General features: G+C 38.0%; 7 protein-coding genes across 11 annotated transcripts; 4 read left to right on the forward strand and 3 right to left on the reverse strand.

Annotated features, from left to right (window-relative positions):
- Positions 1-8,926: 8,926 nt before the first annotated feature.
- Positions 8,927-34,326, forward strand: LOC127952816 (sphingosine 1-phosphate receptor 2). Its single transcript, XM_052551648.1, has 2 exons — positions 8,927-9,388; positions 31,434-34,326. Exon 2 carries the CDS (start codon positions 31,533-31,535, stop codon positions 32,595-32,597), a length of 1,065 nt encoding a protein of 354 aa, XP_052407608.1. The 5' UTR covers positions 8,927-9,388; positions 31,434-31,532; the 3' UTR covers positions 32,598-34,326.
- Positions 34,327-35,930: 1,604 nt separating this feature from the next.
- LOC127952535 (DNA (cytosine-5)-methyltransferase 1) lies at positions 35,931-49,118 on the forward strand. Its single transcript, XM_052551097.1, has 34 exons — positions 35,931-36,403; positions 37,062-37,104; positions 37,549-37,656; positions 37,733-37,970; positions 38,168-38,240; positions 38,368-38,452; positions 38,540-38,577; positions 38,661-38,715; positions 38,794-38,877; positions 39,055-39,164; positions 39,273-39,391; positions 39,473-39,565; positions 39,654-39,805; positions 39,885-40,072; positions 41,335-41,518; positions 41,606-41,703; positions 42,250-42,400; positions 42,475-42,590; positions 42,686-42,884; positions 42,964-43,097; positions 43,186-43,365; positions 43,445-43,669; positions 43,809-44,001; positions 45,055-45,145; positions 45,309-45,440; positions 46,113-46,395; positions 46,486-46,631; positions 47,306-47,468; positions 47,552-47,729; positions 47,866-48,061; positions 48,149-48,312; positions 48,417-48,533; positions 48,604-48,694; positions 48,792-49,118. Exons 1-34 carry the CDS (start codon positions 36,357-36,359, stop codon positions 48,827-48,829), a joined length of 4,512 nt encoding a protein of 1,503 aa, XP_052407057.1. The 5' UTR covers positions 35,931-36,356; the 3' UTR covers positions 48,830-49,118.
- An 883-nt stretch (positions 49,119-50,001) lies between these two features.
- LOC127952836 (eukaryotic translation initiation factor 3 subunit G) lies at positions 50,002-53,310 on the reverse strand. The gene is made up of 10 exons (XM_052551682.1): positions 53,172-53,310; positions 53,047-53,093; positions 52,336-52,424; positions 52,184-52,243; positions 52,001-52,105; positions 50,924-51,113; positions 50,739-50,846; positions 50,520-50,656; positions 50,178-50,284; positions 50,002-50,094 (listed from the first exon to the last, which is right to left on the reverse strand). Exons 1-10 carry the CDS (start codon positions 53,192-53,194, stop codon positions 50,079-50,081), a joined length of 882 nt encoding a protein of 293 aa, XP_052407642.1. The 5' UTR covers positions 53,195-53,310; the 3' UTR covers positions 50,002-50,078.
- A 1,384-nt stretch (positions 53,311-54,694) lies between these two features.
- LOC127952825 (P2Y purinoceptor 11-like) lies at positions 54,695-57,848 on the reverse strand. Of its 2 annotated transcripts, none has more exons than XM_052551660.1 (2): positions 57,741-57,848; positions 54,695-55,818 (listed from the first exon to the last, which is right to left on the reverse strand). In XM_052551660.1, the coding sequence occupies exon 2, from the start codon at positions 55,794-55,796 to the stop codon at positions 54,900-54,902; it is 897 nt and encodes a 298-aa protein (XP_052407620.1). In that variant the 5' UTR covers positions 55,797-55,818; positions 57,741-57,848; the 3' UTR covers positions 54,695-54,899. The 2 variants fall into 2 exon arrangements, with proteins under 2 accessions (XP_052407620.1, XP_052407629.1); XM_052551669.1 differs by lacking the exon at positions 57,741-57,848 and adding an exon at positions 56,227-56,829.
- Positions 57,849-57,898: 50 nt separating this feature from the next.
- On the reverse strand, positions 57,899-60,243 carry LOC127957207 (suppressor of SWI4 1 homolog). The gene is given in 9 exon segments (XM_052555638.1): positions 57,899-58,507; positions 58,669-58,776; positions 58,953-59,003; positions 59,005-59,030; positions 59,194-59,364; positions 59,563-59,614; positions 59,717-59,803; positions 59,907-59,974; positions 60,229-60,243. Coding segments are annotated over 9 exon segments (723 nt in total). The 3' UTR covers positions 57,899-58,362.
- A 6,371-nt stretch (positions 60,244-66,614) lies between these two features.
- icam5 (intercellular adhesion molecule 5) lies at positions 66,615-74,368 on the forward strand. 3 transcript variants are annotated; one of them, XM_052551400.1, is made up of 10 exons: positions 66,616-66,845; positions 70,444-70,689; positions 70,766-71,092; positions 71,348-71,578; positions 71,745-72,020; positions 72,129-72,458; positions 72,568-72,807; positions 72,904-73,134; positions 73,223-73,477; positions 73,637-74,368. In XM_052551400.1, exons 1-10 carry the CDS (start codon positions 66,791-66,793, stop codon positions 73,807-73,809), a joined length of 2,364 nt encoding a protein of 787 aa, XP_052407360.1. In that variant the 5' UTR covers positions 66,616-66,790; the 3' UTR covers positions 73,810-74,368. The 3 variants fall into 3 exon arrangements, with proteins under 3 accessions (XP_052407377.1, XP_052407360.1, XP_052407370.1); XM_052551410.1 differs by having other exon boundaries at positions 71,769-72,020; XM_052551417.1 differs by lacking the exon at positions 73,223-73,477 and having other exon boundaries at positions 66,615-66,845.
- A 363-nt stretch (positions 74,369-74,731) lies between these two features.
- On the forward strand, positions 74,732-96,379 carry trip10a (thyroid hormone receptor interactor 10a). Of its 2 annotated transcripts, XM_052551511.1 has the most exons (15): positions 74,732-75,034; positions 80,273-80,388; positions 82,028-82,084; positions 84,111-84,258; positions 85,387-85,449; positions 86,467-86,571; positions 86,732-86,860; positions 86,983-87,129; positions 87,297-87,485; positions 90,937-91,101; positions 93,787-93,896; positions 94,096-94,228; positions 94,313-94,401; positions 94,872-94,996; positions 95,081-96,379. In XM_052551511.1, the coding sequence occupies exons 1-15, from the start codon at positions 75,011-75,013 to the stop codon at positions 95,230-95,232; spliced, it is 1,752 nt and encodes a 583-aa protein (XP_052407471.1). In that variant the 5' UTR covers positions 74,732-75,010; the 3' UTR covers positions 95,233-96,379. The 2 variants fall into 2 exon arrangements, with proteins under 2 accessions (XP_052407471.1, XP_052407482.1); XM_052551522.1 differs by lacking the exon at positions 90,937-91,101 and having other exon boundaries at positions 74,739-75,034.
- The last annotated feature ends 47,800 nt before the right edge of the window (positions 96,380-144,179 follow it).

Here is a 144,179-nt window from a genome sequence, read left to right on the forward strand (position 1 = left end):
TCAGATGACCCCTGACATTGACCTCTCACTTTGAGCTTTGCTCTCAGGTCAGCTCGAGTGAAAACCAGTGCCATTCAGCAAAAGGCAAAATGTGAATGTCTGTGTTTCTGCACAGAGTGTTTTATATTTCAAGAGTTAAATGACTGAAAATACATCTCTGTTATGTTTTCTTGTCTGGAAATTCTGGATACTGCTGCTTTATGCATGACCTGCTCTACGAAAGCCTGTTTCACCCTCTACTGGTCCACCAAACTACATTTCATCCTCAGCCGGCACACGCACAACCTTATGTCCAGCTGTTCCTTTCCCAACTATCTTTGATTCTTTTCTCCATCACTTCTTTTTCTGCCTCTGACCTTCTGGAGTTGTGGGTCAATTTGCATGAGTACTTTACAGTTATGACTAAATTTGCATGCTGCTGTGTTTCATGGAGACAGCAAAACACTGGTTGCATGGTGCATCTGGGTTCAGTTTGTCCAAATTAGCTTCTCAAAAAACCTTTCAGTACCTTAGAGCTGTCATTTTACCCTTTGTAAAAAAGAGCGAAAACATGTCCCACTGGGAGTATTTTGAATCGGCACACGAGCCTATGTTGAAGTGATTCCTAATGATAATCCATGTAGAGAGGCCACATGAGGATTTCCGTTATAGATCATTTGTTTGGAAGATCAAAGGGGTCAAGAGTGCCCCATATGTTAGGTACATGCTGTGAACATGATCTTGTAATGTGTACAATCACCCGTGGGCTCCTTTGCTTATTGAGAGCAAGTGTAGTACAAATCCATATGGAGAGGCTTGAAATATGCATGAGATATTTTGATTTCTATGATACCTACATTTAATCATCCTGCTGAATAAAAACAACTTAGACCAGCTTCAGTGTTTTTACTGGTTCCGGATGGATTATCCTTTTTTTATTGGTTGGTTGGTGATAGTTTTGCAATATCTAGTGCCCTAAATCTAATATTAACATGGCATGTCACTGCTGCTTGAGGTTGTATACACAAAGCAGGAAGCTGCATTTCATGTTACTATGTTGAATAACCACAGACCAGTGTTGAGTGCCACATGGCATGGAATTGAGAATGCTTTTTAAATTCCTAGAATTGAACCGAGATTAAGGAATTTACCTCAGGATGAGGAAGTTGAATTACTGTAACATAAGATTCAAAGACATTCATAGAAAAGGTGTATTTTTTTGTAACAGAAATGCTGTCGAGATAAACTTGTCTAGTGAAAACGTTCTAAAAATGTCTTTTAAATACATTTATTTTGTGCTATAAGAATATTACAAATATTTTTACATATTTATGTGCTGAATAAAAATACCCTGCAATTGTAGGCATAATATTAAGAAATATGCATTGAAATCCTCCAAATAAGGTTTAATTGTATTTTTTATACAGAAAGCCTTAAGTGATATATCAGTAAATGTGTTAATGGATTTGAAGTATACTGTACTTAGTATGAAATACATTTATTTTAAATATATTATGGTATAATTGTAATTCTTTAAATTTCACTTCCTGTTATTTCAAGTCAAATTCAAATTCTTGTGAAGTGTGGCAAATTCAAAATGAAACTAATTAATTAAAAGGAGTCAGATCTTTCAATCAGTCTGCTTTAAGCTTGAAAACATAGTATTCAAGCTTACAGAAATGAAAACAAAAACTCTTTCTTTCTTTCTGAGCACCAAATCATTACATTACAATTGATTTCTGAATGATCATGTGATACTGAAAATTCAGCTTTGCCATGAGTTAAATTTTAATATATTCAATAGAAAACAATTATTATTATTTTTATTTTTTTTATTTTATTTTTTTTTTTACAAATTAAATTTAGCCTTGGTAAGCCTAATAGACTTTCAGAAACATAAAAAAAAATTTCTGACCCCAGACTTTTGAACAGTAGATAAATATTTTTGTTATTTGCATTGACCAAAAGATTATTTTAACCAGAGATGCCTTTGATGTAACAATATGATGAATAAAAGGTAAAAACCTTTTAACTTAACTTTAAAGCTGCAGTCTGTAACTTTTTTTGTGTTCACAATTTACAAGATGTATATAATAAGCCAGTACACCATTAATCCATTTCCCAAACAGTGTTTTTGGCTTGTCCTGAATCACTGCGATACACCTATAATAAGTGTTTTTACTCAGACTATTTTAGACTGGTTCGGGTAGGTACCGCTGCGGAGTAGCACAGTGCCTGCGTGATTCGACAGAGACACAAACAGAGAAGAAGTAGCTCCGGCTACAACGTTCTTCCGCAGGACGCACGCAGTTCTGACTGTTTATTAATAACCGCTACAGCGCCAAAGGTTACGGAGTCGGACTGCAGCTCTAGCTTAAATAAGACAGATGGCTCAAGTAGTTTTGCAATACATCGAAAATAAAAAGGCCAATATTCAGCTGCTATTTGCAATGTGGTGTGCTTCATCTGTTGCTTGCAGTGCAGACAGTTTTGCTGTTTGTAATAGGAGTGATTAAGTGCTCACGTACACTATAAGCATGGAGTAGCCATTAACTACTCCCAAACTAGGAATGTTGTTCTAGGACCATCAAGGCTATTTTTCCAAAAATCACAGTCACTGAAAATCTTTCTGGTGAAGTGGGTTGTCAAAGGAAGTCTTGCAGGGTAAGTTAGTTAAGAAGCTTGGTGTGTGGACCAGCATCCAAAACACAGCATATGCTGGTTACAAGTTATGCAGGTCTTTTCAGCAAGGCAGAACACAGGAACTAGACTCAAGTACCTTCTTCTGATCCAGCACAAGTCAGATAATGAATGTGATACTAAACGTCTGTCAGTGTTAGGTTTCCAATCCAAAGGAAGCCACAGCCCTGATGGCTGCCATATGGTTACAGGTCAAAACAACTTTTCGTCTTTAGAATTTGTGAAGATAAAGTATCAGCAAAAAAGAAGGTGTCTCTTTTCCTACCCATATATCTATTATTGTATTACCTATTCCTCAAACTAGTACAAACCAGCCTTGATGTACTTTTCACACGTTTTAAATCCCTGATACAATCAACTGCAAGTCCTGACTGGCTGGGACTTCAAAATCCCTGCCAAATCACATTATACTCATATTACCATACAAATGACTGGCCCTCCTAGGAAAAACAGGGTCTTCTCAGTCATACAGTTAATAAAGAAGAGCGTAAAAATGGACTTAGTTTTGTGTTGCGTTAAGGACACTTGAGTGCCCCTCTGTAAATAAAGGCCTAATCTCCAGGAAGCCTCACAACCCTCCCCCTATCTTCTTGACACCCCACTAGTGGAGCACTTTTTTTGGCCTTATGTATACTTACCACTCTCTATATCTGCCCTGAGTTACAAACAAGTATGTTCACATCATTAAACCCAATGTAAACATTATACATAAACAGCGCACATCTTGGAGCATAGGAACTGCCTTCTGTGCTATTCTATAATAATAAAGTGAAGTCGACTAAATCGCAGTGAGGGGAACTAGTGACTGTCATATACAATGGTTTACATGCAGTTGCTGAAATCTGAATCAAAACAGCACGGCAAACTGTTGATAAGGAAGTTCGTCACCTGCTAGATGAGTCTGTTCATTCACCCATGGACAAACAATCTGTGGAAAAGTCATGGATGCAGCTGGGATTTTAAAGGAAAATGAGCAGGTGATAAAAGGTAAAATGGAGTGAGGTGGGCGTGAGGGATTTCAATCTGTGAGCTCTTGTTAGACATGTGGCACGGCTGACACCTAAACCACTAATGGATGATTAGGAGAGAAAAGAGATCAGCCGTCTTGACTCCAGGTGCCATTATTTACTCTTTCAGCAATGGCTGAAAGGCAGTGGTGGAAGAACAGACACCTCATCATAGAGTGTTTCTGTGTGATAAATAGCCACTTTCACACCACATAGTTCTAGGAACTAAGTTATAGGAACTAGCCAGTTGGGTTATTGATAATTGGGTTCTCCCGGGCTGTTTTCCTGGTTGCATTCGCACCGCCAACGGGAACTCAGAAGTGACGTAAACAGCAACGTCATTTAAGCACAGCATTCAACAACATAAACAACAAAAGCATAGAGATAATGGAGATAGAATGTAGATGAAGAAGTTAGGCGATATAAAGAGCAAATCAGAGGACTAAGAGACGAAATCTACTATGGCAACTTGCAATGCTACATATGATCGAGTCACTGTCGCTGTAGCCTACTGTAAACTGCTCCATAAAGAAGAAACTGTTGTGTGTTCACCTGGCTTTTAAAAAAATGGTGGGTGCCGGTGTTTTCCCATGTGTTCAGCCAATCAGCATACACTTCCATCACTGCTAGTTTCTATACCGTGGGTTTAGACTCCTACTCTAAGGTAGTAGCTAATTTAGTTCCTGTAAAAGGAGTTCAACTAAAATCTTTCCTAGTTCCTGCAGTTCAAACATGCGAGCATCCGGGTATTTCCACCAACAGTTCCAGGGAACTATGAAAAGGTTCCTCCAGTGTGAAAGGGACTAAAGATAACTAAAGTGTTAATAGTCATTCTAGTTGAGATTGGCATTGAGAGCCAATCAGAATCCAGTTTTAAGAGCTTAAATGAGCTTTAAAGGGGAAGAGGATGAAACGGCTTTGCATGCATATAAAAAAACATTGTTATCTACAATATTATCTTCATTGTTGTGCTACCAAAAATATACTAGCATTGTTTTCAGGGTAGGGGAAGGTATGGACATTTAAAAAAGCCTCAAACCACATAAATAAGAGATGCTTATAGCACAAACTAATAGACCTTTAGCATTTTTAGCTGAAAAACAGGTACAAATAAACAAAACTGTTTCAAATCTTTTTGCAACTGAAATAAGATAAAGATATTGCTGGCCTAAACTGCAACATCTTTATTAAATTCCAAATAAGTCAACTTAAGTGAAAAAGACAAGTCAAGAAACACTTCAAATAGCTGCACTTGCACCCTTACTAACACGCTGGCATGTCAGAGCGATAATTTTCACACTACTGGTGCTAAACATTATTGCAAATGGTCTAAACTGAATTATACATGCAGACATTTACAGTTAAACAACGAATTAGTCATTCAGAGAGAAAAAAATTAACATGCAAAAATGTTCCTTATAGCTGGCTATACGGGCCTGTCAGCAAAGACCTTTGCAATGAATGCTTTGATTTTGTTTATTCTGTGTTTTAAATAACAAATATTAAGTCAAATTTGCCATTTATTTATCTCTTTTCACAATACAGATCATTTCAAGGCAGCTTTACAGAAAATCTTTTTTTTTTATGCTTATTTATTTATATCTTTATACTTTATATTTAGCAGATTACAGATTTAACAGATTCAAATTCAATGTCTATAAAATAATTTAGCTTTTGCCAAACTCAACCTGCCTTTAAATTGAAGATATGGTTGATCTCACGTAATTTATGTGACATCAAATATGCCTCTCAAGGATCTCTCCTTCACTCGCTCTGTCTTTAGGTTGCCAGGTATCAATGTGTGGATAAACCACAAACCCAGCAACATTGGGGGTCGATATAAATATGTTCTACTGATGTGCTACTTTCATATGCGGTGTAAAACAAGCTTCAGAAAGTGAAACGAAGGCTGATTTCAATAAAATGTTTAAACATTGTGGTTTCGCTGCACATTTGACATTGCCACAGCAAACTTGACGGAGCAAAAAATTCACAAACTAACAATGCATTGCAATATGAACAAATCGATGAGTGCCAATACGGCAGCAGACTCATCACAAGACACCAGACTCACTGGATCACAGGACTGCAGAGCACATGACAGACAGAGAATCCACAGATGTTCTAAAAATAAAAAATAGTCTGTTTTGAAGATGGAAAAAGAGGAAGGGTATGCCAGCCCGCCAATGCTGGAGGCTTTCCCGCTCTACTACAGAGAGGAATTGAATGTAAGCACAGTTCTGTATTTCATGCCCAGATTATGTTTCTTTTGAATATGTATGTACTAAATATTTTGTTTAACTTCTGTTTACAGTGACAACTGATACCACAGTACAGAAATAAGAAATACATACAGGTTTGGGTCACACAATCTATCAAATTTCTAATCGCGATTACAATTACGGATGCAACAATGACATAATCGTTCAAACACTTATGTTATTCTGCATGCTTAAGATGCTTTTTTTTCTTTCTACATGTTAACTTTTTTTTTCTACGTTTGGGTTTTTCCATTGTTTTGATTTTAGTTAAGTTAACATTATAATGCCATGCATATTTTTACCTTTTTATTTAAAGAAGAAACCAATCCAATGTATAGTTGACATGAGGCTTGATACTATATAAAAGCAATCAAATATTTTACAGCTGATATTTTTCTCAGTATAAACATTGTAACATAAACATTCTTTTGAATATCTAGAAAAGAGGAAGTTGTTTTAATGAATTTTTTTCAACATGACACACAATCTAAAATTAGCAGCATCCTCTCTGATTACCTAGTGAGAGCACATGCATCAGGCCCTGGTGAGAAAGATGCTGACACGAAAGTGCTATTTCTCAAAAGCCAAAAATAAGAAGCGTGTGTAACAACTCTAAATAGCTCGAAGCACCGATAAGAAAAATGCAATGAAAATGATTCTAAATAATTGACTTGTTCTCCTTTAGTAAGAGGAACTCAAAAGTGACCACCAACAACGTCTGTCCTCTAAAGGGTGAGGCACTTGCAAAAGACGTTGGCATTAACCACATCAAAACCGGAACTCTGTGTTAACCTGAGTGTGGCAGACCAAATGTGATGTGTCATAGCTTAACTGAGCATGTGTGAGGTACACAACGGCATGGAAATTTCAAGCTCGCGGAGTTATTTTAGGAGAGTTCTTGAGGTGAGTACCAGAAACATATGTAAATCTTCCAGGTGGTGGAAAAGGATGGAGGAGGTCAAAACAGCTGCCAGATGTGAAGGAGTCTCAGGAGCCCTGTCACACAATCACACGCAATGCACAGCTTTTGAAATTGCCACAGGAAGTGAGGTCAGGGATCCTGACCCCTCCCCCGAGCTGACAGAAATGTAGAGTTCAAACCGAAGCCGTCTGGGCTTTGCTGAGATACATCAATCTGTTTGTCGAAACATATGATGTTGAAACTTCTGAATCCATACTGGCTGACGGTGAATTTTGTTTATGCACATGCATCATTTAAATATTTGCAACGGTGAAATCACCTCATGCATTGCTGCTTAAACTGAAACAGGAATCAAGTAGACGTGTCGTTATTCTTGATGACTTACTGATTTCCATACAAGCTTGTGGGGCTTATCTGGACAACAGGATGAAATGTAACACATGGTTCTTATTAAGATTAAGTTTTGGATTAACAGGCTCTTGCCACCAGACAGTTTGCATTTAAAAGTAACATTCAATGAGGTAAATCTATTATGATTCATACCTGTCCTCCCTGTGTGAACACGATACAGCATTGCCCCAATGACAAACAAGCCTAGACCAAACGGCACACACCTGAGGCGAAACGTGTTCATCAAGACAAAAAGGAAAAGAAAGGTTATGATACTGGCAATGCATACAACAATAATGTTAAAAAAAAGAAAGATAATAAACCGTTAATTAGATTCTAGTGACTCAGCGTAGGTGGTTATAAAGAGTCAGATGATGCAATTTAAATTTTTCCTTTCTCTTTGGAGTGTAACAAGGTCTTGGTGCATAAAGACGATTTGTAAAGTTCCAAAGACTAAAGTGTCAAATCCAAAGAGATATTCTTTATAAAAGTTAAGAGTCCGCCAAACCCTCCTAAAACATCTCATTTAAACACGCCCCCACATGTCTACGTCATGAAGTGGGAGGTTTTGCATCACTCAACCCCAATCTTCACGCAAAGAAAGATGGTTTAGCTTGGATTTCACCGTGGACGAAGCGAAGTCCAGCCCAGGGTCATCACATGTGGTTGCCCACCAGCCGCTCCTTGGTCGAATCCATTGGCCGCGCTGTTCTAAAGACATTAGCTGCTCACTCAGTCCGCTGTGTGTGGCGCTGTGTTTGTTGTGAAATGAAACTAAATAAAACCCGTAATGGGTTTTATTGTAACTGTCTTGTGGTGCCGGTGTTCTGACCAGATACGCATCACAGTATGGCAAGGGGCGTAACATTTCCGTCACATGAAATTATGTTTTTTTTTTTAACCTTACACCGCACGAACACATTTCATTACTTAAAATACACAAAATAATGTTTTAAATAATTGCTAATATTTTTTAAGCAATATCAGATTACCTCTTTAACACATGTATGAACCCATGTCAAACAAGATCATTAATTTGCATCTGACCACATGCAATCTCAACATTAGTGTATTAGGTCACCAAAACAAGATGATTTCATGTTTGAGTGTACCAAAGGTTTAGGAGCAGTGGGAAATTTCCCAGTGGGTCGGCCAGATGACTACTAAGCTGATTTTTCCAAACCAAATACAAAAATTGAAAGGAAGCTAACGGTCTGACAGCTTGAAGTTGGCCCACTTGAGCCAAAAGACAACATAGATAGTGCCATAAGAAACCAAGTGTAAATGCATGCCCAAACACATTCTCAAATGCAACTCATTATGTGCAAGACACAACTCGGCCAAATGCAAATGCATCTGGTTGCTCAGGCCACAAACACAAACTTCAATTCAGTGTGGGGAAAACTAGATTTGTGTTTTGCATAGACACATTTATAATAAAATACACTGAAAATGTAGGAAAAACTACGACTAAAAACCTCAACAACTGAGAGGAAGTGAGGAGGTGGAACCAAAAAGATAAAAAAAAACATCTGGACCTCATTTTAAAGAGAGACACTAAAATACTATCATAAATGTGACTTTTTAATCCAAACATTTTAATGTGGTGAAACAATTTTTTTTTTGCTACCATTTGAAATATGTATTTTTGTAATTCATGTAGGCTATTATCGCGGATAGACAAATTAGGGGTGTAAAAATCACCATCCTGGGCTCTTCCACGTTGCGTGTGTGTGTGTGCGCGGATGTGTGTATTTCGTCTTCGCGCGCACAGATCTGTGAGACTGTTGTTCGTTGTACAGCGCATGGAATTACAGCTTTTTGAATTAAACGGAAAGCACAGCCGCACCTGACGCGTCCGAAACACGTTAACGCGAACGTAGACTATTTTTTCTCCTCTTTTGATGTTTATCTCAACCATGGCTGTGTAAATGATTAGATTACATGCAGCAATGACTCCGCGAAAGTTTTGACCTTTATAACAGCAGCTACTGTTGGCTCTCCCAACGGATCCTTCAAGACTCGAGCCAGGGATCAAGACTCGATTACGAAATCTCATGTAAACTTTATAGAGGAAGATTAAAAACATCGACACGCGCTTCTTCTCTCTGCCAAGCATCGCACATGGGGTAAGTTTCCCAGCAGCGCTAAAATAACGATATCTCTAATCTAATTGAAGTCATATGTCCCTTGGTGTTACGATAGTTTAACGTCTTCATTCATTTCCATAACAGCGCGATAGACCTGTGTATTTTAATGACACCTTAGTGCAAATGTTTAAGACAGATATGTGAGCCCTTCTCAAAACGCACACTTTAACAGCAGCTTGTGATGTGTTTATTTGTCAACAGAGACACGTTTGTATCACCGTCAGCTCAGTCATTGATCTTTCTCGCATGAAATCATCTGATAAGATAGTCTTATCAAAGCTTTCGACACTTGCATATTCCACAAGTGTCAGTTGAATATAAAGCGTGACGCATACGTTTTGCATGTCTTTCGAGAAAGTAGCCCGTTTATGTTTGCCTTCCGAAGTAATGTGTAACATGCGTGCAGTTAACCATTGACCTGCCTGATCCAGACTCGCTGGACTTCATGTGTATTGTAGTAGTTCTTCATTGGTCAATGGGAAAGGCTTCTTGCTGTGCTGTTAGCGCGCGGGGAGCTTTGCGACGTTTGTGGCATTTGCAAAACCCACCGTGGGGATCGTGAAGATTTGTCCATCCGTCACTGAATAGATGGCTTTGTTCTTAAAGGATGTATTAATAAGACAAAAGACTCTATTATGGCATTACGCTGCTGGATGGAGTGCTCTCAGACTGGTGTCTCTTAAAGGGATAGTCACCCAAAGTGACAATTCTGTCATCGTTTCCTTGGGCCAACATTTTCTTGTCTTTTTTTGGAACAGAATGTTTAGGTTTTTTTTCTTACTCAAAACCTACCTGATTTATCACTTTGTGCTGAGTCTTGAAGGGACAGTCTGCCCACAAAGGCACATTCTGTCATCATTTACTCATACTGATTTTATTGTAAACCCATATGACTTCCTTTCGTCTACAAAACAAAAAAGGTTGTGCTACTTTCATTGCGTCTTTTCCCCCTGCAATTAAAGAGAGGCCTGGTTGTTCTGCCTTGCATCACCTTTTGTGTTCCATGCAAGAAGGAAAGCCATATGGGTTTGAAACCTGACTCTTGATAATAGGTTTTTTTTGAAAATCTTGTTTGATGTCAAACATTATTTATGCTTGCACAAATACAGAGCTTCGAGAGCCAATTGCATTTTTATTGGACCTTGATCGTAAAAATAACTTCATAATGTCCATTTTTTTGGTGCTCTATGGAAGAATTAAAAAGCATGATGATTTTGCCTGGATAAGTGAATGATGACAGAATTAGCATTTTTGGGTAGACTAGCCCTTTAAAGGTTTTGCGTTGATTGTTTTATATTATGAAACCAGACAATTGTACAGATGTAGGTTAGCTCTATTGTATATACTGATTTCTGTCTCCTTTAGAATCCAAAGCTACATAGAAAAGCCATTGCGCTGGCTTCTAAATTTAAGTCAAACTATGAAATGCATCCGTCCCATTAGTCCAAAGCAATCATCCACTAACATCACCTCTCTGAAGTACTGACTACCACAGTTGTACATTCTCTCAAGGATAAAAAAGATTGTTGTGGTACACATTGCCTCCCTTATATATTAGAGGAAATGCTGATTGTCACTTTGAGAGGTGTTCATCCATCATTCTCAAGTATGGATGTGAAATATGTGTGTGGCTACGTAGTTCTTCTAAAAGCTCTAAATGGAATGAATACATTATCTTGTCTGTTCTGTGTCTGAGTGCTCTGGGAATTTCTGGGATTTTCTGAATGCATTTTAAAGGAGAGCTAACTAGTTATTAGATGTAAACAGCATTACTAAAATGGGAAAATGAAGCCGAGCAGGAATATCAGGTGTCGGATCTATTGATGGATGTAGAGAGAGCAGAGTTTCTTGTCTGGGATGTGGGGTCTATTCAGGTTTTGATAGTAAAGAGTATATTTTCATCACGCTGGGATCCGATCTGTAGACAGAGCTGATATGGGCCGCATGTAGTCCGCGTTGGCATCATGTGATTCCATGCTTCATTAAACCAGAACAAAACCAGCCACGCGGTCTCCGCTGACCACCACTGGCGTTCTTGATTCTTCAACGTTCACACTCTCAGCCCATGTCTACGTCAGAGAAGATTCAGCTGTGGTTTTATTGAATCTTACCCACTGTGCTTTGAATGAAGGTTCTTCATTAGCATTGATGATTCCTTAAGGAGCCTTTAACATCCATGGAAACTTTCCATTGCACAAAAGGTTCTCTGTAGTGGAAAAAGTTTCTTTAGATTTTTTTAAAATGTTGTTCACACCAACCAAAAATTTGTCTTTTGAGAATTGCTCACTGAAAAGTTCTTTGGAGAACTAAAAATGGGTCTTCAATGCAACTACTGTTAAAAATCTTTGTGGAACCTTTATTTTTAAGAGCGGCCAACATGGAATACCCAGGATTTTGTGCTTTTCTTTTAGGATTTTGCAGGAAATCTATTGACCTCTGCAGAATGCCTTTAAGCATGGTAAAGCTAGTTAGCTGGTAGCAGAAAGCATTATCACATTAGCTGAAATATGTGAAGAGCTTTGTGAATGAGTGTTCTAATTCCATGGAAGTCTGCTAAGCTTTCCTCGGAGCTCTGTGGGCACAGATTCAATGTCGGCATAAATATGACTCATCGTATCAGTCTGAGCCACTCATAGGTTTTTTTCAGAAATATTTTTGTTTTATTATTTTAAGTTTTCATGGAGCAGAAAAGGCTTTGCCTTCAGATATGAGCGGTTCTGATCATTATGCCAAAGTTTTTTCGCTGTGACTAGTGAGGTTGCACGCCCGACTATCTGATTGCTACCTGATGAGTCTTTTTCTTTACCTTAAGCTAAACTCTGTCCAAGAAACAAGCTTCAGAATGAAGTTAGTTCCCCACGACTTGGCTCTGCATGCCCACACTGGTCACATCCTGTATGTGCATTCAGACGAAGTTAAATAAAAAAGGGAATTAATAAACACTTATTTAAAGATAAATAAATGTTGCAGGCGGTGTTGGGAACTGGAAGAGTGGGATTTTTGGGCTTGGTCACATGAGGGGTTAAGGGTGGGGCCAGGTCACAGTGTGGGCGGAGCAATCCCTCAAGGATTTTGGCAGCAGGCACAGATCTCTTGCAGCACATCCTGAGAGAGACTTCACTGAGGAAGACTGAATCCTTCATGTCAGGCAGAGCATTTATAACAATAGTCCACCCAACCATGAATTCACTTATTCATGCTCATGCCGTTCCAAACCTGTATTACTTATTGTTCTGTGGAACATGTAAAGTGAATTTTTGAAGAATGTCCTGGTTGCTAGTTTTCCATAAAATGGAAGTGAATGAGGACTGGGGTTTTCAAGCTCCAAATTGAAAATAATAATAAATACATTTAATCATCACCATAAAAGTAGTACTGTACTACAGATAATTGTACTATCCCTTTAAGAACAAAAGATATTTGTACTGGAAGTTATTATGAAACATGGTCATTGTTGGTGAACCGATATGTTTTGTTGTTTAGGGAAGAAGAACCAGGCCAGCCAAGGCAGTGTTTTTTTCCTATCAATAACAAACCATCTTTGGTGATGTTAATAGAGGCTGGGGTTTCCAGTGCTCTAGGGCTTGCGCTGTAATAATGCAGCATGACTTTTTTTTTTTTTCTCAGCCGAAAAACACTTTTGCTGGGTGTGACAGCTGGGTCAAAATAAACGCCTTCTGTTTTGGAGGCTGCTGCTGAGCAAGTTACAACTCACAGTTGGCAATACAGAGCTTGCAGTATTTGTGCCAAGAGCTGGGAGTGTCGCAGCTATGCCTTGCCTTTGCTTGTGCTGCTAACCTTTAGTCTTTAAGACTGCATGTTTAACGCAGCTGTACAGTAGTGTACGTATTCAATGTTGAGAAAATCACAAACACAATCATGAAAAATGTATGCTGTATATACACCAGACTCATCTAGCCCCATCTGTCTGTCTCACACAGACACGTGGAGACAAGGCTCAGGGGAAACTTTCTAAATATTTACTGAGCAGCATTTCAGTTGGGGAAAAGACTTTGTCCATTTTAGGACAGATAGAGTTTTCGAGTCATGGAAGAACTTTTAAAGATCTCTCTTTCTATTCATGTCTTGCATCTGTGCAAATTCACTATTTATGGGTATAATTGATCAAAACCGCCTAACTGATATGAATCTGACATATACAACAGAACGGCAAATCCGGCTTAACATTGATGCAGGTGTACACAGATCTTCAGAACGGCGACAGAAAGGTGTATTTTTGGCACTATATTGTATTTAATATGTTTCAGTGGTAATCAACAGGTGGGTCATGACCTAAATATGGGCCACATATTAGTTCCCGAAAGTGTTGCAGACTCAGTGGAAAAAATGCAGACTCAAATAAATAAAATGCAACTAATCATATAATTTTGCATAGTTAGAATAGCAAAATAATCAATGTCAGAATCTGTGCATCTATTTAGACCTTACAGCATTTTTAAAAATAAATAATGATCTAAACTAGAATGAATTCTGGTTAACTTGCAAGGAGCACAATCATGGTTTGTGTTTGTGTCAACCACAGTGTGTTTTTGTGCTGTGAATTACTAGCTGAAGAGAGCATGAAATCATCAAAAAAAACAAAAAACATTTTTTTTTTTTATATTTGATTTCCACCCATAAATACAAATCCTGTCATTATTTATTCAATCTCATGTCATTTCAAACTTGTATAACAAAAACAAAACTACAAAATATCTTATGTTGGGTTTCATAATATTTTGGAATGACATGAGGATGAGTAAATTATTTTTGGGTGAACTCTTCCTTTTGCGTTTTTGACCGTATAAATTGTATTTTTTGTCACTAATTGTAAAATTGAAGTCTGTGCACAAAACCAAGAGAGAACCCAAATGTTGAAATGACCTTACAGCTTTCAAGATTAAAGAAACCTTGCAGTCTCCCTCTTCCGATAATATTAACCATTTTACTGGCCACGAAGAGGTTTGGAGATCATTTTTGTGTTAGTGAGCCATAAAACATTTCTGAACGATTTGTGGCTAGAAGTACACCATTAAGTGCTAGATATGCAGTTATGTGGTTACTGTGTGGTTTTCAGCCGTCTACCGGGCAGCAGTATGTCAAACTGCATTAAGTTTCCAGCAGGTACTGAAAGAGATAACGGCATGCTAGACTTGCCCCTTGTAATAGACCGTGCATTGTTACCCTGACTGCCTTTGTTTGTGCACCTGAAAGAAGCCCACCGAGGAAGCCCTGTTGGTATGAGGAGCCGGATTGCTTGCTAGAGCTTGGCAGATTAAATTGTGGTGGGGGGCTTTGTCCATCAAACCTGTTCATTCAGTTGTGGATTCTGTGATGGGATCAGGCCCATCCTCATGCTAACGCAAAGTCATGAATGTGCATGAGAGACAGAAAGGAATCCTGCCCACACGGGCTTTTAGGATGAGAATGGACTGGATCTGTGATCTCTGGTGGGATGTTGCTGCAGTCGTTTCTTTTTTCTTTTTTGCCAATCATTTGCTGAAACAGACGTTGCACAACTTTATCATCTTGTCATTTTACTGAGACTAAATGAAACCGTTGACGTTCTTGCATAACTTGCGGTAAACATTTATACTAAAACAACGTTTTTTTAGGGGGGGAAATGGTTTCTCACTTCTCTGAAATATTTAAATAAATTGCTGATATTGTGTAATTGGTACGTCTGGTCTAGTTTCATCTCCCTCGATGGGAAGACGAGGTGTTTTTACGAATGTCTAATGAAATGGCCCTTGGCGAACGCACAGGTCGCTAGCAAGACTTATGTGTGGTGAAGCACAAACACAAATGCATGGACATGTCAAACCCTGGACCCCTGAAACTCAGTATTGCTGAAAAACATATTCAGACAATGTCACATATTAGATTCACAGCTTGCTGTGTCAGTAACACACTTAAAGGCCATCATGATATGACTTCTGACTTATTCCTATAACATATCAAGAACTCATTAGCTTGTTGACTTTAATCTGCTTTGGATCGATAACTAAACCACACCCTGTGGGCAATAAATGGCAAAGGGTAGAAGCGTAACATGCCCCAGATGTTTTTGAGAGCGACGGTGGCAGTCCTGCTATAAAGTCATGATAACTTAAGGTATGTCCGAAACACTTTTTAATTACTTAGTAGCGCTTAATTTAAATGCTAAATAGGTTTGTAAGCCTGATATTATAAAGACAACGTGTTGTTTGCAAAAATAAATAATTGGATTTTATATTGTCTTTGAGATAAAAGAAAAAAGGTTTTGGGAAAAAAAGGTTATTTTGCATTGTAGTTAGAACTGCATATCTGTCCACTGTTCTAGTAGTTTTTCCATTTTAAGCATTTAAAGGCATATTTTTTTCTTTCTTTCTTTCTTTCTTTCTTTTAACCATGTCTGTCGTGATAACTGCCAGTCTTTAGAATGCAGAATGAAACCGTTAACTTAAAAAATTAAATGGGAGACTTATGCAGGAGAGCATCTTTTTACTTATGATAATCAATGTACTTCATTTTAGAAAATATAAGATGTATGAAATGTATTATTATTTTATACATGATTATATTTTATATTTAATATAATATCACAATTTTTAAAAGCTGCATTTAGAATTGTCACGGTTCAAAAACCAAAGAAGGACATGCCCTGTTTTTTGAGTGATGCTTCTGACAAAGAGCAAAGTATTCCATTGAGCCTTTGACTAGTCAAAAGGTTAATGGAGAGGGAAGTAAAACTTTCATTTTTACTATGACAGACAGTCTGTGAGGCGACGGAGTGCTCTAATATGTCAGGAGCGGTCTGGGAAAGATCACTGTGCATTTCTGAGACAAAGCCAATACTTGTGTTTATTGCTATTTAATACAAAGAATATTGAAATCTAAACATACCCAGAAGCACTGATATGGAGTCTCTCTGAGTGGATCTGTTATAGCTTTGGCACTTTTTAATGTGTCTCCCCCGTCCTGTTTCTTTTCCCTTTCCGTTGTTGTTTGATGAAAGGCACCAGACATTAATACAACATCGTATCACAAAAGGCAGTCAAGACTTCTTTGTTTGTCTGTGTGGGTGCCTGTTTCCTTTGTGGAGTCTCCCCCCCTTTTCACACCTTCAGCCCTCAAACACATCCACCCACAATCACATACAGTGCATAATCACCCCCTCGACTGTCCTGTGCACTAATAACACATATGAGGAACACATGTGGGTCACATTTGTACAATGATACAATGTTGAAGATCTGACAGTGTTTCGTCTGTCTTGAACATGAGTGCGCACACAAGGAACACACACACACACACACACACACACACACACACATCCCATAATAAAGCAGAAGAATATGAGCATGGGTGTGGTTTGCGTTATGGGGGAACAGGAGAAGGCCTGTAGAACAAAGCAAGCATGATTTCTGTTCTAGGACCTTTTATTAAAGGATACTTCCTATGTCGGGACAACAGTAGAAGAGTGTGAGAAGAAAAAAACTAACTTGTGAAACTTGATCTTCTGTGGTTAGCTTTAACTGATTCTTTCCTTGGTAGCCTGCTGCAATGTTAAACCACTTATCTTAGTTTTTCTGTTTGGTTATTTATTTATTTTAAGACTGACATAGATAGTTCAGCAGGCTTTAGTTCTTATTTAGTATTACTTGACCTATATACTGTCTTCCTGTGCCTTGCTGACGTGTGGAGATCTCATCCTTGAACGTCTAGACATGCCTAAACCAGCAGTAAGTTCCCTGGAAGATTAAATTATGAAGCAATGTTTCTTTAGCTCATTATTTAATAAACACAAGAGACTGTGAGACCATGGTTGTCGTTGTAAATGAAACCTTCCTGATGCTTTTGCGGGCCTTTCCTTTGATCTCAGTAATAGATATTAAACTGAAGAGGGTTGGGGGATGGCAGAGAATCGGTCACAAACCTAAATCTAGATTACAGAAGTGCAAAAAAAAAAAAACACTTCTCAGCCATCAGCCAAGTAGATTTATAATGTTAAAGCAAGATGTTAAAATGTGTAGTATAAAACAAGAAAGTTTTATTTTAAGTGATATTATATTTGTACTTAATGAAGAATATTTTATAAATAACAGCACAAATCAGATACATTTATTTTAAAAGAATGCATTAAATTGATCAACTTCCAGTACATGCATATATAATAATCGTTTTTTTACACTTTTTATTTATCAAAGTATCCTGATTTTTTAAAAAAAAATCCACAAATTATACATTTTATTAAAATGATGCATGTATCAGCATATCAGAAAGATTTCTTAAGGATCATGTGACACAGAAGACTGGAGTAATGAATGATGCTGGAAATCCAGCTTTGCATCGCAGGAATACACTGCATTTTGAAATATAATCAAATTGAAAACAGTTCTTTTTAATTTTAATAATATTTCACAATTGTTACACTGTACACAGTTGTTTTTATCAAATAAATGTCGCCTTGGTGAGCATGTTTCTTTTTTGTACAGCTCCTCGTTTCCTGTCACTTTTTGCCCACATGCAAAGAAACACATCAGCAAATAAATAGAGATAAGAAATATAAGCGAATTTGAGTTTTAATGAGCATCTGTTTATGAATGCCTCGCAGGGGAAGAAAAGAGACTGAGTGACCTGTTTCCTCCCCTCCTCCGTGTGGCTGATTACAATCGTATACCCAACTTTCCAAATCACACTGGATTTGCATCTCGGTATTTATTATTATTTTTTATAATGCCTGCCCAATGTTGTCAGACAAAACAATACATATTAAAGGCTATGAAAACAAATAAAAGTAAGGTTTCCATGTAAGTCTTTATATTAGGTGCAAAAAAGGGTTAAAATCACATTTCATTCTAAAATTGTAGCATTAAAATCTAAAAACAAAAAGTGAGTGGCATGACATACAGCCAAGTATGGAGACCCATACTCAGAATTTGTGCTCTGCATTTACCCCATCCAAAGTGCACACACACAGCAGTGAACACACACCCGGAGCGCCCAGGGAGCAGTTCGGGGTTCAGTGCCTTGCTAAATCATAGTATTGCCGGCCCGAGACTCGAACCCACAAACCTAGGATTATGAGTCAAACTCTCTAACCACTAGGCCATGCTAAAATAATGCTTTTAAAGAAGAAGTTGAATTCACAGTTGTGTTAGGCTATTTAGATTATTCCATTACAGTCTCTTTACAGTCAGTGCTATTATAAAAACAGACTTACTCATGTGATTATAATTATAGCGCTCCTATTTAATTAAGCTCTGTCTGTCTTGTGCATGAGGCAGTGCTCGTTCACTGAAGTTTAGCAGAGAATCCCAGAAAAATGTAAATATTTTCATGGCTTTCTAACATTTACAGATGGAGGATATACCAGGGATATGTAAGTTATGCATTCAGGAATAAAGCAAATCTCAAACACATTAAGCAGCGCGAGTAACCTGTGTCTCAGTCAGAAGCACACGCAGCCTTTCTGGCTGAGATTATGACTGCAGCAGCTCAGTCTGTGTCCAGTATAAACAGTATTGCTTCATATCGAATCGCTTATAAATTATACGATATTGATATATCGTACAAACTCAATATACCGCCCAGCCCTATGTTGGATTACTATAGCAGAACACAGTTTTCCACTGCCTCCTGGTCATGAAAGGGTACATGGGCTTTACATGAAGTCAACACAAAGGCATAATTAGTGGATTTAATTGAGAGAAGTAAACACATGTAGATATTCAGTGGTAAAGCTGATCTACTGAAATGAGAGACTAGTAAAGCGTACTAGTAAGTCAAGTATCACTATTTGTGTTGCTTATAATTAAGAAGGTTAGATAATTGAATAAACTTCTAACCCTTTTTTAAACACCATTACGTAACTATGAACATGAATGTTACCACAAATTGTGCAGCTTGTTGAAGAGAGGTGAGGCGTTATGTAGCTAAGCAATCAGACGACTCCTTGCCTAGTGTATGATAAAATGGGCAAAATAATAATATATATTAACCCAAACTGTACAGTGTGTGAAATACGCTGGTGTCTGTGGAAACGGCAATAATGATCCTTACAAATATAATCTGACAACATGTTTTTATCGATATTGTATACAGGATGATTGTATTTACAGATTAGAGCTGCAACTAACGACTATTTTTTCAGTCAACTAATCTAACGATTATTTGTTCAATTAGTCGACTACTCTAACGATTATTTTTATTACAATAAATAATTAATCTAATGTTCTTTTTTTGAATAGCTAATGAATCCTTTGGATAACTTTACAAAAAAATATAAGTACAACTTCTAATATAATATTTCAACCTTTATTCATTTTCAACCAATGTGGTGGAAGTTTTTACAGTATACAGAAATAGAAATGAGGGAAAGAAAATTATTTTACTATGGTAAATATGAGTTTATGATAGCGCTTATAATTAAACCACAGTAGCCACAAATTTACAGTTGTCTGAGACGTCATGAAATGTTCTTTAGCATCACAAACCATAAAATGTAGTCAGGGTTCTGCTATGTTTTAGCATGGTTTCCAGAGATCTGGAGCTGATTCAGGGGATCTCGGTGGTTTGTGACTGTTGTCTCACAGCGCTGTTTTTAGAGGTCGTTCACATATCGAGTATTTTGCGTGCTCCAGTTCGTTATCTCCAATGTAGGTGCGCGGTATGGGCGCTCATAATAGAAGCGACGCGGTCGCGACGCGCACGAAAAAACAGACACCGCATCGAGTAAAAAACATCTCAACTTTTCAGAATGCCGCAAACGCACCGCGTGTCATGTGACAAAAACTAACCAATCAGCTTCATCCAGCTTACATCTGAGGCGTTTAAATACTCAATTTGTCCATTAATTATTTCTAAAGAAACACGAAAATGTATAAAAGGCTCCATTACCTTGTATCTTACGTTGTGGCCCCATAGAAGCAGTTTTTGTAAAAATAGGCTAACGATTGCATCATAACCAGCGACTCTCTGTCGCACAGTAGAGAAATTACCGTATGGACAGGAGTGATCATACCAATAACTTGTAATCTTTACAAGAATATCAGAATCATGCAATGAGCAAGTCTGCGTTTATTAAATACTTATCACATTTCAGGCACGTCGACGTATTTCTGTAGTAGACGTAATCGATGACGTTGACGCATCGTTGCAGCACTAGTACAGATCAGCTAACACAGTCGATATAAAAGTGTTTAAACTACCAAATATATTTACTTGCACATATTTCAGAAGCAGATATTTCATAATATAGTGAGCATGTTTTGGAACATTTTGAATAAAGCAGGAAAAATGAAATAAAAGCGATCCATGTGTCATACAGAGGCTGTGTTTTGTCACATGACAAGCATGACGCGTCGCCATTGAAACAATAAGGCTATACATTCTAAAATAACAGTCGCCTAAAAAAAACTCAGGCCGGGGTCTCAGGTAAAATATTTTAAACTCGCGTGCGAAAGGGTTAAATTATTATTTTCTAAATTATTATTATCTAGTGGGTGGCCACATGGTCTGACACGTTGACCAGTGATTTCAATGCATTCCCCCAAGTTCATGTCTGGCTTGTATTATTACACAAGTCTTGCCTCGTCTTTCATTATGTAAAAATGGCAGCAGAAGAGAAAATATTATTCTAATGCTATTTCATGCTTCAGAGGTATTGTTGATTTATACAATTGCATCAGAGCTTGTATAACAGTATGCTTGCATTTATTTATACTTAAATGAAGTATGTTTTTTTTTGCCATGCTTTGTCATAAAATGTCTATGGAGTTTCATTACATTTATGCTAGATATGGCAGACCATCTCAAATCACCCATATCTGCTCCACTGCATAGCAAACATTTCAAGTCCTGTCAAATCACTTTTATTGTCACATCACCACAGCACATTGGGAGCTTGCTCCAGAAATTGCAGAAACAATCAACATATAACCAAACAGACTTCAACAGGTGAAAGTGTGCAATATGCACATACATATAGTCAGTACACACAGTATACTATTAGACAAACTTACAGTTAAAAGACAAACTTACAGTTTACAGTTAATTTTGGGAGCTGTTCAAAGATAGACTATTTGTCACTTTCTTGCAAACTTGAAGACATTTGCAGCTGAAACCAGCATCGTATCTGTGGTTAAATCTCAGAAGTGTTTTTTCCCAGAACTCCACTATAGCTACTGCATCTCAACATAACATGTCAAAATTGCGTTGTGATGCACAGTAGTGATATCTTGAGAGGTAATAGTTTTGTGTACATCTGAGTGTTGTGACTCTGTCTATATGTTTGCATGTACAGATGAGAAACTGATTTTGTCATTAGCTGTGTTACTCTGTCTGAGACATCTGCCCTCTGGCTTTTGTATTATCTACACCTGGTGCGCTTTTGTGTCCTAAAGATAAAAGTGGAAATCATTGAAATCATCAAGGGAGGCTGGTTGCTGCTGAGGACAGATTTCAGATGAGTCAGAAAACAATAAAACATGAAATGGAGGTTCTAAATTAAATAAATAAAACTGAGCAAAACTAAGAAAAGAAAATAAGCAATGCTTTTTATGATTCTATAGAGTTTGTGGAAAATATATGGGAAAAGTAAAAAAAGAAAAGAAAATGAAACTTACATAGTAACTACTAATTCAGTCTTTTTTTGTTTGTTTTTTAACTGGTCAAAAACTGTCAGATACATTTTAAATAGATTAACTACTATGATTATTTCATTCTCTTGACAAGTTTTTAAGAACAAGAAAAAAACAAACTTCATGGAACAATTATTTATTTTATTAATAATTATTAATTATTAATTATTCCTTTCTAACAGCATACATGCTTGGTTACATGGTTAAATAGAAGAGACATTTATGGCATTTAACTTGCTAACTGATGTTGTTGGACCGTTAAACTGCTTTGGAAATGTATTATGCAAATGCTATTCAAATTTAAAATATATATAGTTATTTTAAAATGTTTTTCTTTAATCGTACATATACAAATGTTATGTTACAAATAACATAAAGTAAATATTTTCTAAATAATATTTTGATAATTTTCTTTGGTTTTAGTAGTCACAATACAAAATATAAGTATAATAATCAAAAACATCCTTTTTAAAGGGGGGGTGAAATGCTTGTTTTCACTCAATATCCTGTTAATCTTGAGTACCTATAGAGTAGTACTGCATCCTTCATAACTCCTAAAAGCCTTTAGTTTTATTATATTCATAAGAGAAAGATAGTCTGTACCGATTTTTCCCGGAAAAACACGACCGGCTGGAGGCGTGACGTGTGGGCGGAGCTAAAGAATCAGGAGCGCCAGTAGGCTTTTGTGTTGAGAGCGTCTAGAAGCTGTGACACAGATCCAGATGCTGAAATTTAACAAGAGCAGCATCAGCAAACGTCGTCTCTATGTGGTATGTACTGAAACTGTATATATTTGCTTAGCGGTTTTGGAAAATGACTAAATTACTTTTTTTTAAGCTGTACATGTGGAAAGTGCAGTTTGATGACAACATTGCATGTTGTTTACTTGATGTGCTCACGCGCCGATAGATAAATTAACAACACAGAGATATTTGAAGCAGTTTTACTCACCGCCTGCGGTTCCAACACACGATCGTGACCCTTTTCCATTGCGACTGCATTATACTTAAGAAATAAACGATGTGTTCAAACTGGGCCTTGTTTGTAAAACAAGCATCTTCGAAATGCAGGGAACAAACACAAACACTTGCACAACTCCGTTGATGCTCTGTAAAAATAAACTCCATCCACTGGTCCCTTAATGCTGTTTTTTTTTTTTTTTGGTAATCTGTGCAGGGTTGTCTTGCCCTGGCAACCAAAAACACACTTCTGTGACATTTCTGTGAAGTCTGTTGTGCTCTCTGTGCTCTGCTATACGGGAGCGCGCACTCTTCCCGCAGACGTGCCCTAGGACCCATATAAGGAAATTCCGCTCCATCTAACGTTACACAGAGCCATACTCGAAAAAAACTTTCCGAAACTTGTGACAAACCGGAAGAGGTTTTTTTGGAACAGAAATACTCCTTCAAACGTACAACTTAATTTTTGAAACTTTGTCCATGTTTAGCATGGGAATCCAACTCCTTAACAGTGTAAAAAACTCAGTATGCATGAAATAGCATTTCACCCCCCCTTTAAAAAAAAAAACTCATGAACATTTGACTTTATAGCTTATTGCTTTTATATTTAGGTTCCATTGCAGAGGTATTTGTCCTTGTTCTAGTATCGGTATATACCCCTGCTCTGCCTGAGTCATTACTAACATCAGTATTAATGCTTTGGTTTTAGGCCTGTTACATCTGTTACATAACAGTCTGTCTCTCAGTGTTGTAGGAGTACGGTCTCTGTTTGAGAACTCTGACGTTAATAACTTTAGAGGAGGCCGAGGCTGGTTGCAGAGGCTGGTCGAAGCCTGCCCCACATTTGTCTTGATTCGTGAGAATGGGGCTACATGCAGCATCAGATGCAGCGCAGTTGCGGTGGTATTGTATTATGGGTCAGTGTGCATTCTGAAAAAATTACACTGAGCGGTTTCTCTAGGTGTTTGTGGATAATAGCTTCGCCCACAATCTTTTTTTTTTCTGCTAGCGATGCAGTATAAACCCATTCGTGTTTTATTTCCTGTGGTTTATAAAGGAATGTTCTGGTCAAATGCAAGTTCTATAGACTGTTTCACTGTTGTATATAACCTCATTGCACACTGTATTGTACTGTATACAAATAAATTCAGCTTAGTTTGCATTAGTTTTGTTGTGTATTTAAGCAATAAGGTACTATTAATTTGTGGTATTTAGCACAACAAAAAGTGGCTAATTCGTTAGCTATTTGGTAATCTAAATGCTAAAATTTGGTAAATGGTCTTGCACAATTAAATATCCGATACCAGCCGAATCATCTTCAACACTGACCAATTTCTATTATTAAAAAACTCCAACATCTGTGGAAAACCAATATGGTATTAATATGTATCGTGCATCTATCTTTAGTTCAGTACAGAAATGTTTGATTTGCAACATAAAAAGCAATCCTGTGGAAGCTGTGCAGTGATGTGGTGGATGTGCTCGTTTTTTTCCGTTTTACATCTCATATAGTGGAACCAGCTTCAGCCAGCCAATCAATACAATGATGTATAATGCAATTGTACAGCTCTCTAGAGCAAAGTGTAATAATTTTAATGATCATGTGCTATGAACTGATTGGATTTTGAGATTACTTATCTTACAGTCCGCGTTCAAATCTGGCAGTTTCTAGCGTACAGTTTTCACCTCACTATTGTTCTGGTAAAGATCACCTCCGGCTGCTCTTTAGCACATTTATTTGATTTGCTGTTCACTCTGCTTTGCAGTAACTTTTTGTGTGATTTATAATTCCCCAATTATAAACTCTGGGTTATGGTGCATTTGTGGTAGAGGTGAAAAAATGTGGTCTCATTTTTGGTGAGACTAATCACGACGAAGACAGGATGTAGAATTAGTTGCGTGTCAGTGTCTGAAGCACTTCACAGATCTCAAAAGCGCCATTATGCAGAAAGTGAACTTTACCCTATCCATTTATGACTGCCATTTAAGTGTGGGTAAAATAAGTGGTATGAAGCAAGTCTGAAACAAATATGCTAATAAAATACATATAAATAAACCTCCATAATGGTGATAAGGCTGATTTAGCATGTTCGTGCTGGTAAATATGATAATCCGCCCAAAATAAGATGAAGTGAAACATCTGTGTATGGTTGCTGATGGTTTGTTCAAGCTGGAGAGAAGTCTCAAAGACTCTCTAGACAACGAGACAAGTGGTGCTCAACCAATGCTAGGTAACAGGTGCGTTGTGGGAAACACGTTTGCTCAGACGTCAGTGACTAATTGGGGCTTATCAGGTATTGCTGGGAAGCGCAAACAACACCTGGGGCCTTTGTCGAGCTGTCATGGGGATGTGGGTGGGGTCCTGCCCAAGTCTGGGGTCCTCAGTTCAGGTTTCACTGATGATGGAACGAGAGCTGGAAATCATATGGTCTGTAAGAACTGTGTTACATGAACTGTAAGAGCGATCTTTATGATGAGTCAGTTCTGAACTATAACAGTTTTAAGAAATCTTTGTAGATTAAACTATGTATATCCGTTGCACTTTTACCACAAAGCTAGCGGCTTGCTGCTGTGCTTCAGCACGTTTCCTGCCACACGAATTATACCTGTAAGAATCCGAATAAACTTCCTTTGCTGTGCTTTTGTGTCTCTCGCTTCCACCAAACCTTTCCCACATTAACTGTCTTGCTCTCTCCACCAGTCAGCTATCAAGTGTGAACAGGATGTTAGTTTTCTGACACCACAAACACTTCCTTTGGCCTATAGCAGTGAAGTTAAATACAGGAAGACTGCTCTTGTTGGCCAGATGGACGGTGGAGTAGGGCTGAAATGATTAGTCGACAGTGATAACAAAAAAAAAGGTCTACAAATATTTTTTGTTGTAGAGTAGTCTTTTTATGTCATATGACCAAGCGGCAAGCTACACTCTTTATCATGAAGTCAACAAGGAAGTGACTAAAACTGCAATTTTATCAACTTGGCCTCTAGTGATCCCAGACACTCCTCACGTTAAAATGCCAAACTTTACAGCAGAAAAAAAAACATGTTTACAGCCTGGTACAAAAAATAGATTTGGCCCTTCATGACAACTGTGAGGGTTATAACTCATCCGTTTTAATTATATAAAGCCTTAAAGGTTTGCATAATTAAGGGCGTGGCCACTTGAGTGACAGGTGGATTGTCCCTGCTGACACTCCCATCGCGCTAGGTGGGCGTGGCTTCAGTAACCAGGCCCTGCCTTTTTGTCCATTTACAATAATTCGGGAGTGACACGGGATGACACCCTGCCAAGATGGCGACGGCCGGCTCCGCCTACTTTGAGCTTCAAAAACGGTCTTAAGGAATCTACGGGTAATGTCCATTCATGTGTTTTATACAGTCTATGCATATTACCTAATGTAAGAGCCTGTAATAATGCGGTTTGACCAGTGTGGCGCTGTAGCACAAGACGTTAAATTAGCTCTCATGGTGCAAATCAAGACAAGAAGATGCAGTGCTTCAGAGAAACGGCAGCCAAACCTGAGGCTAAATAAACACATCAAAAACTGACAGTGGTGGGAAGGCAGCAGTTTAAAATGCATCTGCTTAAAGAGATGTGGATGTTTGCACAAGCTCTGTAGTTCAATACTCCAGTGAAATCCAGTCACATTTATATTTGTAGTACTTCATGCAATAGATATTCTTTATTTTCAGAGAGACTAGGTTGTGAATATTAAAACTTAACACTTAACCTTTTTTTTCCCTATCCATATGACTTGCACCAATATATTTTAGGTAATTAAATAAGTGATTACCTTAATTTTATTTGTTAGAATATGTATAACTCAATATTTTAACTAATTGCAAAAGCTGAATAATCAAAAATGTCTTCTGATTAAATCCGTGAAACAATCGCTGATTAGTCGATTAATCGTTCTAATAATCATTAGATTAATCTATTATCAAAATAATCATTTGTTGCAGCCCAACCGTGGAGACCTGCTTATCCATTCATTGTTATGACCTACATATTTGCATCTTATTTATTGTTTTGATTAATACAGATGAATGATTTATCATTCGTTTTTCTTAAGAAGATGAGACAAGGATTAATTATTTAGACAGGACGATCTGGCCGTCCCTTCCACTCTGTAGTTGAAGGACAGGGCGGGGGGTAATGGTGAAGTGGGGCAGGCCGGAGACGGCACTGCTGACAAACCAGACCATCAGGTTTCACACTCTGTCAAACCCCTAAATGAAAGGCGGCAAAGGTCTCCACGGGAACACTGAGGTCCATACTGCATCGAGGACCTTGAAGACGGCCCAGTGAAATCACAAACACGAGTTGTCTGCAGCGAAACTACCCACTCAAACCTGTTCTGAGAGTGAAATTCAGTGGGTGGGACACTGAAACAGATCCGGCAGTTTCTGAGAAGGCGACTCGCACATTTTGATGGGTAATTTAAGCTTTGGGTCTGACACTCTATTGGTTATTTACAGTGTTTACTGAAAAATGCTTGCATGGAACAACTTGCATGTTGTGGTTGGAGCGCGGTGTTATTTTGGACCAGTGTACCAGTGGAGAGTATCAAGTGAAACGCAGCCTGGACAAAGGAGGCCATTGTTCTTCGCTGCCTCTCAAGGAAACAACCTTGGACATTATTGGCATTTGGCAGCAGGATTGTGCCACTGTCTATGCAGCTGTAACTTATTGTGTTCTCATAGGTGACTGAGACACGCTTCCTGTTGTGTTTACATAAGTTGGCGTCTGTGATTATGTATGTTAGGGGTTTTGAACTTTGTGCAGCAAACAGTGATGTTGAAGTGAGGTGGGTGCGTCACACAGATGTCTCAGATTCCTGCCTTTGTCTCCAGATGCCATTCCACCTGGTTGCATAGTCTCTACAGTGACTCTGGTCTGATGGGGTATTTGCATGTCTCAGTGTTGAGGCTTTGGCAGCTTTGCTCTGGCTGTGTTGTTGGTGTGTCTTGGGCAGTGGTCCTCATTCAATCAAAAACAGCTACGCATTAAATTACAATGATAGTGTCTTTCATTCTCGCTGGAATGTAATGATTACGTATCTTGTCTGCAAACAGGGTGCGTATGGCAAATACAGATTTTGACAGGCAGGCAGGACAACCTATTGTAATGTTCGGACCGAACATTTTAATTGGACAAACATTTTATGGTCCTACACCTTCCACAGACAATATAAATAGATTTAGACCACTTCACTTAGTGATTGCTATCGGGATGTTGAAAACACCATCGTAGCAAGAAAATGTCTCTGAACCAAATCTCCTACACCGCCTTTAAAGTCACAATGTCATGAAATGTCATATTTTCTTCTGTAATGTGGCACATCAGATGAATTATCAAAAAATATAGGTTGGGGACTTTATTCTATTCTATCCATTGGTTGTTGTTTATTGGATGGAGGCAGATCTGATTGAGAGCTTGCAGTATTTGTATCGCAAACGTCATTAAAGAGAAATCTTGTTTCAACAGAACTTCATTAAATTAAAATGAGAATTAAAACATGAAATAATTGTTCACTGTGAGATCATTAAGATGCATATAGAAAACAGGGTGAATTACTGGTTCAAGACAAATTTATATTTATTTATTTATTTTTTACCAATGAATTATTGAAGTTTTCTGTAAAATGAGCAAACACATTGGTATTATGTTGGATATTAAATTTTCCAAAACTGTGTAGCTAGAAAATACTAGTGGTACCAGTTTTCACTGCATTACAGTTGCATGTCACATCTTGACATTATTTCAAATGAATAGAACTTCAAAGATGTGCAACAAGATTCAGGAGTCCTTGAAATCTTTGAAAGTTTGGGAATCTGAAATGTTTTTTTTCAAGGCCCTGGAAAGTTTTTGAAAATAAACCTACAATGATACAGGTTAAACAAACAACATGCACGTGGACACTGCAGACTAGGACAATGACGCAGAAGTATAAATGAAATCTGGCATAAAGGCTATGGCATAGGTCCAACACAGAAGTATAAATTAGCCTTTAGCTGTCTGTGTTTATGATCAATATGCATAACAGTGACTGTAAAATATGTGATTTAGGTATTGAAATGACATTTTCAGTTTTGATATTTGAGATATGGTCATTGCACTACTTTGGGCACTACTTTACCACCAACCAACCATACCCCAGTCCCCTGCCCCACCCACACCCACACCCACTGTCCTCTTTTTGGAAAACTAAAATATGGTCAATATGGTTCATGTGCCCACAAAACTACTAGGATGGTACCTTAATGTTTCACAGACACACCTTGAAATTAATGTTGCATTGCTTTGCTTGTTAAGATAATGTAAACCCATGAGGTAAGAAAAACTTAAAAGCATATTCTTAAAATATATCTTAAAACTTCTGTTTACATGAGCCCATGGCCATGAATCCATGCAAAAGATAATATCACATCATTTTATAATACAGTATAGAATGTACTGAATATTCTCCAGTTTTATGCAAAACAGAAATACAACAAATAGAATATCAGATCTCTGTCATATGGCCAATTTATTTTTTTGCATAGTTGTGTTTGAGACATGAAAACTGTAACAATGATTTTTACAAGATAACATGATGGAACCTCTCTCACTTGAAATGTGTCAATACATTAAGTCCTTGAATTTGAGGGTATTGTACCTGAAAAGTCCTTGAAAGGTCCTTGAATTTGAAGTTAACCAAGGTGTGGGAACCCTGTGCATAGTGTACCATATCAAAACAACCAAAACAAGAAGGCATTTTGCAATCAAATTGTAAAAAATTTTAACTTAGAACTTACGCAACTTATTCAACTAGCAGAAAGCTGAATGGGGCAACTCCCCAGGCTTAAATCTAAAATACTGTAATTAATATCTAATATTGTGACTACATGTATGGAGTCACAATTTTCTATAAAGCTGCTTTGCAATGATTTGTATTGTGAAAAGCCCTATTAAATTAAACTTGAATTGAGCTGAAAAACTTTAGCCAGGGCAGACACAGGTAACCACGCTTGCTTGCTTGCTCACACACACGGTCTGTCTCATACACACACAGAACTTTCTTACTCAAATGTGTCCATTAATTTTCATGCATTCAGCAGTCCATCATTAAATATTCCTTACCAAACACTCCAGAACATAACAAGGCGATCGTTCTAATATAACGTAGTTTTACACATCCCGTGGGCTTGCATTACTTTGTGAGTCACTGAATAGTACTAGTAAACATCCGGTTCTGCACACAGTTAAGTGATGGTGTAGAAGACTATATGTCACATGAACTCTCACTTTATTTTTATTGATGAGGCAAGAACAGATTGTAGCTGAAGGACAGTTGTGGCATGTACTCAGAAGGGAAATTCCAGATACTTGAGCTATTTTTGGTTTCCAAAATGTGTCTGATCAATGCAGGACTACTGCTTGTGCTTTAGATAAAGCCTAGTGCACACTACAAGAAGGAAGCTTGTTAGCCTTTCATGTTTTCGAAGTCTGCAGCACAACCCTTCAGATTCTGGATTCCAGATCCAGATTCACAGATGCTCATCTCATCTAGTGTGCACACGCAAGTAGTCACGGATGCTGCAATGCATTTCAAGCTTACATCCGTTCAAGCTGTCTCTAAACAATCTGCATCAGTGAGCAATCGTAGTTAGTCTTTCAGAGTGAGCTTTTGTCTGTGATGACATGACAACAAACAAGAAACTGAGTCCTTAAGGCCGTGTTTCCACCTGATATTAAGATGTGTTTTTGTGCTCAAAGTGTTCAGCACTAAATACAGGTTGAAACAGGGTGTTAAAGGTTTTGTCATTTGATCACTGAAACCACATAAGGAGGTAGTCAAGAACTTATGTGTGGTTTAAACATTTAAATGCATCCCAGACCATAGTAAAACACTGCATACTTGCCACCCACTCACCGAACACTTGATTGTTCTGGGACATGTTGTGAGAAAATGCACCAAAACAAGTGATTTAAGGTAGAGATCACAGATTTTATCATTTTCATCTTGTTTTTTTCCTGCTAAATTTGCTCATTCAGTCCTCTAAGTGTGTGGCACTCCTTTGAAAATGACGTAGAGTGTGACAAAATAAGAGGGGAGGGTCTTGATGAAATCTGAGCACTGTAAGCGGTCAGTGGAGACACATTTGAAAATCACGTGAATACCAGGTGGAAACAGGACCTAATGTTCACAGTCTGACCAGCTTTGATTGCAAAAATAATGACAGGTTTTAAACGAACACTCCCTCGTCCTCCATTGTTTGGACACACAGATAGTCCTGCCCAAACCTGATAATGTTGTTATGCCTGGCCCACTCAAAACATTGTTTGGTGCTGTTAGAGTCACAGAACTTACAGCCTTTTAAAGCTTACATTTGATTTGTTGATGGTTGCTTTTTACCTTTGGCCTGCCAGTAATCATTCTGTTTTGTGTTTGTTTCCAGGTGACACTGAGGAGCTTCCTGGGCCACTGAGACGTGTCTTCGGCCGCCCTCTCATTGACTTCTGGCCGTCTGGTTGCAGGGCTTTACCAAGGTGCCACCATGAGCAAATACTCCCAGTACTTCAACAAGTGCCTCGTAGAGGTCCACTATAGCATCGTCAGGAACATGAGCCAGAAGGAAATAGCGGGCCGCAGGGAGACTGAACAAAGACTGAGCACCCTGAACATTTTATTTGTTATAATCTGCAGTATCATCATCTTCGAAAACCTCTTGGTGCTCATTGCTGTGTTTCGCAATAAGAAGTTCCACTCTGCCATGTTCTTCTTCATCGGGAACCTGGCCTTCTCGGACCTATTGGCTGGCTCTGCTTATATTGCCAACATCTTCCTTTCAGGCCCTAAGACATTTAGGTTGGTGCCTGTCCAGTGGTTCATACGAGAAGGGACTACTTTCATAGCACTGGCTGCATCCGTTTTCAGCCTGCTGGCTATCGCCATAGAGCGCTACATTGCCATCACCAAGGTCAAGGTTTATGGCTCCAACAAAACTTGCCGCATGTTCCTTTTGATCGGAGCATGCTGGGTGATGTCCATCCTTCTGGGAGGTCTTCCCATTTTTGGTTGGAACTGTATTAATAACGTTGTGGATTGCTCCTCTGTCCTGCCTCTCAACTCCCGATACTATATCCTTTTTGTTGTTACCGTCTTCACCGTCATCTTGATGTCCATTGTGATCCTTTACGTTCGCATCTATCTTATTGTGCGTACAAGCCAGCGAGAGGCCACCAATTCTCCAGCTTATGCTCTCCTGAAGACCGTCACGATTGTGCTTGGCGTATTCATCATTTGTTGGTTACCCGCATTCACCATCCTTCTCTTGGACACTTCCTGTACGATAAAAGAATGTCCTATCCTCAACAATGCTACCATCTTCTTCAGCATCACCACAATGAATTCGGCGCTGAACCCGCTGATCTACACATTGCGGAGTAAGGACATGAGGAGGGAGTTCCTCAGGGTGCTTTGCTGCTGGGGGCTGTTCAATTGTGGCAGGCCTTCTCACCGCTGCATGGTGCCACTCAGGAGCTCAATTTCAATGGAGCACTGCACCCACAAACACGAACATCAGTCAATTCCCATCATGCAGGACTGCACTTCTGTCTGATTTTGTCTCCTCAGTGCCCAGGTGTTTGAAGACCAGGGGAGACCCCTTCTTTGAGGCAAGGCGCAGAAGACAGAATTGTTCAGTGACCTCACAGATGACAGGTGAATCACAATCAGTGTCTTTGGACTCATGGACATTTAGAGCAGATATCACAACTGTGCTACCGGACTCCTGCGTGTCGTTTGTTGCTTCTGTCCTTGCAAAAGTTCCTGAACGTCACAGAATGAGACTTCACCACGTATTTGACTTCATAAGGCACATTAAAGAAAGCCAATTTCAAATGGGAATATCCATTGAAGCTCTTCGACAAAACATGAAAAATGAAAGTCTCACTTTGCAGACTTCTAGGCAGCTTGGGATTGTAATTTTCTCATATGCTGACCAACCTAACAGAAGTCGCATACAAGATGTATCCTATCCACAAGTAGATTACCACTGTCTTGGTTCAGAGATTTGAGAGTACTGGTTGAAATGTACAGATCGACAATGCACTCCGTGTGAGCCAATCAAAACATGCATTGCATGCATTGCATGCTTGCAGAACCTCTCCTAATGTATACATCAAGTAACTTGATATACATAACATCCTTTGATTGCCGTCAATAAAAGGATTCCACTTCATTGTATTGCATGAAAGTCTAACCTGTGTAAAAAAAAACAATATGTATGACCAATCTATGTACAATTGTCAATGTTACTTCTCTTTGTATTTTATTTTGCTTTAACATTCCTTTTTTTTTTTTCTTAAAGCACGATCAGAATGTGATTACATTACAGAATGTGACACGAGTTTCTCTCAGCAGCTGGTGTAAATGCTGGTTGTGTTGGGATGACAATGCTGTAGCTTCGCTGCGGCAGCGTGTGCTTTGTTTTGGGCCCAACTTGACGAATGGAACTGAATATAAGAATGAAGTGTAACGAGCGAACATTTTTCGCTGATCGACAGTATTACCAAACATCATTGTTTTCCTGTTGATTATTGAGCTTGCAGCAACAAGAGCGGGCACTCACTTTGAAGTCTTAGTGACATTTAATGAATATGCCATTGATAAGACTGGAAACTTTGAGATAAGGACAAATTGAGCATGCATTTCTCTCTTTTGAAGGCATATTCATTCTGAGATATGGGGGTTGCTAGGTGTTATGCTGTCTTTTAATAGGCCACAAGTCTTTAGAAGAAACTTTAAACTTCCTGCAACCACTGAAGTCCAGTGCTTTCATGCTTCTTCCTGTTGTTAGGGACTGACCTTGATGTTCCCTTAAGTTGATTTCCTTAGTCCAACACTTTCACTCACACAATCACAGCCTTGACTGTTTGATCCCAACATGTTTTAGTTTCCTTTGCTGGTCGGTTTAGTTCAGCGGAGAAAGCACTTTGGCAGCTCTTCCAATACCAACCTAATGTATTTTGTTTTTTTTCTGTCTGTCTTTTATTTTTAATGATGCATTAAGAATTTAAGACTGTGTGAGCATTCCTATCACTCCGTTCAGTGTAAAACATGGCCTACCCTGTGGAACGATGTTTGTTTTATATGATACATATATGAAAGTGTGTATGTATCTGTGTACAGTATCTATGTAATGTGTATACATATACAGTGTCTTGTGTGCAATAGCCTTGTGTTTTAGTTGCAAGCTACCTGTGCTAAATCGGTACAATCCCAAACACTAATGTAGGTACATAAACATTAGTTCATTCCTTTTTTGAATAAAATATAAATGAAATACAAAAAAAGTGTTGCTTTGTTGTTATTCTGTTTTGTATTTTTGTAAAGTTGTAGTTGAAAATTTCTAGAGGTTGTCAGTTTCACATGTGATTTTAAAAGTGGTTGTTGTTTGTGTGACAGAAATGATTAATGCCACTGTAATTTGCTTTGAGTTTCAGTTCTATGCAGTATTGGGTTAACAGTCTGAACACAAGAGCTTTATCCCACATATTACAGAGATCTGACTATTCAATAAAAAAGGGAAACTAAATGCTAACATGCACGAACATGGTTAAGGCCCGACTCGCCATGACATGAATCTGTTCACAAACAATATTGCCTAGAACTGCTGGCCTTGATTTCTGACAGTCCATTAAGTGCCAGTTCCAAGATTTTGTGGGAGTGCAGATGTTTAGCCCAAGGGTTTTTATTAGGAAAGAGGGAGTATGATGAGAGATCAGTAGGAATGGCATTATGGGAAAGGGTAGTCTGGGAGGCCGAGGGTGCTCTTAGCACACACACACACAAAAAGGATTGTGAATTGAGTGGGTTTAAGGATGGTCTGGCCTGGTTGTTGTCAAACATCCAGAAATCCTAGGTGGGAACAACAACTAGCCTGGGAGACAACAGCTGGGAATATGGCCAAGAGTCAGCAGTAAGTGACATCAGCCATACTGAAACAGCTGCAAACATATACAGTTGTTTTCAGTACAGTCTTTGTGATTAATGACGATTCTGTACTCCGACTCCACCCGATATAAGTGAGAACACGTTTGTTCTGAGATTAACAGTAACTACATCTGCTGTACAAGAGTGTCACCTTGTGGTCGGACAAAGAAAAGATTCTAACGGTAGTTGTTAAAAAATATCTACTGGCTTATTGCGCCATCTGCAGGATAAACTAAGATTACATGATTATGATCACAGGGTCAGAATAAGTAGTTACTCCGAAGCGGAGATGTCTAAAAACAGGGCCCATGTTGGACTATGATGGACTTTGTTTTGCCCCGTCAAAAATGCAATGCAAAATTTACTTTTGGTCACAAATTAAATAATATGCTAAATAAATTAATCTAAAATAACGTGAAAAATAACTTGTAAGGTTATATTTACTTATTACTTTTTATATTTTGTATACATATGTTGACGTTATGATTTTTCTTGATGATAAATTAATTATTAGTTGAAAATGAGACATCTGTGTAATTTTCTTTTGTATAATTCAGTATGAAAATTTAAATGACAACACGTTTTGAACAAATCCGAACACTTTCAGAAAAGACACGGAGGAAATGCTGCTGTTACTGTATTTCTTTAATTTAATGTTACTTTTATTTCTTATTGATTTTTGGTTATCTTTACTTCAAAGATCTGCATACTGCATTTAATTATTTATTATTTATTTTTTAAAAGGACATTTGTGCGCTTTATTAAATATGTCAATTAATTATTATTTATTTAACACTGTAATTCTAATTCATTCTAATTCTAAATACTAAACATTTAAACTGAATTTAAACAGAATCGAACTGGTCGGATCGGTGTCAGATTTCTATTCGTCACCGGCCGTGTTAAATATTTACATTGGAAGAGTTAATGAAAATTAGGAATGAGAATCTGCACCCCTGAGGGAAGGGAAAATGTGGTAAATCCCATATTGGTTTAGACTCTGAAGCCGTAGAAGGGGTAGACACGGAAATAATCCTTGAAAACAATTTAAGATTTCTTATTCTTTAACTTTAATAGTTTATATTTCATAATATTGTTATGTTGTCCATATATTCAAATTAATTTATCTGAAAAGTTCTAAACCAAAATAGAAACGCACAACTCATATGACAAATGCGACCCCCGTGCTTTAAATTCGTGGTAGCGTCCAAGTCACCCGCATTTCCGCGCGAAAAAGCGGCCCGCGCGTATTTCTCAGCTGCTAGCAACAATTCATAAAGCCTGCTGCTGTTGGCACTGTCAGCTCTTAATCACCGTTTTAACTGTTGCTGTTTTAAATCGTGTTTTAAATTAGTCGTTTTCTTTGATCAAACGCGAACTTGAAATGCCTACCAGGACCTCATTGTCTTTGCCAGAGGATGTCAAGGAACGGTACGGTGCTGTATTTGCCTTGTAACGGTAGACTGAATTTCACAGTTCGCTCTTTCGCGGGCTTTGCTCGCTACTCGTTACACGTCAATCTCGTCACATAACAGCTGCTGTATTTTGTGCTGTTTGGAGATGGAAAAATGTGTTAAGTGTTTACTTTAGTTAGCTTTTAGCAGTGCTAAAATGCTGTACTCGCCATCAGTTCGCGTGTAAGGGGTAAAACATGCAGCGGCTGGTTGTTTTGATGCGAGCTATCTCACGGGTGTCAGTCTGACTGTATTTGGCGCCAAATACACATGTGTCCGAGTGAAGCTAAGCCCGCCTCCTGTCTCTCTCTATTCAATCACTGCTCAAGTCTTTAGTCTCATACCTACACAATTCTGCTGCATTTTGTTATTTGCTCAAAATCATCTAAAGTGATGTTAATAATCATCGACTGTCTCTGCATGTGTGCGTGCTTGTTTACATGCGTAATCCCATGATAGCGACACGAAATGAGGCTGTCATCTTACGATAAAGCTTTAAATATAAAAATTTAATGTTAAAGATTGTAATCTAAATTTACATTTTTATTGCACGTCGAAATAATTTAGATTTTTTTTGTCAAGCTATGTGGAGATCTGCTGTACATTGCTAATGATGTTTACCTTCATGTTCCCAGGCTTCAGGTGCTGGATGAAGGTGGAGACAGTTTGTCAGATGAGGTGAGGGTTTTTCATAGCGGTCTTCTGAATTATATTCACATCAGCTGGTCAGGTTATTGATTATTTTTACATGTAGGCATCTCCAGAAAATCTGATAATATATGCACTTCATGTAGTCAAGTGGAAGTAGTTTAATAACGGAGTCTCCATATATCTGGTCAAGCACATCATATTTAAAAACATATAAATAAAATAAAACCTCTTTAATGCATAAGGCTAATGTAAAGTATTGTAAATATTATACTTTTAGACTTTCTCAGGCTTTCCTGTTACTCAAACAGTAGAATTTTGTAATTCCAAGCTAATAGGTTCAAATCCCAAGGAAAGCAAGAACTGATAAAATGTAAATGTCTACCTTTTTAAAGCTTCTGCCAGACTCATTCATACATTTTCTTCAATGTTTCTGTTGTTTTACTTCATTGTTTTCTTTCTTCATTGTGGTAGGAGTGTGTAAAGGAAAAGCTCAGGTTACTGCAGGAGTTCCTGCTTGCTGATACTCAGGACCAGCTCAAAATCCTTGAGGACAAGTTAAAGAGCTCTGAGCTTTCCACTGTGAGTTACGCTGCCCTTTCAGTTCTCCAAACTACAGTTGTTGAGAAGTTATTGGTCCGACTTGTTTTGATTTTAGGAGGTTTACACGTCAGAGGTGAAGGCCGTGCTCAAGAAAGCTCTGGGAGTTGTCAAGGAGGATGAAGGAGTGGAGCAGAATGGACATTCAAATGGCATCTCTGTGAATGGGTCGCACAAAGATGAAGGCGAGCAGGAGGGAGCCATGGACACTCAGGAGGAAGGAGGATCTATAAAGTCTCCCAGTGCCCCAAAGGGAAGGGGCGGCCGTCGCAGTAAAGCAGATTCTGAGCCCAAGAGTGAGTTGCAGGGGTTTAAAGCTTTTAATTGCTCTCCATGTTACAACACCTGTGTCTCTACGTTGATATTATAAATGATGTATTGAAATAATGTCACCATGAATATGATGTTATTAAAACATAAATGAGTGTCTTTACATTGTGTGCTGAAGGTAGAATATTTAGTCTTTATTAACGGCACATTTTGTTCCCAACAGAATCTCCAGCCAGTACCAGGGTTACACGTAACTCTGGGAAACAGCCATCTATCCTTTCCATGTTCTCTAGAGTGTAAGTAAACATTTCAAATCTGATGTGCCGCTTGTGAAATGGCAGTTTGGCACTTGGGCAGTTGAAATCAGAGTTTGAATTAATCTTTGGTCCCTTTATAAGTGGGTGTTTTACCTTCTTCCAACAGCCCAAAGCGCAAGTCTGATGAGCTGAATGGAGAAGCCACAAATGGTGACGCAGAAGTGAAGCTTGAGGAAGAAATTACAGAGCAGGTAAGGTTTTGACATTTTAATCCTGTTTTAAGAAATCCATAGAAATATTTTAATCGGGAATTTTTTTTTTTTCTACCTCCGGTCAAGGTCCATGAAGAGAAACGCCTTAAAACAGAAGCTGAGAAGTGAGTTCTACATTCAAGGTTTTTTTTTCCCATATGTGATGCATCTGTGAAGTTAATAAATTGTATTCCCCCCTTCCTTTCAGTCCTGAGACTGAGAAAACTACTAATGGCCAGATCAAGCCTGTGTCTGCAGCCAAGGTGACACTCATTTCTTTCCCGGTTTATGCTGCTGCTTGAATTAATGCACCAAATGAATCTAATTAATCTGTATTTTAGACCCCTCCACCAAAATGCCCCGACTGCAGGCAGTATCTGGATGATTCGGACCTCAAGTTCTTCCAGGGAGATCCTGATGATGCTGTGAGTGTTTTATTCCTTGAGCTGTTCTGTAAGTGTTCATTTAGAAGCTGCCAAGCGATATAACTCTAAGTGGATTTAAGAAAAAGATGTCTCCTTTCTGGTCCACATTTATTTAAAGTTGACTTATTCTGCCTTTTGTAACACTTTTTAATATTGTTTGATTTTTATCCCTGGTAGTTGGATGAACCAGAGATGTTAACTGATGAGCGTCTATCCCTCTTTGATGCAAATGAGGATGGTTTTGAAAGCTATGACGATCTGCCCCAGCACAAGATAACTAACTTCAGGTAATAAGGGGAAATTAGACTGAATGGTATTGTGTCTCTCTCTCTCTCTCTCTCTCTCTCTCTCTCTCTGTCCTCCAGTTTTTTGACTGTTACAATCCTCATTCACAGCGTGTATGACAAGCGTGGGCACCTGTGTCCATTTGACTCTGGCCTCATTGAGAAAAATGTGGAGCTGTACTTTAGTTGTGCTGTTAAGCCCATCTACGATGACAACCCATGCATGGATGGTATGTCCCAATTTCTTAACTGTGAAGGCTGACTGTTTAGCCAATTTAGGATTTAGTATAATTAAATTGCTGGCTTTTTAGGAGGGGTTCCTGCCAAGAAGCTTGGTCCTATCAATGCTTGGTGGATCACTGGTTTTGATGGTGGGGAGAAGGCTTTAATTGGCTTCACCACAGGTAAATATTTCTTGAAGGAATCATATTCATCCTAGTCTGGTTAGGCCATGCACATGAGAATACAACCAGTCTTATTTCTCCTCCACAGCCTTTGCTGACTACATCTTAATGGACCCCAGAGAGGAGTACTCTTCCATTTTTGCTCTGATGCAGGAGAAGATCTACATGAGCAAGATAGTAGTTGAATTTCTACAGAAGAACCAGGACGCCACTTATGAGGATCTGCTGAACAAAATTGAGGTGAGCTGATTGAAGTGATCTCTCTGTATCTCTGGTCCTGTCGGCAGCAGTGCTGACCCATTTCCCTTCATGTCTTAAGACTACCGTTCCACCTGCTGGGCTCAACTTCAACCGTTTCACAGAGGACACACTGCTGCGTCATGCTCAGTTTGTGGTGGAGCAGGTGGAGAGCTATGATGAGGCTGGAGACTCAGATGAACAGCCAATTATCATCACTCCCTGTATGAGAGACTTGATCAAGCTGGCTGGTGTTACTTTGGGCAAGAGGTGCGTTTCTGTTTCATAGTCAATGTTTTTTAGTGTGAACTCTTGAGTAGTGGTTGACATATAAAGAGGACTGCTTATAAATTAGAAGAACAGTGTTGCCAGATATTTATACTGCATTTAAACCTGTTAAACTAGCCTGAAATTCGATACCTTTAGCAATTTATTTTTTATTACCTGGAATGTTTAATATAATCATTGGTATAATGCCACCAAGAGGTACAGTAGGTATACAAAACTATCACCCAGCACATCTAGACTTAGCAATATTGGTCCACTCTTCTTTGCAGAACTGCTCAAGTTCAGTTAGGTTCTTTTCTATAACCACAGTAGCAGATGTGTGTAACTGACCGTTTCTATTTCTGGACTATCCGCAAAGGTCCTGCTAATGGGTTTTTAATGTCCCCTATATACTTGGACATTTGATCCAGTGCTAATGAAACTTTGACATTTGTTAAAATATTGTGCAAAATACTCTGGAATTGGTCCTAAGGGGAGCCCAGGTTTAGCTAATAAGTTTCAATTTATTTTATTTTTTTGTTAAACCGATCAAATCTTGTTTCCAGTAATGGGCATTTATTCGTTTACATATTCTGCAGACACTGTAAGCTTGATACATCTGTGTATCTTTTAGTGAACTGGATAAATGGTTTGTGTGTGTGTGTGAACCATTCCTTGAACCTACGGTAGACTCTGAGCATTCAGTGGTATGTTGGGATATAAAGGTTCGCTCGGGCTTGGTGCATGATCTCAATGTTTCTAAATCCTGTAACTTTTCCTAACGCAGCAGGCAGCTGTACTGGTATGTAAAGCCTGTTGTTTCTGCAGAGTGTGTGTGACTTGATTTATTTTCCCATATGCTCCAATTCAGTAACCTGTGTTAGTGGTAAACTACTTCACTAGTTAAAAGGGGTGGGTGATGAGAGATGTTTTCCTTAGCCCCCCACTTGCATGACTCTGCAACATGTTAATTTGGGCTCCCATTATTAGATTTTTACAAGTTGCCTATTTAGAGAAACTAAGCCTCTGAAGGAATTGCATGTACTTGTTCTATAAAAAACAACCAGTTTGCTTGAGTAATCCTTAAAACTGATTTTGAAATGAGAAATTTTCATCCGCCACTCTTGGAACAACTGTCAGTCCATTCAGTGTCCTGTGACCTCCATACACGTTATGTGCATGGCTCCATTTTTTGCTTGGCTGTTAGTGATATCTGTATCTAAAATGGTGTGTTTGTAGCTCATCACATTCATTTTGTTGTTCAGGAGAGCAGCCAGAAGACAAGCCATCCGTCATCCCACCAAGATTGAGAAGGACAGCAAGGGCCCGACTAAAGCCACCACCACTAAACTGGTCTATCAGATCTTTGACACCTTTTTCTCCGATCAGATTGACCAGAACAATAAAGATGGAGGTGGAGTGAAGAGACACCGGTGTGGTGTCTGTGAGGTAGATTGTCAAAAATGGCCTTATATTGCAACCAAACTATACCTGCAATGTCTGTGTTAACAAGGTGGCATTGCTTTTATCTTTCAGGTTTGTCAGGCGCCAGACTGTGGCAAGTGTTCAGCCTGTAAGGATATGATCAAGTTTGGAGGCAGTGGCAGAAGTAAACAGGCCTGTCAGAAGAGGAGGTATGCTAACTGTGGGCAGTCTTCATACTTGTAATTATTCTGCTTGGCAGAAATGTTGTATGGTTTCCATATGCTATGAAATGAGACTAAATGTCAGTCACTGGTCAAAGCTTTTTGCTACATTAATCTGAATTGCATTTAAGTAATAGCTAGTCACTTGTTAACTGGTTTTCACTCCTTCCTGAGCAGATGTCTTGCTAACTGAAGTCTTAAACGTGTAAACATTTTAATATCTGTAGTTGAGGTTTTTTTTTTTTGGTCTAATAGACATCGTGCTCTCAGAATCAGTTGTGACAATCTGCCCTCACTTCTGCTTTTGCATTGCCTGATTCTCCATGTTGGTTTCGTATGTGTTCAGTGCTGTGCTAATGCTAAAAAAAAAGCACTATCATCTTTAGTCTGCATGCTGCCTCCTGTCGTATAGAGTGAGAATGGGGAAAACTATTTTGAAAAGCTCTTTATATCCTGCCAGTTTGTTATCCAGCTCTATGGCTTTTGAATCATTTGTCAGAGTAAAGCTAAAGAGGTGTCTTGTCCCGTGTCCAGATGTCCCAACCTGGCAGTGAAAGAAGCAGAGGATGATGAGAATATGGATGAGGAGGAAGTATTGCCAATTAAGGAGAAAAAGAAAATGTCTCAGACAAAGAAGAAAAAACAGACGAAGAATAAGATCAGCTGGGTGGGCGAGCCCATCAAGGTATGTGATCTCTCTTACTATATGAACCTGGATTCCCACTTCCTGGCCTTGAGACATTGATGTTGTCCTTTCAGACTGATGGAAGGAAGGAATACTACATGAAAGTGCGTGTGGAGAATGAGGTGGTGGAGGTGGGAGATTGTGTGTCTGTCAGCCCTGCTGACCCATCACATCCCCTCTACTTGGCCAGGTAAACGTTACTGAAGCTTACCTGGGTTCTTGGCATCTTAACTGGCACCGTATTGCTTTAAAATTGGTAAGCCAACATTTTCGTCATGATTATAGGATTACGGCATTATGGGAGGATGGAGAGAAGATGTTTCATGCGCACTGGTTTTGCCGAGGCACTGATACTGTTCTTGGAGAATCATCAGACCCTCTTGAGCTCTTCCTTGTGGATGAGTGTGAAGATATGCAGCTGAGTTTCGTCCATGGCAAGGTCAACGTCCTGTACAAGGCTCCATCTGAAAACTGGTTCATGGAGGTACAGATGCTGACGTCTGATCTACATTTGTGTCAGTATCACACTGTGCAGGAGGTTTTAATATTTGTATGCTTTTCAGGGTGGAATAGATGATGATATGAAAGTGATCGAAGATGATGGCGAAAGCTTCTTCTATCAGCTCTTGTATGATGGTGAATGCGCTCGCTTTGAGTCTCCTCCCAAGGTCATACCATCAGAAGACCACAAGTATAAGTGAGTGCCCCTTTTAGACCTTTTCTTTCTTACAGGTCAGGTTGTTTTTGTTTTTTCTGTGCATGCACTTCATGTTGTTTTATGGCAGGTTCTGTGCCAGCTGCGTAAGGAATAAAGAACGAGAGGCTCAGGACTTGCCTAATGTCTGTGAACCACTGGAGGTTGAGAAGAGCGACTCTAAAGTCTTTTATGGTTTGGCGACCCTAAAGGGCGAGCAGTACAGAGTAGGAGACAGTGTCTATCTTCCCCCAGAGGCCTTCAACTTTGCGTAAGATTTAATTTTTCCTCTGCCTTTTAAGATATTCTGAGGCTGAGAGCCATTTTATTAAAGGTGTTTTCCCTTTTAGGGTAAAGGTTGCAAGCCCATTGAAGCGTTCTCACAGGAAGGAAGATGTTGATGAAGATCTTCACCCAGAATACTACAGGAAGTCTTCTGATTACATCAAGGGCTCAAACCTCGATGCTCCGGAGCCTTTCCGTATTGGCCGCATCAAAGAAATCTTCTGCAACAAGCGCAGTGATGGAAAGCCAGACAGAATGGATCCTAAACTGCGGCTCTATAAATTTTACAGGTGACATTTTCTTCCTCTTAAGAAGCTACATTAGCCAATGGATCTGCTTGAAAAAAGTACATCCTTTAGCTTGAGGTTCCGCTATGGCTGTACATAAACTTTTTACCTGAGTTCTTTTCATGCTGACGGTTGCTTACAGGCCTGAAAACACTCATAAAGGACCAAAGGGTGCCTACCATTCTGACGTAAACCAGCTCTACTGGAGTGATGAAGAGGCGACCGTAAACATGGCAGAAGTGCTGGGCCGCTGTCAAGTAGAGTATGCAGAGGACCTGGTGGAGAGTCTGCAGGACTATTCAAGCAGAGGACCTGATCACTTTTATTTCCTAGAGGTGAGGGATTGGTGTTAAAGAGCAGGTCATATGGTATTTTAAAGTGACCTAATGTTCTTTTGATCCTCTACAATGGGTTTAATTGCATCCTAAGGTCAGAAAACATTGTCATTTGCCAATGATTTTGAAGCAATTCATTCCAAGCAAGTTCTGAGCAAACCTCTCCCTTCCATAAGCCTACTCTGCTCTGATTGGTCAGCTGGCCAAGCCTGTTGTGATTGGCGCAGAGACGAGTCCTTGAGCAAGTTAGCGAGGACTACCATTGGAAGCACCTTTACATAAATCAATAATACAGTGTTCAATCCATTCTTAAAATAATTACATAAAATACAAAAACGCTTATGCGAGTGAATTGTGCTCGCAGTTAAAGTTTAGCTGCTAAACTGTAAACGCTTAAAACCGTAATGGTGGATATTTTAGCGGAGTGCTTGTGTGACTAAATGATGAAACCATACAGTTTGTAAACCAAAATGTCTGCTTTAATGTTTGAAGAACAACAGGCAAAAGACGATTGTCTTAACTTTTAATCAGAACGCAGAACTGCTGTATCATGGCGCACCTGTCGAACTCGCTCGCCTCTCTACTGGATCTTTTACTCCTTGCATTAACACTGACTGCTGGTGCAGCAAAATAAACCGCTATTTCATAATGATTATAAAGTCTGTGCACTATACTAAATTATTTTTTGTTAAACTGAGTAATTATTTGAACAGTCTACATTTAATCTACACACTTTTAGGAAATGGTGTTCACAGTAAATTTTCATAATTTCAGTAAGCCCGTAATATCATGCTTTACATGGAAATGTACACGACTCATTAAGACGATTTAGAATTTTTTTTTTTTTTTTTTTTACAACTTTGCAGACTGTTTTCATTTTAAGGATAGCTACATTTATAATTTTTTCAAAAACCCATATGACCTGCTCTTTATAAAAAAATATTGCATTGATCTGAGCCATGATGTGTCTATTTTTCTTCCCAGCTGAACTGCAAACCTTTCAATAAAGTATTAGAGCAGTTTTTGTCTTCAAAGTTTGTTTTTTTTCTTTAGGCTTACAATGCCAAGACTAAAAGCCTTGAGGATCCTCCCAATCATGCACGATCCGCAGTGAATAAGGGCAAAGGGAAAGGAAAGGGGAAAGGTAACTATAGGTTTTATAACTTTTGAGATGTCAATCATGGAAACTTATTCTGAATTAGTTTCTTGTGCTCTATTGTTACATTTGTCTAGAAATTGCTCACCACAAATGCAGTGTTTAGAAATAATGACACAAAAACAACTCCAATGTTTGTGGTTTTGTGCAGGTAAAGGGAAGGGTAAAGCAGCCTCACAGGAATCGCAGGATAAGGAGCCACAAGAGCCAACAGTCCCCAAACTGCGCACACTGGATGTGTTCTCTGGCTGTGGTGGTCTGTCTGAGGGTTTCCATCAAGCAGGTAGGGCTTCTATTTAAAACTATTTTATAGAAATATGTTGTAAGGGTTTTCATTTCTTAAGAGGTCCCATCTGAATATTTCCTTCCCAGCACAGGTTTGGATAGTACTTTTTGTAAGCGTTATGAACCATTTAGGTTTGGGGACTTTCAGATTTAAAAAAAAAAAAAACAATGTACATAAAATGCTCTGATCATGAGCAGAAACGTTAACTAATAGTTAAGCTTGGTTGTCTTTCCTTGCCATCTACAAATTTCCAATGTTTTTAACATGCTAATTAATGCTAAATGTAGATATAAAATGTATCATCACAAACCTTATTTTGAATGGTTTGAATCATGTATGACACAACTGCTGCAATTTGCTGCGTTCTCATTTTCTCTTTTAGATAAAGTATCTATTTATTTTGCTGATCACAGTCCTTCTGCTACTGTTAAAATAACCATATTATCTGTAGCTTCAGTAGTGTTTAGTAGGGGAGAGAATCACTGCAGTGCAGTGGTGAAAGAGCATTAACATAAATGCTCCTAAGAACTTGTGTATGGCTCAATTGTTTTGCTACTCTCATTAAACTGTAGAAATGGTAATGGCTGGGGTCCAGAACTGGACTGGAGTCCACTATTTGAGGACCCCTGTTGAATTGTATCTTTTTATGTTTCTCTTCCTAAACCTCAGGCATCTCTGAGACCCATTGGGCCATCGAGATGTGGGATCCTGCTGCCCAGGCATTCAGGTTGAACAATCCAGGCTCCACGGTCTTCACAGAGGACTGTAATGTCCTGTTGAAGCTGGTGATGTCCGGAGAGAAGACCAACTCTCTTGGACAGAAGCTGCCGCAGAAGGGTGATGTGGAGATGCTCTGTGGTGGGCCTCCCTGCCAAGGCTTCAGTGGAATGAACCGCTTCAACTCGCGCACATACTCCGCGTTCAAGAACTCTCTGGTTGTCTCTTATCTGAGGTTAGCAGATTGAGTCTTGCTATAAAAATTAGGCTAGTTTGCCTGTTTGGGACATAATTAAAAAAATTTTCTTCCTCCCTGTTCTTTCAGCTACTGTGACTACTACAGACCCAAGTTCTTCCTTCTGGAGAACGTGAGGAACTTTGTGTCATTCAAACGCTCTATGGTCCTGAAGCTCACGCTGCGCTGTCTTGTTCGCATGGGCTACCAGTGCACCTTTGGTGTACTACAGGCAAGTTAGGGTTTTTTTTTTTTTTTTTTTTTTTTTTTTTTAGTTAAGAGTTTGTGTGGACTACAGAGTAGGCCTGCACGATTAATCAAAATTAAATCACAATCGCGATTAGGCAAAAGTTGCGACTGTCATGTGCATGTTGTCAGTGAAGTACTGTAGTAGTAAGTCTTCATCTGAAAGCCAGAGGGCGCTCTCACACTAAACCCCAAATCCACCCCACAGAAGAAATCAAGAAATCCCAATAGCAGTTGATGAATAAACAGGAGATTTAACTGCTTTGATTCAACAGGACTAAGAAACACACAACTGACAATATATAGTTTGCCTCGTTTATTTTATTATAATTAAGTATATAATGATAATTCTGCACTTATGTATATAAAACACTATTCTTGCACTTCTGGTTAGAAGCTATCTGCATTTCATTAGCTTTGTACTTGTACTCTGCATAATGACAAAGTTGAATCGAATCTAATAATACAGCACTAATCAGTTTAGCCTTTATGACTGCTTGGAATACAGTGAAATCGTTATAAGAATCCAAATCTCACAGAAAGATTTATTTCAAACACTCGGCTGATGTTATGAAGTCAATTTATTTCATTCTCATTTATAATTAATTTGTCTAATTTTAAGGTTTCATTTTAATTTGTCTCTAAATGTGACTTTTGCAGGCAGGACAGTATGGGGTGGCCCAGACCAGACGCAGAGCGATCATCCTGGCTGCAGCCCCGGGTGAAAAGCTGCCCCGCTTCCCTGAGCCCCTGCATGTGTTTGCCCCACGGGCATGTTCTCTTAGTGTGGTGGTTGACGAAAAGCGATATGTCAGCAATGTCACTCGGTAATTATTTGTGACTCACGATGGTGGCATCAATTGAAATTGTCATTTGCTGTTCTGATCTTAATATACACTACTTTTTCCAGTGGAAACGGAGGCATTTATCGCACCATCACAGTGCGGGACACAATGTCTGACCTCCCAGAGATCCGAAACGGAGCCGCAGCTCTGGAAATCTCCTATAACGGTGAGCCGCAATCCTGGTTCCAAAGGCACATTCGTGGCTCTCAGTACCAGCCAATCCTCAGGGACCACATCTGTAAGGTCAGTTCCTCTTGAGTGCTTCTCATCTTGAAGGCGTCTTGTCATTTGGAAAGGAGCTAGGTGGCTCACCAGTGGCTAAAAAAAGGCACCTTAGCTTAAACCACAAGCGATTTAAATGGTTGGATTTGTGTTGTAGGACATGAGTGCCCTGGTGGCGGCCCGTATGCGTCACATTCCTCTGGCTCCTGGTTCTGACTGGAGGGATCTGCCCAATATCGAGGTGCGGTTGCGGGATGGCACCAACACAAAAAAGCTTCGCTACACTCACGCCGACAAAAAGAATGGCCGCAGTGGCACTGGTGCACTGAGAGGAGTGTGTTCCTGTGCTGAGGGTTGGTCCTTTCCTAAAATTCAACATTTTAGACAGTTTCAGATAATAGAAATCCTGACTTACCGGTTACGGTCTTTCGTTGCACTAGGAAAACCGTGTGACCCTGCAGACAGGCAGTTCAATACGTTGATTCCCTGGTGTCTGCCTCACACGGGTAATCGCCACAATCACTGGGCTGGTCTGTACGGCCGTCTGGAATGGGACGGGTTCTTCAGCACCACAGTGACCAATCCTGAGCCCATGGGCAAGCAGGTATTGCAGACATGCTACGTTAACCAGTCATGATATGAATTGTAACACCATTATCATTTCAACGGGGTACAACTTTTGTCAATTACTGTTAATTGTGTCAACAGGGACGTGTCCTCCACCCCGAGCAGCACCGTGTTGTGAGTGTGAGAGAATGTGCTCGCTCTCAGGGCTTCCCAGACACTTACCGCTTCTTCGGCAATATCTTAGACAAACACCGACAGGTATGATACCGGAGCTGAAATTATTCATATTTTTATGTAGCATCACTAATCCGTGTCCTGTGTTTCTCAGGTTGGTAATGCTGTGCCTCCACCCCTCTCCAAAGCCATCGGCCTGGAAGTCAGGAAGTGTGTGCAGGAGAAGATGAGGGAGAATGCTACAGGTAACTTTTTTTTTTTTTTTTTTTTTTTTTTTAAATCATTTGTCAAATACTTGATCTCGCTCTTAGACTGAAGTTTAATCTCGTTTAACTTCCTCAGAGCCTGTGAAGCAGGAGAAGATGGAGGTTTGCAACTAAAGCCATCTGCATATAACAACCGCAGGACATTTGTGTTGTGTTTGGGAGTGTCTGACTCGGCCCATTAAACCCATTCCATTTATTCATAAGCTGGTCCGGAGCCAGGCCACTTCAGTGGCATTTCAATGGACAGTCTGTGCAGTGCCATTATGTGATGTTTTATCAATTTCTAAATGTGATTTTAACGGTGTATTTGCAATTCTCCACTCTGAGACAGTGGTATTAAATTCTATGTAGTTTTTATATGTTGTAATAATATTTCAAATAAAGCTCTTATTCAATGGTTTAATTGTTTTCACATTAATTTTAAGTGCGCCAAGGGGATTTTTTTTTTTTTTTGACTCCCCTTTAGTTTAAATGATCGAGTGATGCTGACTCACTGCAGATCTTTTAAGGTCACCTCAGTGAGCTTTACTATGTAAGATGACTGGTTACAATCTTTTTTTTTTTTTTTTTTTTTTCTTTGCATGCTGTTAATAACTGCAATTGATCTCACTCTTTACAGTCTACTGAAAAGGAAGGTACACTTGCAAATTGCAATAGCAGCCTAACAGACAAGTTTTTTTTTTTTTTTTTTTTTTGCAGGACTTTCATGGGTTCCTTTTGTTAAATGTCTAGAGCCTGACATAAATGCTGTTTGAGCTTTTCTCTCCTACTTGAGACATGATGCACTAGTCATAACTTTTTGAAAACTTCAAATTGTTTTGTTATTTGTCACATTTAGTTAAATTTACATGAATACATTAAAAGGTAGCCTATACTTTTGATTTAAATTGACAATCTGTCGAGTCATAGTTTGCAACACTGGATATTACTTAGTCATTTAACATTTCTATCTTAAAACATGTCACATTACATTTATCTACTAACATTTCCTTACACTCTCCAAAGTTAAAACGGATGTTCTGTAAACAAATGGTTTGATTGGCAATTGATAAGCACCATGATTAACGCATATACAGGATACCTCCGACCACATTTCTAACAACTTTAGCAAAGGCATAACTGCATCTTCCTGAAGACTTCTTTATTTGTTTGCCTTTATTTCAGTAGTAAAACATTGGTAAACTTAAGAGTTTCTTGCCGTTTTCCCAAGTAAGCTCATAAGCAAGTACTTGGAAAACAAGCAAATTAACCACAGATTAAAAAACAACCACAGTGAAACCCATAACTGGATGTTTTATCATTTGTATTTATTTGGATGACTGGGGAGACCATATCTAGACCTCCTGGAATATTTATGGAAGTCTCAGTTGTTGGAGGGTCTGGAAAGACAAAACAAATCAAGATTAGATCAGAGAAAACATGGCGGTTGCTTATTTTAAACTTACTTTCAAGAAAGACTCACTTGGCCCATTCCACATTGAGAATGAGATGATCGTATCCAAAGCCGGATACACCTGCAATGGCTCTGGCAGCGTCCTCACGCCGGTGGAAACTGATGAAAGCAAAGCCCTGGAGTAATGGGGAAAGAAGTTATGCGTGTTATTCTTCTGGAGACATTCATAACTTGTCTGCTTCATGATGTCATTTTATTAAAACAAGTGAGTTTATGTAGGTGAACCATTATACTAATGTTCCTGCTTTGTTCTTCAATTGATTAGAAGAGTACAAGCGAATCTTTGACTTCTCTTTGCTTTATTTGTCATTTGAGGATGAATCTCTTACGGTTGTGTTTCACATCTCTCACCTTAGACTGGCCTGTGTTCTTGTCCTTGGCCAGATAGATCCTAGAGATTGAGCCAAAAGGCCTGAAAAGCTCCTGCAGATCAGTCTCCCTGGTGTCCTCGGATAAGTTGGTCACACGGATGGTTGCATTATCATCGGCTGCAGAGAAAATCTCAACACATTACCACCAGGCTCTTGATTGACAACATCAGTGTTTGAGAGCTGCATGTCAAACACACACCTCTGCGGTTAGGCTGCATGGACTCTCCTCTGCGTGTACCACCGTCCCGCAGGCTGGGGGGAACATATTTCCCTGTCTTGCTTTGGACTGGTTGGGCAGGCTCAGGCTCTAGAAATCAAAATGAAATTGTAAAAAAAAAAAAGTACTCAAAATATGCTTAATTGGGCAACATGAAGTTTTTGTACCTGCTGCCTTCTCTTTTTCTCCCGTGGACAGACCCAACTGTTCAGCCAGTTCCTTCTGCATTGGACCAAGCGTGTCCTTGTATGGACAGCGAGTGGTCCAGTGATCCCCTTTACAGATACGGCAGGACACGATCTTCTGTCCTTTCAGCTTGTTCATGGGATCTTCATCTTGGTCTTGAGCATTCAAGTCCTGTAAAACAAGCAGGAGAATCACTTCAAGTTGGCATCGGTACAACAGAGAAGTGAAACATTTCCAGGACCGAAATATCAAGTAAGAACGGAACAGTTCACAAAACACAAACTGAATTGGAAACACTGTAAAAAAATAGGTTGAAGTTGCAAAAATGTGTTGAAAATGTCCTCACCTTCAGAATATCCAAAATGTAGTTAAGTTTATTACTTTATTGGAACGGAGTTGGATAAATTTAGCATTACATCACTTGCTTGCCAATTAATACTTTTTAGTGAATGGGTGCCATTAGAATGAGAATTCAAACAGCTAATTAAAAAAAATTAATAATAAAAATCACAACTCAAATCCATCAATAAAGTGGATAACCATGTTTGCAGCAAACAAATCCATCTTTTAGTCTATAATACACAACTCTTCCTCTAGTCCATCGTGTTGTCCTCTCAAATCAAAATCCACCTTTTTTAGAATGGTTTTGGCTTATAAACAGTCCTTGAACTTTGCATATTTCTCTCCTGATTCAGATGAGACAACTTTCTCATTGGAGACAGCAATATCATGGATAGAGGACTCGCATTTTAGCCAGAAGCAACAGTTTAAAATGAACAATGTATTGATGGATTTATTACAAACATGCAGCTTTTCACTTCATTACAAACGACAGCTACGTGGACTCTCATTCTGACAGCACCCATTCACCGCAGAGGATCGACTAGTGAGCAAGTGATGAAATGTTAAATACCCATTCCCATGATGACACAAACTCGTTTACATATTTGATGGCCTGAGGGTGAGTACATCTTAAGCTAATTTTCATTTTCGGGTGAACTACATTTTTTTAAATCATGGATCAGTGCAAAAACCTCATTAGTTTATCACAATCATACCTCTTTACTGGAGATGAAGGTCATGAAGACGTCATCGCTCACTGTGGTGGTGGCCACGTTGGGACCTGGTGCATCAAATTCCGAGTTGCCAAATTTTTTCCAGTTCTGTTGATTTAAATAATCAACCCATAAACAATATGTTTAATGGAGATATCAATATACTAAAGAATAATTTAGACGTACCTTTCTCCTGGCAACTGCTTTGGAGGCCTTCCGCGTCTCAATTTTGAACGTCCTGACAATCTAACCATAAGAAGAGCAAAGGACAGATATGAAACCTGATTCTTCTGAAACATTTTGAAGTATTATATCGTTTTAAGAAGAACTCTGCTGACCTTACACTTCTGGCCATCTTCATCAATCTTGTATTCTGTGACAGTCTTGATGTTACCTTTGACGGTCTCTTTTGGTGAAGGGAGTGAACCTGTTGGAGAAAATGATAAATAGATGAATTACAAATGCATAATTATGGTTCGTTTATACAACATGTCAAGCAGTCACAGGAAGCTTGTATAGAAATCAAGACTATTTATAAAAAATAAAAACATTTATCTCGCACATGAAATGTACCCTGTTCTTTCTACACTCGCATAATATTTTAGACAAAATCCTCGATGTTAAAAACATTCAAAGAAGTTATTTTTAGCCCCAATTCTTTTCAACAATAGAAAAACTCTTTGTCTAACTGTTGTCACTACTGATCATTAATACACAATTCAACATGGCTGCACAGCATATTACGGTGTAATATGTCAAGGAATAGAAGCAGAATGTCTAATATATTACACCTGGGTGAATTATAGCATAAAACAAGTAATATAGTATATGATATATGTTTATAATATAACGTAGGACCCAAACACAGCCAAAGCACAAAGCACCAGACTTTTTCAGTCAGACTGACATGCCGCTCACTAAACTGTAACTTTCACTATAGGTAGACTATTTTTATAACTGTAAAGTATGTTCTCATATCGATAAATGTAATGAGTGTAGTTTAATCAGTGTTTAAACGCGTGTTTGCGCGTGAGGCCTCGTAACGTTACCTTCATCTCCCTCTTCCTCCACCTGATCGGCCCAGCTAGGCTTTGAGCTGTGGAAAACACAAGATATTAGATCCCTATTAAGTAATAAATACAACTATAGCGTTTCATTCAAATGAAAAACTCACTCGTCGAATTCGATCGAAGGCATCTTTACGGGTTGTCTGTCTTGAGCCTCGAGAGGAAGCTTTCCCCGGGACTGCTGTTGTGGAGAGGAGACGCCGCGCCACAGCGCCCTCTGTGCGTGCGGAGGACGACAGCGAGACACGACATGAAGAAGAAGAGCGGGAAAATTGTGATAGAGTAAGTGAAAGTCGTGACATTTGCTAAGTATGGTAACCCATTCTCGGAATTGATGCTCTGCATTTAAACCATCCAAGTGCGCGCGCACACACACAGAGCAGTGAGAAGTGAACACACACCCAGGGCAGTAGGCAGCTACATCCTCACATATTCAGCAGGAGGGGAGCAACTGGGGGTTCAGTGTCTTGCTCAAGGGCTTCAGTCATGGGTATTGAGGGTGGAAGAGAGCACTGTTCTTTCACTCCCTTCTACCTACAACTCCTGCCAGCACCCAGACTCAAACCTGCAACCTTTGGGTGACTAGTCCATGTCTCTAACCATTAGTCCACAGCTGACCCCAAATCAGCTAGTACTTCTGGACTAGGAACATGATAGAGATAAAACATATAAGCCTTGAGTACAGTCCAGAATGTCCCCTTTGGAGACCCCATGTTGGGTTTTTTTGTGGGCAAGCCCACGTTAAACCTACAAAGCCAATGTGGGGCCCAGTTTTCATTGACCCACTTGTTATTGAACCATGTAGGTTTTTTTATTTTTTTATTTTGGTGCTGTTTGGCAAAACAAACAAGATTGCATCACTTTTATTTATAAAAAAATAGAGGCACCCTCCCATAAAAATTGTTAAAAATAAATAACTTTTGTACTTCATTCCAATTCCCATACACTAATGAAGAGGTTTACTCAACAGTTTCGGCATTTATCACAAAAATAGATGTAAAAGAAAACAATATGGAAGGCCACTGTCTTAGTGAATGAACCACTGAATGATTGAATTCATTTCTAAGGCTTGACTTCACAGTAAGGACTGCGTGATGGCCCAGGGCTTGCATGAATGCCCAGGACAGCTGACATATTTGTCAGTTGCCCAAAGAGACCAGTGACAAATCTATCACAAAAGTTTATAATTTGCACATATCTTTAAGCCTTGCAAATTTATACATTCAATGGATTTTACAGAAAATTGGCTATAGGCTACAAACTTGGCTTAACTTGATTTGCATTTCACCTTAATAACACTAATGTTTTATTCTTTAGAAAGTTTAGTTCTCAGTTCTCTGGATCATTTCTCTCTTTCTGTTCTTAAACTTCTAAGATCACTCATGGTTTCTTGTGCATTGGAACAATGTCTAAAATATAATTTGTGACAGAAGTAATATTTTATAGGCTATCCTAAAGCCACCGTTTTGAAAAAAAAAAAAGTACTTTAATGATTCAGCGCAAAATCACTAACATCACAAGTAAATTTGCATTAATATACTTTTGCATCATATTCCACATCTCACAAATTCTTAAAAGTGCTGTTTATATAAATATATATATATATAAATTGAGCCAGTCTTCTCATATCTTTAATAGGCTTTTTTTGCAACTTCAAATACATTTTAATTGTCAGCTTTTACTGTCAGAAATGTTCTTCTTTGCTTTTGACTACAAAAATGACACCAGCAAAACAATTTTCATTTGGTTTGTGTTTTGCAGACGCACAGGAACAGAGTACAAGCATCATTTAATTTACATCCAGGAAGCTACAGCATGAGGTTTTGGCCAAGATACTAAGAAGATAAATCATCTGAGCTCTTTCCACAGCAAACTGTCCGTATGCTGTCAAACACAGCCATGTATAGAAGCGGATGCAAGCACATGTTGAGGGTGGCCAGGACTTTTGACACTTGATATGAATTATACACCAAGCAATTCATAACCTTCAGATACGTTTTGTACGTCTGCAGAACATGATAGGGCACAAATGACATGGCATAAAGAATGCACACAAGAGCGACCATCAGTGCTACCTTCCTCTTCTCGAGTGTGGTTATGTTTTTATTTCTCAGAACGGTCCAAATCACACCCAAATAAGACGCAAAGGTAATTAACAATGGAATCATGCATCCTACAACCGTAAGAAATAGGGTGTACTTAAAATGGGGGATTTTCAGGGTTTTATCATTACGTGAGACACAAAGAGTTTGTTTTTGTTCAACTTCGGTTCCAGCAAATTTGAGGACTGGCAATGAAGTGATCGTCACGATGAACCACGTCAGCACGCTTGCGATCTTGGCATGTTTAGGGCGCACGTAGCTCCGGGTGAAGAAGGGGAAAACTATGGCAAGGTATCTATTGACGCTGATGCACATGATGAAGAAAATGCTGCCGTAGAGGTTGCAGTTGAAGAGGAAGCGTTCGATTTTGCATGCAGCATCTCCAAAGGTCCAATCCTTATTTTTGGCATAGTAATTGATGAGCAAAGGCAAGGTCAGGACGTAAAGAATGTCACAGATGGCCAGGTTACAGGAGAGCACTACTCCGGTGTGCCAGTTCTGCCTCTCTTTGGTCACCAGGAGCCACAGGGCAAATATATTCCCAACAAGGGCCACACACATCTCAATGCTATACATTGGAGTGAGGAGACCGGTCTGAAACCCAGTATCGCAGAATGAACTGTTGTTCATCTTCCCTGGTGTTCTCTGACCCCTAAAAAAAAGGAAAAGAAAAAGAAAAGAGATAGTTGGTAGTGTAAGGTCCATGCATTTGGCCCAAGAAAGGTATCCACGGCTGGCATCCAGTTGACCTAAATGGAAATTCCCTATAAGCCCTTACAATCTAATTACACTTGAACTAATACCAATTGTTAGCCGGATCTCTAAAGATACAGTTGGTGTACCCTATGCTCCTTCTCAAATGAATCTTAGTCTGTTACTAACCTGACGCAGGAAATGCGATAACAAGGATACAGCGTAATCTACTAAAATGGAATAGAATCAAAAAAACTATTTATTAACTGTCGGGTAAATATGTATTATGCCAAGTGCCAATTCAAAGATACCCAATCAATACAAGACATCAAATTCTCAAAGATGACTATAAGAGTAAGATGCATACCTGGCTTTTAGAAAAATGGACACACTTCATGCTCTATGGGCTCATTCTCGCTACAGAAGGTTCTGATCCTCTTGCAACTTTTTAAGTACCTCAGACCAAGACAAACATCCCCCGAGATGGAGACAAGAACTATCAATTGGAATTTGCATTTATAATGTAGCGTTCTCACCTCTTGAGACAAAAGGTATTTTGCATGAAAAACAATAGGAAATGGCACACCCTCTACAGTGAGCAAAATATCGCTCAACTCTTTTTTTATCTACTTCTTGTACAATTGAGACCATTGTACCAGTCGCCCTGAGACAATTCAAATGACACCAAACATGACTGAAAATATGACTTGCATTCATGTAGAACATTATACTATTGACCATTCTGAGTGAACCAAGAGAAGGGAGGATGGGTGAAGAAGAGAAGGAACTGATAACGTGTGAGAGAGGCGTTTTCTGCTCCTCCACTCGGTGGGGTGTCTCGAACATGCTCGTGTATTGTCTGTTTCTCAGAATCTCAAAGTATCTGAGGTTCTTTCATCCTTACAGTAGCATTGATCTTAAAACGAAAACCTTATGAATCCAAGCAGATGACGTTTTTTTTTTTTTATCTCTAAACACTCGAGTTGTACTATTTTCTTCTTCACAGAAATCAGATATTAGTAATTGGAAACACTATCCAACAACCACATTGCTGCTTATCTCAGGCTTCTCATCTGACTATCTTGTGTAATATTTATTTTATACCACACATCTTTAAAAAAAACGGTTAGTTCTTCATCTGTGCCAGTTTTCTGACATTAAAACTAACAATAAATGTAAAATACTTTTTAATCAAAAACAAAAACATCATCTTGAAATTAAGTTTATAAAAATAATAATTAAATACTTTCTTCTGCTCAGTTTTAATTCAGATGGACATGAACAGCTTTCGCTTCTGCCTGCAGGAAGTCACACCTGCCTTGTTTAAACGTGTTAAAGAATACAATAGCGTGACTGTGCATCGTACAACAAGTGGTTTATAATCCCTTCAGCAGTTATAAACGATTTCAGATCCAAGGCTGTTTATGATATTGAGGTGAAGAATGTACAATCTTTACTTTTTTTTTTGGTTAATGTTTTTGTCTTGGTTAGGAGGTGCTTATCTTGCATCTATCTTAAAAGAAATCTGCCATCACATTTGAAAACATAAGCACCAAGCACTCACAACTAGTTTATTATTATAAAAACAATAAAACACCAATATTTCAACAAATAAGATCCAAGCATGAATACCTTAATGTATTAAACCCAATTAATCAACACCAAATACAGTTAAATATCAATTACAGCACATTTTTACAGTATTTAATACTGCTAACACATTGACGTAGCCGATCCCAGCATTTATTTTCCAACACGAGGACCATAACGAAAATGAACTATGGGTTCGTTTTTTAAAAAATTGTATGAGATAGTTTCTAACCTCTCACGCTCATACTTTTTAAGTGCCAAATAAAAATCAAACAAGTTGATGAAACTTACCAAGTTTGTCCGCTCGACTGAACCCTTGAACCTGACTGAAAAAGCACCAAACTTCCTGTCTCATGCAATGGGTCCACGTTTTTCTAAAAACTGGTTGAAACCACACAGGCAAGCACACGTGACATTTAAAGCATCCAGATGACTGCAACAAAAGCCACTTGGTTTAGATAGATTTATTGGTAAAATGCATTAAAAATCTATGAACATTTATGCAAACCACAAGTCTGACATAAAGCAGCATTGATTTGCTGATGTTTTGTGTCATAATGATCAGTCATGTAGTACATGATGCATCAGTGAAGCAACAGTCCCATCTCGTGGTTTAGATGAATCCAACCTGGCTTTCAGTTCCTTCAGACTTTTCTTTTCTTGCGTTTCAAGTCCTTTTTTTTCATCCAGCACCTTTCGGTCGTTTCATAACAGCACATCCTTTAAATGATTTCTGTCAGACAAACTTCTTACCAACATCTCTTTTTTTCTGCCCAGCAAATCTACTGCCTTTTCCCCCTTTTTGGGCAAACTTGTTTCCTCCTTCGCACCGGTTTCCCCCCATTAGCAGTTTCCTATCTCCAAACCGCTTTCTGCCATCATTGTTTCCCGTCAACAGACTTAAAACTCTTTGTCATGAGGAGGGCCCTTCCCTGATGACTGCTTCCTTTTTTTTTCTTTTATAAAGGATTTTGGAGACTTCGGAGTACACTTGTGGCAACTCTGTGATGTTGTGGTTCCTATTCTGCTCCGCCTCGCTCTCTGAAAGGCTGACACCTCTGCAAAAAGTGCAAAGTGTGACTTGTAAAATCACTTATGTACATCACAAACAGAAGTATGAGGCTAGTGCATTTTAAAACGTCACGGTTCCATCTCTTTGAACTCATTTCATCATATGAATCAGATGAAGTGAAGGATCTCCAGCTTGTGGAAGACTAACTTAATGAGGAGCTTGTTGATGTCCTCCAGGTTGCTCATGTTGGGAAACTTCTCCTGCATGAGCTTCTTCACCCCTCGACTCATGCCCACAGGCACCACCTTCAGGATGCTGCAGGGAGACGTGGAGAGGGTTAGCTTAGGTTGAAAGAAACCTCATGAGAGCATTCATCAGAGGATGCATCAGTGCGTTTACTTTGAAAACAAAATCACAGGATAGTCATGTTTAAAAGTTGCATCATGTGCACCTTTAATTTTATGGCAAGAAAACAAAACCAAGCTACTTACTAGTGCAGAAACTTCACCTCCTCCTGGGCCATGGGATCATGATTTAACAGCACATCTCTTTATGCTGTTGAGGTTGAGCTGAGAAGCGAGAGTTTAATGATCAAAACATGCATGAACCTTCATGTCTTCTCACCAGGAAGAGGAGATCAACATCAGCTGGTTGTACACATCACAGATCTCAGAAGACTATACTTACATCACATGCTGAGAAAACTTTTGCAGTCCTGAGCGAGTGAATTACCTTGTGTACGTTGATCGAGGGGAACATGTTCTGGAACATGATTGCCATAAGCTTGACGTGCATACCCTCCATGCCAAAATTATTCAGCTCTAGTAAACGATGATGGGAAAACTGCAGTTCATGCATCCTGTGCCTCTTTAAAGACGAAAGGACATCTTTGATGAGGGCATACTGGAACAAAGAGATCATTTACTTTTAGAACAATAACAAGAATGCTCATAATACAGTCAGTGTGCGACTAGACACATCAGTGCGTTTACTTTGAAATGACATCACTGCACAGTCAAAATACTAAAATGTCATCATTTGTGCCCTCGGATATGAGAAATCAAACCAAAAGACAGGTCAAAAGTAGAAAAGGTAACATACCTTCACAACACGGAAATATAATGTTGGACCCTTTGCAAAGATGTGCAAGCCTCTGTGGAGAAAGAGAGTGTAATTTCAGGTGTTAATATTTCATCTCAGAAAGAATGAGATGATGATCCGCTCATGAACCTTAATAGGTCAAAATGATATTTACTTTACTGCTTCATGTAGACTAGAGAGTTTGACTCCTAACTCTAGGGTTGTGGGTTCGAATCTCGGGCCGGCAATACCATGATTTAGGTGGATGGGTTAAATGCAGAGCACGAATTCGGAGTATGGGTCACCATACTTGGCTGAATGTCACGTCACTTTCACTTCTCATTCCTTCCTGCCGATCTGTCCACGCTGAGAACGTGTCCTCGGCCACGCGTCGAGCAGACTCAGTCGAGCGGCCTTTCTTTTGGTTCTTAGTCTATGAGACAAAAACAGTTACGTTACATCGAATTCATCTGACCTTCAATTTGAATCGTATAAATTAGTTTGTCATGCGGTGGACACTGACACGTTCACATATTTACACACACATATACATTTCCAAATCCAGATACATTTCCAAATTTTAAAAGAATAAGACAGATGGACAGTTGAACTTCAAACAAAGAGTATAGAAGGGCTTCTATACTCTTTGCTTCAAATGCATGGTCTGGATACAAGTTAAACACATACCTTTGTTTTCCCCATTTTTAAGGACAGTACAACTTATCCAAGCCGGAAAACTGAACGTAACTTGACTTTAACACGAATATCTTAAGTAAAATATCACACGTATATTAACTAGCACCCATCTTGAAATTCCTGGAACTTACTATTGTACTAACCATTGTGGCGTTTTTAAGCGTGCGCGGAAGCAGCGTACTACACGCGCCATCCTTTGGATGGGATGAATTACTGCATATAGCTGCATTAGTAGGTTTAATTCAGCTCTTTATTGTAATCGATTGTAATGTACATGAGAGAGTGAAGCATGTACTGTTAAGGCTGCAAAAAATATGAAGACGATAGGGCAGACTTAAAGGGACAAATGAATGAAAAAAAAACATGCCACTTGAGCATTTATTAGGGAAAGCATCTGGGAGAATAACACCATTGATTAATTTAATTTTTTTTGAAAAATACTGGGTTAAGTGTAATATACATTTCTATATAATTTTAGATTCTATAAATATTAATATTAATATTAATAATTAATTTTTCCTCTCTACCTCTCTTTTGATGTCATTCTAATACCTACACTCCAGTCTACTAGGTGGCGGTAATGCACCTTTGAGATGAGTTGCCAACCGCCATTAAACCATGAAAGAAGAAGAACAAAAATTTTCTATCTATGAATTTCTTTATTCCCAAATGTTTATTTATCACACCTTTCCTTGTAAGCATCCCCATATTTTAGCATTAAGAATTAGATGTGTGGCCTGAAGATAGAAAATATCAATAGCTCAGTATTAAAACTTCAGAAGTGGATATCACTTAGTCCCTACCATTACAGAACAAGAATGGCAATTTTCTTAATTTCTAAGAAATAGAATGTAAGTTATTATATCAATTTTAGCAATTTCCTGCATATACTATATTGCTGCACTATTGTGAAATAAATGAATTGAGACATTTTTTGAATGAGCTGTATTTTGACACATTGCACAGTCATGATCAGTCTGCACGATGAATAGGAGTGAAGGATGGGGTGGTGGGTGTGCTTGTGTGTGGGAGACAGGCCTGTGTACCAGAAAAAAGGGGGTCTGGACTCCTTAGGATGTTTTGTAATTGCACTCTTTTTTGTTTAGATGTCCTCTGACAGGAGCTGATCTTTAAGATTTTACTGTCAGTCTGGGTGTCTCCCACTGCTTTACCGCCGTTGAATATCTCCACTACAGACCAGCCAGAGCACCGACCAGACATCCACTACTATATTCATTTTGATTAATTATTAATGGCAAAGGCTGTTTCTCTTTATGATAGTGATTTGTCATTGATATTATAATCTTTTAGTTATAAAGAGCCCAGATCAGAAGCTCCGAGCTGAATATCTTGTTCGCATCAGTCAGAGGAAAAGGCATTTGTTGAACAAAACCAAAACCAAAAGACCAAATCATCTGGTGATATAGACAAGTTGACTCAGGCTCTATTTCTGTTGACATGCTAATTAACCCAAGAATAGACAAAACTGTGCTTTACCCAGTCTATGGTTTTACCCCCCGTCATTTAACATGATCATCTGGCATGCATTAAAACTACGGGCCTCTTCAGTTCAGCTCAAGTCTGTCCGAGTGGCTGGTTACAATGTTAAAAGTTAAGCTACATTGTCTATCAGGTTTTTAGCTCACTGGATAATTAAAAATAATATTTTTTACATTTTCACAAGTCAAATCCAGCCTAAACAACACAGTCTCATGGCAGTTTGTAACTATTTTATGTTTTGGCGGATTGGTATGAATTTGTACGGTCAGTAAATTGATACAATTTTATATAATTATTTTTGTTAGGATCTTATCGGACAGTTTATTGGTTCAGTCAGCCATTTATGAAAATTCCAGTGACTTGTGCTGTGGTCTTCTTGTTGGTTTTTGGTGGGGCTTGCTGTGTGGAGAAAAGTAATTTAGTTTAAAAGAATATACTTGTATTTATTGTTTTAGGAACTTTATTGCACATAAATTACCCACTTAAGTAGGACTTAAACAAATATTTAGACAAGTATTTATGGTAAACTGAAAATGTTAATGCCATTTCTATTTAAATTTCTATTTCATGTATTTCAGTGTATTTTTAAACACACATTTGTAATAAAGAAGTTGTCATTTAGTAATTTTAAAATAGAGAATACATTTTAAACCAATATTTAAATGTAATATTGCATAACACACTTTTTAAAAGCATGACACAAGATTATTAGAACCATAAATTAATACTGTAAACTTTTAATGTGAGATTATTACAAACTGCACTTTAAAATTGTACTAATATGTATTAAAAACAGTAGTGAAAGCGTATAGTCTCGGTATTTACACATTGGTGTTTTATTTCATTAATACTATATAATCTGCAATACACATTATAATAAAAAATTACATTGCAATAAAAATATTCTCCTATATTATCTGTGTAGATTTTTTGAAAATACTTTTAAGATTTGAAGTACACCAACTGTGCGATGGCAGTTCCTGACAGGTGCTTTAGGTGTCCAGCAGTTAAAGAGAGCTGGAAAAAAAGTAAGATGCATTCACTTCTCAAGTGAGATCCGAGAGCCAACTAATCCCACATCTGGAGAAACAGTGCCAGCTCAAGAAGCCCACTGAAGCACTGTAAGAGCCATCTGTGGCTTGTGTAACGGAGGCCAGTGAGAAGGTGCTGTGCAAGTAAACCTCACTCCCCTGATCTCAAGAGACGCACTAGCGACTGAGGCTAGTGTTTGCAGTCTTCAGCCTCCTTGTCAGTGCATCTGACTCCCATGTTGGATATCCGGGTTCGAGATTCACTTGGAACAAGAATGAGGTGTGGCGGTGAGGACCTGGGAGAGAGGGGTTACACTTTCTCATGTGTTTCATTTTTGTTTTAGTCGACACTATCTGAATTTGAACCAACTGTCCCTCATCTCTGAATTCTCCCTCTGTGACACAGTCTGAGCTTTGAGGTTTTACTCTGGAAATCTCACACACACATAACACAGGTGCATCCTCCTCAAACCCAAGTGAAATTTCTTATGAATTTCTGTTAGGAAACCACCTCACTTCCAGTTCAACAGTCACGTAGGTTGATGAATGTCAACACAGCTGCTAAAGAAGTTGCCAGCAATGTCCAAAGAGACCAAAGTGCCCCTTTGCTCCAGGAACAAAGTCCTCGAGAACTGCTGGAGACCTTTGACGACTTGCCCAGTCTGCCAACAAACACACCTTACATCAGTTACCCTGTGACTAAACCTCCAGGTAGCCTACAAATCCCTAAAGGCTAGGGTGTAGCTGGCACTGTTTTAGTATTTCAGAGGTGTTTTGAGTTGTTTCAGTTTGTGGTTATGTGTTTTCTAAGGTGTTGCGAGGTACTTAATCCATGTACCGGGGTAAGTGAAGGCATAGGAGAGCATAAGTCTAAGTGGAAAAGATATCTGGATTTTTATTTGGATTTTTTTTAGTAACAATAATTAATCAATATTTTGCTGCTGGCATCTTGGCTGGTTGAGCCTGTCTTAAATAGGTAAGGGTTAGAGGTTTGTTCAAATTCTTAACCTAACGAGCAATAGTAATGAATCTTGTTTTAGCAAAAAAGAGAATCCCAGGTATGAGTTCTAGATGTGTTTCCCATGTAGGAGTTCGGAAGCCCTGAGGGTCAGTGACCTGCAGTCAGGAAGCTTTAGAATTCCAAACAGTGGAATCAGAGGTGGTGACGCTCATTACTCTTCACAGACTGTGAGAGCTGAGCTCAGGATGAAAGTGGTGCATTAGCATAAGAACACAAACACACACACACACACACACACACACATAACATTTGTGACATGACCCTTGAATTAAAATGCAATGCTAATTGCCTCCATCTCTGGTGTGAGATTACAGGACACATGTCCGCTCCATCTGACAGATACAAATTAAAGCCACTGTTATGGCAGCCACTAATGTGTTTTAAAAAAAAAAACACTCATGCTGATATGTACAACTGAAGAAGGATTTTGAGTTATATTTGTACTAAAAGAACTTTGTACTTAAATAAATAATTTACCCCAAAACTTAAAATTGCTGAATCAGCCTCTGGCCATCCAAGATGTAGATGAATTTGTCTCTTCACTGGAACAGATTTGGAGAAGTGGATTATTACATAATTTGCTCACAAGTGGATCCTGCAGTGAATGGGTGCCATCAGAATGAGAGTCCATACAACTGATGAAAGTGAAGTGACATTCAGCCAAGTATGGTGACCCATACTCAGAATTTGTGCTCTGCATTTAACCCATCCGAAATGTACACACACAGAGCAGTGAACACGCGCACACACCCGGAGCAGTGGGCAGCCATTTATGCTGCGGCGCCCGGGGAGCAGTTGGGGGTTTGATGCCTTGCTCAAGGGCACCTAAGTCGTGGTATTGAAGGTGGAGAGAGAGTAAAAAAAAAAAAAAAAATACAGTAAAATTAATTCAAATTAATTGTAAAATAATTGTATGACATTAAAAGTATTAAAATAAAACACTTTAATTTGAAATTAATATATAAAAATAAAAAACTAATAATTAAAAATTTAATTTCATATTAAAGTGTTTTATTTTAATACTTTTAAATGTATATATTAAAGTGAGACAAGCTAATTCCACAAAACATGTTTTCCCCACCCAAATGATGTCACTCTCTGTAATGATAATGTCATTCATTTATTGATTTTTGTTATTCAATACAAAACAAGACAATGAAGATAGAAAATAAAAGGTGTAATTAAAACAAGAGTCTCAAGAAAACAGAGTTTGTTTAGAACATTTTAATTAGAGAATAAATCAATGCATATTTTTTAAAGTATTAAACGCTTGTGCCACAATATCTAATCAAACCATACCATCTAAAGTGAAGTGTAATTAAATGTATTATTCAGTTGGATTGATTGTCATCTTTAAAAAAAGGGAGTGCATGATGAAGATATGAATATGTACTGAAAAGTAGGAATGACCCAGCTTACTTTCTCTTTTAAAGGGCCGTGGAATGACCTGGGATCAAGAGCACACAACAAAATATTACTTATGTGAGCTGACCTAGGAGGCCTGTAAATAAGTCCACATAGCATCTGTGAACAATGCATTATATTTCTGCCAAACAACTAGTTCAAAACAAATTCAACTTAGAAAAAAAACATTGCACGTCTCTCTTTGTATAAGTACTTAGTGTCAGCTAATACTTACTTCATCGACATGTTGTCAATGTCATATGACCTACCAGCATCAGATGTCTCTACGCTGAAGTTCACAAATCCTCTTCCATGGTCTCATGGTATAGTAAAGTGTCCATTGGATACAGTAGGTCATCCAGGTACTGTTTCATACTGTTTTATGAATATAATAAATGTAGTAGTGTTTGGAATACACTACATAACTTTTGCCAAGAGTTGGCAAGTATAAGATACATTACCTAGTGTTTTAAAATCTGTTCAGGTTATCTGTCCAGTCATGTATTGTATTCCATCATTGATCTCACACCTATTATCCGTGGGCAAAGATATGTCCAGGTTTAAAGGTAGCCATGGAAGACTGGCAAGGACGACAGGTGTTTGTGTAATATGACAGTGTTCAGATAGAACCAGAGAGTGACTGGTACCGACTATGATTAGGCACAGGCCGTTTTCAAGGCAACGTGGGAGACTCCCTCTCATGGCACAACAATAAAGCATTCACAACTTTGGACTGCAATAAGGACACTTACTCAGGTTAATTTTATTATTATAATTAATTTTTTTGTATTTCACTTGATTTGTATGGTTTATACTTAAACTGTTTAAAGCCTTCTGTTCTCTATCCTCCATAGGAAACTGTGCTCATTACCAGAAGGGTGGCTGACGGTACCACATGTGTGCCCACTCTAACATGAATGGGGCATGGTATACAGAGGAGGCCATACAGAAGTCAATACCAGGATGGTGTTTACTGGACAGAGTTCCTCGAAGGCTCGACTCCCAAAAGAAAGTGTCCATGATGATCAAACCTGCTTAACGTGAACAGAAACAAATCAGCAGAGCACCCAGAGAGTTGAGTACTTAGAACAAGTGCCACTTTTTGCCACCTTTTCTTCACAATAGTTACTTCTGATAATGAAGGCTATGACGAAAAATGTTCGATGACGAGCTTTTTTTCCCATGACTAAGAGCAGACCAAGACGAGACGATAACTAAGACTATCACCAAGAGCACACACACACACACACACACACACACACACATACACGCACACACAAACACACACAAACACACATATATTTTTTTATTCATTTATTTTTTTACTTTATTTCTTTAAACTACAACAGTATTAATTTTTAATGATATATTCTGCATTTAATTTGTGCGTCTTTTTTTTATTGCATCACACGTGTGGTTTTCCTCTTTCTGTGTCTTAAAGCAGGATTTCCTGTTCTCAGACATGTCTTGCCATGCTTCAGACCATTATCACAATTAAGAGAAAATAAATCCTATTCACAAACAATATCGAAGGAGATTCTGCATCTATCATCCATCTCGGCCATTACCGCCATTATTGCTTATCACTTGCTTGACGATGCTTCTACTCCAGCCGTTGATAGGTCTCTTGCTGATCAGCCTTGCTCATGGCGGTAAGTTCTCACCATTTTGTCTTTTCTGAGGGTCTTTTTGTAGATCCTTTCAACTTTTAGGTATTTTGACAGCTAGAATCCCAACAAGTGGAGGGAGTTCATCATTATTTTGGCAGTCCTGTTTATTTATTTTGTTTTTATGTATTTCTTTATTTAGCCATTATAACACTGAAGCTGTTTTGGTGATGTGGATAGACCTATATGTCTAAAAAGTTTTTCCAAAGTGTTCAATCTGATTTTATTTGACAACTGCTCTTAATTTCTAAAGCCAGAGACTATTAACTTTTAATTTGCCAAAAGCTTCTTTGTGACTTTTGAGAAGGTATTAGAGGGTGTGGTAGGTGTTAGTTTCTAAACAGAAACCGAAGTTCATGCTGCAAGTTTGACCTTTGTTTTTCCGTTCCACCGAGTGAGAAGATATGATTGAGAAAATTTCATGTGTGAGAACTTTTATAGAGACTGAATCCATAGACATTTATATGGATTATATGGATGCCGTTATTATGATGTGTTGGATGAATGGCATCTCTAAAGGTATTCTGTGTGGGATGGTAGGTGTTTTTTTTACTTGCTTTGAAAAATAATAGCAACCACCCACATGATTTTTCATTAATTCCTGTTGTGGTGCAGGGTCAGTTACGTACCAAAGTGTAGTTAGAGTTGAGCTTTTATTCCCTAACTGTAAGTATGAGCAATGATAAAGCCAATGCTTGCCTTGACAAACACCACTTACACCAAAAACAAAGTGATATATCCATATCTCTTGTGAAAAGCAATGCATTCTGCCTTAATTAATCTTGACTGTTGCCTAATATCTGCTGTGCATTATGTTCAAGGCTGTTACATGGGTCATAAAACTCTTAAACACATTTCTTGAAATGTTAACAGATGTGCACAAGACAGGTTGAACACACTGTACAAAAATATGATGTGCCATCTACTCAAAATAACAATATTACGTAATCATTTTTAGTAGTTTTTTAGGCTTGATTCAGTAATCTACTTGAATAAATCATGTAAAAGAATTAAATCTATGACACTGAATTTAATATTAGTGAAATGTGCTCTTTTATTTTAAGTTGATTCTCAAAAGTCTGTGTTCTTGAGTAAGGCCTATTTGTATTTGAATTACAATTAATAGCTCAAGTAGGAGGAAACATGTAACTGTACTGGCATTAGCAAAGCTGCTGCTCATTGAACAATGCATCATTTCTCATTGTGTTAGTACATGTAGTTATCAATATCCTAACCATAAGCTCTGCTCTTCCACACAATGGTAATGACAGAAACTTCAACACAACAAAACTCTTTCAAAAGTCATAACTGACATATTAAACATTAACAGATGTTTCCCTTCACTCAAAAACACATCATTTTAATATTTACTCTCCACATCCAGCCATATTTTCAACGCATGGTGGGAACTAATAACCACCATAAAAATATAACTAATCCTCCTTTTTAAAAATAGGTATTTCTTCCTTAATTATTTCTTCTTCTTTAACTTTCAGTGTAATCAGTTCCTCAATTCAAGGCGTGAAACTGCTTAAAGGCGCAATATTTACGATTTTTGGTAACACTTTACATTAAGGTTCCCTTTAGACTTATTGAGGTGTTAATAAATTACTAATGACTCACTTACAAATGGATTATAAATCATTGATAAGCAGTTATAAATGCATGAATAAAAGGGTGATTTTGATACAAAACCTGCCAAATAGTGAGCCGTTTTTAACTCACATGCTATAAATGCTTAATAAATACTTACTTCCCTAAAAACATGGAGAAGCAAAAACATACTATTTTAGCAAGACTGAAGGCTTGTGTATTTATGGTTTTCTCACTTATGTCTCATTACTTGTGTCACTTTTACTACAATGTTACCAGAATCTACTCCTTACCTTACCCATTTTTCTCCACAAAAGTCCATGATGCCTATCCACAACAATGATTAGAAACCAGTATATATATGAAATTATCATCTTGATTTTTATTTTGGGGGAAAGGTCATAAAGCACAACCATGACTTGATGAGATATTAATATATATATATTTTTTTCCAATATTACCTGTGAACCTTAATGTAATAAACATTTAATTAATGATTTATAAACATTCAACATTTGGATAAATGCGTCTGCTAAATGCGTAAATGAAATGTAAATGTAATATGTTCTACACTGAACAACAATTTATTTAATAAAGTATACACACTATTTTAAATTATTAAGTCAAGTCAAGTCACCTGACAGAAAGGAGAAAAAATCCTTGGGAGGAAACAGGCTCAGTCGGGGGCCAGTTCTCTTCTGACCAGACAAAAGTCAGATTAGCTTAGTTTTTATTAATTAAAATGAAAAGACCCATGATTAACTTATGCAATGCAATACTGAGAACAATAATAACATTAACTGTTAAATGTTACAAAAATTCTGTCATTATTTACTCACCCTCATGCCGTTCTAAACCTGGATGTATTTATCTCAAAAATATCTTCTTTTTAGTACCAAAGACATTGAAAGACATAAGGGTGAGTAAATGATGACAGACTTTCAAAAATGAAAATTTGCTGAAAATGTACTCTCCCTCAGGCCATCCAAGATGAGTTCACTTCTTCTTTAGATCATTTTGGAGATATTTAGCATTACATCACTTGCTCACCAGTGCATCCTCAGCAGTGAATGGGTGCCGTCAGAATGAGAGTCCAAACAGCTGATAGAAACATAACAATAATACACTAAAAATCCACATGTCTCCCATCCATCAATGAATATCTTGTGAAACAAAAGGCTGTGTGTTTGTAATAGACAAATCCATCAAGGCATTTTAAGTTTAAACAGTCTCTTCTGTCCCAAAACTAGTCCTTAATCTATAATAATGCTTACTCCAGTGAAAAAGTCCCGCAGCATATTTGTTTAGAACTGTTTTGGACTGTTTGACATATAAACAATGCTTGATCTGTGCATATTACTCTCCTAATTTAGACAGAAAAGCTTTATTAATAGAGAAAGAAATATTATGGATTTATGACTCATATTTTAGCCAGTAATAACAGTTTGAAGTTAAAAAAGTTTTAATGATGGATTTCTTTATTACAAAAACACAGCTTTTTGCTTTTGAGTCATGTGGATTACTTGTGGATTATTGTGAGGTTTTTATCAGCTCTTTGGAGTCTCATTCTGACGGCACCCATTCACTGCAGAGTATCTAATGGTGAGCTAAATGTAGTGATGTAAAAGTGATGTAATGCAATTTTTTTCCAAATCTGTTCTGATGAAGAAACAAACTCATCTCCATCTTGGATGACCTAAGGGTGAGTACATTTTCAGCACATTTTCATTTGATGAAATATTTGTTTCAGGAATAGCGCTGTTACTTGTTGTGGGTAAAAACAAGGCACACAATACATAAAATCTAAATGCAAAATTTTTTACATCTATCACAAAGATTTGAGTCTTTAGCAAAGCCATTTGGTGAAAAACAAGTATACGTTCAGTTTACATGACATGTTTATATCTTGACTAAGCAACTGTAATAATTATACTTTGCACATAGATTATTTTTATCATAATGCGTTGGCTTTGTTTGTTCTCTTTTGCAGACTGCCCCATTTTGTTCAGTCCTGTTTATGTGGTTGTTGAATATGGAAAATCATTTTCAGTGAACTGCTCCTCCACCGGCGAAACAGACCAGTTCGGCTTGAGTTGGGAAAAATCTAATGAAACAATAGAGAACAATGAAGACATCTTCATAAGTGTGAATGTGACAGACTGGGAGAGGACGCTAACTTGTTACATGTACTCTAATGAAGCACTGTGTTCTCAGAATCTTCCAGTTACCATTTACAGTGAGTTACCCCCAAAAAGTATTTTCTTGAAGTCACTTGTAATGGTGTAATGGTCAATATCGAAATCTATTTACAGAGACTCCAGACAATGTGTCCATCAGCATTGTGAATCACAGAGGACCAATGATAGCGGGACAGCAGTATGAGCTCCAGTGTGATGTTCACGATGTGGCTCCTGTTACGGAGCTCACTGTCAAATGGTATAAAGGACAGACTCTGCTGGATCAAACCACCTTCACTGAGGATAGCAAGACTCCAGTGAATGTAAACCCCTCACTCCTGATCCGTCCAGACAGAGATGATGATGGAGCTCAATACTGGTGTGAAGCAGAGCTGGATCTGGGAGAAGATGGACCTCAATATCCTACAAAATCTTTGGAAGCTCTCAGTGCTGAAGTACACTGTAAGTTTATTATTTCCATGATTGCCATTTAATTAAATTAATATTTTCTGATGGGCTTTCTAGTGTGATGGAATGGTCATATTTCATCACATACAGAAATTTGCACATTAACAGATAATTTTGATCAAATATTACATATTATGAATTGCATTAACATAAATAAAAAGTTTTCAGTACAATATTTTTAGTAATCTGTTAATAACAGCTGCTCATCATGGTCCTGTGTACTGAGAAATGTCTCTCTGTCTTCCTCAGATAAACCAAAACACTCCAGTTCAACAGAGACCATCATTCAAAAGGATGAGGTCACGCTAAACTGTACAGTGAAGGCAAACCCGGCTCCTGTGTACATATGGTACTCAGATCATCTGAAAGAGGAGATCAGCTCCTCAGTGCTCCAGTCCTCCACACTCAGTCCAGGAAACTACACGTGCAACGCCACAAACTCTCTGGGAACTGACACCAAAGTGTTCATCATCAAGTCAGGTCAGTTTTGAATAAACACATCTACCTCTTTATCCTTAGGCAGTGTTAAGTTACAGTTTCTAATTTTTACATTCACTGTTCAAAAGAGTGCTGCAGTGATAACATATTGTAGAGATAGACAAGTAATCGATAATAGGTTGTAAATAATGCTGTTATTCTGTTACAGAGCTTCATCTATCCTTTTCTGTAGAGAATCAATGTCCTGTTCAGCTCAACCCACAGAGAGCTGTTGTGAGATACAACGGTTCTGTAGCAGTTCACTGTAGCGCTTTAGTCTCACATAAAGGGATTGGATGGGAAGCCAGTGAAGGAGCAGTGCCCAAAACCAGTAACAATCTGATCACATGGAGAGTGTCACACCTGACAGAATGGGAGATACAGCCATTCTGCTTCATAAACTATGAGAGACAGTGTGACGTAAAACTCCCAGTCATTATTTACAGTCAGTTTCTCTGTTATTGTTTTTTTTTTGTCTTTTCATTCTCAAAAATATCTAATAAATGTACATTCATCACTGCAGATTTCAGAGTTTGTAAATCTTCCTCCACAGAGACTCCAGACAATGTGTCCATCAGCATTGTGAATCACACAGGACCAATGATAGAGGGACGGCAGTATCAGCTCCAGTGTGATGTTCACGATGTGGCTCCTGTTCAGTATCTCGCTGTCAAATGGTATAAAGGACAGACTCTGCTGAATCAAATCACCTTCACTGAGGATAGCAAGACTCCAGTGAATGTAAACCCCACACTCCTGATCCGTCCAGACAGAGCTGATGATGGAGCTCAATACAGATGTGAAGCAGAGCTGGATCTGGGAGCAGAAGGACCTCAACCTCCTCCAAAAGAAACATCAGACCCTCTTTACATTACTGTACATTGTTAGTGAACAAAATATTGTCTCCACATATGTAAAGAAGCAAGAAATTATCCCAAAATACAATGAAAAAAAAAATGTTCTTCTTATCTTTCTATGTTCTTCTTTTCCAGATGCTCCAAACATTCAGTTTTGTAACAGCTGGTCACCATTGACAGGGACCTCATTGGATTCATATCCTTTAAACGTAAATTCTGTTTTGGGTAATCCTCGTCCAATCATCTCCTGGAGACACAAAGCATCATCAGTCAACTCCTATCTGCCTCTTACCAAATTTGATTCTGGCCAATATGAAATCATTGCCAGTAATGTCCTTAGTAATTTCAGTTGTTCTATAAACATCACAGTAGAGTGTAAGTGTGAGAGTTCTTCAGAAACTTCCGTATTAAAGCCTGACGTTTTATATCTGATCGTGTCTTGAGGTTAAGATTGTTATTTCCCCACAATAGATCCTCCAGAACTGAACTGCAGTGAGAACTACGAAGTAAAAGAAAAAACACTCTTCCAATTTCCTTGCATAGCTGATGGATCCCCAAAGCCTAAATTATCCCTCCGCAAAAACGGAAATATTATCCAGCATGAATTGTTTTTCCCCAATTGGACTCATAGTGGCCAGTATCAAGTAATCGCAGAAAACCAACGTGGAACTATAAATTCTACAGTCACCATCAACATCCTACGTAAGAGAAAAATGCTCTTTAATGTATATTTCTTTAATAACCTTTGCCAATGACTTAATTAAGACATTTTTTTCTGATTTCAACACAGATGCCCCAATGATTTATGTCAGACAGGATAAGTTTGTCGTGGGAAAAGGCGGAAACCTAAAGCTAAATTGCACATCGACTGGTAATCCAGAACCTAAGATGTGGTTGAGCTTCAATAATAAAAACATCTCCACTGGGGGGCGCAACATAACCCTAAAAATCGAGAGAGCCACGTCTAAAAATGATGGAATCTATACATGCAGTGCCATCAATGTATTTGGACGGAATGACAAAAGCTTCGTAGTGGAGATAAGAGGTTTGGGAAAATAATATGACATTCCCCATGAGATATTAAATGATAGTTCTTTTAAGTGTGTGGTATATTACTTACATTTAACCACAAAATTAATGTTTATTACAGAGTTTAAAATCAATTCTTCAATAACATACTTTTTGTTTTCCTTTTTCCTTTTAGATGACTCTCTCAACTACTTTGCTATTGTTGCTTTGGTACTGGGACTGCTTGTTTTCTTCCTAATTTTAGTAGTGATCGTATTGCTGCTTATGAGAAATAAAAGAGGACATTATGATTTACAGTCAGTGAAGCAGTATGAAATGCAACCATTGGGCAATGGGGGCCCTGCGTGAGTTTATCCTGTTTCAATCAGATGAATTATGCTTAAATTGAAAAAAGATAATATACTAAGCATCGTTCAGTTTACAACAAATAAATAACATTCTATAAATATCTGTGGTATAATGTGTGAAGTTTAATATTGTATAGCATGCACTTGTGTATATGATATGGAAGGTATTTTTCAGTGACCAAGAAGAATGTTTGAGATGAATAAAAAAATATTTAAAATGTATTATCTTGTCACATGAAAACAAGTTTTCTGTATTTTGGTCATGGTTCTGATTTACTAGTGTAAAGAAAAAGGTTTATTTTGTGTTTATAGCTGTTTACTTTTTATTTTTTGAGAGAGAGAAAGAGCTGATGGATAATTTGGATAATTTCAAGGCCAGAAGTGTTTTTTTTTTCTGTGTTAAACAAGTTTGACAGTCTGTATTGGGAGTTATTTTAAGTAATCTGCCTGTTTTCTTTTTCTTTTTTTTAAATATCTATAATAATGATGGTGCAATACATGAGAAAAAGTCTGCACAATTATCAAACTGCAAAATTTTGAAATAAAATATTTTTAAACAAAATAATGAAATGAAATGATTATTCCAAGCTACTTCTGGACTTTTTTTTTTATTTTTATTTTTTACTGAGCCTTTTAATAAGATCCTTCATGCCCCACAATAACAATAATAATAAAAAACAGAAAGAAAGCAAGTCAAAAGTTGTGTTTTTTTTTTTTAATGGTTTAATAGGTCGGACACGTTATCTCACTGACCCTTGGATGTTATGTATAAAAATGCAAAATGAATGTTAATCAATGAACAAAATGTTTTTAAAACTATTGTTAATGATTGTTGCCTTGTGGTGTTAATAATTAAATTGAGATAATGTCTTTCCTCTCTATTTATGAACTTCTCTCACTCCTGCAGACATGCGGATCTGAACGCTGGAAACTGTGCGGCGGCTCCTTTAAGGATTAGGGATCTGGGAGTGACGCGGCAATGATTCCAGTTGAAGGATCTCGCTTTGCGACGAAAAGTATTTTGTGCCACCGCAAACTAGCTGGCGCTGGAGATCGGTACCGTACCGTTAGCGAATTGTCGCGCGTGAATGTGGGAAAAGAAAAGACTCGCTTTCTTTGATCATATTTTGGACATCTGTTACTCCTGTAAGTTGGGATAACTTTTCAGCCTAATAGAGTGGAGTGGCAGGAGAGCTGGGAACATGGACTGGGGCACTGAGCTTTGGGTGAGTTCGGAGGATAGACTTCCATGGTTTATGTTTCATCCATCTGTTCCCAGAAATATCCGACGCGGTGCGATCCAAGATCCTCTCAATTGATTACACGGGCGTAAATAATGTGATTTATGACCATTTACTTGCAACGTGGTAGAGGATAAATGCTTCAAAAGACTGGCAGATATTATGACCTATTTGTATTTCTATTTTTTAAGTTGTCAGTTGTCATCATTTAATTCGATTAATTGCCACGTTTAATGTTAACATCCGCTTAAACTCAAAGCTGAGCAGACTCATAGCAACAACAACAACACCAGTATCACCGTTAATCAGGGTATCCGTCTAAACTCTGTTGAATAACGTTACTGAACTTTTAATATAATATGAAATGAATAATTTCGTATTAATTTCCCAGGACTATCCAGCAGTTTTAGCCAGTTGATTTTATTTTAGGGGATAGTTGTTTGTTTAATAAGGCATAGGTGAGATATAACCAACAACTTTTGAAATTAACACATTATTAGTGTTGTTTTTCTAAGTCTCATGCTGTTTTGGAAAGGTGTTTTGTCTTTGTTTACCTTCTCAGACAGGCTTAATAGTATTGTCAATGCTAACTGCTAGCTGCTTGTTTAAGAAGTTATGTTACAAAACTTGTTGCTTGGTTTCAGTGTTTTTTGTAGATCATTTGGAGGAGTTTAATGAGCAGTCTCTACATATCTGTGGCGCCCGACGAAGAATAGCTCATGTATTGATGATCTTTATTTAGTGACACCAACTGGGTTTGCTTAAACCAAAGCATTGGATGTGTCCAAAATTGTCACATTTTTATGGTCCACTGTTGCCAGCAGCTTCACAACATTGTGTCACTCAATGCTCTGACAGTGTAGAACTGGGTTGGAGAAACAAAGTCAGCGCATGCTGCTGAATTGCATCATCATCATCACCTGTATTTCGTCCTGCCTGTTTAAGTTGCCCCATTTACCTGACCGCCATCCCATAACGTCCCATCTGCACAGAGGTTTCCACCTCTTTTGACTAAAGGCAGATTTTGCATGCGTGCAGTGTGTAAATGGAGCACTGAAGTGGGTGGGGATTGTTTGACCTCGTTGCTGTCGTTCCCCCTAGGCCTCTGTCCGCTGTCCCCTTTCCATCTTCTACAGCACCAGCCTAATTAGTTTTGCCCTCATTTGATAAATACCCATCATCCAGTTCACATCACTGTTTATGTTAATGTTCTGCATCACTAGAAAGTTTCCCTTTTCCGTGCTTTTTGAGGGATTCCACTGCCAGGCTGGGAAATTACCGTAGTTTCAGCTTGGCATTAAACAGAAGTGATAACTGGGGTTGTTTCTCAGGTGTAGATGCTTCAGGCGTTCCTGGTGAGTGGGAAATGCATGCAGTGGTTCTCTTAAGACTTGCTTTGGTTTGCCGTCACTCTAAGCAATGTCTAACCTAATTGGTTTTGGTCGGGTTAGTCATTAAGTGCCATTCCTATGGCTACATCTGTGCACTCTTTTGCTGCTAATCCACTAGCTATTTTTGGGTGGGTCAAGATTTCCATTTAATGATGAGAGAGTGGCTAATTTTTGTTAGTTTTAGTGTTTGTTTGAGTTCTTTTTGAATCTCTTGAGAAATGCTGCACAGCAGGCTTCTTATTAAGTCATTAGAGTATGACGAAGGACAGTGGCATTTCCCCATGGACTCTCGTATGGGGAAGGTTGTAGCTCAGGCTAACTTTGCATTATGGGAAGGAAGAGTTAATGATGGCGGAAAAGTACAAGGGAGGGGTCAGGACAGGGCCGAATACAATGCTACAGATAAGAGGAACCCTGCTGTAAATTATGCCCAGGACTGTTTTTATAGCTTGAATGGGTGTTTTCAAAGGGGCTCTCTGTTGGTTTTAAGATTGTTATGATAGCAGCTGATGTGAAGTTTGATTGAAGCCACCGCTGATTCAAATCTTAGAGAGTTGTCTTAGTGAATCAACTGCATTAAAGGTTTAGTTTTATCCACAAAACGGTTCCAAACCCATTAGTGATGCATATAAATGAAGATATTTTTAATGTTCTCTCATCAAGCCTATATATACTTTTTAGAAGTTTTAAACATTGATAATTTAGACTTTCTAACAGACAGACAAAAGTGATAAATATTAAAAATATCCAAGTATTTGACCATGTTTTATGAATTTGGACCGATGAGAGCTAGTGAATGTTGACAACAATTGGATGGATGAACTAACCCTTGAACATTTTATTTCTTCACGTCAATTTCAAGAACCATCAAGAAATGGATTGGTTCTTAAATAAATTATATAGACAATCACATGAAGAAAAGTTTTTAAGACTATTCAGATATCTTAAAGATTATTTTCATTTTAATCACTGTAAGCATTTTGAACACCCTTAATTTTCAGTAGCCTACTGTAATGCAAAAAATGCATTTAATTAATAAAAAATATTTAAAAATATATATATATTTCACATTATCATAATTAGAATTGAGCTATTACTGTAGTTGTAAGGAAGAATAATGTCCCAATAAATAATTAAAATATTACTTCTAAATTTGTGGGTATTAACATTTCTTTGTGACATTCACTTTCTTACCGCTTTGGCATTCTGGTTGGTCAACAACATTAACATTTATGTACAGATTTGATGTATTTGCATGCAAACAGAAGCTTAGCTTGTGATTATCCTCGACATAAACAACTGCCTCTTGTGGCTTTGTTTTGAATGAGGTTGAAAAGCACTCTATTTTTGCGAGTGAGTGGGGTTGTGAGGGGGTAGAAAATTCTTCTCTTGTTCTATATTAATGGTCTCCATTTTGAGGAGAGAGGAGCGAGTAGGAGGAGGCGGAGTCAGGACATGGCTTGGCTTGTTAGGAATGTCATCCCAAAGGCACCTCCCTCCTTCCCACTTCAAAACACATATCTAGGTCCAGGCAGATGGAGGTAGCACTTAGGGGGTGGGGGGTGTTTCAAGATATCGGCTCTCAAAAATGGTCAGGCCCGTACTTGAATTGTAACATACTGCTCCACCAAATAAGGAACTGGGAAAAAAGGGAAAAACACAGCCAAACTGGAGCATTTCAAATGTTTTTTTGTTTTTGTTTGGGAAAATGCTGACAAATGTTTGTCAAATTAGTCTCTAGGTCTGTTTTTGTTTTGCTTCGGGCGTGCAGTAGGAAATAGCATGTGATATTTCATATTTTTGTTGTGCACAACTGAAATACAGCAGGAAAGGGAGAAGACTTCCACTTCCTGTGTCCTGTCTGCTCAAACGCTTGTGGCAGGATGAGTTTAAAGCCCTGAGGAACCCTCTGCCTCCCACAGATAACTTTATAGGACCATAGGCTGTGAAGAGGCAGGGGATCTCTGGGATGTTCTCTGTGTGGGCAGATGCAGGACAGTTCATTAATGGACCCTTCACATAACTCGCTTCAGCATTGCAGATGGCTTGATGTTGGTGTTTATTTATTGGTGTAAATAGAATGTGAAGATTATTTTCTCAATGTCATCATATGCAGAGTGTTGAAACACTTGATGATCACAGCAGTGCAGTGTTCCTATGGTCATGGAAAACCTGGAGCCCAGATTTTCAACCATTTGTCAAAAAACATTTGAATAAAAAGGCATACATTTTTCTAGTGAATTTATATTTATATAATATATATTTATATTTCCCCTAATATATATTTACAATTTTTAAGATTGGATTTTTTTTATATATATTGCATAAGAACACTCTTATTACACTCACTAAAGCTGCATTTATTTGAGAAATGTAGTAATGTTGTGAAATATTACACACAAATATTAAACAAAAATTGGGTCAGTCCATACTTGACCCAAAGCTGAAAACAACCCAGCATTTTTTCATAACCATTTCCTATTTTGGAAATTATTCTTATATGCTGTTTTGCTGCTCAATAGGGGTGACCCCAAATAGTTGATGATTCGATGCTTCGATTCGAGGAGCCTTATTTGACTGCCAATCTAACAGTCGAATATTCGCGGGGTGTTATGATTATGCCATTCTGACTATATGGGGGAGCTCAAATGTCTGATTTCACATAGAATTTGTGGTTTTCTCCCAATAACCAACCACCCCTACAGATTTATGTTTCACTTTCCATAATCCGTGACCGACAGAGCAGCATCTTGGCGACAGGGATTTAAAACTTTACCAAGACTCAAAGTGATTTCAAAACATTTCAGCCGGTGTATATATTATTTGCCTGATATAATATGCATTTGGTTTTGAGTCAAGTGCTTCATTGTAGTACTTCATTGATTATCTCTTTACCACGCAGCACGAGCTGGACAAACGATAAAGCAGAATATTAATAACTATTAATGACATAATTTTGATTATTGGGTGAACTAACCCTTTAAGTTTAGCTGTTTCTGTAAAAACTGGAATACTCTTCCATTGGCAGTCTGCGCTTCCTCTTTTTCACTTTATCTGTTCTCAAATGAGTTTAATTGATTGTTTATTTAAAAATGAAGATCAGGGAGATGTTATAAATCAGCTATGTTAAACCCAAAAGTTCAAAATTCTGATTCAGCTTTATGCCTCTAACTGACCAAATCTCTGTGGTTTGCCCATTTTCTGGTCCTTTCTGGTTCATATTAGCTGTTTTACAGTGTTTAAACGTCCCTTTTTTGTCAGCCATTTATCTATTTAGACCAGCTTTTTAAAAGGGTCATGGAATATTGTACTAGATTTTCTGTGACATTAACAGATGCTGTTTTGCAAATCATAGGGAACATTCGATAATTTAAAACCAAAAACTCTTTTTCTTTTCAGGTTCAACAGGATGTGGCATAGTGAAGCGCTATCCATCGATGATACGCCATGTGTCATAATTATTCATTGATTCGCAAGTCATGATTTCAGAGGCTCATTATCCAGAGATTCTCGTTTTATTGCATAGTGGTTCATTTATTGTTTTCACACTTTTCAGTTGACGAGGGTTCTTCCAATTCATGTTTCAGTACTTTCAGTATTTTTAGTTTTAGAGTAGGGTATGGCATGGTGAAAATCAGTACAGTGAAAGTGTCATGCTTCCCTACAGTAATTTTTTGAATTGTAATTATTGTGAAAGGACGGCTACTTAAGAATGAAGAGGGAAGTCAGACCATCACAATATAATGGATCTGGAACAGTGTCTGAAAATGCAAATAAAAAGTTATTTTTTTTTTAATTTATTTGAGGGATAAGTCTTGATTTTGCATTGCAGGACCAATGTGACATCATTGATAAACACACACAATCTGGGCTGGACCTGGTGGAGAAATATGTGAAGTTTGTAAAGGAGCGAACAGAGATCGAACAGAATTACGCCAAACAGCTAAGGTAAGAAATTCTATTATGTAGGCTCTCCAGTTTGAATAGCTGTGTCTATGCGTGAACATGTGTTTGCATGCTGTTGTGTGCTTTTCCCAGAGCTGTGTCTGATTGTGAAATATTCGTGTCTTATGACTTATTTGGGGCAGAACTGAACTTGTTGGCACCTCTGAGCTGTAGCGTTGGCCTCGGCCCAGAGGATAAGTGTATCTGCGCCTGCACCCTTCTCATTCATGACTAGGCCTTGACGCTTGCTTGATCTCTGCCAGAATATTCACAGTTCCAACCGCTACTTCTTTCTTTCCTCCCTCCCGCTGTAAGAGAAGAGAGGAAGTGGGAGCAGACGAGCATATGACTGAGGGGATGTGGATGGATAGAGTGAAAGTGTGGAAAGCAGCTTAGCTTTGGCGTCTGCCTCTACTTCGTATCTGCAGAAGGAGGAAAGAAATGCAACATTTCATTACTTTGGTTTTGAGGTCCAGCACTTTCGATTACACCATTTTGTTCAATGGAAATAGAAAACAAGCCTTGCTTGTTCCATGTAAGTCTTCACCGACTGTGACAAATGGCAGGGCATTTTGTCAATCACCTGGTTTATGGGTCTATGACAAAAAAAGATTTACAATTTGAATTTATGTTGGCTTGGTTTTGGAATAACAATATTTAACTTTTCAATAAAAGTTGACCTTTAAAGGGGGAAGTTAAACCAACAATTGAAAATTCCGTCATGATTTACTATGAATTTTTTTTTGAAGGATGTTGGTTTACCAGACAGTTTTGTTTTCTATTGACTTGCATGACTTTGTATGTAAAAAAAAAATACAATGGAAGTCAATAGGAACCTAAACTTTTTGGTTACCCACATTCTTCAAAATCTCTTTTTTCTTTTGTGGAACACAAAAGTCATACGTACAGGTTTGAAATGACATGAGGGTGAGTAACTGATGACACGTGGGTCAATGATTTCCTTTTAGCGTGAACTATCCCTATAATGACTCCAAAAATGGCACGTTGTATATAACAGTTAAGTAAAAATATTAAGATATTTTCTAAAAAAAAAAAAAGATAAAGGTCTTTTGTTCATTATAACATCAGGACATCAAAAATATCATATAAGAGTTGTTTGTAAGCCAAATGTATGTATGAATGCCATTTCTAATGTATTTTTAAAACCATTTAATAGGGCCAGACAAAGAAATAATGTCTTGTCATTGATATATTCCTGTAATATTTCTGTATTGTTGTGCTTGCCTGTGGTGAACTTTGGTCCAAAATCTTGCTTCAGGATGACAGTAAAATAAATACAAACATTTCACTGATTGTGATCATGCCACATCACGCAGTGTTTTCACATTCAGTGTAGAGAGAAAAGAAATTGACACTGGAAACTCCCTTCCCTTGTTAGTTAAATGGGAAAAAAATATTAAAGAAAATTTCCGTGTGATATACCCAAAATACCCTGAAGTCTGAGTTTTGGAAAGAACAAATGCTCTGCACACAATGTCCCATGCAAATGCTGCACAACCACCTGCTCGTCTCCAACGTGGCATATTATTTAACCTTTTACTGTTTGAAACCTGAGCACTTGCAAGTGACATTATGATGATGTAGTTGATCCATCAGGCACTGTCTTTTTTCTGTTTCCTAGGAATTTATCTAAGAAATACAGCCCTAAACGAGGCAGCAAAGAAGAGCAGGAATGCAGGTAATTTTGCACACTCTTCCAAAGCTACATGATTGACTTATTTTTCTTCACAATTGTGATGACAAGTGAACTGTCTAACGTTAACAATGTGATATGAGAGAAGAAAGCTGACAAATCCCCAGTCACTATAATCAGATCACTTGTGCTACGCTGAGCTGTGTCTGATGTTGCTACGGTGACTGAGCAGCAGTGCCTATGGGGCTGTTGCTGACTCCAAACAAAAGCACATGAACTCAACAAACAAACGCATACACCTGTAAATGACTTAACGTATGCTCCCTCTGGACAGCAATACTAATGAAGTCACTCATGGAAAACGGGTACTATTGAAATAAGCCACAGATGAAGAAACTGCATTCGCACCACATTGAACCTCTGTAATGTGGGGTATTTCAATGTGAAACTGAAAATAGTTTTTAATCATCAGAGTTTTATTGGATTGTGAAAGTGGGCTACAATATTGGTTGTTATTTTCTTGTCATAATAATAATTGTAATTTTGTATTTTTTTTTATATAGTTTAATATTTATATTAGATATTACTAAAAAAATGTTTTTGTCAACCTTTGAAAGCGCCTCCTGCAGGCAATGAGTGAATTAGCATTTTTAAGAAGCCTGTCTGCTGTTTTTGTTCAGATAAATGTGAAAATCAAACACGCAGAGCTGTAAATGTGAACTGGCTGATCGACAAGAAGATAATGCATTATAAAAATCAAGACAATTAAGCCTGTAAAATATATTTATATGATATTTAAGTAATACAATTAATTGATCCCATCCATTGTTTGTGTGCAAACCTGTATCTGAATTGTAAATCGTGCTTTTTACAGTCATTTTACAGTTTAATATAGACATTGCCCTACCCTACTCATGTGGTATTAATTTAATTTGTGCTGGTCTTAAAAAAGGTCTTAAAGTCTTAAATTTGAGCTTAAAGGATACAGAACATACAGTTTCACCTAATCTCATGTTAATCTTGGGTACCTATAGAGTAGTACTGCATCCTTCATATCTCTAAAAAAAAAAAGTCTATAGTTTTATCATATTTCTAAAAGAAAAATACAGCTTTGCGATTCTTTCTGGAAAAAGCTGAGCTCCTGGAAGCGCGCAGTGGGGGGAGCTATAATACTGAGGTTTAGTGTTGTTTCCATTAACATGTATTCACTTATGTGCTGATTTCCAACAAAATACAGAAATCTGATGCAATTGTACTTACATGAATGGGGTCTTTTAAGAAACGATGTGCAAATCCAGCGTCGACTTGGGCCTTGTTTATAAAACATTCGTCACTCAAATGACCAGAACACACAAAAGCACTTGATACACTCCGTTGCTGCCCTGGAAAAACAAACTCTATCCACTGTTCATGTAACACTGGGTTTTTGGGGAAGCTGAAAATGGTAGACTTTCCCTCACACCCAAAAACAAACTTATTTAAAGGCATTCTCAAACAAATACTATGCAGCACTGCGACGATTTTGGCCATGTTTAGCATGAGTATCCTTCTCTTTAACACTGTGAACAACTCTGCATACACGAAACACCATTGTACCCCCCCACCTTTTAAAAAACCTGCAGATTTTTGTAATACTTTATATACACTTTCACCTTGTTATTCCACAAAAGGTAAAAGTGTATATAAAATGTGTAAGGTCATTAAAAACTACATGCATAATAATTTGTACAAAGAATAATAAAAGGATTTTAGGCTTGGAAAAGTTAGTAAAATTTAAAATCATGGAAACTACTTTGGTGAATATAATTATTATTATAATATTTTTTTTTTTTGTAGTTACACTTTGATACATACATCTAATTCATAGAGTAACTTGCATGCAACTCATAATTAAGTTTAAACCAACTGGTTTTGGTCAAACCAGTTCCCAAATTGCTCTGAAATGAATGATTCATAAGTTAAGTGGTGCAAATGAGCATGATTTTTTTAAATAACAGTCATCATAAATGACTGAAAAGTTAATTTTTACTACCAATGCACATTGTGTCTCATTCGTTTCACTTTTGTTTAGGTTCTCCAATCACCAGGCCTTTATGGACATCCTGAATGAGATGAACGACTATGCGGGTCAGAGGGAGCTGATCGCAGAGAACATGATGATCAATATCTGCATTGAGCTCACAAAGTACCTGCAGGAGCTCAAACAGGAGCGCAAGATGGTGAGAGAATGAGAGAGGCAGACAGAGAAACTGGGCCAGGCTTAAAATAAAGTATGCTGTGGGACAGAGGGCCAGGAAGGATGCAGAGAGGGGGATTGTGGGTATGAAGGAGAGGCAGAGGCAGAGAAGAACATGTCACACAGCTAGGGGTGGAAGTCTCAATTTGATTTGTTCAACACTTTCAGAGGAATGCATTGGTGATCTTCATAAAGAACAGTAGATGCTCGCTATATAACCTCAGCTGGGACACAGTTTTATTGTTAGGGCTTCTTAAGGCAAGCATCGCTATTACCATTGCTCATACTTAGAGTTAGGGATTTGAACAAATAGTATCAAACTCAACATGTTTCTTCTGCAGACATGAATTTATGACATTCGATTTATGAGGTAAATATGCTTTGTTTGAGAGAGTTGTGCTGTTTCTCTTGTAAACATCATATTTTTGCCTGGCAGATTACAAAATGGGTGAAAAAAATCACATGGGTATACATAGAGGGAATAACCGGAGTATCTAGAGCTAAGGATATCAGAGACTTTTAGGTGGGCCAGTAAACAAACACCCTAGCAACTATTTGTACAGTATATGACCAATCGACCGCCATTGCAACAAGCTGGAGCTTCCTAGCAATAAAAAAGTCCATTCAAAACAGCTTAGCAACCATATGTCAAGACCCTTGAAAACCACCAAGTAAAAACGAAATGCAATGTAGAGACAGAGCTTTGTCTAAAAAGAAGAAAGCAGGGCAGGGACTTGTTTCTGACGATTGGTTGTTGATTGTATGGAGGTAGATCTGAATATGAGCTTGCAGTCAATTGCAAAAAAAGGGGCGGGTTTAAGCAGACAAAATGATTTGGCATTTTGAGTGATTTTAATTAAAAATCACAAAGACACACAAAAAAGATACCTATGCATGGATGAATCGTTCATAATAAGATCTATAACGTGCATTCAGGAAATCCATTTCATGCAGTCTTTAAACTCATGAATCAGACTTCACGTTGAAGTGAGCAGCACTCATATTTTTCTTCAGAAAATGTATAAATCTGGATGTCTGTTTTATGTTAGAAAGCCCAAAGCACACTGACCATGGTTCCATTCTCTTTTCTCTCTCTCTCTGTTATGTACAGCATCTGTCAGAAGCCAAGAAAGCACAACAGTATCTGGAGGGCACCTACAAGCAGCTTGACAATGTAAGTTTCTCTCTGTGACAGATGGTGAAGGTTGTGTGAAGGTCCCACTGTGTCTTTGAGCGTGACATTTAACAGTCGGATCAGACTGCGCTTGATGAGTTTACATCCCTGTCAGAGATTTGCGTTTCGTCTCTTGTGGCATAAGCGCTGACTGTGTGGAGTGTGCTCTTTTGTCTCCATTGTTTCTGCTCAGTTGTGGGGTTGTATCGGGGGATTGAAAGTGATTGTTTGCTGATGGTTTCTGTGGCCGTTGTGTTTGGTCAGGTGAGGGTCAGGAGTGTAAACAGACGCATACATTCAAATACTCTTGATGTAGCTGATATTTTTCAATTAGTTAACAGTGAGCAGATATTTCAAACACAGAAACAGATAAGCTATTCGCAATTGATCATATTAATTTATAAATGCCTATAGTAAATAGAAAAAACGTCCAAATTTGATAGTGTCTTTTCTACTGTTGTAACTGGTCACACAATGGTGGGGAAATAGTGTTATCAAAAAATACTGTATATTAAAATGTCTTGTTTTCAATTGAAAAATTCAGCTCTATTTCACAAATATGGCGCATAACAACAGATGTTCAATGAGTTGCATTATATGTATTTGGAAAAGTATGGTCTCTCTTAAACCAAAACAGACCAACAATTTCACTTTAGCACCTTTTTAAATTTTCTCTTTAATCAAATTTTCACTAGAATCTGAAGCTTTCTGCCCTCTACAGACACAACTCTTGTTTACACGTTACTCTTTTCTATTTGTTAAATGGAACATAGTGCACTATATAGGGACATAAGAAGCGAGCATGAATTCAATGGTGCCAAACTCCTTTGTTTTGTCTGTCATAGCCAGTAGTTATATATCTGTGGAAGAAATAAAAGTGACAGGTTTGAAACGAAATGAAAGGAAATGATGACACTGTCTTAATTTGGGGGTAAAATACCCCTGTAATGGTTGCAAACAAGAGCATTGTGTATGTAAACACTTTGATTTATCTGGTGGATGTTATTTTCATGCTAGAGTAAAAAGCGATTTGAGAGGGAGTGGAGAGAAGCAGAGAAGGCTGCTCAATATGCAGAGAAAACAGATCAGGACCTCAATGCCACCAAAGCCGATGTGGAGAAGGTATTTATGTTCCCCCGGGCCTTGCCACACCTTTGCATGCACATCCTCCCATCCTCCCATCCCATTTCCATCATATCCAAATGCGTTGTTGTTTCCTTGTTCCTCTTTATGTACAGGTATCTGATTTCACTTTTATCTTTACTTCTACATGTAAATGCAGGCCAAACAGCAGGCTCATATGCGAACGCACATAGCAGAGGAGTGTAAAAACGACTACGCTTCACAACTTCAGAAGTACAACAAAGAACAAAATCAGTTCTACTTCACGGACATGCCCCTTATTTTCAATGTAAGAAGCACATGCCTCAGTTCTAACGTGCTGAGACACATCTGTTCCTCTCAGTGTACTGTAGGAATGATCCCAGGCAGTCTTGCGTTGTGCATACTGATATGTATGTTTGGTCACTGCAGAGGCTGCAGGACATGGATGAACGGCGTATCAAAAAGTTGGCACAGGGTTACATTCTGTTTGCAGACACAGAGCGTCACGTCATGCCCATCATTGGGAAGTGTCTGGAGGGCATAACCAGAGCTGGCACCAATGTTAACGAGAGGAATGTGAGTGCTCAGTTGTTGCTGTTTTTATAAAAAAAAAAAAAAAGAAGCATTTTCGTTTCCTGCTCTCAATAAATCACCCCTGCATTAAGCCAGCCACTTTGAGAGAGCAGTCAACCCTCTGCACGCCTCTACACATGGAGTAGCTAACACTTCTCTGTGTTATTCAGGACTCTGTGGTTCTTATAGAGCAACACAAGTCTGGCTTCGAGAGACCGGGAGATCTGGAGTTTGAGGATTACAGTCAGGGCATCAACCGGGCCTCCTCCGACAGCAGCCTGGGCACTCCTAAAGGTCCTCTAGAGCTGCTGAGCAGGAACAGGAATAAAACATTCCGGTTGTTCAATAAGAAGAGCAAGGTAGGTTTCACTACTCTCTGAATGCAGAGTTCCATCTGATGAAATTGATTTTTTGTTTTGTGTGGAGATCGAAAGGTCTCTTTTACCCTGCTGGAAAAGCCCTGCCAAAGGAGGCCAATGCTTAGTTTACTCAACTCAACCAGATCCCATCAGCTTGTCTATGCTGATCAACCTTCTAAATCAGATCTGTCCATTTCTGTTCCTGCGGCGCTCCAGCACACTTGCCCGGTAGTTTCTAGTGTTACTGAAAAGCTTGATTGGCTGGATCAAGTGTGTTTTATTGGTGCTTGTGCCAGGAGCCCCCCCCCCCCAGGAGCAGGATTAAACACTCCTTATCTAAATGAGCCATTGCCATTATTTTATCAGCTAAAACCAATTTGGAACCCAGCTGTCAGAACGGTAGAAACTGGTTCTCACTGGATTTTCCAGCAGGGTTCTACAGTACCCATCTTTGAATTGGTGTATCCAATCCAGCTCCAGTAGGACCACCATCCCAAGTTTAGCCCCAACACACTCGTCAGTAAGATTCTAGTTACCTTGAATAATTGGTTCTAGTTTAATAAAGCTAATGTCTACAGGAAGGTGACCTTTCAGGAGCAGGTTTGGACACTTCTGCGTTATAAGATGAGAGAGTCACAGTCTGAAAGGTAACAGACTGGTTTGAGAAGATTTGAGGGCAAGACATTGTTTGATTTATAAGCAAGTCTTTGAGAGGTCTGACTAGAAAAGGTATTCGATCCAAGGCTGTGGTTTCTTGAACCCTTTGTCTCCCTGCCACAGTTGAAAGATGCATGATGGTTCGATCTACCTTCACCCTTCCTCACCCCTTCCTCTCAATCTTTCTGATGTACCCAACACCGATCCTTAGTTTTCCAGTTTGCACTCTTTGCATGGCTATTTGGCTGTGACCGGGGATGGAAAAGCCCCCAGCTCTGTTGTTTAGCTCAGCGTGTGACCCCATGCTCATTCTGCTGCATCTGTGCTTTTCTTAAGGACACTTCTCTGTCTGCCATGGGCCTTAAAACACATACACTACTGCTATTATATGCTGTATAAAATATCCTTCAGTCCCATCACAATGACACCTTTGTGCACTGTGTGCCATCAGGATAGATGCTCGGTTGCATCTGGTTAAGTTGTTAAGCAGAAAAATCCTCTTAAAATGAGGGTTAGAGGCGAAGCATTACTAAAACATTCTCTTCTCTTCAGTCATGTGATAATTCAGAGCTCTGCCTTGGATTCAGTGGATCTCTCTTTGTCCCAGAGGCCAATATAGGTCTAAAGTGTTTTTGTAGGAACACTTGACCATCATATTAATACCATAATACCTGCTCATCCAATAATGTAGTTTCCTGCTTCAACAAATTGTTCTGTTTACATGACCCTCAGCACTTGCCAGCTTAACTGTCTAGTCTTATCCTAATCATTGTGCAGATCCATTCTTTTCCTTGCTAGTTAGTAAGCGTGTGTGTGTGTGTGTGTGTGTGCGCGCGCGTGTGTGTGTGTATATATATATTATATATATATATATTAGGGATGCACGATAATATCGGCACAATATCGGTATCGGCCGATAAAAGCTTAAAATGACCATTATCGGTATCGGCCGATATGAATATTTCTGCCGATGAGCCAAACCGATATTCTCCAAGTGAAATAATTGACCTGTTTTTCAGATGTGAATGTCTGTCTACATTTGTAAAATAATAAATTTATGGTAGAATCAGTACAGAAGAGATACATGGATTTCTCTTCAGTAAAATTAAAGTTTAAATATATCAGTATATATTTGTATATATATCGGTATCGGTATCGGCATCGGCCAAAATTATTTTGAAAATATCGGCATATCGAATATCGGCCAAAATCCAATATCGTGCATCCCTAATATATATATATATATATATATATATATATATATATATATATATATATATATATATATATATATATATATATATATATATATATATTACCAAAGTTGCACTGCAAATCTGCCTCCTTCTTCTGTCCTTAAGTATTTAAAATGAAAAACATCTACCTTCATTCCTTGTTGCTTTACTTTTTGCTCGCTTGTGCATGTTTCTTTTCCGGCTGAGACAGTCACAATGTTGAGAAGCTTTAAATGTGTGGTGGATTGTTTGATGCAATTTTAGTTTCCATCTAATTACTTCATGATTTCATCTAGTATTACTGTGGTGTTTTTGTGCTGGGATAGGAAGTTGCTACCTTAGCAACAAGCTAATGCCAGACTCTTTAAATTAATCTGGGAGCATTAGTTACTTGTTTTCTTCAAATACTCTGTTGTGCTTATTAGCGAAGTTACTTTAAAAAAAAAAAAATATATATATATTTTTATTTATTTGTTGATTCAACTGTGAGATTGCCTTTGTAGACAGCTTACTTGGTTCTGGAACAGAGGTAGTATTCATAGCAAATTCACTGAAATATTAGGACTCCTTTCATGTTTAGGCCTTTTTGTTGTAGTTCAACAGAAGCCTCTGAATGTAGATTGGGCAAAAAGTGGCTCCATTTATCAGATCAATAATGGGCTGGGAAAAACTGTAATAGTAATTATCTTTTTTTTTTGGAGATTACATTTAACAAATCTTTACTCTGCAAACGTATGTTTTAATGTTTTATCCTACTCATAAGTTTGACTATTGTGAATTCAATGTGATGAACATTCAAGTGATTTTGGTTGGAATTAATCGGATATTTTATATATTTATTATATTTCTGTGTATTTCTTTCTGACAAAGACATAAACCTTTTTTAGTATTAGCACAAAAAAAAAAAACAGTGCCTTCACAATAGGCGTGCAGTTTATGACTTAATTTATAATATTTGTGCTTCCATGAGACTGCTAGGAATTTTTGGGGTAGTTTGGGTAATGATGGGTAGTCCATGACACAATCCTTTTTTGGAAAGCTTTATAACTGGTTTTTATCAACAGTACACAAAGTTTGTACAAACTTAAATTTGACGAATAACAGTTAGCTTCATCATGGTAGTGTAATTGACATGACCTCAACTTGAAAAGCTTTTGTGGTGCTGTTCATGCACGTCAATCTCATCTTCACGATCATTCCAACATCACTTGAAAGCCAAGATCCATTGAACAAGGCCAAGAATTAATGGTTTGCTGAAGGAGCCATTTTTTCTGCTTCATTTGGCTGATTGCATTGCTAGTTTTTGGGGCTTGTGGATTTGGGGCTGCTCTGGGTTTGGGTATTCTCTGTCTTGCTTCTCTTGGCTCTTGCCGAGGTTGGTCCAGTGTTGTCCTCGTTGCTGTTTTGATGTTGCTTTGAGGTGTTTGATGGTGTCTCTTTCTTTTCCCTTGTCATTTGTGTGTTTTGTTTGTTTTTACCCTTCCCTATCCTTCCCACCATCCCTGTCCTGCCGTCCTGTCCCTGTGTTCCTCTGGGTTTGTGCCTGGTGTCTGTCCCAGCTCCCCTCATCTTCACTCAGTCCTTTCTCCACACCCCCCACCCCCTCGCCCGCTAACGGACCACCCTCCCCTAAGTTTGGCCGGGACCCCCTGTCGTACTGTTTGAAGGAAATCAATAAGACAGTCAAACCTCGAATCTCTTCCTTCCGGACCCTCAAGAGAACGGTGAGTGTGATAGGTCAGGGACCAAGCAAACTGACTAAACCTGTGCACTGCTGATTTTGGCACATCTCTCTAAGGCGTTCAGCAGCACTGATCTGGGTCTGAGTAGTGGTCAAATGCACCTGAATGGTCACAATGAAGTAGAAATCATGGCTCTTTTATTACTAATCTTCAGTCACAGCAACACCAGCTCTTCACCTGTTCCTGCAACACTCTCACAAGTGCACAACATTTAAGACATCACAACTAATCAACTCACCTACCGAATGCTGTTGCTGAAATCTCACCGTCTTCTGTCAGTGAGTCTGCGATTGAGAATGGAAGTTTGATGACCAACATGACTGCATCTGGCATTTCTCTCTCATGCATTTCAATGTCCCATATTGGCAGCAAATCAACATAAAGCTTGCTGAAATAAGAAAAGGAGCACCATGCAAATGTAAGAAGTTGTCAGATTGAATTAGGATTCAGTTCATGCAGTATCATTGTCCTCTTGAGAGAGTGAGATGTGTGTTTGTCCCTCTGGGGCATGTTATATACTCCTGTGCCGGCAGCGCTTGGCAGCTTCTGTGAAAACATGACTTCCTTTCAATAAAACTAGACTGTTCTGCGTCTGCATTCTTATTTTATTAGTCATGTAAGTTTAGGGCAAACCCAAGAAAAATGCTTGTTTACACAATCACCGTCGACAGTCAGCATTTGGGCTGTTGGGTGAGATTGGAGGAGGACAATAGTAAGTCAGTTGTTCAATGAATCATTTCAGTGAATCAGAGCTTGGCATTATCACATGGGTCCTGCAGACTAACTAGGCTTGTGCCAATATGACCATGTATCATGATTCTTCTTTCTCTGAAGATTCCTACAGTTGAATTGAAGACGCAGGTCACCCAAACATCTTACATTCTGAAACTAGTGTTTGTAAATGCAGTTAGAGCTGCTTTTTTGAGATGTGGTACTGGACAAAAGTGAAGTGGCCTGCATGAGAGACGGTAAGAAATCAGCAAGTGTGTGCTTATAAAACACTGTTTGTTTATATCTCTCTTCCTCAGTTTATTCCAGAGAAGCTCACGGTAATCATTTTAAATTGCTGTGGGCCGTACGTGCTGTGAACATGTATATTTCACTCCCTCTGTTTTAATCGGATGATTTTCTGCTTGAGGATTTTCATGTATCACCATCTCTGCACTGAAATGACCATTTTTCTATCATTCATTATTATAGAGGTGGCCATTTTCAACGAAAGGCATAGCAGCCTCTGTGTTAATTTACAGTACACTATCCATGATGGCTCGTAAACAGTGACAAGCCATTCCAGGCTGAGATACTGCAACACAAAGAATCTATGCATTGATGCTGAAGCCAGGCTGTTATGGTGTACTGTATTGGACATGTTTTAAAGTTGCATTGGTAAAACCATGCACATGGTTTAAATGAATTGAGGGTTGCTCAAAGGAATATTCCAATTTGAATGCATCTTTTAACTTTGTTGGCCTCATTTGCTCCTCGGGTTTGTAAGTGGAGGTCTGTGGTACTATGAATAAATGCTTATGATTGTAAAGGCTAGGTCTGATGCCAACCCTGGCTGCTCAAAGTAATATTCAACCATATAGTCTAAAGCCAATAAATAGACTTAGAATTCAAATATACTTCAGTTTTGAAGCAAATGTTCCGCGTATGCGCACAGGTAACTGAATTGCCTTTCTAAGTGTACTTGATGCATACACACTAGAAAGTTTAATCCCTGTCCAGTGTCTGGGCTATTTACCAGTCTTTGTTTAACAGGAGCTTCAGGTATCTCTTAAGGCTCTCACACCACAAGCATCGGTTTCTTTTTCAGCCATGAAACAATTGGCTGAAGTTGCCACTTTGTGAACAAACTAATTCACGCAGAAAAATTCATGTGCATGGCTATAATTATCTACATGTGCGAGTCGAGTACTATGCTGACAAAACTTGTTTTTTAGGCCCAAACTTTCTACTGCGCTTGAATTTTCACATATGCAAGCAAATATATTCTGTGATTTCAGTTGTACATGTATACCAAGCACTTGGATCCAAACTGAAGCATACTTAGGGATTTACCCTCACTATCTCTGTGCAATAATACGTAATTCATGTAACACACTATTTACATAGAGCAAACTCTGTACACATCATTTACATTAACAATGCATAACCAGAATTTCATTCACTTAGATCAATAGTCCTTTATATTATAGAGTACTTATGAAACATTTTACTGAATATTTAATGTAAATCCTTCTTCAAACTCCTCATGCCACATGAATTCATAAAAAAAAAAAAAACTGTCTGTGTGGTAATCATAATCATGCTACAGTTTGTTTAAAAAGCTTAAATTTAATTTAACCCAGAACGTTCCTTTGAGTAAACTGTTTATTTATTGCTTAAGCATTTCAAATTGACTTAACCTATCATAAATGAAAAATGTGTTGCCAAAAAACACACACACGACCTGTAGTGTTAAAGTGCAACTATTATAACAGATGGTATAATTACCCTGGTGATGAATTGCTACAATACAGCTTTTCCTCCTGCAAACCTGAACTCTCCCTGTGGGCTCTCTGGTTCACGTCTGTCACTGCTTGTCTCGTGGTGTTGGAGGGGTGGCTGGCTGTTTGTTTGTTTGTATCTCTGTGAGTGACACTATCTCCCTGCCCATCTCCTCAGTCTGTGGACTCCGAGGGCTTCACCCATCTTCCTCCTGAACAGCGCAGGAAACGTTTGCAGCGGAAGATCGATGACATCAGCAAGGAGCTACAGAAGGAAGTGGATCAGAGGTGAGTCACCTGCCTGACAACCGTCGCCATGATAACTGGCCACAGCTGAATCCACAGGGTTGTTGTGGTCCCTCTTCAGGTCTCTGAGGAATCAGTGGTGTTGAGTGCAACGAGTAACCGTATCTGTTTGTTCTTCATCCTTCTCTGTTACAGTAAAGCTCTCGCAATCTTAAACAAATATATTTATATCTCTGTGCAGTGAGGCTCTGGGTAAAATGAAAGATGTCTATGAGAAGAACCCTCAGATGGGGGATCCTGCCAGTCTGGCACCTCAGATCACGCAGACGGCACAAAACATGGAAAGACTGAGAGGAGAGCTCAACAAATATGAGGTTTCAGTTTACTACTACTCTCTGTAAATCTGTATGGGCTTCAGAAAGACTTTCTCAACACACTTGTGTCTTGGTTTGTTGTAGTCCTGGCTCGCAGAAGCAGGGGGCCGGGGAGACTCGATAAGATACTCCACACACTCTCTGAACAATAACGGTGCGCATAACCCCAACAGGTCAGTTTATTTTCAGAAAACATGATTTTCTGATTATGGTATATTCTGATTAATCCTTATTCCGAAAAAGTGGTTTGCATACTTCACGGCTATTGGATTTTTCTTATGTACAAGTTATCAACATATTTCCAAGACTTGAATGTTGTTTTCCTACTACTCTCGTGTGCAAATACAATAGAAAACGATTTTATTCAATTCACAATTGGAGAATTGCAAAATGTAGTTCATGAGACTCGTTTTCATGTGTCTGTATGCTTATTTTAAATAAAAACCTAATGAAATATCCCCTAAATAAAACCTTACATAATTGGAGCAGGCAAATGTTAGACGTCTATATATTGCTTGTTTTATGTCCATGTAGTCCATATCCATATATAATAATCCATATGCGAGTTGTCTTGTTTCTAGAAATCTGATTATGGTGATCAGATTGTGTTTAAATAAAAACAATTTTCCCATTCCTTTTTCAGTCCTGGAGCCATCTCAGATGACACCGACTCCTCCCAGGCCATCTACACTGAATTTGATGATGAATTTGAGGAAGAGGAACTCGCCGCACCTATTGGTCAATGCACAGCACTCTACAGTTTCCCAGGTAAGATTATACAGCTTTGCACAAGCACTTGCGTATATCATACCCACCTCTTTTCCTCTAAGTCTCTCTTCCATCCGTCCACAGGCTCCAGTGAGGGAACCATCTCCATGCAAGAAGGGGAGGTGCTGTTTGTAGTGGAGGAGGATAAAGGCGACGGATGGACGCGAGTGCGGAGGAACAACGGGGACGAAGGCTACATCCCTACTTCTTATGCCACTATCACGCTTAATAAATGACCTCGCCCCCTTTCCACCCGCTGCAGCAGAGATGCACTATACCAAACACTATGAGCAGCTTCAGATTACCACTCATTATGTCCCAACATGGCTTGCTGCTCCTCTTAGAGGGATAATTTAGGGGGGAATCACTGCACAATGGGCTAATACACTCCTCCTCTAAGGATAAATGAATATCTCAGGTTGTGTATTATGTGAGTAACTGAGGTAGAGAAGGCTGGACTAATTTTTCTCCTTATTTTGCATGGAAAACATTGCAGCAGGGTGTGACGTACATGCAGCTATTGCTCAACAGACACATCTGTGGTGACTCTATCTGATGGTGACTTTCAATAGCAGTCTGTCAGCAAAGCGGAGATATTTACTCGACGTGTCCTTCGCTAAGATCTTCCATCTGCAACTTGATGATGTGATTCCACGTCTGGTGCGAGAAGCGTAACGGTCTCTGCTGGGAGAAATCCAGCAGCGTTTTAACTTGAAGTATTTGCTTTGATGATCTGAGTGGCCAAAAATTACGTTTTACAGCAGTAAGTGTTGCATAAGCTTCCTTAAATGTGCAGTAACAAGAATCAATAAGACCTAAAAATTTGTGTATAGAAAATACTGACACCAAAGTAATATTAAGTAACTCCCTATTTTTTTTTTTTTCTTCTGAAGACTATTATGACAATCAGTCTCAAAATCTGCAGGACAAAGCCACACTTCTCAAATCTAAGAATATGTAGTACAATAAATAGTTTGTTGAAATAAAGGAATGTAATTTATTGAGTATATAAATAAGTGTTTGTATGATAAATAATCACATTTTTATTAGAGGTGACTGCACACATTTGCTATTTCAGATTGATCGGCAATTAAGAAAAACCATTTTAGGCGACAAAAGCAAAATTAGGAGTTTCATATATAAATATATGAAATAATATATTTTAGGCATCACAACACCACTATTGTCTTATTAGCTTTTTATTCCTGATGAATAAAGATTGTATAGTTAAGAATAGATTTTTAAATGCAAGGGTTCAAGCCTCTGTGTTCCGCGTTTGTTAATGTTTGGGTATGTCAAGGTGCCTTTAACTTTATGTATGTACCATACTCAGAATTCACTATTTTATTGTCTTTATAAATGCCAAGCACATTTCCAAGTTGACATGATGTCCTGTTGTTTTCTTTTTAGGTGAAATTCTCAGTTGAAAGATTTTGAGGAAATCCGTAAACCTTTTGAGTGGAGATGTTGATTTTTAGCAGCAACTAAACTATTACATGCATACTATTATACATTTTTTAAGGAAAGAAAAAAAGGTCTTTAAATCAAACATTGATTTCAAATATTGAGCATAACACCACTGTTCTCTGTAGCTAACAAATGTTGCCTGCTGGTAATAGAAGGTTGCTGAATTTATGATGGGTAATTTAAAATGCTTGTTTGTCCAGGTACTGTTAACCACAGTCCACACTCCACAGACATTATTTTAATAAAAAATGAGTCGTAAAATAACCAAATAAGCACAATTATGACCGCACGTTAGTTGACTTCTATATTTAACGCCACTGTGGTGATTCCAAATCTGAAACATCATAAAGTTACGCTAATGAACTATATTACTCTGCAGCTCATTATTCTACTTAAGTGTGTACCTTGGTGTTTTTCCACACTGCCGGTGTTGTGTACCCTCGTTTTTCAAAAATCTTTTATGTCGTGCAGATCTGGAACCGTGAAATCACGACCCCTCGTGGTTCATTGATTTATTAGGGAATGTGTCCGACAGGTGGCAGTAGTGCACAACAAATCTAAACTGGACCGTGCTCTTGCATCAGATTTGAAATAATTAGTTTTTATACAGTCTATGCTATGGTCTAAACAGTCAAAGGAAGCAGAAGAAGAAGAAAAATACCAGACACGTCTTTTTTTAAATTTAAACGAAAATCATCCAAGGTTCTTGGAAGTAACTGACAGATATACAGGCGTTATCTGGATGGGATAATATTACAACTGGCAAATATTATATAAAAAGCCACTGATACGACGAATGTGTCAAAATATCTATATTTGGTAACTCGCTGAATACGCTGAGCGCGCTCGCGCTGAATCCTTCAGCGTTTATATTAATATTCTTAAGGGCTCAGCGTACAGCCTGTGACTCGAGACTCTCCATGCACTTAATCTTTCTCCAGCTGTTCCCTCCTTTTTGCAAACTACAGCAAGAAAAAAAATCATCCAATATATTTTCAGACTCATTGCTATAGGCTACTATTAAATTATTTCAATTCTTAAATATTTTAAGAATGTTACCACACAAAATATATGAATGAACCAAAACGTTGTTTTGCTCTCGATAAATGTATAAAACGCCTAAATCAACCGTTCGTTGATGGAGCAGCATCAGTTAACAGGCCAGGCTATAGGCTACTTGTATTGACTGAATTAAGAGGGACATAGGCCTAATGCGCTTTATAGAAATGATTCTCGGCTGTGCAATCAATGAGAATCACTGAGCGTCACGTGTTCAGCGTCGGCGCTTGTCTAGAGGGCGCCACATCTAAACATATGCTACTTGTGCAATCCACTAAATAATACAAATTCTCTCGAATGCTGTGATCTTGTAAATCAGCCTCATCAGACAAAATACATATTACGCCGCTGATAGAAAAACAGGCTACTAAGCTTTTTGTGTCAGTAGCTATAAAAGTTACATTCCATTCAGTCCAGATGTTGGATGTTCGTGTTTAATCTCTCTGACATCCGACAGGCAGTCTGATGCTCAGAAAACAATAACACAAGCATTTGTTTTGTAGGTGTATCAAGAGGAAAAAGACTCCTGTCTCCTAACAGATTACAGATTATGTTGTCATGCAATAAGATCATTAATTAATATACACATTTTATTCGTTTTAAAACGTATGTTTTAATAAAACTCTCAAGTTCTTTTGCACTGTTCCAAGTGGGAACAAATTCTGACTTGACATCAGTAAATGTGCCCCAGTATTGATACGTAATTCATCATAATACACCAAATTGTCTTGCCTTAGACTTATGTTCCATATACGCACGTTTGAAACTTCATATAGAATAACATATAAAAATATAAAAAATTCAGGTTGGAACATAAAAAAAAAAATCTGTGACAGCTCTTACTGTCCTCATCACCTCACCATCACTAACACTTTTCCCATTTTATCTTTGGAATACTGTTTCCAAAATACTTTGAGACAGGTATATCCTGAGCTTACACACTATTTGGGGCAGATATGCAAATTGGGACACAGCGGAGGTGATAACAGCCTACCTTTGTGTCCAGAGCCCTAGGAGTTTTTACAAATCCCATCTCATTATCTTCCCAAAGCATGCCATTTGATTTGATAGACTTTTATTCTTTTTGTCACACATATCTTGCTTCCTATTTTTAGAAGACATTGTTAAAGATATACTAGTTACTCTGCAGTAAATCACTACCTCTGAATACAGCCATAGTTATACTTCAATTAGAGCTAATTGCATGCTTTTTGAAATTAACCCAATTATCCAGGCCGTTTCTCTTCCTTGTCCCCTATGTTGTGTCAGAACACATTCTTAATTGGAATTTGTCTCCACTTTGTAGTCTTGAAAGTGAAGATAATGGCTGGCCTATTCAATAAAGCAGCTGTTGTTAATATGGTGACATGAAAACCCATGCTAAGTAAGGCTAAGTAGGTTGGAGGACTACCAGAGTATTTTCACTTTCATCTGCTGTAAACAGACACCAGTCTACTGTAATGCATAACGCCTGTTTCACATATACTCAAACACACTTCATACATTCTCTCTCTAGGGTAAAGAAGCATTAACCTCATCTGTAGTCTAATAACGTAAAGAATGTTATGGACATAATTTCCTGTGGATGATTAAGCTTCAAATAATTACAATCAGGATAACTGTATACATTTTATACAATTCATTTATTTAATTTTATAACAACATTGCCATACTAATTAATAATAATAATAATAATAATAAAAATATAGATGATCTGATTTCAGTCACATAAGGATTTTTTTTTTGTTTTCGTTCAGTCATATGATTGTCCCCTGCTGGTGGCAGACACGTAATCGGGAACACGGGCAAAACTACGTTGAGTCAACCAATGACGTGAGTTTGAGGTGGGGCGCGGAGTCTTTTAGAAACATGTTTGAAAACAGTCATAATTGGTTGACGCTAGTGAAGAGGACTTTCTACTGTATATTCACTCCAGTCATAAGTGCAGTGGTTTTAATTGGAGTTATCTTAAAGCATCAATATTTTGACATGATATTTTAATTCCTTTGTGCTTTCATTGTGTTGTGCTGTGCTTTTATTGTGTCTCTTTTGTTTGCTCCTCAGGCGGTGTACCTCATTTGTATGCTTTGACATTACTCTAGAAAACACATTAAAGGTCAGTTTTACCATAAAACTGTTCCAACCTGGCTGAAACGGATAGGTCTCTGGTAAAGAAGGGTTCTTTGGGGACCAGGCTGTTCACAAAGATAAGCCGCCCCACCACTGGAACCATCACTCTTTCACTGGTAAGAGCAAGACCAGCACTTTATAAAAGCAGATACATAAAACATCAGCTCCACCATTCAAGATTATTCTGTACTCAGCAAAAAATACATATAACAGCTGATTTGATTTTCTTATCAGTCAGGGACTTCACACTGTGCAAAACCTAATTTTCTTAAGTATTTTTTTTTCTTTAGTGCAAATATCAAAAAATCTAAGATACATTTTCAAATTTAATCTGACATAAGTCATTAAATAAATTTAATAAAATTGACAAATGTAATGTAAGTGAATATAAATTTAATGTATATAACTTACTTTAATTGGTGCATACATATGTATATGTATATGCAGTATATATACAAATTGCTTGTTTTAAGCATAAATGCACATTTAAAAATCAATTTAGCAAGATTTATGCTTAAAACTAAATAATTATTTACCCAATGGGATAGGAAAAATAAACCTAATTCAAGAAATATATAAGTAAAAAAATAACACTTGCAGGTCAAAAAAAAAAAAAAAAAAAAAAAAAAAACCTGATTATGAAAATATATGAGATTTTTTTGGCAGTGCAGTTGATGTCAGGATGAGTAAGATGCCACAGTATGATAATATTTGTAAGTTTTACAGCCAGCTTATTTGTGCCAGAGACTATATGGCCCCAAGGTTTGTTTTTATTGAACGTAGCTCATGCAACAAGAATTATTTGCGCTTAGATGGAATCCAGCCAAATCTATAAGGAGGCAGTACCTGCATTCTATTAATGGAATGATTAATGTTTTTTTTTTACAATTTTGATACGTCTAGTCTGGAGGTTTCATGTATTACTCTGGTGTATAATCTATAAACGACTAATAAAACATGGCACATGAGCACTCAAAACATTGATTTAACGTGACATATAATAAAGAGCAGAAATATGAGCATGACGGAGGCTGTTCCCAAGCGATATTGATGAATTGTTTTTTGTCAGCACGTGTGACGGTGGTGATGAGATGTTCAAGTCTGTGTGTGTGTGTGTGCATGTATGCTCTTTATGTGTAAATGCTTGTTGTATTTGAGACCACACTTGTGGCTGCACTTCTGATTGTATTGTCATACGGTAACTGTATATATGTCTGAGTGGTTTGTTCACAGCTTATCAAAGGACCAATTTCCGCTTTGTGTTCGCAGCACAGTGGCTGAATATTTCCAGGGATGGAATTGCCTATCTGAACATTTGTGAGAGCTCTTGAATGTTCTTTTCACACAGCATTAATCTTCTAACTAGAGAATGAGGCACTTATGAACAGCACTATACAAACATTATCCTTCAGTACTGCAGTTCAGCCAAAGCAGTTATTGTAAATGTTCTGATTGTCTTTCGTCTGTCTGTGTCTGTCCTTCTTAAATTAGGCAAATTGTGAAGTTCTCATTTCCATTTCAGCTGGTTTGAAAGTGTCATGAAGGCTTTTCTGTTTCCCATGTAGCTCGGAGGTGAAATGTATAATTAATGGATTAGGTAGAATCACAGATTTTGTGTTAAGATTAACGGCTGATATTTCACAATGTTCTTGATGCAGCTGTCTCTTCTGTGCCAGTGTTTTCATGTTTGAGCCATATCACCCTTATATTCGTCACCAAGTGTTGCGACAAAACAAGCAATTACTTTGCAGCCTAACAGTGCTGATTAAAGTTTAAAAACTAGTTTCATCATGAAGTCCCTGTTTAAATGGAGCAGAGATAAAAGAGGATGCTCTGTGAGCCGAGCCATGCACAGGGCAGCACAAATCAACCTTTGAGCTGATCAGTCACTGTGTGTCCAATTTGAGATTCATGACAGCCAGTAAATGATGAACCGCCCACATAAGGCAAGCCAAGGCAAGTTAGTTTCAGACACAATGGTAATTCAAAGTTCTTAACATAAACACTATATTCTTGCACACATCTGGTTAGATGCGAACTGCATTTCATTAGCTCTTTAGCTACTCTGTGCGTAATGACAATAATAAAAAATGAGCTCTACAGTTCTTAAATGTGGCTAACTATAGTGCTCCAGTTATTAAACTTGTAGTAACCAAATTTCCTTTAGAAAATATGAGTGCTGCATACGGAAGTGCTGACGGATCGTTGGTTGCTAGGGAGTTCTGGATGGTTGCTAGGTTGTCAAAAGAGCCCACCCACATATCTTTGATATGGTCTCTATATATGTCTCGGTTCTTTCCATCAGGGTAGGATTTTGTCACCTGCTTTATCATCCACCAGGTAAAAATCGTACCTTCGGTCGATTGGAAAAATAATAACACAGCTCTCCTCCACAAAGCTGCACCGTTTGAAGTATTTTTCATATCTGTAGCACAAACGATTTGTTCAGATCTCTCACCCTAATCATGAGCTGTACTAATAGTTGTGTGTGCTTAAATAAGCATCACAAATGACCTCCAGTGATCCAGATGAGCTCTTAAAGATTAATATAGTTACTTTATTAAGCTGTAGAGATCTCATGCCACTGATATTGAGTCGCTCTGGTCATGTAGACCAGCTTTAGCTCGCTGAATGGAGGCATGAGAGAGAGAGATGCAGAGATGAAGGAGAGGAAGAAGAGGGAGGGGAGGTGGGGAGAGCTTTGCCGTTTATCTTTCCCTCTCGTCTGTGCGCCTGCCAAGGGGGATGAATGGGCATCTTTAAATAGCTCTGATTAATTAAAGTTTTTAATTGCTAGCGGTGCTGGCCTCTTGCTGTCAGTCAAAGGGGTGGGTGGGGTGCTGGTGGGGGGTGTACAGGTGTCATCTGACAGTGACAACTGTATACTTTTCTCATCCGCTCTGTTGACACTTGGGGACACATTGTCGTGCCAACATTATAAATACACATGCACACACTCTGAGACCTTTTGTGGCCATGGCAGCCCAGGGCAGCTCTGTGATAATGGCTTTCGCGTCGTCATTAACCTTGCAAAACCATTCCTTCATTAAATCTCCTATGCGCTGGATTTGAGTTAAGCTGCATGCAAATTCTGCTCTCTGCTTCCTTGTCATCATCTTTCAGGCTGATTGCATCAGAGATCGCTCCTGGTTAGCTCTTGGAGCTACTGATAGTTCCTGTAATGTTTCAGAAATAATAACATATGAAAGAGAGAGCTGCAAAAATAGTTTTCTTAATCAGAATTTCTTCTTGGAGTGTTTTTCAGTGAAAACATCTGAACATGCTTAAAAAAAGGTCAATTTACTGGTGAAGAAAAGAGGGGGAAAGTAGGCTGATACTATTAATCCAGTAATTAATAATACAATTTATGGCAGATAACTGATAATTTGCTGATATTAAATTCTGTCGGAAATATCTAGCTGACACAATGTAGCCCCATTAGTAAACTATAGTTAATGCATTAAAGGGTTACTCCACCCAAAATGAAAATTTTGTCATTAATCACTTACCCCCATGTCGTTTCAAACCCGTAAAAGCTCTGTCTTTGGAGCGTCTTTGGAACACAATTTAGATATTTTGGATGAAAACCTGGAGGCATGAGACTGTCCCATAGACTGCCAAGTAAATAACAACGTCAAGGTCCATAAAAGGTATAAAAAGTTGTTGTCAGGAACACTTTTTGTAAGCTGATAAAACAAAAATAATGATTTTATTCAATAATTCCTTTGTCAACGGTGTCCTCTGTGTCACTCCATATCACGTGCTGCGTGTGCTCTTCTGTGTCCTGTGTTCTGTGTTTTATTTCAAATCAAAACTAAATACACGTAGAAACTGTGGCACGGATGACACAGAAGAGCACACAGAGGAGACGGTTGACAAAGGAATTATTGAATAAAGTTGTTATTTTTGTTTTCTTCACTTACAAAAAGTGTCTTCGTCCCTTCGTATAACCCAGATTGCACGTCTGATGGCAGATGAAGTATTCTGATGATGACTGTATTATGGGAAGTTGTGGCCTAATGGTTAGAGAGTTTGACTCCTAACCCTAAGGTTGTGGGTTCGAGTCTCGGGCTGGCTGTACCACGACCTAGGTGCTCTTGAGCAGGGCATCACACCCCCAATTGCTCCCCGGGCGCTGCAGCATAAATGGCTTCCCACTGCTCCGGGTGTGTGTTCACTGCTGTGTGTGTTCACTTACAGGTAAGTATGGGTCACCATACTTGGCTGTATGTCACGTCACTTTCACCTTTTATGGACCTTGACACTGTTATTTACTTGCCAGTCTATGGTACATTCTCAAGACTCCAGGTTTTCATCCAAAATATCTTAAATTGTGTTCCGAAGACGAATTGAACTTTTACGGGTTTGGAATGACATGGGGGTAGGTGATTAATGACAAAATACCGTATACCTTTAAATAATAGTATAACGAGCTAGACATTGTTACAGTATTTATTCATCTTTGTTACGTTAGATAAATACAGCTGTTCATTGGTAGTTCAAGTTAGCTCAGGTCCTTAAAATAATGTTAAATATAATTTTACTTAATACTTAATTAGATTAATCAAATGTACTTAATTAGAAAATGTTTATTAACAATTTTTAACAAATGCAACCCCACTGTAAAATGTTACAATAAATTAAGATGTTAAAAATTGGCATTCATTTTTAAATTCTATAAGTTTATCATCGCTACATTATAAATGTACAGTATAAAATATATATACTTTAAAATGTGCTTAAGATTACGTTTAACAAATTAAGTGTTTTTAAAGATCAACTTTGAGTGTTAGATGATGGCGAAGGTAATCTAAATATAACAATAAATGAGCACACACAATTACATATTTAATAACTGATGCATATTTAATTGTACTGATATATCATAATTCCCTGATTATATAGAATTATCTTCAAATAATCTTTTTTTTTTATTTTTTTTTTTACTATAAATCAAACAAAACTGAGTGAGGATTGTGTTTAAATAGTGCAGTTCGGAAATATTAGCTAGCAGATTTGTCCTGGGTATTTTTCAGCAACATCTGTTCTGCCATGCAATAATTCATGCTAATATACGGTTTGTGAATATTCCCAACACTGAGGTCCCGTTAGAGAAAAGCAGTAAAGCAGCCTCTTGTGTTCATCTCAAGGCATTTGGCAGGTTTGGAAGAGTGTGACATTGCCTGGCATTGCTGGGCCTCTCCATGTTGAGTATGCAGGGTAGCCAGTGCTGATGGATGAGTCAGCTGGGGGAGTGCAAATCTATCCCCAGGCTGCAGCCGTGGCCCAGTGATGGATGGCATGCTGGTCTGATGGGTCATGGGTCACTCCAAACCCGTGTATTTCAGAGTAGAGATGGAAACAGGCTCCTTATTCATGCTCCATGAAACCAAATCTGTGATGTCTTGCTTTGTGCAGCTGTTTGGTGTTTGTTGTTGTTTCTATTAATGTACTACAGCAGAAGAAAATGCACTCAGTATTATATTCTGACCCTGTCCCAGGTTGATATTCTTTACTAAGCATATCAGTGTATGACTCTTCATGTTAGATTAGTCACTCTTATCCGTGGGTGTGTTTGTAATGCCCCAGATTGTGTCTTTTTAGAGTGCAGGACTGTAGTATGCAGTCATGAAGCAATTTATTTACAAATCAGCATGCCTAGAAACCTCAGTACCATTTTGTACATTTGCTAATATAATATAATATAATATAATATAATATAATATAATATAATATAATATAATATAATATAATATAATATAATATAATATAATATAATATAATATAATATAATATAATATAATATAATTGGAATTTATTGGCAATTTATTAAATTTATCACATTAATCACACATCAAACACTCGAATATAAATAAAAAACTTGAACACACTGCAAAAAAGTGAACACTGAAAAAACATTTCAAAAAAGTAAGGGAGACATATTTTGATTTAACTGAATTTATTACAAATGAACTTATAGGTTTTAATGCTACAATGTGGCAATAATATTGCTTCCAGAAGCTACATGTGGAATTTAAGTGTATTTAAACAGGCTGTTCAGAGGTGGCATGAATAATGCTGTGAGATTAATGGACATTAATTGGTTAAAAAAAAACTTATACTGAAATATGTTATTTCTTTTAATAATATTATACACTACATATGAAACTAAAAAGGCCAATAGTTGGCGATCAAGTCCCACTCTTAATTATTTATTCAAATGGATATTTCATTGAGAAATAAAGGTTATGAATGTGTAACTGAGTCATGGGCTCACTGGATTCGTTCAAAACGGTGTATTCATTCTTTAGCGAAATACTGCTATGTGTTAGAGTTAATCATTTTAACATGCTATATATATTTTTTATTTTTTATTTTTTATTTTTACATAATCACACCAAATTATCATATTAAATTGACCGTTATAAAAATAATACAACAAACTTGACTTCTTGAATGTTTTCTGAGACTGGGCTGCTTTTTTCCATTGTGTTATAATGTCTTGTTCGTTGCACTTGACATCTTTATTGTATCTGTCACATGATGAAAGAGATTACGTTTAATTACTGTGATTCTTCTGAGGGATCATGTGTATGACCTATTACATTGGTAGGAGGGAAATTCTACAGGGGAAATGCCTTTTACTGGATGAAAGCAAGGTGGGTTGAAGATCTTAATTTAAAAGAGATAATTGTGTGCATTGTAGTTCCTTAAGATGAATAATATTGTATTTATCTTCAGTTCCAGTGTTATATGGTATGACATGTACAACACTGTTCCACCAGATGCCATGATATGACTGTTAATCTGATCTATCTGTGGCTTGGAATGAGCTCATTCTTGTCACTGAGTCTTCCCACTGCAACATGGGGGTGTTATTGAAGTTATTGAATTTTTGCTGAATAGTGTCACACAACACTGACAAAGCTCTGAAATTGCCATTTTATGACGTTACAAAGCAAACATTCCCTTCGATGGCCTTCAGAGATGTTTATCCTTTCTTACTGAGCGAAGACACTTTCACTAGCACCAGTGTGTCCAAATCAATTGCAGTTTAAAGTTCCAGTGAATTACAGTATAGTGTCGCACCATGTTTCACATTTCTTGGACAAAACCAGCCATGTTTTTTGCATGGTCTGTAGATCTTACATTAATGCAAAGCATTAACCATTTTTGCAAACATTATTATCAACCATGCGTTGGCCCAAGAGTGAACAAATTAAAGGATAATTGTGATTTCTGTATAATTGCAGCTTTATTTCTCGTAGCTGAGACTTTATAACTTAGATCTGCACAGTGGTTTCTTAAGTACAATTTTAGAATTGTGACTTTCTCATATCTTCATTTCTTATAATTGCAAAATGATATTTTCAGAGTATGACTATTTTATTTTTATTTAAAAAAATTATATATTTTTACTCTAAGGAAAAAGTGGGTTTCATTTTTTTTATTATTACTATTACTCCTGCTTATTTGAGAAGTCTATCCATAGAAATCCATTGAGCATTATTTAAAATCTCTGTATACTCTACTAATGCACTATTGTACCACTTATATAAACATTTCTTTCAGGCATCTTACTTTGTTCACCATGGTTCTCCCTGGTGTGTTAGTGTGTGTTTGTCTGGCAGGAGGTTCACCGAGAGGTTCCTGTTTTACATTCCCTTCATATATTAGATTTTTTGTTTTCTATTTGCATTTCTCTTTTAGCCTGTAGCCCAGGCAGTGTGATTCACTTATCTGTCCTGCTTGATTGTGTTTTGGGTGTCTTCATGTTGTCAAACCAACACACATCTAAATCAGTGTTCGTCTCTGTGAAGATGGGTGACAGTTCTATTCTGGTCACTTCTTCATCAACTTCTCTGAGAAAGCGAATCTAGTTCCTCTTTTAAAGTTCACAAAAGCTTATTTGACTGCCATGAATGTATGCCATGAAAGCCCTGTTTTTATGATCTCTAGAGGTGGAGTAACTGCTTGCAGGCTTTGAGATGAGCTTTATGAAAACATCAGGCCTGACAGCGTTGGAGCTCCACTTCTGAGCCCTTTCCAACCCTGCAGCCTCGTTAGTGCTCACTTCTTCTTTCATAAAAATAATATATAGAGCCGCACTGACCTACTGCACTATTTATAAGGCTCAAATGGTCTGTCCTGATGCCCTCATGCACAGCGGTGGAAATGCTAATGATAGTTTTGCAGAAGTCTGTGTGGCTTTGCCAAAAGCTATAGCAATTGAGAGATGCCTAACCTTGCTGTTGGGTACATGGTTATGACTTCCCACTTTGTTTCGAATTTGGAATATGAATGAATCTGAAGTGAATAGCTTAAAAGTAACTTTTTATATTGGTTTGTTACCTTGAACCTAGACCTGAACGATAACTGTTAACAGCATCGTTGATGCTGTGAATGAATGAAATTTTTTTGTCCATTTGAAATTTGTGTTATCTTATATTAATGACAATCCAGCGAGTCTATGTCTTTGGGGTTGCCAGATGTCTAAAGTTAAAATCCCTCAATCAGATGTTTACTTTTAAAAGGATAATGTTCTGCCCAGTGTAAAGGCCCGTTCTCACCAAGAACGATAACTTTAAATAAAACTAGAATTATAATTTTGTTAGCTACCAACGGATCATAACACTTTGTTTATTATAAATATGGCACATGGATTTTGTTGCTCATTAGCAGGAAAATTTTTTTTTTGAAAGTGATTCTATCAATAATTGTGGAGTGGGTTGTGCTATCCTTTTAAATTTAGAATGATTTTTAAAGCTATAGTATTATCATCAATGGGTATTAATATTTATTTCTCCACAATCTGGCAACCAAAGAAAAATGTATGATCTGACAACATGTACAGTATGATAGAGTTTAGTAATAATCTACTCAAATGAAAGTATAATACAGCCATAAATTTTTCCTGCATAGTGAATTTTCCGTTTTCTGTCTAAATTTGCATGTAAACCTTCTCACTGATGGACTGTTAATAAATCTAAACAATCTTGACTGTATTTTTTGCAAATGTGATTGCTGAGCATAACTCATGCAATCTCTCCCTTATCGCCTCACTCACTCTTTGTTAGGTTGTGTGTGCAGTACAACGTGACAAAAAAACAACAACCTTATTTTGCTTTTTGTCACATTACTGTCTTATTCAATGGAAAATGTAGTTAGTTATGGGACAGATGCAAGACGCTTTTTGAGCTTTTATCATTCTACTGAGAAATGTTAAGTTAGCAGCATTGCTATTGTAGTCAGTTATCTTACTAAAGCATGCACACACATTGTGGGTCAAGATCTGTTTTCACACTCACTCTATCAAGACAGTAAATTGGTGTTGTGGAAAGCATAGATTAATTCTTTCGGATGAAATGTCAGTACCTGGTGGAGAGGCACTTGCTGGAAGCCAAGCATGGGATCATCAGTTCTGGCAGTCTGATATCATGACCAGAGACAGGAGGGGCTGGAGGGACTTGTTATTTCTCATATGCTCATCTTGGTTTCAGATAATGTCAATCTTTTTCCTCCATTGCGTACAAACGCTCTTCCTATGGCTTGTCGGCTGTTACCCATCAGCCCTTGCTGCAGCAGCTGGCTCTCCCTTTCCAGCTTGACTCAAACATATGTCTGAGCCTCTCCAGTCCAGTGCTAATTTTGCCGTTTGTTAACAGATTTCTGTTGTTTTGCTAATGAGAATTTGTTGGAGTAGATCCATGTAGCACAAGGAGTTCCAGGAAACATCAAAAGTAGATTCATAACACACACACTCACAAACTAATGCGCTCGTAATTGGATGACTAGAATAGAATGAGTTGTGTATTTCATTATGAATGGCTTTAGTAACAAAAAGTGCTTACTTGGAGTCTAAATGCACTTGACTAAATGCATCTTTCCTCATATGTGTTGTCTCAGAGAAGCTGCACTGTGCATTAGTGTGGTGTGTCAGGGATACATCATTTATCACCTTTACCCATCTTCTCTTTCTTGCCTTTCCCAGCCCCAGGCTTCACTGTATTGCACCACTGACATTTAGGCTGCACGAGAGAATATTTCTTAGGTCAGACACCAGCTCTTCTTTATTCTCTGGCAACAAGTGCGAAATGAATGCAGTGGATCAGGAAGCCATTTCTGTGAGAGAACGTGTCAGGCAGTGCCTCCACACAAAACAATTTGAATAAGATAAATGCCAATGCACGAAAAAACAAAATGGTTATTGCAAAATATGCTTATAAATATATATTATTATTGTCCAGTAGCTGGATAAAAAATTTTTTTTTTCAGTTTCATCTTAATCAACTATTTATTTTTGTCACTTATTTATTTATTTACTATTCTTTTACTAATTTATTTGTTCTATTCAATAGGCAGATAGTTTTATATTCATTTTTCACATTTTATGAACTTTATGTACAGTTGTGGTCAACATTTTACATACACTTTGCAGTTTTAATTGTTAATTAGTTTAAAAGACGTTTACATGTAGTCCACAAAAGAAAATAGTTGAATTTATTAAAATGTCCCCGTTCAAAAGTTTATATATTCACTTGATTCTGAATACTGTGTTGTTAACTCAATGATCCACAGCTGAAAGCACGGCGCTCGATGCATTGTCGGCCAGAGCAGCATTAACAGTCATTCATTCAAATTAAAAATGGTAACTGTTTCATATTTTCATCCTGCTGTGAACAGGAATCTACCATTTGCTTCTGGACTGTGATACTGGAGAATCCTGGAAATCTGTCAAGAACATTTGATTTTGTGGGAAAATGACGTGGGCATGTTTTCGTTAGGTTCACCCTTGCAGGTGTGTGCGCAGAAGGCTTTTTATGCCTGCAGGCTGACTTACTCTTACAGTGTTGGTCAATCAAATGAAGCTCTCTAGTAAAGGAATCAAATATCAGACATCACATTGAGAAACTCATCCAGTCTGGGCATTTATGGCTGCAGGCTACAGTCCATCTCAGGAGGAATTCTCTCTCATTCAGCACAGACTTGATGTTCACAGCTCTTTAATTGGTCCACTGTAGATCATGCGACCTCAACTGTTGTTTGAGTCCTGTGGTTTTAAAGTCTTTTATTTCTGACTCCTATACTGATTGCATCCTTGTGTCATAACTAAGAGGTTTAATTTCTTTAGAAATTCAAAAAGTATGCCATGTCAATCTGGAGCCACAAAACCATGCAGATTGGAAAATTAATAAGTGTGTGTCACGCACAGCTTGCGCATCTTAAGTTATCACGTGCTGTTCCTCTTGTTGCTGCGGTAAACATATCCCTCTCCGCCAAAGAAAGCAACGAGAACAGGCACAGCCAAAATAAGAGCAAGGGATGCCATCAATCTTTTAGATTATACAGTCCCCAAACAATATTGCAACTTTCCAAAACATGTTTTTATTATCACCAGACACACAAGTCTTTTTTTCAGACAAGCTCTATGAAGGATGCAGCAGAGATAAAATTGCAATGTGCAGATGTAGCTGCCGACTGTGCAGCCAAAAAAAAGGAAGACATGCACCAGGCTTCATATAGCCTCGGATGCTATCACTCATTCAGAAAGGCAATATCACACTCATCTGGGAACGTCTGTAGTGGTCTTAAGTAGGCACATAAGTCGATGGACTTCTGTTTGGGATCTGTTTGTCTTAAGATGGAAAGCTGCCCAGCTCTTGTCTACTTCACTGAGCAGGACTATAGATTAAAGGTGCTGTAAGCAATTTCTTTTATGGAATGGGAAATCTCTGTTCCTTTTACAGGCTAAAATTTGTTCAAATTCATGTTTGGGCCTGGGACAAAATTTTTATGGGTAGGAAGAACTCCCATGGGAAGAAAGACACTAAATTGTAACACATGTAGAAAGTAGATATCCAGTATAATACATCATACTTTGTTAAGTGAAACATTTGCCAATTTTTAAACATATTTAGCCAGTTTAGACAATTTATGCCAGCATAATACAGCAACATTTTGTTAGATCTCTTATTTACATATTAAAAGAAAAAACAGCAACTGACACAAGGAAAGAAAGAAAAAAGGGGGCACAGTTCAGTTCAAAACAATCACTACACAATAATAAAAGTTAGGGGTACTAGCCATGCATACCCATATTGGAGTAAATCATGATGAAGTATTAGACTGACCTAAATACTTATGCTTATCGGACCATACTTTAATTGTATAAATGAGAATAGGGTTAAAAGATTAAACATCTTTGCCTTTTCTGAGAGTTTTAATATCTGTCAAGTATAAAGATTAAGGGGTAATTTTGACTTTATAAAAAGAGATTCAATGTCCAGCCAAGATGGGTGGATGGGTGGTGTATATAAAAATAGATTGAAATTGTGCTGCCCTATAGTTCCACTGTAAATAAGGAAATTGTGGATATATATATATATGATGTTCAGTTATTTCAATTTAATAGCCTGTAAAATGACCTGCACATTGCATTTAAAGTAAAATGAATCAACCTAAGCATAGGAGCCTGATAAAAATCCTAAAAATTTCAGATGGCACTTAGAGGCTTTTGCATCTGAAATCTTCATATATATATATTCACTTATTTTTTGGCTATCAGCTATTGGCATCAAGGGTAGTGCTATGCCTTGGTTTATATCATATCTCTTGGATAGACAGTTTTAATTAGCGTTCAAACATTCAAAGCATTGTCGTCTTCTCTCTCTCTCTCTCATGGTGTCCCTCAAAGCTCTGTTCTTGGGCCTCTTCTGTTTAACATTTATCGCCTTCCCCTCTGTCATATGATCTGTAGATAAAGTTTCAGCTATCATTGTTATGCCGATGACCTGTAAATCAGGTCGCTCCGTCTCTGCTCTTCCACTTAACTCGCTGAATGCCTGTATTGCTGATGTTAAAATCTGGTTACATAGCAACTTCCTAAAATTAAACAATGATAAAACTGAGCTTATTGTATCTGCTCCATATGTCTGAACTGAGTATATCCATTGACAGGGCTATATTAACACCATCTCATACCATTAGAAATTGAGTCAAAAAGTCTGAACACATTAACCCTTTGCCTTATAATCTACATAGTTTGCCTATTTCTGTTTACATTCAGTATAATATTATTTTGTTAACTTTTAAATGTCTTCATGGACTTGCTCCCAATTATTTATGTGAACTGCTGTGCTATCATTCACCTTCTTTCTCTCTTTGGTCATCTGTCTCACATCAGTGGGTGGTAGATCTTTCAGTGCTGTAGCTCCGAAACTCTGTAATTCTCTTCCACTAACTCTTCATGACACCTCCACTATATCATCATTCAAATCTCAACTAAAAATATTTTCTTACAGTATTTCCAGCCTTCTTCTGACTAATGCTGCAAACTACTGCATATCTGTGTTGTGTGTTCTGCTTTTGCTGTGAAGTCACTGTGTATTTATATGTATGCAAGTGTTTATGTATTATTTTCTTGTACAGTGACTTTGAGCTTGGGAAAGGCACTTTTTATTATTGTAAGGTAAATACAATAATGACAAACAAATGCGAGCTTGTTTATTATTTCAGATGAAATCAGTGAATAGTTTCTTAAGCAATGTAAAAAAGGAGGGTTGAAGGCACAGAGGTATGTTTTGAAAAAGGTACAATATTTTAGACAAAAGACTCATTTTTATTGCATGAATACATCTAATTAGCGATATGGGTTGACTTTAAATCAGTGGATTTGGAGATTTAATAAAATAATACATGATTTAGAATGATTAAGAAGTAACCAAAAGTCGAAAGAAGTTGTTTTAGAGAAGGAATGGAATGAGACAAATCCATCATGTATAAAACGATGTCTTCTGCATACAAAGAAATATTAAGTATTTAATCTAATGCCTTGAATGTTACAATGGGACGTTAAAGCTATTACAAATGGCTTGATTGCTAAAACAAAAGGCAGAAGTGATAAGTTTTGAATATTAAAAGCATTGGAAACTGTACTATTACTAAGTACTTCAGCCATAGGGTGCGTGTAAAGTACCTCTATCCATTTACACACACACACACACACACACGCACACACACACACACACACACAAAAAGGACCTGAAATGAATAAGGCCATTCCAACCTGTCAAATGCTTTTTTAGCATACAGGGACAAAATGGCCTTATCAGAAGCACCCCCCCCCCCCCCCCCCGGTCCTACCAAAGAAAAAGATAGAAAAAGATTAAGTTAAGTTAAGCATAGTTCTAACATTCTGAATACCTTGCCTGCTCTTAATAAAACCATTTTGGTTATATTCTCTCAGGAAAAAACACCCCCAACCTCCGTGCTTAATTTTTACTCTTGGTGTAATAATCAATAAGAATCAGAATCAGAAACTATAGAATTTTGCACATGCGCGACTGAACGATTCACTCCCCGAGATGACTTGTTCTTCCTGAGTCACATTAAAGATTCGTTCAAAATGAACGAATCATTCAAGAAAGACCCATCACTAGTGCTTAGTGGGGATGGAGATGAAGATCGGCAAATAAAGGCTTGGATTTGGGTCTGATCCTTTGGTATATTTTATAGTTCTGTTGTCAGAACTACAAAATACATACAGGTCATTCTAAAAAAATTAGCATATTGTGATAAAAGTTCATTATTTTCCATAATGTAATGATACAAATTAAACTTTCATATATTTTAGATTCATTGCACACCAACTGAAATATTTCAGGTCTTTTATTGTTTTAATACTGATGATTTTGGCATACAGCTCATGAAAACCCAAAATTCATATCTCAAAAAATTAGCATATTTCATCCGACCAATAAAAGAAAAGTGTTTTTAATACAAAAAAAGTCAACCTTCAAATAATTATGTTCAGTTATGCACTCAATACTTGGTCGTGAATCCTTTTGCAGAAATGACCGCTTCAATGCGGCGTGGCATGGAGGCAATCAGCCTGTGGCACTGCTGAGGTGTTATGGAGGCCCAGGATGCTTCGATAGCGGCTTTAAGCTCATCCAGAGTGTTGGGTCTTGCGTCTCTCAACTTTCTCTTCACAATATCCCACAGATTCTCTATGGGGTTCAGGTCAGGAGAGTTGGCAGGCCAATTGAGCACAGTAATACTATGGTCAGTAAACCATTTACCAGTGGTTTTGGCACTGTGAGCAGGTGCCAGGTCGTGCTGAAAAACAAAATCTTCATCTCCATAAAGCTTTTCAGCAGATGGAAGATTGAAGTGCTCCAAAATCTCCTGATAGCTAGCTGCATTGACCCTGCCCTTGATAAAACACAGTGGACTAACACCAGCAGCTGACATGTCACCCCAGACCATCACTGACTGTGGGTACTTGACACTGGACTTCAGGCATTTTGGCATTTCCTTCTGCCCAGTCTTCCTCCAGACTCTGGCACCTTGTTTTACGAATGTGATGCAAAATTTGCTTTCATCCCAAAAAAGTACTTTGACCACTGAGCAACAGTCCAGTGCTGCTTCTCTGTAGCCCATTTCCTGCACACGCCTGTGCACGGTGGCTCTGGATGTTTCTACTCCAGACTCCTAAGCCACTCCCCCAAGGTCTGGAATCGGTCCTTCGCCACAATCTTCCTCAGGGTCCGGTCACCTTTTCTTGTTGTGCAGTGTTTTTTGCCACACTTTTTCCTTCCCACAGATTTCCCACTGAGGTGCCTTGATACAGCACTCTGGGAACAGCCTATTCGTTCAGAAATTTCTTTCTATGTCTTACCCTCTCGCTTGAGGGTGTCAATGATGGCCTTCTGGACAGCAGTCAGGTCGGCAGTCTTACCCATGATTGCGGTTTTGAGTAATGAACCAGGCTGGGAGTTTTTAAAAGCCTCAGGAATCTTTTGCAGGTGTTTAGAGTTAATTAGTTGATTCAGATGATTAGGTTAATAGCTCGTTTAGAGAACCTTTTCATGATATTCTAATTTTTTGAGATATGAATTTTGGGTTTTCATGAGCTGTATGCCAAAATCATCAGTATTAAAACGATAAAAGACCTGAAATATTTCAGTTGGTGTGCAATGAATCTAAAATATATGAAAGTTTAATTGTTATCATTGCATTATGGAAAATAATGAACTTTTATTACAATATGCTAATTTTTTGAGAAGGACCTGTATGTAGGCCTGTTCTTGGAATCGAGCTGGCATCAAAAATCACACAACAAAATGAAATGTTATCTTTTAATATTCAGTAGATGAGTAAACAATTTAATAATGCAGTTGAAAACAAGGTAATTGGTATGACAACTAAAAACAACTAATAATAAAATTAAACATAATTAAATGTAAGTTTTATAGAACAACATTTTACGTAAAATAAATGAAATTATTATGAGATCACGCTGGTATAAGTGACTAATATAGGGCATGATCTGAAATTACTATTGCCTCATAAAATCAATCAGTAATATAGAGTTATGGGGCTGAAATGAGGAAATAGTATATTACGGAGATAGAGTGGTGTGTACTAGAAAAGCATGAGTATTGAATATCCTTAGAATGTAAATATCTCCATATTTCTAATAGATTTATATCCTTCATAAAATAATGAAATAATGAAGGGTCTTCTTGATCTGTGTGACAGGTCTACGCCAGAAGCGTGATCTTTAGTTGGATCTGATATACAGTTGAAATCCCCACCTATTACATAAAACCCAGAAAGACTAGATTAAATTAGAAAGAGGTTGCATATAATTTTGGGGTGTCATCATTACGACTGTACATATGAACAAGAATCAATGATTTCGATAGTTAATCCCCTTGAACAAATAAATATCTACCTGACATGTCCTGTATAGTCTTAGCTATTTGAAATGCGATAGATTTGTGGATCTCTTGCTTGAGAACTAAATGAAGCTGAAAACACCTGACCAGGCCATCTATTATGTATTGATACCTTTAGGCATTAAATGTGTTTCTTGGAGAAGAGCAATTTAATACTGTAGCTGCTTTAGTCATCACTTGTTTGATTTTATTGAGATTATGCAGCACCCTGCAGTTTCCAAGAAATAAATTTAACCCCAATAATCTCTGCCATGTTTTATAGTATTAGATAATTCAGTACTCTCCCTAGTGTTAAAACAGAAGATCCCCTCTGACAATAAATAAAGCTAAAACATAAAAACAGAACGATTAGAAACATCAAACAATAAAAAGAGGAACATTTTAACACCACTACCATGAATAACACTACATTACTGCTAACTTCCCCCTTCTAAATGAGTCCACTCCATTCTGCAAAGAAATCAAAATTAAGTGAACAATGAATTGTATCCTACCTAAGCTTTGTGGAGTCCCCCCCCCCCCCTTAACAGAATAATACCTATTATTAATTCTGCATTATTCACATATCTTGAGGCTGAGCTAAATTTTGAAATAGTGTCACTAGCATACATATTATTTAAAAAGTCCTCAGTTTCCAACGGATTTTGAAAGACGTGAACCAGATAGCAAATTGGAACATACATATACAGAGTTTAAAAAAAAAATACATTTAAGACACCACCAGTCTAAGAACTATATGACTTTTAACATTCATTTATATCGTGGGGGAAAAAAGTAATGAAACAATAAAAGAAAAACTTTGGAAAGTGTTTGGAAACTTTCGAATCTTGCTGATATTCGACTGATAGTCGAATCATATGTTTAGGGGCGGGGCAAAATACATTGAGTCAAGTCAGACATCAGACAGCCATAATTACTGATGTTAACACACAGGGAAAATATGTAACAAATGCATACAGATACAAATGGGGTAAATAATGTTTTAATTAAAAGATAGTTAACACTACACGTCAATGAAACCCTAACAATTCACAATTTTTACACTAGTGCTCTTATTATAAAGTTAGCCTATATGACAGTAGTTATTAATTTTCTTCATTTCTGTTTTGAGCTGCGTGCGCTGAAGATGACCAGTAGAGTGACGCATTTGATAGCAAGTTTTTAATCAATGGGATTAAACTAATAATTGAATGTAGAATACGCTTGGATATTTATACAACATAACGTTAATATTAGGACTAATATGCTTGCTATCTGCAAAAAGAGCCTAAATGCACATGAACATATCTGCATGGCTCTTGTGGACGTGTTCTTCATGAAACAATGTGCAGAAACATGGCAGCTAAGCTCTAAAAATTCACAGCGTGTTCTCATTGGTGTAAAATGGTGTTCTCATTATAATGGTTTGGTGTGACAGGCCAGTCATGATATTCTGCTTTGTTGTTTTGTCCTGTGCACTGAAGAGAAGTGACATGACATACAGCCAAGTATGGTGACCCATACTCAGAGTTCGTGCTCTCATTTAACCCATCTAAAGTGCATGTGTGTGTACACACACACCTCATTCGTGGTATTGCCGGCCCGAGATTCGAACCCACAACCCTAGGGTTAGGAGTCAAACTCTCTAACCACTAGGCCAACCCCTCTTGTTTAATTATGTCATGGAGAATCGCTTGGTGCAATGATGATCAAAGAGTCTTTTCCTGTTAGAGAGGCCTGTGTTAGAATAGAATTACATAATGCACACAAACTTTCTTTATTTTCCATTTTGGTGGCCTCAGGGAATCAGGCACAGCCTCTTACTGGAGATCCGTCTGCTGTTCTTCACTATAATTATTGTGACTGGACCACCAAACCAGACGTAAGTGTACATTTTTCAACATTGAGATTTGTATGTCATTTGAAAGCTGAATAAATAAGCTTTTAAGTGATTGTACCTAACGTAAGGTTTATTAGGATCTGACAATATTTGACCGAGATACAACTATTTGAAAAACTGGAATCTGAGGGTGCAAAAAAAATCTAAATACTGAGAAAATCACCTTAAAATTGTCCAAATGAAGTTCTTATCAATGCATATTACTAATCAAAAATTAAGTTTTGATATATTTACGATAGGAAATTTACAAAATATTTTATTGATTTTTACTTAATATCCTTCAAAAATCGATCATTTTTACCCATACAATGTTTTTTTTGGCTAGTGCTAAAAATATACTCCAGTGACTTAAGACTGCTTTTGTGGTCCAGGGTCACTTTTACATAGAAACGAACTACAGGACATGGTCACTTGCCTTCAACGTCACCACCACCATGCTTCCAACAAATTTTAAACTTATTTTTAAAATCATATTCCATGATAATTGTTTACTCTGTGGATGAATTTGAATCCACTTACATTATATATATATATTATAATATATATATATAATATAACATGTTTATATGTGTTCTATTAGATTCCTTTGTGTACTAAATTTTTTTTATTTTGCTTTACAGTTGTTACGATCATTTAAAAATACTTATGTTTACAATTGTGCCTTCAGATTTTTACCATAATGCAAATTTGAATGATTTTATGGCACGCATGCATACCCCTGATAAGCATGCTTATCTTTTCTGAAGCGTAAACTTTTTTTGAAACCTAGCTATGGCTCTTTCAATTTCCAGGCTTTTTCACAGATGATAAAAAGAGCATGGAGAGGGGTGAGAATCATTATAAGTCTGGGCATGTAGAGCGTTGCAGCCTACTTGCTGGTCTACTTAATGGAGTTGTCAGGGCTAGCATGAGGGACAAAGTCTATCAACTGTAGGTAAGTGCTGTCAGGGAGAGAGGAATATTTATATATAGTATTTTATAGACTTTATATAGTCAACATTAGAAGTGGGTCAAAACCTTTCTTCAAAGTTGTCCTAAAGCCTTAAACCAAAATGTGTTTTTGTCTTAGGACAACTTTGATAAACAATTTTTGATCCACTTCAAATGTTGACAACTGTAAATTATAATATTTAGTTATATGTGTTGAACTTGTTAAACTGCATTTATATACAGTATAAAAAACTGTTAAATAAGATGAACAATCACTTAAAATTAGGTTAATATAATAATAATAATAAATTGCATCAGCAATGTTACAATAAAAACAATAACAACAACATAATGAATTGATAAAAAAAAAACTGTTCCAAAAACTGCAAAAGCATGAGGCTGTAAAAGCAGGTTAGTATAAGTTCCTCTTCGGCGTGATGATGTTTAATGTCTCCGACAGCGCCTGTAGTCCCATTTAGCAACTTATTAGCAACCATCTTTTAAAGAAACGTAACAACTTTTAAAAATCACGAGTGGGGTGTAACTGGTGTTTTTTATGTAATAGAATAAAAAGTGAAAATATATTGAGCTTACATGCGTGTATATATATATATATATATATATATATATATATATATATATATATATATATATATATATTACACATGTCTGAAATATATACATATAGGCCTATGTGTGAGTATTTATATATACATATAAATTGTTATATTTAACCCAGCACAATGGGTTCATTTTTATTAAGTGTAAGTGTAAGTGTAACCTCAGACCACTGGGCCATGTTTCACGTGTAACCTGCCCTTAAATAAACAATGCACAGTTCAGAGAACAAATATAACATGTGACCCAATACACTCAACCCAGCATTTAGGAGGAAAGAAAATAACCCAGCATTTTTCTAGAGTGTGTATATAACCAGAGATACCCATAAGTAGCTAGGGATAACTCATTTGCTTGTTAGTTTGTTCTGAATATTATCACAATGCTAAAAAAACAAATTAACAACAACACCAAAAGACGCAACCAGGGATATTACAGAATATTAAGAACAGAGAGGGAACATTCACTGCATGTTGAGATAGCGTTTTAAACACGTGCCTCTCACAAACAAAAGAAATTAGTCAGTTTGGCTCCTGAATTAGCCAAGGTTGAGTACCACTGCAACAGACCTAAAAGATGCAGCTCGCCCTGGTCTGGATGACGTTTACGCTTTGACTATTTTTACAGATCTCAGCATGTATCCCACCCATTACTCACAGTCCATTCCTGAACTGAAACAGGAGGTCTGAGTCAGCTCTGCCCTATCTTATTAAACAGCCTCTGCGAAATGGCTCTATTATTATGTCAGTGTCGGGCTTCCCTCTCAGCTCCCAAATTTCGAAATTAACAGCAGGATTATGTGTCTTTGTCTGTGCTGCGGTGCTCAGAGTGTATGGGAGCTGATATAATTTTGTCCCATTCTAAAGCAGCTTTGGTTTGAGGAAAATGGCCTTCTTGTAAAATAAATCTGAATAAATAAATTAGAATTTTATTCAGGGATGATGTATTTTTCCCTTTAGGATTGTTCCTAAAAGGCTCTACTGACTAAGGTTTAAACAAATACCCGTCTACCATGGCTCTCTGACAACACACTGAATAATTTATATATATATATATATATATATATATATATATATATATATATATATTTTTTTTTTTTTTTTTTTAAAGGCTTCGTTTTTTGATGTATGTTTTGGCCTTCAGCTTCAGGAAGTTGAGGGAGGTGCACAACTCCACGACATTCCCCTACATGCTCTGTTACATCTAAATATGCATAAATATTCATCATCTTAGCATTTGCATCAACAGCTTGAACACTTTCATCTCGGCTCAGTTTCAGAAAATAGTTGGTGGGGGTATTTTTCTATTTTTTTAATCTTTTTCCTCTTTTACTGTTGTTGTTGTTTGGAGGCGAGTGAGGATCAGACGCTGCGCTCGGCTGCCTGAAACACGATTAACAGCGGAAGCCGGATCAGTGAGAGCTCATCATTAGCTACACTGCGGAGGTGATGTTTTTAGCCTCATTACAGACCTGGGATCAGCGATGACCCCTTCTGACACACGTATACTGCACCCAAGGATATATGGATGTGGAACAAATAGCCGGGTCTCATCTCCATGGCCTAATGGTTTTATCTTTGTTCCACAAAATAAACGCTCTCAGCATTTTTTGCTGCTCTTTTAGGTAGGGAAAGGTCACCTCTGACACATTTCAGTGATTACACTGCCCTTATGTCCTTGTTTTCCCCAGCTCAGGTGACTAATGCTGTTTTTGTCTTCTCCTGTCTCGATTTCTTTTGCTAGCGAGCTTCAGAGCACGTTTGTCCCATCACGAGATGGGAACACAGGTGTATGGTCTTTATATGCGCGGGACGTGCGCTGGTATTATTACATTATAGTGCACATGATGAAGTGTTCTTTCACTCTGCAATCCTCCTGGAGTGTTCAATTTTCTGTTATTGCAGGGAAATTAAACATGGCTGTCTGCTTGCCTTTCTAATGAGGTCCATCACGTATTGAACGGAGGGGGTGCAGAGAGCCAAGATGCATGCAGAGGCACGCAGGCATGCTCTAAAACACATCCCAAAAACACAGACAAACACTCATTCACATTATCGTTCATACACTATTAACTAAGGTCTTTCAGATATACAAGGACCGGCATTTTCCCAACACCATTATTTAACATTGGATTCTCTGGACAGTTTATACTAAAAATGTTTGCCAAATGGTATGAACACCCCCCCCCCCCCCCCATTTTTTGCTTTAGAAGAAAAAGTCAGAAGAAAAAGCTTCCTGTCCCTGTGGAGATACAGTAGTTTTTTATCTCATCAAAGCTTTGCTGGATTCTCATCACATGTCTGGTGAAGATGAGGTAAATGCATAATGCAGACTGTAAGGTCAGGCTCATTCAAGATTCAGTGACTGTTGGATTTTTATGTTTGTGGATGATTTTGTGGCGCATTTTCTTTTCCCTTGTCATGTTGCATATTTATGCTTGTGATGTCTGTCAATTATAAGCTCAGAACTATGGTGTAGAAAGTATTGATGATGCTTAAGTGGATCGAACTGTTAGTAAATGTAAGGAAATTATTTATTATTGAATCTATCTCTTGAGTGAAGATGATATATTCATTCTGATTATAAGTGAAAAAAAAAAGAGATTTTCTGTGCATTGGTGTTAGCTTTTGTTACTGTATTTAGGGAACAAACTATTCTGTCATCATTTACTCACCTCTTTGTCATTCTAAACCCAAAATCGTACTTTTTTTTTTTTTTTTTCTTTTTTCTGTGGAACACAAGAAATTTTAAAGAACGTGTGGTTGCTCTTTCCTATACAGTCACAATAAATTGGCACTGGAGGCTTAAAATAAAACAAAATATAAAATTGCATAGCAAATAAAATATCAATAAAAAAAACTTCATTATGTGCACATCATTTGTGTTTCAAAGATCAACGAAAGGTTTTATGGATTAGGAAAGACATAATCATGAGTAAATTATTTTTGGATGAACTCAAAATTTAAGTCACTAATCAATGAAAACAAAAGTAAGCGAAAAAAAAAAAGGAATTATGGATCTGTTAAAGTAATTTATTTGAACTTGAACTTGATTCAAAACTGCTCAGTGATTTATTCACAAATCGGATATGATTCTCTCACTGAGTGTATTTACATGCACAGGCTTACGGTGTTTATGCTTAATAATCCGATAATGCGCAAGGTCATGTTAAAACTTACCTGCTTTTTTAATCAGGTAAAGGTCATAAACAGCTTGAATCGATCAGCACACATAGATTTTTGCCCTCTGCATGTAAACACCTTTACTGGTGTTCTTCCAGCTTCTTCAATGAGCTCATGTATGACTGTGTAACAAGAAAACTTCACAAAGAATTGGACAATCATGGCTACCAGTGGATTGTACTTCTAGCACAAGGAAGATTAGATTATTCTTATTATTATTAAAGATGCAAACCATTTCTCTCATTGCTGGTTTATTGATTTGTATTGTTGTGCATGTAAATGCATTCATTTACTCGATCTGGTCACAGCAGGTTTTCAGATAACAGTTTAATGTATCTATGGGGAAAATTGTTAGGAAATATAACTTTGGCATTACATTTGGTCTGTTTCTCACTCACTGCTATTGTATGGCTTCAGGAGACTTGAAATAGTGCACGAGCTTTTCATGATGCTTTCATGGTACTTTTGTTGAAACTTGAAATCTTTACCAACTCATTCCTCAAAATGGTTTTCGTCAAATTAAGGTCATTGATGCTGTGACTAACAGTGTGGAAATCTGCTGTGAATAATCACTGCATTGATAAATACATAAAACAGTTCTTGAAAATTTCCTGTTTGAATTAAATTCTGTGTCACTGTGGTTGAATTCATCCATATCACCCATTTGTCATCTCAGACATTTACTGTATATTCAAATCTTATTTCATTAATTTCTTGATTTATTATCAAATGTCTGGTTTGCCAGCACAGCACATTACCCCAAGGACCCTGTTCTGCACTTCCACTATCTCCTTACCCATCTCATTCACTGCCTCCACACACACACACACACACACACACACACACACACACACACACACACAGTATGATTGAAATCTGCTGTTCAATCTCTTCTTGCACTTTGGGACTGAGACAGAACAGAATAGTGCAGAGAGGTCAGGAAATGACTAACGGTTTTATGAAAATGTCTGTTCATTCTTTTTTCTCTTCTATATTAAATTGTAAATATATCTGACCACTGAATGGGTGATTAAAGCTTTGCAGATATGAAAGGAACTCTTCAAATTAGCAGAATGTGCATTATTTTCTAGGCATGTGAAACACCTGATAACTGATATTTCCATGACTGTCATAAATGTGTATAAATGTGATTTGACTTGACTTCTGTGAACCCTGTTTGACTGTGAACCCTGTAGGCGTAAAAAAAAAAAAAAGGGTACATAAATGTCCCTTTAATGTTACTGCTCCAGTGACAAGCTGTTATATAGACAAGCTGTTATGTAAAATATCGGCACTCTCAGAAAAAAAAGGTACAAAAGCTGTCACTGGGGTGGTACCCTTTTAAAAAATACTAAAATGTGCCTTTTAGGCGCTAAATATGTACACTTAAGGAACTAAAATGTACATTTAAGGTACTAATATGCACTATTTGGGGGAAATAAGGTTACAAAGGTGTACCTTTTGAAAAGGTATAGTGACCGCTTTTGTACCTTTTTTCTGAGTGTGTTGACTGAGCAAATTCCAGCACAAAAATGTTGTGTAGGGTTTGCTATAATAGAATTAGTTTATAGTCGCTGAGAGAAAACCACTCTGCATTGGTCTGTTCCCGTTACACTTGCTTAACAAACCTGTTGTTCTACCTCCTGTTGTTTCTGTTGTCCGTGCTACACTTCAAATCCCATCATAGCCCATCTGCTCTATTACCCTCCATTTGGACGTCCATCTTGATCCTCCATTTAGAGTCTCCATTTTCTGGCAAATTGGGTTTGTTGCCTTGTGCCATTTGACTGAGTAATTATACTCAGAGCCGCACGGCTCACTGGCCGAATATCACATATGATGAGGGACCTCTTAGCTGCGGAGACTATGTGATGGAAAAGATTTGTAGTTAACGCAAGGTCACAAACAGAAAGGACATTTTGCTGGGAGTCTGAGCAAGATCTTATTTTGGGCTGTAATAGCTACTCCTTTCTTGCTTCTCAGGCTGTGCGTCTTGCTTTGTACACCTTAAAAAAAATATCTCTGAAATAACAAATTACTTTGAAAAGCTTAAATAGCAGCTCAATTAGATGTGGAGTGGCAGGTAGTCCTGCTGTGTAATGGGGCACTATCCCTTTATGTGAGTCAGCAGCTTATGACATTCTCACAACTAATGATTTACTGCTGTCCATCACAGCGTGTGCCGACATGCGTCGAGAGAGAAGATGAGCACTGCCTTAAATTCGACCGCTGGTACATTGGAAGTGAGAAGCCTTAATTCAATCTTACTTTGCTTGTGTATTGCTGTTTAATAGTGTGGTGTAAAAATAAATGAATGAATACTCCTGCCTGCAAGTCTCTCAAGTAAACAGTTAGGAAATAATTGAATGAGTGCTTCTCAGACTGAGACAAATGTCTCTCATCTGTGACTGATTGTACTTACCAGCCCCTGCTCCCCTGTCCCTCTCTTTCTCGTTCCCTGCCCTGTTTTCTCTCTGCCTGTGTCCTCTGTCTAATGCTAAAATTCTAATCAGCGTTATTGGCAGCAGAACAAACAATCTGTGCCAAATGTTTTGGGTTCGCTCTCTTCCGAGAAGAAAAGCAGAAATGAAACATTGCAAAGAACATCATTCCTGCTACTCATTTTCATTAATTTGGCCCTTGAGAAGTTTTTGAATGTACAGTGTTTAATGTCTAAGTAAGTTATTTTGACTTCTCCCTCAGTGTTTGTTAATTAGCATTAATCCATGTATAGCCCGGGTCAATCCCTGAGCAGCTTGCTTTAAGAAGACTGTGAAAAATTGACAGAATAAGGAAGCTTCTGTTGTTGTTTTTTCTGTCCCTGAATAATCAGACTCTGTTGTGCAGCAAACCTCCTGCAGACTGTGTACTTTGGGGGCACTAACTGAAAACAAATTGCCAGTATGATAGAAAAAAATTGACTTATTTCAAAACATATCTATCTTCTTCTCTTCAGCCGGCAGAAAACAATATGCACATTGATAGACAACAACACAATTTATAGCCTGCCAGTCTAAAACTTTTTAAACAACAAAAATCCAGAGAGCTAAAAGGAGAATGACATTATTATTTGTGTGTGTGTGTGTGTGTGTTTGTGTGTGTGGATCTATGTCATTTATTTTATTAGAAAAATATAAAATACATACACTACCTTTCAAAAGTTTGTTTATATATATATATAGAGAGAGAGAGAGAGAGAGAGAGAGAGTAAGGATGCAGTAAATCAGAAGTGACAGTGGTAGAAAGAAAATGAAACTTAACAATCTTAACCCCAAAAGCCTGGTTCGTTTGACGAACTACTTTACGTGCTGCATGATTGCATTAATATTTCTGAGTGGCAATTGCGATAGATATGTAAAGCAATATATTGTGAGAGGGCCGTGTGTTACCGCATCCCATACGACTCAAAATAATAAACCACAAAGTTAACAAAATGATTCTCTCCACTGTGCTGAGGAAGCAACAGACTTTCATAATAATAAAAAAACTGGTATATATATTTAGAAAGAGAGTCTTTTAATCCAACACACAGGTAATCCACGAGTTGATGAGACTGGGCAAACACTGGGGAAAAACACAGGGTTTAAATAAGAGGGGATCTAACAAGATTGAAGAACTGAACTAAGCAGGTGAACCTGTCTAATTAGACACAAGGAAAACCAGGTCACAGGGCTAGGATGACAAGACAAACACAACAGAAACGGTGACAGAAACAATGGTTTAGAAAATGTGGCCTTGTGCATGTATTTAAGGTGTAAGGAAAATACTTGAAGGTATATACCACCTGACATTATTAATCATTCAATTTCAATTTCAGTGTTATTGATACTGTTATTTTGGGGTTTGAACGGTACTAATAAAAATCCGTATCTGTCAGACTCAGTAGTTCTTTTCTCACAGATTTGTGAATCAGTTTGAAGCAATTTGCAAATCTGAATTGAACTCCAGAAAATGACTCCTCACCATCCTTGCTACTTTTCAGTGCTAATATCCATCTTCTGGACAGAATGATAGTTGATCTTTAATTATAAAAGCCCCATGATAACTAGTTTCACCTCTAAGAGCTGTCCTAAAATGATTGACGGATAACAGATAAATGCCATTTGGAGGGAAGCGCTGCAGATGTTAATGTAAATGTGAGGTCAGACTCTGCAGGCGTTCATAAAAACACAGCACTGTTTGTTGCTGTTAACTGCTTTAAGTGCATGGTGGTTCAGGAAGAAGCTTTAAAAGGCTAACTCCTGCTTTACATGGCCTCTACTCCTGCTGATTTCCGCTCATAAAAGCGCTCGCCTCGTTCCCCTGTTTTCTTATTGATGACGTTTCCCACTTCTCATTCACTTTAATCGCATTACCATATGAAACAGGAAGAGCATAACTATAAGGTGAACATCCATATTTTATAACGGCTTTAATTAGGCTAACCTGTGTGCAGGCGAAGCCAGCCTACTGCAGGAGACCTAGTTTAGCACAAATAGAAATGGGGATCATCAATAACATCTTGTGAGGATGCAAAAGGTCTGGTATACAGATGAAGAATACAAAAACATTTGGGGTTCCGGGGTTCTGTGTTCAATTTATCTTGTTAGTATGTAAGTGAGCACCGTGGCATTTACAAAGCAAACTTTATATTATAGAATGGGAGGCGTACTACGCACACCTTGGTTTCTTACCACAGAAGCTGGCGTGCATATTAATTAACGCATGCATATTTAACTGCATGTTGGGTATTTGTCACTATCTACTTTACAATCTACTGTTTTCTTAGCAGTCACGGAAGTGTGCATAGTAATTAAGGAGCATATGCCTGCTGTGTGTGTCTCGGGAGAGGTAGAAGGCCAGCTGGGAGGTTAATTAAATATGCTAGTTCCTTGGAGGCAGAGTGGAACGTAGCACACCTGCCTACGTGCACCAGCTCTCTTGGCACGTGCTTTGTAATGAGAGGTGTGTGTGTGTGTGTGTGTTTACAGATCTCCATGGTGAGTGGCTGCGTTTCTCTGAGATTGGCCTGTGTGTTTCATTTACTGCTGCAAACCAATGTAATTAAAGCAAGAAGCGATTTCATTTCTGTGGGAGTCAAAATATTGACAGTAAACGTGCAGTATTTGCAGTGTATGCACATGAGCGATAATGACCCTGAGCAGGCGGAATGAATGAGATGCTGCAGGGGAGGTGTTTGTATTGTTCCGAACTGTCGAGCATTCAGTCCGCTCCGGCATCCCTGCATTTTGTGTTTTAGTAATATCTGTGCACCAGCTCCACGGCTATTTTCTTAATCTTAGACTTGCTAGTCAGTCTTTAAAGATAGTGTATTACATTAGAAGGACATATGAACATTTTGTTCACGACTAACAAGCCACTAGCACACAGTCTAACAGCCTTCTCATAAACAGCATAGAGGGGACTAGCAATAATTCATATCTGCCATTTTACACACCAGTATGGGCAATAAAAAGCTGTGAATATGAAATTTTAATTAACCTATAAAGAAGCAGCAGAGAGCAGTGCCATTCAATATCTGTGAAATACATTAGCTGCCATATGCCGTAAAAAATGGCGAGCCCCACAGAAGTCTCAAGCCACAACATATTCGGGATGAAGACTGTGATAATTCAGTCGACATACGGTGAGATCGGTACTGACGCGTCAGATGAACATTTCATTTGTTTGTCAAAAATACAACAAGCCCGAGCACCTCTGCAGAATCCCCTCAGGATGAACTGCCTTGAGGGGTGAATTTCGATGTATAACATGAAATGAAATTGTGCGTAAGTCTGCGCAGGAGTTGTCTGTGATTGTTCAGTCACTCGCGGGGTGTCTGTGCTGCAGTCTGACAGGAACACTGGGCTTCTGAGCTACACTGGTCCCTGTGCTCCACTCCTCAGCCTGCAGCTGGAGATAGCGATCAGACATTTGAAACTGTGAGGAACGGCAAGGTTTGCAGACTCCGATTTGGAGCCTCAATACTTAATGAGGATCTGGAGGAGGATGACCTCAATCTTTCACTCATCTGCTGCTAACAGATGCCTCTTTCTCTAGCTTCTTTCAAGCATTTGTAGCTCACAACAATATGTCTTAGCGAACAATCGTCAATAAACCATTTGCACTAGTATTTTTTTTCTCTTCTGTGAAGCCTTTCCAGAGTGTCGGAGCAGTAGGAGAGCTTTGTATGTTTGGTAGCTTTCAGATGTGCTCTTCAGGGAGATTGTGCTCTTCTATTAAGTCCTCAAGATGCCATTCACTCTGAACCGTTGTGTTGTCAGATATGTATGTACACACAAGACTCGGCTTGCTGTGTTTCTTTTTGCGTTTGGTTCATAGGTTTATTTTTCAAGGATGTCCCTCACCCAGACAGCAACATATAGTGTTGGCCCAGATCCAACCCACATATGGCCCGCGTGAAACCCATTTGGGCCAGATGTGGTGACGGACTGAATTTAACATACTTTAAATTATTCTTTATGAAGGGCCATTCAAATGATTTTATACTGACAAATACTGGCTCTTTCCATTCCCTCTAAGGGCTTAGGCCAAATATAAAATATTGTCTGCCAAATATTTTTAATAAATCTATTAGATCAGCTCATCTTGCCCACTAAGCTGGAGCAACAGACACCTTGAAATAAACATAGCTAGAAGTAGCTATTCATTTTATATCTGTCAAATTGTATTTTGTATAGAAGGGTTTTTACAGGACAAGACAAACACCTGGGAAATATTTCATTATTAAAGTTTCATTATTAACATCAATTGCCTTTAATACAGCTACCAGCCTTCAAAACTGGCCACATTGGTTTGATAATAGGGGGCAATCATGGCCTAATGGTCAGAGAGTTGTAACCCACAGGTTGCGGGTTCGAGTCACTGTACCCACAGGAATTGTTGGTGGGGGGAGTGTATAACCACTGCTCTCTTCCACTCTCAATACCACAACTGAAATGAGACCCTTGAGCAAGGCACTGAACCCGCAACAAAAATGGCTGTTCACTGCTAAGGCTTTGTGTGTGTTCACTACTCACTGCTGTGTGTGTGTACACTTGGAGGAGTTAAATGCAGAGCACAAATTGTTTGGTAGCAGTGTTGGGTGTAACGCGTTACAAAGTATCGCGTTACTGTAATAATATTACTTTTTTCAGTAACTAGTAGTGTAAGGCATTACTCGTCTGAAAATGGTAATATTATTACAGTTTTCCCAAGCTAGTTACTTGCGTTACATTTGCCAGTAGCACCTTCATCACACACACAAGGCACACAACACAGAGAACAGAAGGGAAGGGAAGGAGGGCGTGAATGGAACAGTGATTGGTCTGGGTTTGGCACGAGGTATCATTTACCATCACTGATTGGTCGACAGCCGGCAGCAGAGCGGCACGCTCAGACAGATGGGGAAAAATGGAAGCGTCAACAATGGCTAGCTCTTTTTCAGAGGAAGGTTCCCAGCAACAGAAAGCTAGTTTCGACGGGTGGAGATTCAGTAATTATTTTGTAGGAGTGCTCCGATCACGATCGGCCGCTCGTTAATGCGCATCTCAGTAAAGCCGGTTCTCTAATCAGCGGTTTATTCCATCAGGTGCGTGAACCATATGTTCATACAACCGTGCCAATAAACGCTGAAAATGAACTGGATTTGCGCATCTTCTCAGTTAATAATGGCTCTGTGTAGTAACAGCTGCTCTATGTGAAATCACGCACCTGATGGAATTAACCGCTGATTAGAGAACAGGTGTACTGACGACGAGCAGTAATATAAGTGAGTTGTGTAAACAGTGATTTATGTGACTTCAATTATTTCTTATTAAACTGAAATCGAAAAGTAAAAAGTATTTTTTGGAAAAACCACATCCTAGTGTTAGTCTTCATATGCTGATGAATAGTGTTAACACGGATATAGAAAAATAAGGAGTGCAAGAGATTGATTCCTAATGTCAGTTTATTTTTAATTAATACTATAGTAGTTCGGTTCCCTTTACATCTTTAACTACCCGTTAATTTATCAATTGAATGGGTGACCTATCCTCATTAATAGAGCAAACATTTGTCCCCCCTGAGAGAATTGGCAGGAGCCGCCACTGATAAAGACCCTAAAGAACACTCCTCCTTTGTATGTTCTCCCTCCATCTGATGCATCTCAGGCAATCATAGAGTAATTAAGAAAAAAAGATGTAACTAGTAATATAACTAGTAATATAACTAGTTACTTTCTCCAGGGAGTAATAAAGTAAAGTAAGGCATTACTATTTTTGAGAGTAATATGTAATATATTACTTTTTTGAGTAACTAGCCCCAACACTGTTTGGTAGTCAGTCAGGTGAATTGTTTGGTAATGGCAGATGTTGAAGTTCAAGTTGATTTTTCTCAGCAGATGAGGTCTTGCCATGCTTTGCGCATTCAGTCATAATAGTAAAACTGGGCTTTAAAGTTGCTGACAGATGCTTTGGCTAAACAGTCTCATACTGTATGATTTGTCCTTTTTGGAAGTCTGACAAGTCACCCATTTCCCCCATGGCTTGTACTAAACACTGCTGATATCAACACACTCTTTACAGATTTACAAACTAGGCAATTTAGTCAATGAAAAGAAAAAAGATGATTGCAATATGTGTGTTTTTTTCACTGTAGCCTACACAAATGATATTATAATAATGGGTGTTTACATTCAACCCCTGTATATAATAGTGCCTAATCTTACCCCACTCTCCCCCAGACAAGGCAAGGCAAGTTTATTTATATGTGACCCAGGACCACAAAACCAGTCTGGGGTATATTTTTAGCAATAGCCCAAAAAACATGGCATGGGTCAAAATTATAGATTTTTCTTTTATGCCAAAAATCATATTAAGATGTTAAGTAAAGATCACGTTCCATGAACTTATTTAGTAAATTTCCTAGTGTAAATATATCAAAACTAAATTTTGTATTCGTAATATGCATTGATAAGAATTCATTTGGACAGTTTCAAAGGTGATTTTCTCAGTATTTATATATTTTTGTTTTGCACCCCCAGATTCCATTTTTTCAAATAGTTGTATTTCGGCCAAATATTGTCAGATTCTAATAAACCATACATCAATGGAAAGCTTATTTATTCATTTTTCAGATGATGTAAATCGTTTTACAGTGCTCATTCAATAAATGCACAGCTAAACAGATGATTTTTGAGTCAGCATTTAAATGTGACCAATTTTGTTTAGCACATCTGATCTCTTCTGGAAGCTGATTCCAACTCCGGGCGGCATGATAATTAAAAGCGGGCTGCCCTTGCTATGTGTGACTCCTTGGTATTTCTAACTGACTTGATCCTAATGATCTGAGTGGTCTTTTAGGTTTATATTCAGTGAACATCCTAACAAGTTTCTCCAAGTCTTGACTGGAAACAAAACATCTAATTCATGCAATGTTTTTTAGATGATAGTATGCTGATTTAGTTACTGCTTTGACATGACTACTGAAACTATAAGGTCTGTCTCCAGAATCACACCAAGATTCCTGACTTGATTTTTAGTTGTCTGACCCCTAGAGTCAAGGTATGCATTCACCTTGAGAACCTCATCTTTGTTTCCAAATGCAATGACTTCAGTTTTTTTCCTTGTTTAACCAAAGAAAGTTCTGGCACATCCAACTGTTAATTTCACCAGTGTATTGGCAGAGGGAGTCAATGGGGCTGTAGTCATTAGGCGATAAGGCTAGGTAAATCTGGGTATCATCAGCATAGCTGTGATGAAACAATTATATACAGGCTAAACAAGAGCGGTGCAATAATTGATCCTTGTGGGACTCTGCATATCATGGACGTCCACTTAGACTTATGCTCTCCTATGCTCACATAATAAACTCTCCCTTCTAAATATGACCTGAACCATTTGATTACCATCCCAGAAAGCCCAGTTAGACAAGCTCCAAAAGCCATAACATTTCTTGACCTGGCCAACCTGCCATCTCAATGTTAAAATGAAACTATGCCGCTGGTTTGGGTGTATGTTTGACAGAACAACAGAGGTTGAGTTTTGAAGCTCTGACCCTTGCCATGATCACTGACAAGGAAAGGAAACTAGCAGGAGAACAAAGGAAGGAGAGGTTGGGAGAAATGGAAAAGCCCAGTGTGTAATGTTTCATCTCATGGCTGAGTTGCTGCATTGCTGTCTGACTAATGAATCCCTGCTGTTTGAGTGACATCATTGAAGCTCGCTCGTTCACTCCATGCCTTCCTCCTCCTCCTCCTCTCTCTCTTTCTTTCTTTTCTCATTCTCAGTCTGCCATTCATTGCCCCTTCCCTCCATTCACTATTGTCAGTCTTTCTCCTTAAAGAAGACAAGCTATACAAGTCACCATACATGGTGAACACAGTTCATATAAAGTAAACAGAACTGTTTTAACTGTATTTCTCTATCACAAACTCATTGACTCCTGCAAACATGCTCACACACACCAGGCTGATGAGAGAGATAATAAATGATGATCTTTGATGGCTCTGACTGAGCCTGCCGCGGTAGCTGAATAATCAAGTTTGAAATCTCCATAGAAACTGCAGGCCGCCTGTTTCCTCCCACTCTTCAGCTGGGTTTTTTCGGTGGCATCTCTCTTCTCCAGGCTAATGTGGCTCGGGATGGCTAGGGCTGATGTTTGAACTGCATGTGTGTGTGTGTGTGTTTTGTTTTAATTGCAATAATAAACTCTACATAATAGGTAATCAGGTCCAGATTCTTGCTTTGAGAGTGTTTCTTCAATGTTTGTGTGGATGTGTGTGATGCTCCTGATGGAGACAATATAGATGGTGAATAGAGGGAAATGAGGGGTAGGATGATTACAGAGTGTGCTGGTGCCACAGACTCATGTTTCTAGCATCCATCTCCTCCTTCTTCTATTTTCTCTATCTTGCAATCATTTCATCAGGCGCTTTTCTCCTTTGGGCCCCTCATCACTTCCTCTTCATCCACCCTGCCATCCATTTCCCCGTCTTTGGCACCAAACTGGAGGGATGTGTCTTTCTCTCTGTCTTTTGCCACTTTGACTGTCACATTTGCCTCCATTTTGTTCTGTTTTCATTGGCACAAATGGCTTTTTACCCCTTCTGCCAAAAAGCTTTTCAAGGAAGTCTCCCACAACAGGTTAGTTTGCAATCTCTGTCAACAATAAAATGAGAAATCAGCATTAACACAACAGCACATTTCTTTAGTGCAACTATAAAAATGTAAAGTACACAGTAGAGCAGTTTGCCATTCATTACAGAGACAAATCCAACAGCAGTGATCTTTGTGATTTAGGCAGACATCACCTAGGCTGCACACGTTTATTAATTTCAACTATTTACATGTTGCTTTTATCCAAAGTGACTTACTGTATAGTGCATTTAGAATAAAATATATATATTTTTTTGCATTCAGGATACTAATCTTCTTGTTACTAGCACCATGATCTCTACCTGTTGAGCAATTCAATATTCTCTGATCTGATTTGTTTCTCATAATTCAAATGTAAAAAAAAAAAAAAAAATAATAGGTAATCAGGTCCAGATTCTTGCTTTGAGAGTGTTTCTTCAATGTTTGTGTGGATGTGTGTGATGCTCCTGATGGAGACAATATAGATGGTGAATAGAGGGAAATGAGGGGTAGGATGATTACAGAGTGTGCTGGTGCCACAGACTCATGTTTCTAGCATCCATCTCCTCCTTCTTCTATTTTCTCTATCTTGCAATCATTTCATCAGGCGCTTTTCTCCTTTGGGCCCCTCATCACTTCCTCTTCATCCACCCTGCCATCCATTTCCCCGTCTTTGGCACCAAACTGGAGGGATGTGTCTTTCTCTCTGTCTTTTGCCACTTTGACTGTCACATTTGCCTCCATTTTGTTCTGTTTTCATTGGCACAAATGGCTTTTTACCCCTTCTGCCAAAAAGCTTTTCAAGGAAGTCTCCCACAACAGGTTAGTTTGCAATCTCTGTCAACAATAAAATGAGAAATCAGCATTAACACAACAGCACATTTCTTTAGTGCAACTATAAAAATGTAAAGTACACAGTAGAGCAGTTTGCCATTCATTACAGAGACAAATCCAACAGCAGTGATCTTTGTGATTTAGGCAGACATCACCTAGGCTGCACACGTTTATTAATTTCAACTATTTACATGTTGCTTTTATCCAAAGTGACTTACTGTATAGTGCATTTAGAATAAAATATATATATTTTTTTGCATTCAGGATACTAATCTTCTTGTTACTAGCACCATGATCTCTACCTGTTGAGCAATTCAATATTCTCTGATCTGATTTGTTTCTCATAATTCAAATGTAAAAAAAAAAAAAAAAAAAATATATATATATATATATATATATATATATATATATATATATATATATATATATATATATATATATATATATATATATTGTTATAGCAAGGTGAGATACCTTGCTTATTTTTGTATTTAGAAAAAAAAAATTCTAACAAAAAAAAAGGGCGATGCATGACAGGACATCACCTTCATCATGACTACATTGCAACTAATTGAAATGCATTTTTTTACACCTCTGAAGTCTGGGAAGCTCTTATGTTCTTATGAGGAACACAAACTAGTAGTTTAACAGATATTTATACATTGTAGGCAATATGCCTTTAATCTATAATTATTATCTATAATAATTAAATACCAATAAAATTATGGTTAATGCTAAGTTGTGTGTTGTTATTTTTGAAAAATAAGTGTTAAAGGGATTGTTCACCCAAAAAAGTCTTCAAAATATCTTCTATTGTGTTCCACAGAAATAAAGTCGTACAGGAATGGCATGAGGATGAGAGTGTTCCACAACAATCTACAGCAAACATGCATTTGGATTTGGTATGTAACATCCATTTTTTGTTTAGTTGAATACTCTGAAATACATGACATTATAGAGGTAAAATGGGTTCATGGTATTTCTCCCAGCTCTGTCGAATGAATCTATCAAAGTGTTTCATTCAGAAACGTGTGGTATATATCTGTGTGAGTGCCAGAGCTTTCACCATATCAAAAAGTGTTTCATCTTTTGGGAGAGCTCCTCTTTTCATGTCAAGACTGAGTCCCTCATAAATTTACATTCATTCATCTGACAAACACTTTTACCCTGAAGGACTTCATAGAAGAGCATTCAAGGTAAACATTTTATCAGTTTGTGTATTCCCTGGGAATCAAACCCATGACCTTGGCTAGTCCCACCCTCAACCAGTTAAGTTACAGGAACCCAAAATAACACAATCCATAATTCTGCTGGAGTTTTTATTGATATTTTGACCTTCACGACCAGCAGTGAGCCTTTGCAATCATGTCACAGTGCATCACACATTCAGTCTTTTTTTTTTTTTTTTTTAAATCATTTTTTGTAAACTGAGTTTGCTTGGATTGATGGGAATTTTGTTGTCTTGGAGCAGAGAGGGAGGGAAAGCAGCCTTGTGCAGTTTTACCATAAGCATATGCCTGCATTAAAAATTTATCCAGGACCTGTTAAAATAACAAGGGAATGCCAGGATGTTTGATGGTAAGTAGGACAGAATGCTAAATCTTTCATTTTGTTTCGAGCTTATGTATGGCCACTAAGGGTCTTTGCCCTGCAGAATTAGTCTTCGTTCCATTGAGTCCCTTTCCTTTTCTTTGTCAATTCTCCTTCTCCTTTCACATCCCTCCATCCACCCACCCAATAAAGAGTCGGACAGGAGCAGCCCTGCCGCAGGTGTCCACAGTAACTCTAGCAGAGTTGCAAATGAAAGCTAATGAACAATGAAAATGGCATCTGTGATGTTTATTTAAATGCTTTTTTGGGGTGTTTCTTAGCTGTAACTGCTGTTCCATGGGAAAGGCATTCTGAAGTTTTCTCCTCTCCATTTCTTGAGGAGATACACTGATATAATCAATTGTTTCAATAGCTGAAACTGGAAGTGAAGATTTTCCAGGCTATTGCTAATCCCCCCTGTCGCCCCCGCCCACCTCTTTTCTTCTCCTCCGTGCGGTACGGGAAAGGTCAGGATGGAGAGATGGATTTAAAGCCTGTGATTGCAGCAGAGTCTTGTGTCCTTTTCGGAGATGAGATTGAGGGGTTGTACATCTCTTTCTGTCACCAGTGAGAGTGCTGACCTCTTCCACCTTTGCCTCTTCAAGCTGTACTTCAGATCAGCCAGGCCAGCATCCGTGCTGACAGATAGGAGAGAGCATGAAAACAATGAGCTTGTCAGATTGAAATCCATCCAGAGTGTAGCATCACATGAAATGAGAGGAACAACAGCTGCACCAGTGTTTACAAACGTCACATCATTCTCAGGTTTCCAATATATACACATTATATACACATTTGATAACCAGTGTGTAAAGTAAAACTGTATTTGTTCAGTTTAAACTTTTAGGAATAATACTATGTAAATGCTAACTTGTTTTGTGGCCAGGGTTAAACCAGAGTGAGATTGTTCTGATAACTTCCTAGAAATATAAACGTGTATGAAATGGTTTTAGAGGTATATTTACAGTTGGTTGTAGGTTTGTATTTCACTGTAATATTACATATTATGTAATATTACTTTATTCTACCATTGATTAGCTGTATAGTCCAAAAAGTGTAGTACCAACCATGTTGATTACTGCTATACTGTACCTGCTTGTATTATATTGTTAACTGCTGTCTGCACTCATTGTGTGAGTATGTAGCTTGACATCAGTTAATGTGGGGAAAAAAGTGGTAGCCTATTGAATGTTAGTGTTTTTCCATGCTTTTATGCATCATTGCTAAATAACATTAATTTCTTTAAAAAATAAATAAAAATAAAACTGTATGCATGAGCTTAGCAAGAAGTGTTGCTCTCAGTACCATCTGCTGCCTCTCTCCCATTGAAATAAACTGGGAACAGTGAGTTACCACGTATTGTGTAAAACGGCTTTTAACTCAGCTGCTCAGTGTGACAGAATATCGAGTGTTGGATTTCCTTGTTTCCCCTCTAACATCAGATTTTTTCCTAATTTTTTTGCCCCCCAGCAAAATGTTTCCCTTTAATCATCTTATCCGCCTCCTCTATTCTCTTCCTGTGCCCTATCGCCTGTTCTTTCATTGCCCTTTCACTAGATTTCATCTCTTCTCCTCTATTCTTTCTATCAGCAGTCCCTCGATCCCGTTGGCCTCTAGCATAGGAGAGTAAACAGTAAGTGTGTAATTGCTCCCTGTGGCCTTTTGTTTTTGTAGTAATTGCTCTAACGATTCCAAACCATGCTTCAGATGTCCCAGACCAGCAGCTACTGTCCAAGGTCACCTGAACGAGTAACAGTCGTGTCCCACATTCATGGCACAAAAATCTCCTGATGCCACTGTTATTGCAATGTCTATAGCACCTGAACATAAAGTAATTGATGACAGTAATGTGGGCTGTAGCCAGGGGTGAAAATGTCAGGGCTGAAAACTTTAAAAACCTCATTAGCTTTGATTAAATATTAAATTAATGTAATCAGAATGTATTCATGTATATTGCAGAATATAGAATAGAATATTAATTTAGTGACATAACATTAACTCAGAGACACTTCTGCTGGGCTGCTGCTTAAGTGGCTATATAAAGTGGACTGCAAAAATGTTGAATAAAAAAAGAAAGCAGTTTTCATCCACTCACAACATGGGCTCTGCAAAGAAATGAGCAATCCATATGTGTGTGTACATGTGAGAAAATGAATAAAAATGACTGCTTCAGAAATTAAACATCTGTCATCATTTTCTCACCCTCATGTCATTCCAAACCTGCGAGCCTTTCTGTTTTCTAAAGAACACACTGGAAAATATTTTGAAAAAGGTATCAGTGTTTTAACAATGAAAGTCAGTAGGGTCCAGTGTGACTTAAACCCCATGGACTTTGATTGTATGGACAAAAGAAGCTGAGATATCAAAATATCTTTGTGTGTCTGTGTGTGTGTTTCACAGAAGAAAGAAAGTCGTTAAAGTTTGAAACAACATAAGGTTAAAGATCACAATATTTAAAATGTTTTGGTTATCAATACCTTTACCATTTGGATGGCAGTTCTATAATATGACAAAACTCATTCTCTCCTATTATAGTCAACAAAGCTTTAATGCAAGTGTGTAGATGCAAGAATTCTCAATTTCACTCTGTTTTTAATGAACACTTCTACTTGAGAGTACAACCCCCCCCCCACGCATTAAGCAATACACTCATGTAAATCTGCGTTAACATTTAAACATTAAGCCAGTGCTATGTTAACAATGTTCAGAAACATAAAACACAAAAAATGTCCCAGCATAATAAGCATTATTTGTTTCCAAGCAACTGGCCTAATGAGGTGATGTTGCTGTAATGCTGATGACAAGACTTTGATATCTGGCTGAATACTTGGTTTAAACAGAGAAGAGGCTTGATACATAATAAACACTGCTCTCTGAACATCTACAGACCACCTTTACAACCTGTTGCCTAGACTATCCTTATTTTGAAAAATATGTGTTGGAACATTTTGCTTTTTTCAAGAATATTTCTTTATTTTCTTTTAAGAATAAGTTATATAATTTTTTTATGTTTTAGTGGAATTTTAATATCAACTCAAATATTTAATATTTTTATATTGAAATAATAAATCAAACATTTAGAATAATATATTTAGAAACAACTTTAACGTACAGCTCTACTTGTCTCTATCTTGTTTATTTGATACAAACAAGAAAATGCTGGCAATTTCTATCTGTAGTATGCATCAGGTGGTCAGTGAACAGACTGGGTGGTCTGTGGGTGTGCCATCAGAGATTTCTAGCATCCATAACCCAACATATGCTGCCAGCCAGCCATGTAGGAATATTCAGCAGGGGGACTAATTATAAAGTATGTCTGCGTCCAGTTCTACCAGCAGACATGTTGCTCTAAATGGTATTTGATCTTCTTCAACATGGCATAGGATCCGTTCCGACACTCTTTTATCAGTCTACTGGCGTTAAAGAGCCTAGGAAATGGGCTCTCAGAGATAGAACTGCGGCATCCCTCAGAAAAGTCAGGAAAATAACCAGCTGTCTGAGAGTGGGTGAAACTGAAACGTGAGTGGAATCTTAAGTTGACTCTGAAAGATGGGGAACAGGGTCTCTGGGGGGTCTTGCGTGGCCGGCGTCAGCACGCAGCTGTGACATGTGAGCACTGGACTGATGACTGCAGTGTGCATGTTGAAATGTGGTGATAGGCTGGAGACCGCAGTTCTGTTCTCCTGGTGACACTGGCTAGCTGTGATGAATGCAAAATTGATAAGGCTCATTGAAATTCACAGACAAGAGGAATCTCCACTGACTAGTTCAGCAGCGCCAGCAACTTGTTTGGAGGAAATTAATTTAATAACAAGATCAGTAAGGCGTCGTGATTGTGGCCTCGCCCCAATTTCCATATTAATGAATGTGTGTGCGTGAGGCATTTCTGGGCGAGCAGTCATTACCTATTACCTTTCCTGCCCCTTGAGCTGTGTGTTGTTTGTTCAGCTCAATGAAACATGGGAGGAATAAAGGTGGGAAACACTTTTCACTCTGGGAATCAAGTGACAGATATCTGCTTTGTAGCTTCTTGGTAATATATATGTTATGCAGTTTAAAATTCCAGCAGAGCTTATAAACTTGCAGACACTTGTCTTTTAATGTATAGTGTGATTTATTATGTATGGGGTGTGTGGTGATTTGACACTTTGAGTCCATAGACATAATAAAGATTTATGTGACCACTTGGGGGACAGCTGTATTCACTACACCTGCATTATACAGCAGAAATGCAAAAGGAATATAGTATGAATTCAGTGTTTGTGCATGTGCATCTGAAGAGATGCCCCTGAGATTGGCCTCTATGAATGCGCATTTCTCTGCAAAGGCAAATTAGTTGTTGTGTTGATTTGAGACATTATCTTATTCTCTCTCTCTTTGAATTCTACTCTGCTTACTGTATCTCTGCCTGTGGCTGCACTAGTCTGTATTTTATTCTCATTTGCTCTCCAACAGGTCTCTCATTTATCTCGGGGCTGGAGGGAGAGGAAAGACTCTCTTTCTGCTGAACTGTGACTGCTCCAAATCTTTAGGCAGAGAGAACAACTCAATCACACTGAAACACCAAGAGCTCTCACGAAGGCCGGTCATTTGTTTCAGAGCTCCAGACTTTTCCTGTAGACACTAAAACTGATGGGATACAACTTCATTTTAAGTAATGTTACAGGTGCCAAAGTATGGCAAGCTTCAAACTTCCTCATTTTCAACACATCAAGTGTGTACTGAAGTGTACTGAAACTGAAACTCTTAAAAAGTAAGCTTTCCTTTTTCAATAAGCAGTCATGAAAGGAGGCGTTCAACCTACAGAAAATGATCGTCAAGTTCAACTGTATAAGGTTTGGGGGATCCAGATTGTGACCACACTTCCTTTCAAATAACGTTCCTGTTTCTATTCGTTGATGGCATCAACCAAGTCTAGTTTGTTTTGGTTTCACTTTCTAGCTCCACTACAAAAGGACTGGATTTTTCGGTAAACACTGTATTATTTTGTCAGCTTCTAACAATAAACATTAAATGAACATATTTAAATTATTTAAAGTTTTTAATCCTCATTCTATAAATATGTTGGGTGTATATTTCCAATAAATTAAGGAAAATACATTTTCTAATATTTTTTACTTACAATAACTTGAGGAACATGGTTAATTTTTAGAATATAAAAACAAATTGTACAGAGCTTTTATATTCGTGGAACGTAGCAGCAATATGCAGGTCCACATGGAAACTGTAGAAACATAAATCTCCCAACATTTTTAGAGAATTTGAAAACCTTTCAGTCAAAAGAGATTGCTTTCCCCCGTGTGTCCGTAACATATTTTTGAATAAATTGATCCTGCTTACAGCCAATGAGAACGGAGTACCCTCAACTCCCTTAAACACATTTTACCATGTCTAAAGCCAACATAAATGGGATTTGCAACACAACATTTACATTTTACTGCTTTATTTCTAAATGAAACTAGATATTTATGGAGAAAAGAAAAATAGTATGGAACCTCATCCATCAGAAATTGATTGGATCAGCTGAAAAGTTGTTTCCCAGGTGGAAAAAGTTATGAAATTCTATGATGAAATATGACAAATATAATTGTCTTTGCAATAACAGCAACACTATACACATCGATAGTCCACTTTAGACATTCTGCTGACTGTAAGTAACTCACTGTAGCAGCTACATGTCAGCTGATAGTGACTAACCCTAAGAGTCTACTAATAGTTTAATGAGAGTAATTCGACATGAAGTTGAAAATTAATGAGAGTTGCATTAAAATGTCTAAGGTGGACTATCAGAATAAAGTGTTACCAGAATTACTTTTGCGGATAAATAATTCACAATAAGGCCAAGAATATGTATAAAGATAGTAAATTGAGTTGATTTTGAGTTCATGTTGACAAAATCTGCTCAAAAACTGAAAACAAGTCTCGAGATAATGGCTGGTCCTGGCCAAATGAGACTTTTTTTCCCTGGCAAAAGTGTTGGTTAATCTGTTGAAAACAGTGCTTTGCCCTGTTGTTGGTGTAGGTTAGTTTGTGCCCATGTATCCAGCCCCCACACACCTACGCAGACTCCCACAACACCACGAGCACAGATGGCACACTCAGAAAACAGATTTCCCACAGAGAGAAAGGTGGATTAGAGAAGAGGGTATGGGAAATTCAATAGTTGACAGTATAGAGTCTGCTCACAAATTTAATGCAGCTGTTGGTTTGAGCAGAATATGAGTTTGCGAGTGAGAGAAATAGAGGTAATACTGTCTGAGACGGACACGGGCAGATTATGAATGTTCTATTTGTGAAGCTCTGGACCTGCTTCTGGTTGAAACACACCGACAGCACGGCTTTGCTGAGCAGCTGGATTCCTATTACGGCTGCTTGGCTAGCTTACCCCATTCTTACCCGATAACTCAGTTTTTTTCTTCTTCACTGCTATGGGGCTCAGGGCATCTTTATTCCACCTGATCTCACTATGGACTTGTCTTCATTTTGTTCTCTCATTCCGAATTGACCTAGACACCATAACCACAATCTCTCTGACCCACACACCTGCAGCATCCTTTCTATGACGTCAATTGGACTTCACTGCAACCTTATATTACTAAACCAGCCGTAATGGTTTTATTGCCTCACTGGAGTGTGGCGTGTCCGAGCAGAAGGGTTATAAAGACAAATGACATGTGGTTTTGCTGCAAAATATTTCTGTTTGATTGTCTTTTACAAATCAGCATGTAATGAAATTAGAGCTGGGTGTACCAATCAATGTGAGTAAAAAAAAAAATGCAATTAAGAGAGCAATTACGAAGGGGTGTCTCGTGGGAGATAAGAAAGAGAATTAATCATATTTTAACCTGCTTTCCACTTGTCTGTCCCCTTTACACCTCTTTCTGAAGGGGGGAAACAGCTGTGCAAACTTTTGAGGGCGCCAGATTTAATTTCAATCTGAGGTGCCTCTTGTGTTGTTGATAGGAGGCAGAAAGATCGAAGGGCAAATTCTCTATAAACAGTTGTGCCTCTTTATTTTTGGTATTTCTTTCCAGAACCCTGCGTAGCAGTGGTGCAGTGATGCTGTATGATAAAGTGCTGTCACTACAACATAAACCAATACCAGGTAACAGCTGTAATGTTAGATGATGGGTTGTAACGCTAACAGAAAATATGGAGCAGGGGCATTTACCCCAAGGGGGCAAGGGAGGAAGTGCCTTCTCGAAGGCAATGTCTCATGGCCTTGCAGCATTTCCTCATTGTTTGTGACTTGTGTTTTTCAAAGCAAAAATATATTCTGTGTGAGTGGCCCCTTATATTCATAACTTCACTCCTCATAAACACTTTTGTAGCTGCCATAAAACAGATTTTTTGCATTTATTAAGAATACTGTAGCTCACTTTGTTCCTGTGTGCTAAGTTTCTGATTCTGAGGTATAATTCAGTGCTTCTGCCAAATAAAAAATGTAAATATTTAACCATACACAGAATTGAACTGCTTAGCTTATCTCAGAATGAGCTGCAAAAACTCAGTAAAAAGATACTTAATTCAGTACCAAAGAGTAATAAATATTTCTAAAACACAACTAAATGAAATTCAGTTGAATTAAATATATCTTACTCAATATTTGTGTTTGCTCTGCATTTTTAATGTTAGCTTAGCAACAAGCTAATGTCA

The sequence above is a fragment of the Carassius gibelio genome, chromosome A3 (genome assembly GCF_023724105.1).
Source record: "Carassius gibelio isolate Cgi1373 ecotype wild population from Czech Republic chromosome A3, carGib1.2-hapl.c, whole genome shotgun sequence".
Classification (NCBI taxonomy): Eukaryota; Metazoa; Chordata; class Actinopteri; order Cypriniformes; family Cyprinidae; genus Carassius; species Carassius gibelio.

Excerpts from the sequence above, each read along its gene's own strand:
- LOC127952816 (XM_052551648.1), top strand. The coding sequence starts at position 31,533 with ATGAGCAAATACTCCCAGTACTTCAACAAGTGCCTCGTAGAGGTCCAC.
- icam5 (XM_052551400.1), top strand. The coding sequence starts at position 66,791 with ATGCTTCTACTCCAGCCGTTGATAGGTCTCTTGCTGATCAGCCTTGCT. Across the intron at positions 72,808-72,903 it reads TATAAACATCACAGTAGAGT|ATCCTCCAGAACTGAACTGC; the intron begins GTAAGTGTGAGA and ends TCCCCACAATAG. Across the intron at positions 73,478-73,636 it reads CTTCGTAGTGGAGATAAGAG|ATGACTCTCTCAACTACTTT; the intron begins GTTTGGGAAAAT and ends TTTTCCTTTTAG.
- LOC127952535 (XM_052551097.1), top strand. The coding sequence starts at position 36,357 with ATGCCTACCAGGACCTCATTGTCTTTGCCAGAGGATGTCAAGGAACG. Across the intron at positions 36,404-37,061 it reads CCAGAGGATGTCAAGGAACG|GCTTCAGGTGCTGGATGAAG; the intron begins GTACGGTGCTGT and ends TCATGTTCCCAG. Across the intron at positions 39,392-39,472 it reads TGACAACCCATGCATGGATG|GAGGGGTTCCTGCCAAGAAG; the intron begins GTATGTCCCAAT and ends CTGGCTTTTTAG.
- trip10a (XM_052551511.1), top strand. The coding sequence starts at position 75,011 with ATGGACTGGGGCACTGAGCTTTGG. Across the intron at positions 86,572-86,731 it reads CCAAAGCCGATGTGGAGAAG|GCCAAACAGCAGGCTCATAT; the intron begins GTATTTATGTTC and ends ATGTAAATGCAG. Across the intron at positions 94,997-95,080 it reads AGCACTCTACAGTTTCCCAG|GCTCCAGTGAGGGAACCATC; the intron begins GTAAGATTATAC and ends ATCCGTCCACAG.
- LOC127952825 (XM_052551660.1), bottom strand. The coding sequence starts at position 55,796 with ATGAACAACAGTTCATTCTGCGATACTGGGTTTCAGACCGGTCTCCTC.
- LOC127952836 (XM_052551682.1), bottom strand. The coding sequence starts at position 53,194 with ATGCCTTCGATCGAATTCGACGA. Across the intron at positions 52,425-53,046 it reads GGAGGAAGAGGGAGATGAAG|GTTCACTCCCTTCACCAAAA; the intron begins GTAACGTTACGA and ends TTTCTCCAACAG. Across the intron at positions 52,244-52,335 it reads AAGATGGCCAGAAGTGTAAG|ATTGTCAGGACGTTCAAAAT; the intron begins GTCAGCAGAGTT and ends TCTTATGGTTAG.